Source organism: Xenopus laevis, chromosome 7L, assembly GCF_017654675.1.
Source record: "Xenopus laevis strain J_2021 chromosome 7L, Xenopus_laevis_v10.1, whole genome shotgun sequence".
Taxonomy (NCBI): Eukaryota; Metazoa; Chordata; class Amphibia; order Anura; family Pipidae; genus Xenopus; species Xenopus laevis.
Genome location: NC_054383.1, coordinates 105,791,175 through 105,935,353, shown reverse-complemented (window position 1 = coordinate 105,935,353; position 144,179 = coordinate 105,791,175). Strand labels below are relative to the sequence as shown.

General features: G+C 38.1%; 4 protein-coding genes across 20 annotated transcripts in view; 1 reads left to right on the top strand and 3 right to left on the bottom strand.

Moving 5' to 3' along the window:
- Positions 1-16,506: 16,506 nt before the first annotated feature.
- Positions 16,507-24,108, top strand: uts2.L (urotensin 2 L homeolog). Its single transcript, XM_018226697.2, has 4 exons — positions 16,507-16,683; positions 21,679-21,801; positions 22,369-22,415; positions 23,787-24,108. The coding sequence occupies exons 1-4, from the start codon at positions 16,578-16,580 to the stop codon at positions 23,901-23,903; spliced, it is 393 nt and encodes a 130-aa protein (XP_018082186.1). The 5' UTR covers positions 16,507-16,577; the 3' UTR covers positions 23,904-24,108.
- Positions 24,109-32,227: 8,119 nt separating this feature from the next.
- per3.L (period circadian regulator 3 L homeolog) lies at positions 32,228-64,325 on the bottom strand. Its single transcript, XM_018226149.2, has 22 exons — positions 63,965-64,325; positions 54,492-55,043; positions 53,028-53,179; positions 51,841-51,956; positions 50,102-50,303; positions 49,597-49,645; positions 47,076-47,218; positions 46,887-46,965; positions 46,152-46,258; positions 44,372-44,528; positions 44,173-44,278; positions 42,464-42,592; positions 41,412-41,538; positions 39,688-39,826; positions 39,384-39,526; positions 38,847-39,050; positions 37,680-37,928; positions 36,489-37,210; positions 35,987-36,173; positions 35,595-35,772; positions 34,670-34,820; positions 32,228-32,803 (listed from the first exon to the last, which is right to left on the bottom strand). The coding sequence occupies exons 2-22, from the start codon at positions 54,785-54,787 to the stop codon at positions 32,642-32,644; spliced, it is 3,798 nt and encodes a 1,265-aa protein (XP_018081638.1). The 5' UTR covers positions 54,788-55,043; positions 63,965-64,325; the 3' UTR covers positions 32,228-32,641.
- A 17,030-nt stretch (positions 64,326-81,355) lies between these two features.
- Positions 81,356-113,603, bottom strand: vamp1.L (vesicle associated membrane protein 1 L homeolog). Of its 2 annotated transcripts, XR_005962578.1 has the most exons (6): positions 113,336-113,599; positions 90,378-90,453; positions 88,051-88,209; positions 87,382-87,433; positions 84,541-85,776; positions 81,356-84,020 (listed from the first exon to the last, which is right to left on the bottom strand). XR_005962578.1 is itself a non-coding variant. In XM_018224581.2 (5 exons), coding segments are annotated over exons 1-5 (306 nt in total). In that variant the 5' UTR covers positions 113,304-113,603; the 3' UTR covers positions 84,571-85,759. The 2 variants fall into 2 exon arrangements, 1 of the variants encoding a protein (XP_018080070.1); XM_018224581.2 differs by lacking the exon at positions 81,356-84,020 and having other exon boundaries at positions 84,571-85,776; positions 113,302-113,603.
- Positions 113,604-120,600: 6,997 nt separating this feature from the next.
- Positions 120,601-144,179, bottom strand: part of LOC108696619 (calmodulin-binding transcription activator 1) — a 1,211,516-nt gene continuing 1,187,937 nt past the window's right edge. For 12 of the 16 annotated variants that reach the window (XM_041569427.1, XM_041569428.1, XM_041569425.1 and 9 more), the window contains 2 exons: positions 134,700-134,872; positions 120,601-124,477 (listed from right to left, as the gene is read on the bottom strand). In XM_041569427.1, the coding sequence (XP_041425361.1) occupies positions 124,414-124,477; positions 134,700-134,872 (237 nt within the window). In that variant the 3' untranslated portion in view covers positions 120,601-124,413. Of the gene's footprint in view, positions 124,478-125,395; positions 125,452-134,699; positions 134,873-144,179 lie in introns of all 16 variants that reach the window. The other 4 variants (XM_041569433.1, XM_041569434.1, XM_041569435.1 and 1 more) reach the window with 2 other exon arrangements.

Below are 144,179 nucleotides of genomic sequence, written 5' to 3'. Positions count from 1 at the left end.
ATGGTGTGAATAAAGCAAGCAGAAGTGAGAGCTAATTCAGCAGGGAAGTAAGAAGACATGGAAGTGCCAAGAAAAGTAGAGAACAAAAGTGAATATTGATGTTAAAGGGAACATAGGGTGGGAGGGGAAAACAGAAGAGAAGCAGAGAGGTAGAAACAGTGGCGTAACTACTATGCACTACTCTCCTCTCATCTGAATGGATGTCATTGTATGATGCCCTTTTATACTGTATTTATACATCGAACCAGATTCAGTTCAGTGACACAAAGTTATCTCATGGCTTACCACATAAAAACTCATGGACAAGATTGAATTTGAGGAGAAAAACTTTTCTCCTAATTCAGTTCCAGTTTTTTCCCATAGACTCCAATAGAGTTTTCACGTGAGATAAGATTTTCTGAATTGCATCTCAAATTGAATCTCGTCCATAACTTTTCACGTGATAAAGTTTTTTCTCACTCAGTTGAATCTGGCCCATAGTTCTCTATTCTTCCTTTTAAGCACCTCTTCTCCAGTGCAAAGGAAAGAAAAACTTGGACAGTCTTTCTTCATAACTGAGACCATCCTTTAACTTAACCATTATCAGTTTAGTTGCCTGTCTTTGAACTTCTCTATTTCACTATCCAGTTCAAGGACTGGAGACCAAAATAGCTCTATTCTTCTAGCTAGGGCCTTATCAGTGCTTTCTAAAAGAAAAGACCGACCCTCCTTCTTTGAAATAATACCTCTTTTAACACAGGGTAATACCTATAGAGAGTTTGCTGCAGGAATTGCTACAATTTATTGTCAGCTACCTGGAAACTGTCTGCACAAATGATGCAGCTATATTTTGCCACCAATTGCTGTCTATAACACTTCAGAATTAGGAATTGGCATGTGATATGTCCTGGTTCACTAACGCCTGGGTGTGAAAGCATTTTCAGGAGATTAGTCGTCTGCAGCAGAGACAGTGTTTCCCTTACTTCTTGGAACTGCAATAACAATAATAATACATTTCTGATTTTATAACATTGTGAACCAATTCTGAAGGACCTTAAACAAATATTAAAATTACTGAGCTATAGCAATTAGTGTCTAGACAGACCTATCACTTACTGGATAATGGAGACAGGGAACACTGAGATACTACTTAGTGAGATAGGACACAGTGTAATGTGAAACAATGTTATCTCAAATGGGAACAATCCGATTTTTCACTGGATGCATGAATTTCTTCTAGAAAGGTTACGCTGGCCATAGACGCAAAGATGAAGTTGTACGAAATGAAGGACATTTTTCGCACCATGGCGATCAGACAGGTTAGAAGATTTCTGTCGGCTAATGATAACATCTCTTCATGTATATCATGAGATCAATGGATGACTGTCAATACCATTTGTCGGTCTTAACTTTCGTATGATTGCTGTCAAGTAATGACCAGAACATCATCTGATTTGTCCTTACTACTTTATTTAATCTGAATGGTTAGTGCAGGTCGGAAGATTGGAACTGACGATCTTTCGCCCGACATAAGGATCAATCTGCAAATCTGTGGCCAGCTTTAGTCTGGAAGAATATAAAGGTGGCACTAAGACGGGTTGCAAGAAAACTGACTACTTCCTGTAGCCACGTAACTCTTGCAAATATTACAATTTGGCCAACAGCGATATGAAACAAAATTATTTGGACCCCTGCCTGTCCAACATCTCATTCCAAAACCAGGGGTATTAATTTGCAATTTGTCCTTTCTCTGCTGCTAAAACTAGATGTTCCACTAGATGTTGGGACATTTTTGGAATTGGCTTCTGTTCATATGTAAGAAGTTGGACACTGACGTCGGGAATCAGGCCTGACTCATATTCCCATTCATGCAATGAATTCCATCAATACAAGCTCTTTATTGTACCCAGTTTAGAACACCTATGCTGCATTTTGTTGCACTGGTACTTGCCACCCCTACCAATCCACAGCCCACAAACCCGATATGATTCACTAGCACCCAACTGCATCAGAGTGACATAATCACACGTACTGTATGTCCATAGGCTTACAACGCACGGGGCATTTTCTAACATGTTTCCAGGGAAACACTAATAACTTGCTACAACAATGACAGTTACTCAGAATGGTAAAAACAGGGGAGCCTTCTTACATGAAGAATTATAGCACTTATCAACGGATTAAGAAAGCACTCGACAATACTGCTATAGCAGTTGACTGTAATTCTGTAAATAAAGTTATGAGTGATCCCAGGCTCGTGGGAATCCAAGTAATGAAACAGCACAGGCGTTGCATTAATAACATTCTGAAGGAGAAGGGGCTGTCCAGCTATTAACTCTTTAGGACAATTAGGTAATGTAGCTAAAAATATAATTTTTATATCTTATAGACTGAAAATAAAGCAGTAGCAACTGGTTATAATTTACTTGTTAGGTTTTATTTTATTTCCCATTTCATTGGTGAAGTATAATGAAGATTTTATGGGGCTCTTATCTAGTTGTTTTCTAATTTGTAGCCTTCCCAACCAGACATTTCTGACGTATTCCTCTTGTTATTCTGATGTAAAATGTTGATTTCTAGGGTTGCTGGGGTTATTTCCCAGCAAGCAGGGTCATTCCAAGGCTGGGCTTTTGTTAATTAAAACAAAATGATAAGCTGCATCTTAAGGGCATGTAATCATGTTTCAGGGTCACACCACATTATTTGGCCATTTGTCAAGTTGTCACCAGAGTGCTTTAGTGTGGGGGTACCACAGTGCAAGTAAAGCATCCTGCACCCGATAAAGGAAATACTGCAATAAACATTCCTTACCTTTGTAGTAAGAGTATCCTGTTTGTATTTTACCTATAGTAAATACCTAAAAAAGTAATTATTACATCCCCAGCAATGTTCCTGTCTTGGCTTGATCTGTGGATGAGGTCCTCTCCCACTGGGATATCGCTCCAACTTGCAGTACAGCAGTAAAGAGTGACTGAAGTTTATCAGAGCACAAGTCACATGTCTAGCCCCATGTCAGATTTCAAAATTGAATATAAAAAAAATCTGTTTGCTCTTTTGAGAAATGGATTTCAGTGCAGAATTCTGCTGGAGCAGCACTATTAACTGGTGCGTTTTGAAAAAAAACATTTTTCCCATCACTGTATCCCTTTAAGTATTTAACATAAAGGGGTTTGTGGCATGAAATCAGCTGTTTTTTATTAGATGTCCATCTGGAACCGGCCATGAAACTGATGCCATTTAGTTTTAGTACAGTATTTAAAAGATGCTATTGATGCATGATGATAGTGCAATGTTACAGTCATGCCCAAACACCATTGTCTCATCTTACACATTGTATAGACAAAAAAAACCACACTTTGCTCCAAAACCATTACTAACAGTGCAGTCATCATGATTAGTAATCAAATGAAGAGCCAGATTGACAGGCTCTAGTTAGAACAAACAAGCATTCCAGCAGTGATTTGCCTTTCCTGTCCTAGTGAGTTCTCCATTACAGAATACATTGACTTGTCAGCTTTTAATGGCAGCCACAATAAAATAACGCTCTTGCAAATAAAGAGGTGTTTATATAGCAATAAATGGGTTACCTATATCTACCTATCTATAGATTTTACTTTGTTTTGTTATGGATCCAGCTGCATCGTTGCTACTTGCAAATTTACATCTTAGCTAGGTTATATTGACCCTTTTCTTAAAAAGTGATAGATCCCTCGGACCCCATTATTCCAGATTAGTGTTAGATTATGTGAAAGGTACAGTCTATTCTTCCCTGAAAAGCATTTGTTTTGAAGAATTGATTGAATCAACAGCAGATCTGGCATCTTGCATTCGTCATCTACTGTATATTTACCAAGGCATTTTTATACAGTGATAGGTACTGGGATCCTTTTTATGAAAGCTTGTAAAAGATTTCCTTCACAACCCTTCCAGATACCTCAGCTCTTGGGACCAGAAATTGGCAGATACAGAAAAACAGAGAGGTTTTTGTTTGGTGATCATTTGGCACATCTCGCAGTACTAATATTTGTTGTCTAGTTAAGACCAGGTAGTACTAATATTTGTGGTCTAATGGAGACCAGGCAGTACTAATATTTGTGGTCTAATGGAGACCAGGCAGTACTAATATTTGTGATCTATTGGAGACCAGGCAGTACTAATATTTGCAGCCTAGTGGAGGCAAGTCAGTACTAATATTTGTGGTCTAGTGGAGGCCAGGCAGTACTAATATTTGTGGTCTAGTGGAGATCTGGCAGTACTAATATTTTTGGTCTACTGAAGAAAATGTAGTACTAATATATGTGGTCTAGTGGAGACCAGGCAGTACTAATATTTGTGGTCTAGTGGAGGCCAGGAAGTACTAATATTTGAGGTCTAGTGGAGACCAGGCAGTACTTATATTTGTGGTCTAGTGGAGACCAGGCAGTACTAATATTTGTGGTCTAGTGGAGACCAGGCAGTACTAATATTTGTGGTCTAGTGGAGGCAAGACAGTACTAATATTTGTGGTCTAGTGGAGACCAGGCAGTACTAATATTTGTGGTCTAGTGGAGGCAAGGCAGTACTAATATTTGTGGTCTAGTGGAGGCAAGGCAGTACTGATATTTGTGGTCTAGTGGAGACCAGTCAGTACTAATATTTGTGGTCTAGTGGAGACCAGGCAGTACTAATATTTGTGGTCTAGTGGAGACCAGGCAATACTAATATTTGTGGTCTGAACTAGTGATGTGCGGGTCAGCCCGTGCCCAATCCTAACCTGCAAAACCATAAATCGCACCAGAACCTAACACGCAAAATGTTTCCATTCTAGCATCTGAACCCAACCCGCACCAGCAGATCAGTGGTTCAAGTCACAAAATGGCATATCTCAGAAAGCACAGCCACTACAGCATTGCATTACCTCAGTGTGACACATACTCACCATGGACACCCAAAATTCAGCCTGCATTTAGGCAAGAAGAATGAGTTGAGAGAAGTGGGTCATTAGGGTTTGGAAGATCTCAGTTATCCCAGTTATCACTGAGGATAAGATCACAATGCATGAATACATAATACCCATTAGTGATTTGTGGCTCAGAAAAAAACTCAACCTGCCCCCAAACCTATCCAGCAAAACCTTAACCCATGCTTTTGTAGGACTCATACCCACATATTCTCGGTTTGTACTCTATTTCTGTGCCCATCTCTGGTTCCAAGACAGGGAATCTTTGAGAGCAATGGTAGAAAAATTTCATTCCAAACCTTCCCAACCACTGGTTTCGGATCAACTCGCACACCACTAATGCCCATACAATAAACTCATGGCTGTATTATTTACTAGTAGATTTTTTAAGAGGGTGTGGTAGTTTCCCTTGACATGACTGAGAGCATACAGGGAGCCTCCCATTGCTGACACAGAATGACAAATCACACCTCCATCCTTCATCTAGCAGATCTCTCAAGCTTAAAGGAGAACCGTCACTACTGTGGGTGTTTCAAATAGACGTTTGGAGTTATAGATAGAGTTATATATTTAACTACTTATTTCTGAGTTCCACCACCAAAAGCGTTTTTCCACTACTAACAGACATTGACAATTGACATTGTGATATATGAGAAAAATGATTGATAAATGAGTTAAATTCGTGGAAGGGAGTGTGGTCGACTTTGTTTTAATAAATTACAAAACAAAGTAAATAGTAAATTACTCCCTAAATCTGGTGGGCAAAATATTTGAATCTATTACATTAATGGGGGTGTTTAGTAAAACTCCCATCCACGAATGTAACTTATTCATCAAAAAATCTGCTTGAGAAAGTCGGTGCAGGAGAAGTCTTGATAAAATCATGTGACAATTTGAATCGTACAAATGTTTTAAATTTGACGCCTCAATTGCTTGTCACCCAAAAAATAAATCTCTAAAAATTCAAGGTTTTCTTCCCTCAAACATTTAAAATTTTAATAAATAAATAATTAATTTATTTATTAAAATAGACCCCTTAATGTCATAAATAAGTTGGATGAAAAGGTGTTTTTGTGATTGGACAATATTTATTGGAAGTATAGGATGGACCTGCTCCTTGATATTGCCATAATTAAGTCAGCTTTAAGCTTAAAAGTGTACTGTTGTGAGTTTTAAATGGAGAGTATACAAAGTTTATTTAAAAATAAATAGTTTCTTAAATATTATGTTGTTTTTATCCTGTACCATTGCAATTATAATAGACAAAGATCACAGCATCCACAGCATTCTGCAAAGTTCATCTTTTACTACTGGGCAGCTGCCGAAATCCTCGACAAATGATTCCACCAATTGTGAGAGTGCTTTAACTAACAAATCCTTTCTCTTCATCTATTATATTCACATTGAAACAGAATGAGAAAAATCATAATATTTAAAGGGAATGTCAACCCAAAAATATTTTTTTTACTAATAAAAGAAAACATAATTCTAAGCAACTTTGCATTACAAATTCGCTATAATTTTTAAGTTATTTGTATATGTTTTGCTATAGAAAGCAGCGTTTGTCTGTCCCTTTCAGTTCTCTGCCCTGATGGCTCAGACTGTTGATACAATGACAAGACAAGGCAGCTGATTATCAGACCTGACTTTGCTGGGGAACAAAGACTTTTGCAACATTGTTTAAAAAAATAACAACCAGGAGTTAAGCGATTGCTGCTTTCAATAGCAATTGTTTTTGCAAATAACGTTAAAAGCTTGTTTAATAAATGTTTATTGAAAAGTTGCTTAGAATTAAGTTTTATCAAATCTGTTTTTTGGGTTGACTGGCACTTTAAGAAAATATTTATTTTTACTTTTACACTGCATTTAAAATGCATGATAGTTCCCCTTAAATTATCCTTTGAGCCTATGAGTGTTTGTACTGTGTACTTATCATCTCACTGTAAAAGGTATAGAAAATGTTTTTTTTGTGATATTGAATACCATACACTTTGTCCTAATATTGTTAGTTACCGTAATTTGTTTGACCAGAGTTTAGTTTGTACCAACAATTCCTTCAGCACTGTACAGGTATGGGACCTGTTATCCAGAATGCTTGGGAGTGCCTGGAGTATTCCGGATAATGGATCTTTCTGTAATTTGGATCTTCATATCTTAAGTCTACTAGAAAATCATGTAAACATTAAATAAACCCAATAGGCTGGTTTTGCTTCCAATAAGGATTAATTATATCTTAGTTTGGATCAAGTACAAGGTACTGTTTTATAATTACAGAGAAAAAGGAAATAATTGTTAAATATTATTATAATATTTGGATAAAATGGAGCCAATGGGAGATGTCCTTTCCGTAATTTGGAGCTTTCTGGATAACGGGTTTCCAGATAACGGATCCCATACCTGTATAACAAAACAAGTGACCTTTTCAATAACACACTACAGTACAATTCTATGGATTCCTTGCTCAGAAAACACAAAGTAGAAAGGAAAGGAAGCTCCTGGTTAAGAATAGCATAAAAGACAGATGAATATAGATTGGCAAGGATGTGAATGAGAGTAGTTAGTCATTGTAGATCCAGGGTGATGTATTTGAAACAGGAATAATGTATTGATCCCCAGGGTATCACAAGAATTAGACTATATCACTATGTCACAATATCATATCACTCATTTCTATGGAGGGTGAGGTGGCAGTGATGGCAGATTTCAGTATGAAATATATATTTTAAAGAGAAAATCTAATCTATGTCCCTGTAGAAAATATACAGGCATAAAAAGGAGAGCAGGCACAGCAAAAAAAAAAAGTCAGTGAGGAAGAATATAAGGTAAATACATGGCCAGCAAGAAAGGCCTGATGAAGAGACTTCTTATGCTCAAATTGCTTCCAAGGATTTTGGAACCACCTCCTGCAAAGTGACTCAATTGCTCTAATAGAGAAGGGTCACACTGAATGAACCATGCTATAAACTGAGGTTCCTGCTGAGTAGTGTATACATTGGACTGCACGTGTGAATCCAACAACATTAGAGGCTTCTAAAATGTTTCCATCACCAAGCGCTACTAAGGAATACATAGCAGAAACCCAGGAGATATTTATTATTTAAATAACCCGTTTAGAACATATTGCATTTCATTAGCCATGTGATTAAGACTCTTAAAAGGATGATAATCCAAACATACTAATCTCCCGCACAACAGAGAACATTTAGGGGCAGATTTATCAAGGGTCGAATTTCGAAGTAAAAAATACTTTTAAATTCAACCATCGAATTAAAATCCTTCGACTTCGAATATCGAAGTCGAAGGATTTTTCACCGAATTTGGCCACGAACGGAGTCGAACGATTTTAGCGTACGATCAAACGATTTTACTTCGATGTGTAAAGACTTAGAAAAATAGTCTAGAAGGTCCCAATAGTGTGTCTTGGTAATCCGTGGCGCCGATGGCGGAGCCCACTCCGGCACGGCGTCTCGTTTTTGGTCGCTAGCTCTCGCGAGATTTCGGCAACTCGCCCGAAGCTTGTATCAGGAAAGACAATTTACTCACGTACAGAGCGCTGACTAAGTCATGTCAAAGGCGTCCCTTGACATGACTTGGTCAGCGCTCTGTACGTGAGTAAATTGTCTTTTCTGATAGAAGGTCCCAATAGGCTTACATAGCACTTCGGCAAGTTTAATTTGGGCGAACTATTGAAGTTGAAGTTTTTTTAAAGAGACAGTACTTTGATTATCGAATATTCAAACGATTTTTACTTCGAATCGAATTCGAAGTAAATTCGAAGTCGTAGTATCCTATTCAATGGTCGAAGTATCCAAAAAATTACTTTGTATTTCGAATTTTTTTACTTCAAAAATTCCCTCAAATTCACTTCGACCCTTGATAAATCTGGCCCTTAGGCAGGACAGTTTTGAATCAAGTTTACAATAAAGCCAGTAACGGTCAGATTGGGGCATGCCGTGCACAGTTTGGGTCGATTAGGGTTAATATTGCTAAACAAACATATAAATGTCACATACGTCTTCCCAAAGTTAATTCCAACAGTACAGGACTTCATTTGACTTTTTTTTTTCATGATGCTAAAAACAGGATTTTAAAGAAAAACACTCAAATATTAGAATAGAAAAGTAACCCAAAGCAACCAATCAGTGCTTGGTTTTTTTTCAGGCAGCTGCAAGTAGCACAATGAATGCAATCATTTTATTGGTTGCCACAGGTACCTTCCCGTGGGCAAATTTGCTTTGTTGATAAATGACTGCTGTCTTTTATTACATTTGGGGGTTAGAGGGTTAGCTCTATGGGTGTAACAGCACTGCATAATAATAATAGCACCAATGGCAGAAAGCTGCAGCATGGAGACAAATTCTACAGATTACAACACTGGCCGCCTAAAGTCCTTTTATAACTTTTGCATAGAGCACAATATGTGTGTTTCATGCCGATTTCCCATCATAAAGTGTCTCTTTTCTGATTTGAAATCTTTCCTCATACTTATCACAACTAATCTGAAGAACCCACTTCAATTTCCTCTGGCCCCAAAAATCCCATCAGTCGCAAGAGGATGACATTTTCTTGTAATGATTGTTTTTGGCGTCGCACTATCGATCCAACAAGCAGACAGAGACCAAAAATGGAACAATTTATATTTAGCAATCCCACGGAGAGTTGAAATGGTTGATAAATGGGCACATTCATGGCTTTTGTATAGAAACTGAATGATGGAAAATCTGCCGTTTGGGGAGTTTTGTCCCCATTCACCATAAAGCATTGATGGGCCTGAAAAAACAAAACTGTCCCAAAACCTGTTGATATTAATATAAGATCAGAGTATTGTCTGGCCCATATAGTATTGCTTTATTAGTGGAGGAAACAATTTTACTACAATAGGGACCCTTTATGTACATTGAAAGGGGCAGAAAGCAGAGAAGAAACTACAGATTAGAGTCCTGCAGCGGATCGGGTAACCGCAAGTTACCCGCAAAAACCTGCAGTACCCTGCTGGTTGAAGGTAGAAGTTTCGGGAGCATATATAGACGCGGGTCTCCTGGTTTGTGGGTCGCGGGTCTTCTCAAAAGCGAGTTTTAACCCTTTTTTTCTGATCACGCCTACTTCTATTGATGTGACTTCCGGTTTACAATGACAGCACTTCCTAGTTTACTCTTTTTTTCTGATCAAGCCTACTTCTAATGATGTCACTTCCGGTTTATAATGACAGCACTTCCTGTTTCTTGATGGTCAGTGGGTCTGCGAATAGGGTTGCGGATAAGGTACTTACGGGTCGGGTAGCAGGTACAAGCGGGAAAATATGCGGGTTGCAGGTCGGGTTTGGATTTAACAAGTTGGTATTGCACAGGACTCCACTACCATGTCATGGTACCCATGACATGCTGATTGTTGCTTTTTATGTTGGTCAAGCCTCTACATGCTGACAATCATCACTAAAATAGCATGGACAAGGTCAAACAAATGATTTGCATGAAACCTCCATTGACATATACCATTGGGATGTGATTGCTGTTTTGATCAAGATAAAAATACATTTTCCACAGTACAGCTCATAGAAGAGTAGATATAAGTTTGGCCCATTCATAAGAAATTTCTTTAAATGGTAGAGGGTAATAGCAATAGCATTTTTTGCTTAATCTATAGACTATAACCCCTGTTAGATGTTCAGTTTAAATAACAATCCTTGTACAGTCTTTCTTACATAAGACTAGCTGTTAATTAGGCTGCCCCCCTTGTGACACAGGACAAAGGTTAGGACACATGATGTAAAGCAGGAGGATGACATGTTGGGTGGGGACATGACATTTGGGGCAGAGCAGTGACATCTGGTGGTAATTGTGGTGGATTTTTGAGGCTGTCAGGTTCAAGACCATACAGGTGACAACCCTAAGTAGTAAACTTATATCAGATGAAAGTACCATAAGAGCAACAGGTGCAGATGCATTAGCCCTGACACTCACAAGGGCCCAATGAGAAGTGGAAATAAAATGTTTTTTCCTTGTACAAAACTTGCTGTGCTGGGGTTTTCAGTTTAGTCAAAATAACCAACAAAGCCTAATGACTGCTACTATCTCAGTATTTTTATTGTATTATGTAAACATATCCCTATACAGGTATGGAATTTGTTACCCGGAAACCTTAGAATTACAGAAGGGCCGCCTCCCGTAGACTCCATTTTATCCAAATAATCCAAATTCTTAAAATGATTTCCATTTTCTCTGTAATAATAAAACAGTAGCTTGTACTTAATCCCAACTAAGATATAATCAATCCTTATTGGAAGCAAAACCAGATAATTGGGTTTGCATTACTTTCTAGTAGATTTAAGGTATGAAGATCCAAATTATGAAAAGATCTGTTATCCGGAAAATCCCAGGTGCCGAGCATTCTGGATAACAGTTCCCATATCTGTATTGAATGGGAACACATGAGAAGTTTCATTGGAGAACAACTGGGATAGAAAATGTATGATTCTGTAGAAGATGGGACACAGTTTTATTTTGTTTATTTTTGATAATTTTTGTTATTGTGCATTTGCACATTGAACAGAAATTCTGGACCAATATAAATAGGAGCATAAATAAAGTAAATGTTATTTCTCATTTTAGCACCCCATTTAATACTGATCCAGTGTCATAGGCTGCACATCAGTAAGAGCTGTCGCAGAGGGTTTCTCGTAGCATGTGATTATTTCCATAATGACTTATAACAACGTCAATAAGTGTCTAGAAGAATAAAATACAGTTTAGTGGCAAAGTTCCAGGTGTCTGAAGGATCTCCTCTTTCCCCTGAGTACTATTCATTTTCTTCAGAGTCCTGCATGAGAGCTGAACCAACCTTAACTTGACTACAAGATGATTTACGTGACAGTCAGCTGGGGCTTCATAGGTTCTTTGCTACTTTTTTATATATTTGGTATTAATATTAGAATTGCATTCATTTATAAAGCATGAACATATTATTCGGTGCTGTATCTGAGGGTTCAAAACGCTAATCAACATAGAGACATAGGGGCAAATTTACTAAAGGGCAAAGTGACTAATGTTAGCGAAAATTCACCAGCATGATGTCATTTCGTTACCGATTTACTAATTGGTGCAGGCATAACTTCGCTAGTGAAAGAGATAGACTCTAGTGGTAATTCACTCCCTAACACCTGGCAAAGTTGCCTGGTGAAGTCCCAAAAAAATGCTGACGACTTTTCATTTTTCAGGGTGATCGGCTGCAAAAGATCGTAATTTTTTTTCTGGGGGTACCCAACTTCCCCCCTACATTTCCTAACATATGGCACCTAAACTATACAGTGGGCTCATGTGTAGGGAAATATAACAACTCTATTTTATTTTATTAAGGTTTCCCGGGCTTGTGTTATTGGCTGTAACATTTACGTCCATTGAAATTTAACTTCCCGCCGTATGCAAATTAGCCAACGCTAGCGCAACTTCACTTCACTTGCCGCAGTAGCGATAGAGCAACTTCGCAAGCATTCAGCGCCCTGGACGCAACTTTGAATTTTAGTGAATTAGCGTTGTCCCGGCGAATCTACATCTGGCAAAGTGTTGCGATGTGAGCGAAGCCGTCGCTGGCGAATTTTCGGAGGTTAGTGAATTTGCCCCTTAGCAAGATACTGGTGATGATAATGATAGCTGTGACCGCAAGGGCTTACAATTGTTGACTAAATCACACTGAATAGTTGAAAAAAATAAAATAAAAATATTTGATACAGTAACAAATATTTCTGTGCCATCTCCATGCTTCCATTGCTGCACTCATTAATGGGGTGGCCACTTGGCTGGTATTTTTGCCACCCTAGCAGTTAAAATGCTGCCTAAGGATGAGTCAAGTATTAAACGGGTTGTTTACCTGAGTTAACTTTTAGTATGATGTAGAGAGTGACAATTCGCAATTGGTTTTCATTTTTTATTATGTGTAGTTTTTTTTAAAGTTATTTCATTTTTTATTTAGCAGCTCTCTAGTTTGCAATTTCAGCAATCTGGTTGCTAGGGTCCAAATTACCCTAGCAACCATGCACTGATTCTAATAAGAAACTGGACTATGAATAGAAGAGGGCCTTAAAGGAAAGGTGAGTAATACAAATAAGCAATGACATTTGTATTATTATTTTTTAGATGGGGTCAGTGACCCTCATTTGAAAGCTGGAAAGAGTCAGAAAAGAAGTCAAATCATTAAAAGAACTATAAAAAATTGAAAAGTTACTTAAAATTGACCATTCAAAGCTAACAATTTAAAGGTGAACCATCCCTTTAAATATTTACCGGCATTTAACTTTTTGGTGAACTTTTTGCCCGTCTTGCCAAGATCTATGGTATCCATATCTTCTGTTCAGCCTATATATTAACTAGGGATGCACTGAATCCAGGATTCGATTCGGGATTTTACCTTTTTCAGCAGGATTCAGATTCGGCCAAATCCTTGTGCCTGGACGTAGAGTCCTGAGCGGGTCCATTTTTTGGAACCCGTACCCAACCTGGACCCGCAACCCGCATACTTACCCACTAGGACCTGTTACCCGACTCACAATTACCTTATCTGCAACCCGGACCCGCTGACCATCAAGAATCAGGAAGTGCTGTTATTGTAAACTGGATGTGACATCATCGGAAGTAGGCGTGATCAGAAAAAAAAGGAGTAAAACAGGAAGTGCTGTCATTGTAAACCGGAAGTGACGTCATCAGAAGTAGACGTGATCAGAAAAAGGAGTAAAAATCGCTGTTGAGAAGACCCATGGCCCGACCCGCAAACCCGCAGAACCGCTGACCAGCGTCGATACCTGTACCCGGAACTTCTACCCACAACCTGGGTACCTGACCCGCTGCAGGACTCTACCTGGACGAACCGAATCCTAATTTGCATATTCCACATTAGGGACAAGAACAAAATCATGACAAAACAAGGAACTTGAAAGAAAAAATCAAATTTTCCTTTCATGCCCATAATTTGCATATGCAAATTCGGATTCAGTTCTGTATTCAGCAAACAAAGGATTTGGGGGATTCGGCTGAATGCAAAATAGTGCATCTCTAATATTAAAGAGATCCTGACACCAGAAATGAAACCTTTTGTTACACCTATCATAATATTGTCTTTGCATGCTTTCTATAATTTTGCCACAAAAGTATTTACAGATGCATCTACATTACCCATCTGATCCCCCCCATGTTCCTCTTTGAGGGGGCTGCCATATTTGAACTTCAGCTGTCTGTTAGCATTAGAAATTCTAACAGGTTAAGAAGGGACGGTCAGGTTGGCAAAATAGTCAGGTTTAGCAACTTCAAGTAACAATTACTTACAAAAGCAGCTCTATCAGTGAAAAACGATCAACATGAGCTATAGGTAACTTTTGATGTACATTAATATTTTGAATAACATTTTTCGTGTCAGTATCACATTAATATGCTGGACATATAAAAGATTACATGATTTGGTCACCCAAGTGCAAGACCCACTGGCTGTGCCACAGCTTAATGCGTCCCTCAGCTAATAGGATAAATATCTGAACGTATCTCAGTTAGATTTCAATCAAGGGGGGTAACTTCTTGCTTCCTTGCATGGGCCAATAAAAGTAGCATAACTGACAGCTTAGAAGCAATAACAGTTTCTTTTTATCTATAAAATAATATACTGTAGTAATGGGAATTTAATACAACAGCAAAACCTGCCTGTGGGAACAGATAGAGTGCACTTTGCTACATAGAGTAGCTCAGGCTAACTTGTTACCTTTTCTTAGAACAAAGCTTCTAATTCTGTCAATATCCTCTCAGTGGCATCTTACCTACTAAAGTGCCCTCATATTATGGTGCTGGCTCCCTCAACAGCAGTGCTGGGAATTTTGCAACTTGGTAGTAAGTGGAGCTGTCCCTACACCTGGCTGAGCTCAGCAGTCTACCTGGATGGGTAAGGGATCCCTTTATTTTCTATAGCAGGGTCCCCAACCTTTTTTACCCATGAGCCACATTTAAAATGTAAAAAGATTTAGGGAGCAACATAAGCATGAAAAAAGTTCCTAGAGGTGCCAAATACTGGAAGCCTACAGGAGGCTCTTTTTGGCAGTACATCTCTATTTGCAACTGAAACTTTCTCCCAAGCCATGAATTAAAAAAATAAGCACCTGCTGGAGGCCACTAGGAGCAACATCTATGGCGTTGAACATGTTGCTCATGAGCCACTAGTTGGGGTCCATTGCTCTCTAGTATCGCCTCTCTAATGCTGGGCAACACATCTAAGTTACTGTTGGGTCCTCCTCTTTTCCCAAGCATCCTTTGGAGCTCCCAGCATCCCCAAGGTAGATGTCCTGCTCCCTGATGAATCTGATTGCTCCTCACAGTCACTGGTGAGCAGGTTCCCAAGTGAGTTTGCACAGACTTACAGCACCTTCTGATCCCCCTACAAATTTAGTGCTGTTAGTAAATGAAGATTGTTTTTATACAGGAGATGGGAGTATTGTAGTTGCTACAGGACCTTGACCTCTCAACAGTAATGTTGTTGGTTTAAATTAAGAACTGGATAAAAGTCCTATCACACTAAACCCAAACATACTTTATCTTTGGGATATGCATTGTTAATGTGTGATAAAATACTGGTGAATATGTATTCTTTACTACTCATAGTAATCACTACCTTCATATAAGGGCTCTTAAACACGGACGTTTTTTTCCTGCACTGCCCTGCGTTGCACTTTTTTCCGTTCAGACGCAGGGGTGCGCAGGAGTCGACGTACTCAATTATTGTGAAGGGGCTGTACTCACACAAATGCATGTAAGCGACAAACTCAGCGCAGCATGTTGCATTTCACCTGCGTTTAGCGCATACATGCATCTGTGTGAGTACAGCCCCTTCACAATAATTTAGTGCATCTACTTCTGCGCTCCCCTGTGGCTAAACGGAAGAAAGCGCAAAGCAGGGGGGCCCTGGAAAAACCGCCCGTGTGTAAGAGCCCTAAGACTGCTAAAAGCCACATGAATTGCAAGTTTTGTTCTACTGAGAGGTTAAATGGTGTTAAATGAAGGAGGATTATGTGTTTGTATTAAAGGCAATATGCAAATGGTTTAATTAATTAAATGCAACAAGCTTTCCTTCCAATGCAAGTGAATCAGACTTACTGTATTTAATTAAGACTTGCTTAATGTTCTAAATCTTTGGCATTGACGCCCCAACAGACTCTGACACACCATCTATTCATCTCGAAAAAAAAAAAACAAAATCCACATTTCATGTCTGTTGTCCTACGTCAAACCAGGTAAAGGCTCATAAATCAGCTGTCTCATTCGCTGGCCATCTCAAACAATGACTTGACCCTTTCCAAACTCATGATTTATATGAAGAAGTCACTTGTTTAATCCCGTCAGCTGAGCTATGGCACATTTGCTGCAATACTGTATCCAGTTGGAAGAATGGTCCACGAGACAGTAAATTTATTGTCTATGGGCCCTGAAGTATTACCTAAATGCAAAGTGCCTTGAATGTACAATTAGCAGGGAGGGAATCCATTGGCTCGGCCTTACTCTTGTCTATGTGAGTGATGTCTGTTATGACGCCACTATATGATATATAAGCAGGTAGACCAAATTAGGAGACACCTCTGAGCGACAAAGAGCCAACGCAGGGAGAGAGAAAGCGAGAGAAAACATTTTCTTTGTCCATGACCATGCAGAAGCTCATATTAAGTTTGATTCTTGCCAGTTTTACCGATCCTCTTTTGTCGCTTCCAATAATTGATTCCAGAGAAGTTTCATATCAGTTTCCGGGTAAGAAAAAATTTCTCTTTTCTTTTTTTTTTTTAAATTGTTCATTAACAACCATTGTTTTGATCTTTAAGGAGAAACAAAGGTTGTATATCACAGCTGAAATGATTAGATTGCTTTGTTCTACTGTAGCTGAATGTTTAATAGGCGTGAATTAGAAAGAATGACATTTTGCATGCAGAAGTAGAATTGAAATATTTAATTGGCCAATGCTACTGTATAATCTTTGTTAAATAATCTTTATTACCTATGGGCAGGACAGTGGTTCAGGGGACAGCACTGGGGTCTTGCAGTTGGTTCCGTAGGGTATTTGAAGTCCAGCACCACAAGTTTATAAGATAAAATGCCTTTATTAGGAACACTTGGCAGAATCTGGATAACAGCTTGCAGTTGATTCCAGCCAAGACACTATTTCCACTATTGAGTTTTATCTTCTCTGCTTGTATGGGGTTCCCCCAACCCTCCAAAAACACACAGGCAGATTAACCAGCTCCTGATATAGTGTGTGTGTGTGTGTGTGGACTTAGATTGTAAGCTCCCCTGGGGCAGGAACTAATGAGCAATCTAGGTAAAGCAGTGTGGAATATGTTAGCACTATATAAATAACGGCTAATACATTCATACAGAGATATATGGTCTAACATAAAGGTGACAATCAGTTCTGATGCTTGATTGAAAACTACGGTATACATAGAGCTAAAAAATATTAATTGAATTCAGTGCCCTTTTGGGTCTGAATTTAAAATGTGGATGCATGTATCTGTATTTACTGCAGTTATTGTAGAGTGTATTTTGTACAGATTCTAAGTTTTAGAGATTTGCTTTGGTAAAACTTAACACAAAAGTTGTATAAATGGATGTTTTATATTGATTCATTCTTTAGAAATTATATACATTGGTCTATGAACTATCTGTATCTCTGTTATCTATCCACTTATCTATGTCTAGCTGTCTGTCATTCTGTCTGTCCTTACATCTATCTATTCTATATCTCTGTTCATCTAAACATCTGTCTATCTATCATTATATTTGTCTACCAATCTGTCCATCTACCTATCACTATCTAGTTTTTATAAATCATCTATTTATCTATCCATCATCTATCATTTATCGATCTATTTTTTTTTATTGATTATCATTATTTATCTATCCATCTATCGCTATCTATTTTCTATTAATTATCCATCAATCTATATATCATCTATCTATCTGTCTATCTATCAATCTATCTATCTATCATCTATGTATCTGTCTATGTATCTGTCTATGTATCTGTCTATGTATCTGTCTATCTATCTATCTATCTATCTATCTATCTATCTATCTGTCTATCTATCTGTCTATCATCTATGTATCTGTCTATCTATCTATCTATCTATCATCTATGTATCTGTCTGTCTATCTATCTATCTGTCTGTCTATCTATCATCTATCTATCTATCTATCTATCTATCTATCTATCTATCTATCTATCTATCATCTATGTATCTGTCTATGTATCTATCTATCATCTATGTATCTGTCTATCTATCTATCTATCTATCTATCTATCTATCTGTCTGTCTGTCTGTCTGTCTGTCTGTCTGTCTGTCTGTCTGTCTGTCTGTCTGTCTGTCTGTCTGTCTATCTATCTGTCTATCATCTATCTATGTATCTGTCTGTCTGTCTGTCTGTCTGTCTAAATCTTCCATCCATTTATGTGAAAATGAAGTGTCTTTATGAAAAGATAATATTCTAAATCTTAACGGTGAAAAAACAGGTTATTGTACCTGAAGTTATTAAACTATATGTGCAGCACGTTAACGCCCAAATTCCTGTTAATCTGGCACTTGCTTAAAGGGGTGGTTCACCTTTTGAGTTAACTTTTAGTATGTTATAGAATGGCTAATGATAAGCAACTTTTCAATTGGCCTTCATTATTTAAAGTCTTTGAATTCTTTGCCTTCTTTTTCTTCTGACTCTTTCCAGCTTTCAAATGACCCCATCTAAAAAACACAATGTTCTGTAAGGCTACAAATGTATTATTATTGCTACATTTTATTACTCATCTTTCTATTAAGTCCCTCTCCTATTCATATTCCAGTCTCTTATTCAAATAAATGCATGGTTGCTAGAGTAATTTGGACCATAGCAACCAGATTGCAGAAATGGCAAACTGGAGAGCTCCTGAATAAAAAAGCGAAATAACAAAAAACACAAATAAAAAACTTAAAGAAAGAAAACCAATTGCAAATGGTCTCAGAATATTACTCTCTACATTATACTACAAGTTGTTAACTCAATGGTGAACAACCCTTTTAATATGTGCATAAGTGTGCCCCAACATGACTGCCTGATGGCTCACAAAGGGTGTATTTCGCTCACATAGAGTGCAGTTCTGTTAGCCTGCACCTGCACTGGGGGGAACAATGTTTAGGCGATATTATGATAATCAGACATAATGTTTATTTTATGCTTTCGATATTGCATATCAGGAACAGACCATTGGTGGACATTGGTGAAATAGAATCCGTTATCCGGAAATTTGTTATCCTGAAAGCAACAAATTATCAAAAGGCCGTCTCCCATAGACTCCATTATAATCAAATAATCCAAATTTTGAAAAATTATTTCCTTTTACTCTGTAATAATAAAACAGTACATTGTACTTGACCCAAACTAAGATATAATTAATCCTTATTGGAGGCAAAACCAGCCTATTGGGTTTATTGAATGTTTACATAATTCTTTAAGGTGTGAAGTTCCAATTTACAGATCCCTTACCCTGAAAACCTCAGGTCCCGAGCATTCTGGATAGGTGCCATACCTGTATATCTTTTTAGTGATCGTTTTCCATAGTGTTTGATCCAACGTAATAAGGAAGCAGCACAAATAATTAAGCACTTTCAAATGGATTATTGCTTAAGGTCACTTAAGGGTCAAAATAATTCTGCAACATGTCAGTTTGACCCATAGTCCAATATTATCAGAGAATAAGAAAAAGTGATTTATTTAAGTGGAAATCAATTTTAAGGAGAGGGCGTCCATAATATAGCTCCAGCTGTAATCATCTGCTCACAGTAAATAAATTGTCACTGTCATACATACTGTACTGAGTGAGCATGTCTGGCTGATTCCTTCTAAAGCATACATTTTCAAACTGTTAGGGTATATAATATATATCTGTTATCCAGAATGCATGGGTCCTGGGGTTTTCCCAAAAATTGATCTATCCGTAATCATCATACCTTAAGTCTACTAGAAAATCATGTATTAAATAAATCCAATAGGCTGGTTTTGCTACCATAAGGATTAATTATATCTTAGTTGGGATCAAGAGAGAACAGAGAAAAAGGAAATCATTTTTAAAAAATTTGGATTATTTGACTAAAATGAAGTCTATGGGGGACAACCTTTTTTAATTCAGTGCATTTTAGATAATTGGCTTCCGGGGGGGGGATGGGAGGGAGGGCGGGAGAGAGGGAGAGAGAGAGAGAGGGGGAGAGGGAGAGGGAGAGAGAGAGAGAGAGAGAGAGAGAGAGAGACTAATCTTCCCGAACGGCTTCCCCCAGCTATAATGAAACATCGCCAAGGACAAGGAAACTTCGGGCGACTTTGGAATACAAAGCGCCGCGTGTGCCATGCCGCAGGCGATTTTTCATTATAGCCGACGAAAGACAGGGGGAGCTGTTCGGAGAGATTCGTCGCCCCAAAGAAGAGGCGATTAGTCGCCAAGCGACTAAATCTCCCTGAATCGCCAGGTGTGCCCTTACCCTAAAGGATGACACAGTAAATTGGACCTTCTGTAACTCTTGATCTTTGACTATCATGGAAATGTTGTAAGTTGTAGTTCAGTATAACAGGCTGGACATGACTGATGTAGATAATTCCTTCGTCCTTGAAGATTGCAGTCTCCCTGCATTGCCATAGTTACCCCCTGCTTTAAACCTTGCCCTGCATAATACTGCACTTAGCCAAGCCAAGCTAAATACTGGGATCACAAATGCACCAGGGAAAAGCAGACCCAAAATTTCATGGTTACATTTGTCTAATAAATCAAGAAATCCGTTATCTAGAAAGCTCCAAATTATGGGAAGTCCATCTCTCATAGACTCCATTTTAAGCAAATAATTTTTAAAATAATTTCCTTTTTCTCTGTAAGAATAAAACAGTACCTTCTACTTCATCCTAACTAAGATATAATTATTCCTTAATGGACGTAAAGCAATCCTATTTATTTCATGTTTAAATGATTTTTTTGTAGACAAAGTATGGGGATCTGACATATGGAAAGATCCCTTATCCAGAAAACCCCAGGTCCTGAGCATTCTGGATAACAAGTCCCATTACCTGTATTACCCCTATATTACCCCTACTCTTTCTACATATAACTGCTGCTTTGTGGGACCCCCATCTGTATGCACCCCTCTCTATAGACACCTCTGGTAACTTCACACTGTTGCCAAGAAATATGAGCTCTATGAGAATCACCTGAAAACACAGCAGTGTGCCCTACAAGCAGACACAGGAAATGTATAGACAGGTATAGGACCTGTTATCAGGAATGCTCAGGACCTGGGAATGCTTCCCTAATATGGATCTTCATTCTAGAAAACAAGAAATAAACCCAATAGGCTGATTTTGCTTCCAATAAGGATTAATGGTATTAGTTTGGATCAAGTACAAAGTACTGTTTTATTATTACAGAGAAAAAGGAAATCGTTTTTAAAAAATTTAGATTATTTGGATAAAATGGAGTCTGTGGGAGATGGCCTTACCATAATTCGGAGCATTGGATAACGGGTTTCCAGATAACGGATACCGTAGCTGTACTATATTTAAAGGGGCAGACAGCATCATAGATAAGAATTGCAGCTACAATCTATAGACACAGGAGCTTTCTGTATGACGTTTTTACTGTGCAAGTAAAGCAGACGAGGCAGTTTTTTTATCAACAACAATTTAGTGGATTGTTACACGGCATTCTTTTTGTCTTCTTTTTTCTCTATCATTTTGTAGATGGCAAGATGAATTTTGGAGAGTTAAGCAGCCTGGATGAGGATTACTTACTCCACAACTTGCCTGCAGTACTGGCGAAGCATAACCTGATTGGTGATACAGAGACACTGCTCAGCAAAGAAGGTAAATAAACCAGAGACTAGAGATTATATTTACTAATTATGCACTCGGTGGGGCTCATTTATCAACACTGGGCAAGTTTGCCCATGGGCAGTTGCCTATAGCAACCAATCAGTGATAAGCTTTTTAAAGCCAGCTGCAAGTAGAATAATAAATGCAGCAATCTGATTGGTTTCCAGGGGTTACTGCCCATGGGCAAATTTGCCCAGTGTTGATAAATAACCCTGGGTATCTTATTCAGATAACATATAGGGTTTATTTACCAACATTCAGATTTCCTTTTATTTTTTTCACTACTGATATTTATATTTTTATCATTTCATATTCTAATACAAAACTCAGTCCGGTCCCATAGAAGTCAATTTCATTCATGTTTAAATGATTTTTAAGTAGACATAAGGTATAGTGATCCAAATTACAGAAAGACCACTTATCCGTAAAACCTCAGGTCCCACCCATTCTGGATAACCGGTTCCATACCTGTACTGTACGATTTTCATTTTCATTTATCAAGTAAATGGTGAACTCATCGGTTGATTTCTGTCTTTTTTTTTCCATTTATTCTTTTAGAACCTGGTGAAGGCAATCACAACATTGGAGAGAACATTAGACAAGAGGTAAGAATTAATAAGGAGCAGTACAGCTGCCCTATAACAAAGTTATGTGATGTACAAAACGAACACTGTTGTTCAAGCTTTTTTTTTTTTGTTTTCTGTGATCCATTTTACAGCCCTTCACAAGAGCATTCTCTTGATAGTACAGGTATAGGATCCATTATCCGGAAACCAATTATCCAGAAAGCTCAGAATTACGGAAATAGGCTCCATTGTAGTCAAATATTCCACATTTTTAAAAATGATTTCCTTTTTCTCTGTAATAATAAAGCTGTACCTTGTACTTGATCCAAACTAAATAATTAATCCTTATTTGAGGCAAAACCAGACTTTTGGGTTTGTTTAATGTTTACATGATTTTCTAGTAGACTTAGGGGCCCATTTACTAAGGGTCGAAGAGAATTTTCGAATTCAAAAACTTTGAATTTCGAAGTAATTTTTGGGTACTTCGACCATCGACTAGGCCAAAATTCGGTTTGAATTGAAAAAACTTTGACTTCGAAAATCAAAGTACTGTCTCTTTAAAAAACTTCGACTTCGACACTTCGCCACCTTAAACCTGCCGAATTGCTGTTTAGCATATGGGGGACCTCCTATAACCTTTCTAGAGTGTTTGGCTAAGTTTTGAGCAGAGTATTTTTTTGTAAAATTGTTCGATTCGAACGATTTAATCGATGGAACAAACGATTTTTACTTCAATTGAAAACGGCCGTTTTCGATCGAAAAAATACTTCAACTATCGAAGTATCAAATTCAATGGTCGATTTTCGAAGTTCGAAATTTGACCCTTAGTAAATGTGCCCCTTAAAGTATGAAGATCCAAATTACGGAAGGATCCGTTAACCCCAGGTCCCAAGCTTTCTGGATAACAGGTCCCATATATATATGCAAACGAGGCTCCTCTAGGGTTATATTGAGAACATATGCAGGGAATCTTCACTTATGAGGTCAGATGAGAAAGTTGCCTGCACACCCATCCTTTAAACAGAAACCCATTATGCAGAAAGCTCTGATTTACAGGAAGGCCATCTCCCATAGACTCAATTCTAATCAATTAACTCACATTATTTAGTTGTGAGGGGCAGTACCGTAACTAGAGGGGGCGGGCCCTGGTGCGTGACGCTCAGCCGGGCCTCTACCCCCTCCGTACGGCCTGCATTTCAGTAGCGCGCGGGCTGCCGGGGGGCCCTGGCCCGCTCACACCCCCTGCTTCCCTGGTAGTTCCGCCACTGGTGAGGGGTTTAGGGGGTTTTAGTTCTCCTTTAAAGGGGTTGTTCATCTTTGAGAACTTTTAGTAGGACATAGAGAATGATATTCTGAGACAATTAGCAAAAAATCTTTTTGTTTTTTAAAGTTATATTTCTTATTTTTCAGATTCTGTTTGGCAAACACCCACGGATATCCTTACTGAGCCTCCTGCAATCAAAAGACAAGAAACAGTACAAAAAACGTGGGAACTTATCCGAATGTTTCTGGAAGTATTGCGTCTGAAAGCTGACAGCGTATCCGCGTGTTTAGCGCTTATTTTTATAAAAAGGCTGCTTGGCTTGGGAAGCCCGACATGAAATTGCAGAAATGATCTAAATAAAGGCCAGGCTGTATTATGAAGTATAGTTTTATTTTTCCTTTGAATATGTTATGGTTTGCAAAATATCAGGTATATTTGCTGTAAAATAAAAGTAATTTTCAAATTAAATATGAAATCCAATCTCTTTTTTTATTAAAACATTCATAGCTGTTGTAAACTCATTATTAAACATATCAGCTGTCAATCAAATATTGCCTTCCCCGCCTCTATGTCTTGCGCAGGCGGGGCAAGCAATCACTTTCCATTTAGCACTTCCTGGATGTCACTAAAGTCACGTGATTTCCCTGCCCGCCCCTAATTTGCATTTGGTTCGGCTGGTCAGAAGGATTCGGCCGAATCTTGCTGAAAAAGGCTGAATCCTGGCCGAAACCCGAACCGAATCCCGGATTCGGTGCATCCCTAATTTCATCTAATGTACATACTGTAAGTAGTGATGGGCGAATTTGCGTCGTTTCAACAAAAAATTTGGCGCCGGCGTCTCGTTTTTTTGGAGTCATTTTTTTTTGACGCTGGCGAATTTTCACGCCCGTTTTGCGAATTTATTAGCTGGCGGCAAATCTCGCAAATTCGCGCCTGGTAAATAAATTCGCCCATCACTATACATAAGTCTATTTCGTGCAGATCACTGGTTTCTAAAGCAGTACGTAGAGCCAGCTACAGTTCTGTTCACCCCCTTGAACGCTTTGTCAAAACAACCTTACACATATACAGGTTAGTCCCTGGCTTATACAGGTATGGGATCCGTTATCCAGAAACCCATTATCCAGAATGCTGGGAATTACAGAAAGCTGTCTCCAATACACTCAATTTTATCCAAATTATCAAAAATGATTTAGTTTTTTCTGTGTAATAATAAAACAGTACCTTGTACTTTATCCCAACTAAGATATAATTAATCCTTATTGGAAGCAAAACCAGCCTATTGGGTTTATTTAAGCTTTTCTAGTAGAGTATGAAGATCCAAATTATGGAAAGATATATTTCCCGGAAAACCCCAGGTCCATTCTGGATAACAGGTCCCATACCTGTCTAATTATTAATTCTTATTAGGAAATAATGATTCTATATGATACATTAGCAGTGTTACAATGTACTTTTAAGTCTGAAGATTCAGGAATCTATAGTTCAGCTGAGGGACTGTAGGCTGGACATTGGTGCCCCACCTTTACACATTTAAACTAAACACATAAATTCAGCGAGGAACAGTGGGACGAGATCACTCAGAGACAGACTTATACTATATAAGTTCACTTACCAGCTGTATCTTACCCCATTCAACGCTAGAAAATGGGTAGGAACCCAGAAGCCAAACTTCTTTATCCATTAATCATGGGTCCGTGTCAGTTTCCTCCAAATAGCTGATATTGGGCCAAGGTGATAGAACTTTCCTAATACATGCAAACCTAAGTACAATTGATGGGCCTAATCAAAGAAACTGTCCTTCTGAATAAAACAAGCCCCTTGATTAGGGTTACCCTCTACTAGGATAAAAATGTACGATCTTAAACTGAATGGGAACAGGAACCCCCAACAATCAAACAGTGGGTCACTCTGATTAACACAGCCCTTCCCTCTTATCAGAATGACATACGAAGTATGCTGCCATTGCTGAAGTGTTGAATCCAAATTCTGTGCTTGCCTAGTTCAACAATAACATTAGGAAGGATTAAATTGCCTTTAATTGCATTATTCTGATTTATGGATTTAGCAAATTGTAAGGTTCTGTTCTTCTGGGAAGAAATTGCAGTTATATCTAAGAACTTTGTACAGGTGAGCAAGCATTTTAAAAATAAATTCTGATACTTTGGCCACAAGAGGGCACTGTCTGCAAGACAAGGTTGCCACTCTAGCGGCCGCACGTATAGACAAATAAATTCCTGGTACAGAATAAACTATAGAATTAATAACGAATGGAGGGCACACCAGAACTTTCACAAAGTAATTAGAGGTGCAAGAACAAATGTTACCCCTACCGAAGGTAACCTATACCAATGTATTTTATCCGTATGTTCGCACACACTCAAAACAAACAATTTAGAAAAAAGGTGGTTTGAAAATAAGAATAAATAATACAGAATAAACTATGCCTGAATTTTAACTATAAATTCATAGCGAAAATAAAGCAAGTGCAAATAGTTCATTGCCCATTTAATGATATTTATTGCTTGCATTGCACCAGATTTGTTAATTTGCTTAATATTTAGGGGGTTATTTACTAAAATCTGAATGTATTAAAATCTAAATAAAAAAAGCTCTACTAAAATCCCATCCCCAATTTTGCCTTGTTTTATTCATAAAAATAACTCGAATAAATCAGATCGGGAAAAAAACAGATAAAATCGAGCGAAAACCCGAATCGTACGTTTTTTTTCAGTCTGTTTTCCCTGAATCGATCAATATTTTCGATTTTTGCCCAAAACCCCTGAAAATATCGGATTATCAGGCTTAACCCAGCGCAAGCCACGATAAATTCCAATTGGGATAGGGACATCTACCATTGATATGATCTCAACAGATCTGAGACGGCGCATTTTCGGATTTGGGCTTCTTGCAGCCTCGGGGTATATTAAACTCAAAAAATCGAGTTTTTGGCCAAAAAAGCCTGACCAGAAAAATTTGAGGTTTAGTAAATAACCCCCTTAAAGGAAAAAAATAGCACAAAACAGGTTTCTTTCTGCTTTCTGATTAGCTTAACAGCTTATTAGAACAGCTTCATTATCTTAAGACCACAGTGAAAGGCAAAATCACCAGTGACGTTTAGGGTAAGGGCACGCGCTGCTATTTTGGGAGATTAGTAGCCCAGTGACAAATCACTTCTTCTTCTGGTGACTAATCTCCCTGAACTGCCTTCCCGCTGACTAGAATCTAAATCGCCGGCAGGATGGCACTCAGGGCGCTTAGTTTCTAAAGTCGCCCGAAGTTGCCGAACGAGGAAAGTTCGGGTGACTTGGGAAAGCCGAAGCGATCAGACTGCCATCCCGCTGACGATTTACATTCTAGCCGATGGGAAGGCAGTTCGGGGAGATTAGTCGCCTGAAGAAGAAGCGATTTGACACTGGGAGCAGCGGCGTAACTACAGAGGAAGCAGACCATGCGGCTGCAGGGGGGCCCAATGAGGCTCTCATTGATGAGCAATTTGAACATATATTGGTAAAACAGGACAAACACTGGATATGTTGGGGGCCCTAAAATTAATTTGCTGTGGGGCCCAGCAACATCTAGCTACGCCACTGACTGGGCGACTGATCTCCCGAAATAGCAGTGTATGCCCTGGACCTAAACGATTACGCTCTACCCCAGGCCAGAGTGCCTCTTCTTTAAAACGTTCACCAGAATGTGTTGCTTTTGCCCACAGTAGGCCGCCACCATCTTGTCTCAAGCTTCCAGAAATGTCTTGGGCAAGTTCAGGTACATACGAAGTGCAAAATTCTTCTGAAAAATTCTGGGAGAATTTAGAATCCTTGTTGTTGCCTCCAGTGATTACATTTCTTTGTCCTTTGTGAGAATGTGTTGTATTGTTACTTATAGAATGTGTTGTATTGTTACTCATAGATCAGCCTGTACAACATGGGGAGCCCCCCTGGCACACTGTCAGTTTTATCATTAACGGTTCCTTTTCCTGCACCGATACTATTATAAAGGACATACTTTCAGACGCAAGAATTCACACGTAGGAAAACCAATTCTAAGGTTTCCTTGTTAGGTCCACTCCCCGCAGCAATACTGAAAACTCATTTATTAATCACTCCAATTATTGAGCTTTGTAACTGGAAAAATGTGGCCCTTTATTCTGGACAGACCAATCGGTACTCTGTCTGCTTTGCAACAAGAAAGCAATGAGCTAGAAAAAATGATTTTCAACATGCCTGAGGCAGAAATCAATAGATTTGCCACTAGATTAATAATTCCCATCATCTCATTTGTTACTTGGCAGTAAATCAGTCTCTAGGTGACGACGAGAGCTGAAAACAAAATGGCAAGGTTCTCTATCAATCTGGCCAGATAATGAAATGAGCTCTGGCCCATATCTGGTATAACTATACACAATAATATAATGCGTTTTGTAACGTTACACCTTTTCTAAAACCATTATTATTGTCAAATCTCTATATTTTCATGGACTAGGCTCTAGAAAGCCATCGGGAAGACTCACTAAAGGGTGGACGACGTTAGCGACAATTCGCCAGAAATCCCATCCGCAGGGACATCGCCAATTCACTAATGGGCATGGAGTACAATTCGCTAGCGAATGAGACAATCACTATCGTTCATTCGCACCCCATCGCCAGGCGTTACTCCGCAAATTTACGAAGATGTGAATTTTACTGAACGTTCCCTCTTTCACCAGAGTTTACGTCACCACCTCAAAACAGGCGAACTGATAAAATGAAGCCACATCTTCCTCAATCCTAGGTCAGTGACATCATATCCTGTATGCCAGAAATGCATTAAAGTTGTAAAAAAAAAAGCTGGCGACTTTTCTTTTTCAAAGCGGGATTGCCTTCAAAAGTCCTAACTATTAAAGATTTCTGTGAGAACTTTTTTTTTTAAACTAATTGAAGGGGCATGGCACATTTGTTGAAGGGTGGGCTCATGTCTAGGGCATTAGAGACTCTCTTCTGTCTTTATTATGGCTCATTGGACATGTGTTTGAAAAAGTGGTCACTTCCCCCCACTCCCAGGGGGGGAGGAGGGATTTTTGCGCCTAGGGGGTTGAATTCTCCTTTAAGTGCAAATGAACCTACATTCATTTTTTTCTAAAAAGCACAAGAAAAACACTTACCACATGGAAATAATCCCAGTAGACTGACTCTTTTCCTAGCAATATTTTTTCCCCCTTTTTCCTTTGCATCCTCTAATTGCATCCTAGGATTTGGATACGGTTCAGTAAAGTAATCTTTCTCAAAGGATTCGGCCGAATTCTAAATAGTGGATTCAGTGCATCCCTACCAATGACTTCTGTTAAAATACTCCAGTGTGAATGTAAATTATTCAAAATGTCAGTCCATTGATTAAAGATGGTAATATGGTGAATATTTTTAGTATTTTTTCTCCTTTCTTGGAACCAGCATATCACCCCATTGGTATCTCTCAGCTTCCTGAATACCCTTATTAATGCTGGTTTTAGGGAAGCCTCATTGCAAAATTCTGCTCTTAAACTCTCCAGCCTGACTTATGAAGGCAGACTGAAGTGACCCTACTGGTATATTTCTTCTCAAATGAAGGGTATGGAAGCTTTTGTAATGGAGCAAGCTGATACGTGAAGTATCTGCCCGGAAACCATCTGATTCAGGGATCTATATTAGTCTTACCTGTAAGGGGTTGTTCACCTTTAAATTAACTTTGAGTTATGATGTACATAGTGAGATTCTGAGACAATTTGCAATTGGTTTTCGAGAGAAAACTAATTATAAAAAAAAAATTTCAGACTGTTCTCCCGAATCACTTGATTTTGTGTGCAGTGCAGATCACGATATCTTCAAATTGTGATAGGGAAATCTCCCATTGAGTTATACATGACCTCGACAGCTTTGCGATGCCAGGTTTTCGGGTTTGGGCTTTTTGCAGCATTGGGGTATAATAAATCTAAAAATAAATTGTTTTTTAGTTCCACGAAAAATTAAGAGGAGTTGTCCCAAAAAGCCAGACCAGAAAAAGAATAGGTTTAGCAAATAACCCCCTAAATGTGTAGCCTTTAGGGATGCACCGAATCAAGGATTCGCCCTTTTTCAGAAGGATTTGGCCAGGATTCTGCCTTTAACAGCAGGATTCCTCCAAATCCTTCTGCCTGGCCGAACTGAATCCTAATTTGCATATGCAAAAAACAAGGAAGTAAAAAGTAAAAAATGTTCCCCTTCCCACCCCTAATTTGTATATGTAAATTAGGATTCGGTTTGCTATTCGGCCCAATCTTTTGAGAAGGATTCGGCCAAATCCAAAATAGTGGATTCGGTGCATCCCTAGTAGCCTTACAGAGCATCTGTTTTTACATGAGGTCAGTGACCCGCATTTGAAAGCTGGAAACAGTCACAAAATGAAGGCAAATAATTCAAAAGCTACAAAAAAGAAAAAAAGGCCAACTGAAAAGATACTTAGCATTAGCCATTCTATAACAGAAAAAGTTAGTTGTATATTAGAAATTGAGTGATTACATATATTTAAAAAAAAAAAAAAAATCAATACCTAGGGTTCTAAGGCACTTATCTAGAATGTATAAAATACTAGGCCATCTGGAAAAAAAATTTACTCATCACATAAACACATTTGCATTTGGCCCCCATTGCCGTTCCTTAGATCTGCAGATATTATTAGACTACATGCACTATTGATACTGATGTTGCAGCAGTCAGCTCTTACTCCATGCAAAATTCCAGTTTCCACAATGCCTTGCATGTTCTCCAATTAACTGATCTGGAAACAAGGAGACTCACAGAAGTGTGTGAGGCATTGTGAGAAAATGGTACCTATACATAGAGAAACCACAGAAGGATTGAAATACCATTTACAACTACAAATAATGTTATAACAATTGAAAACTTGTACTTTAAGGAGAAGGAAAGCCAAAAAACTAAACTACCCTCAATATGTTCTCCATCAGGCTCCCTCTTGAAACGCAGCAGTATAAACTCTGAAACTGTTGCTGATTCTGTGCACAAGCGTTTGGAAGTTTTGCCCCTTATAACAGTTTGGCGCCGCCATTTTCAAATTGGCGCTTCAATTCCGCCCTGTGCTCTGTCGTTAATGCGCATCCATCGTGGCCCCCCTGATGTAATCATTTGCGCATTCAGACTGCTAACAAGGAGCCACACCAGACCTCAGTCAGACAGACCCGATCCTTGGCTGCCTTTTATTAAGCTTACCTCCTTAGCTCGCTCACTGATAGACTGTAAATTAAAAGCAAAGCGAGCGCAGGAGCTTCAAAGCTTCCCCATGTTTCCTGGCAACGGGGAAGCTGCATCGGCTACTGGAGCATGAATCAATGAGGCGGGGGCAGAGAGCAGGGCCGGGCCAGGCCGGCGCCCTAGGCAACCGCCCCACGCACACGCTTTCGTGTTCAGGTGTGACTGAGAGAGGTGAGAGCGAACAGGCCGGCGTGACTACAAGATAAGAGGAGGGAACTGAGTGCAGACAGGGAGCCGGCCGGCGCGACTGACAGGAGAGAAGAGTGAACAGAGAGCAGGGGGGAAACTCCCGGCGCGACTCCAAGATGAGGGGAGGGAACTGAGAGCAGAGAGGGAGCCGGCTGGCGTGACTGACAGAAGAGGGAGGGAACTAAGAGGAGGGAGGGAGCCGGCCAGCGCGACTCAAAGATGAGGGAAGGGAACAGAAAGGAGGGAGGGAGTCGGCCAGCGTGACTGACAGAGGAAATAGCAAACAGAGATCAGGGAGTGAGCCGGCAAGCGTGACTCAAAGATGAGGGGAGGGAACAGAAAGCAGGGAGGGAGCCGGCCTGACAGAGAGAAGAGAGGGGTGAGTGAGGGAGGGAGGGAGGGAACAGCGATGGAGAGGAGGTTCACAGGAGGGAAGGAAGACTGAGGAGTGCGGACTAGGGGTAGGCAAAGGGCAATTTATAGAGGCATCTGCTCAGCGCCCCCCTATCACTGCGCCCTAGGCAGCTGCCTCTTCTGCCTACCCCTAGTTCCAGCCCTGGCAGAGAGGTCAGCGATGACGAAGGGCTGCGTCACGCGAGCCCGCATCGTCATTGCTGAACAAGGAAGACAAGACTCTTGTGCGCATGTGCGGGGCACTGCTGGAAGCTATAGCGCATGCGTGTGCCCTATTCAGACGGATTTCTTACAGAAACAAAGGTATGCTTTTTCATACATGTCTAAACTTTTCAAAAAATCAATTGCAGCAAAAAATTTAAGGGAAAAACTAATGAGGGAATGCTTGCTGGTAATTATATATACTATACATTGGCAACACTTAAGTCGTTTTTTGGCTTTCCTTCTCCTTTAACGGGTATTGGAAAAATCGTGTGATTAAAAATATACTTTTTTGCCCTCCAAGATGAACAGGATCTCCACAGGCAATCCCCTATGACATAGTTTTAATATGTTCTGACCAGTGAACTTTTGTTAAATCAGAATAATTAGCAACACGGAAATTATTATCGGTTCTCATGCCCTCTCAGGGCTCACTGTATAAAATGTCATTGTGTACAAAGACACAAGAATACAGGTTTATTCCTAAAGAATCATGGTTTTTTTTCAGTCAGTAAATTTACAAAAAAAGAGTTTTATTTAAACAACTCATTTCTATTTTTACTTCACATTGGTCATATTTATAGGTGGATAAAACAGTAATGTGCGTAAGAAAAGATGCTGGATGTTAAGGAACTGGGAAAAACATCCTCATGTTCAAGAGAAAGTGTTAGACAAATGCCAAAGAACTCTCCAGGTATCCCGCTGGCAGACGAAACAAATGTTTATCCAGGAAAATAATCCTTCAGGAAACCGATTTTAAGTCTTGGCACAAAGTGTCTCTTTAAAAAACAGCAAGAAAAAAAAAAGTAATTTCCTGCAAAGGTATCCGAAGAGACGAGGTTTCTGCCTTGATTTGTACAAAGAAAAAAAAAAAAAAAAAAAAACCATAAATAGTTTGTGGAACAAATTCATAGCAAAAGTGTTTTACATGAAAGTCATGTTTTTAAGTTTGTGGTGTCTTCCAAAACACACGGGCTGGTAGTAGGACTCCGCAGCTGTTCAATGGTATTGGCCGTGTCCTTTCCTGGGTTGCCATCTTTCAACTGTAAATGTTTTTTATCCTCCTTGGTGGAGCTTTTCACACACATGACACATCCCTGTAGGTTGAAGAGCCAAGAATTGTTAAATATAATGTAATAATGCAGAGAATCACAGCTTCTAGTTATAACAATATATCATTTTGGATGTTTTATCTATAAACTTTCACCCACAATCTAGGCTAGGGGATGTTTAAATAATCGGATTGCTAGAATAGGCTTTATTATTTGTTATCATAGTTTAATGGGCAGATTTATCAAGGGTCGAATTGAAAATTCAAATTTCGAATCTTCAAGTTTTTTATGGCCAAAACTGTCACATTTGACTAGGGAATTGTTAAAATGCAATTAGAATTGCTGTTTTAGTCAATGGGAGACGACCTGGGATCAATTTGGAGTTCTTTGCAGCCTTCCTGACATTCAAGTTTTTTTTCAGAGAAAAAACTCGAAACGAGTTTTCCGGGGCGATTCTATTCACCAGAGTTTAGAAAATTCAATTTTTTTTTTATAAATCATGATTGGTTGAATTTCAAGTTCATGGGAGTTTTAATAAACTCCCATGAATTCAAAATTCGACCCTTGGTAAATCTAACCCTCGAAGTAAAAAAAAAAAATCGAAATTCAAAGTAATTTTTTGGATACTTCGACCATCGAATAGGATACTACGACTTCGAATTTGATTTGAAGTAAAATAGTTTGAATATTCGACCATTCGATAATTGAAGTACTGTCTCTTTAAAAAAACTTCGACTTCAATACTTCGCCAAATGAAACCTGCCGAAGTGCTACGTTGGCCTATGGGGACCTTCTAGAGCAGTTTTCTACGTTTTTTGAAGTCGAAGAAAAATCGTTCGATCGATCGCTGAAATCCTTCGATTCTACTTCGATTGCAGGATACCCAAATTCACTGAAAAAAACGTTGAATTTGATATTCGAAGTCGAAGTATTCTAAGTCAATGGTCGAATTTCAAAGTATTTTTATCTTCGAAATTCGACCCTTGATAAATCTGCTAAGTGTCGTTTCCTGCTGCAAAATGATCTAGTAGTTGGGTACTCAGAACTGCCATTTATAATTCCTTGTCATCCAATTGAAATAATTCCATAGACTTACATTTTCTTTTATTATGCAAAAGTTTTGGGTGGAGAGTCCCTTACAAGATCCATATGGGGAGTACTCCATGGCAAGCACAGTTTCTTCATTTAGAGAGAAACTATCATGCAGAATGCATTTCATATGAGATATAGGTGGCACTATATTGGGATTTGACGGAATCCCGAACTGAATTGCTTTTTTTTTTTTTTTTTTCATGAGGGACACACTGAATTCACTATTTTACGATTCAGCTGAATCCCAAACCTTAATTTGCTTATGTAAATTAGGAGGGAAGAGAACCATGAACACAGCAAGTGGCTAATTTCATAGTTTGTGTGAGGAAATGTGATGCGATTTTTTTGGATTCAGACTGGTTCGAGCAGGCACTTGGATTTGAATCTGAATGCTGCTGAAAAAAAAGCAAAATCTTGTCCAAATCTGATCCTGGATTCGTTTGCGTGACAAAAAGTCACACAATTTTAAGGATTTGGATTCGACCGAATCCAAATCCTGCTGAAAAAAGTCGAATCCTGAACCGAATCCTGGATTTGGTTCATCCCTAATATTATTTATATATATTTGTCTATCTTAAGCCATTTCTTAATTACATTCTCATTTCCTATTATCCCTCTGTTCTGCTATACAAAAACACCCATGGACATTTATTGTTATGGTTGAAGTGTCATGTCCAAATTAGCTCCCCAGTCATTGCCAACTTTCATGTCCTTCCTTCATATTACAAGTAGATGACAATAACCCCCATAGGCTCCTATGAGGGGTTGTTGAAGCACAATCTCCTATTTACCTCTCCCTTAAGCAACTTTTTTGCTTACTTGAGTATCAATTTCTTGTGGAATTGTTCGATTGCGAATCCAAGAATGCACTTCAGCAAGTTCTTCCTTCTGTTCTTCGGTGAACAAAGGCTGCTTGTGCCGCATGGCTGTCAATTTTTCCAAGTCCTCTTTCAGTAAAGTTTCTTTATCCCTACAAAGCAGTAAATAAAGTTTCATGCCAAATAGAAGATGCCAGTAATAAAAAACTGCTCTTAAGGAGCTCCAACATATAAAAAATTATTATCAACAACAGCAAAAATCATCAGTCTGGAGTCTCTGGACCTCCTCCTGTACTTTTCAGGCTCCTCAGCAGCCAGTTCCTATGTTGTTACACCCCGGGCTTGCAGCAAACAGCCAGTAATATCTGAACGTTATAATGGGTTCATTCTGGAATAATATAATTGGATGCTGTGTGTTTGCTTCAAGCCAAGTCCAGACAGAAGTGAGCACACAGTAGACGTGTGTGTCATACTGATTTCAATATGTCTGGGTGAGCACTGCTTTCAGGTCTAACCTGTCACCTTCCATTTTCAGAGGTTTATTTTGAATGAAATATTTCAACAGGGTTTACAAATGTATCAAAAATTTGTTTCAGTCAACTGCTAAATTTAGAAGCAAAGTCTTTCCCCACTGAGCTCAATTTCATCAGAACAACATTTTATTAACAACTAAATTTAATAATTTTTTGAAGTAGAGTTTAAGTATGGTAATCCAAATTACAAGCATTCAAGCATTCTTGATAATAGATCCCATACATCGTTCTGGGGTATCTCACTGTGTAGTACTCTGTACAGGAGTGAAAATGTCCTATAATGGTGGGATATAAAGCTGTGACCAAACAATGACCCAATTACATTTGCTGGGCAACAGATATAACAAAATTAACTAAAAAGCTTTTGTTGCAAATGAGGGCAAGTTTTCTTACCTTTTAGGCATCTGATAGGTCATCATAATAGGTGTGGGTGTGCGCTCAATCATAGTCCAAATAGAGTCCCTAGGAGCTTTACAGAAATGATCAGCATCCACAACATCCTGACGTTTATGGCACTTCTTGGAGGTATCAGAGGACTTGCTGGCAAAATATTTGCTGCTGTTGCTACTCCCTGTAGACCATTAACATAGAAAGAACAAATACAAAATGCAGTTATAGCAATAATTAAAATATAGGTTTTGTTTCGTATATATGAATATGTCTGAACATAAAAGTAGTCGGTAATTGTAAATGCAGAACAGCAGGAAAAGCTTCTTGTTAAAGGAGTTCGTGGAGATTTTTATAAATTAAAATATTAAAGCAAGATTTTAGAAAGCATTTCCTACCTATACCACTTCCAGAGGTCCCGTTTGAGGTAGAGCCATTGGAACCAGATCTTAAAGAACTGGAAATTGCTGATACACTTCCAGAAGCTGCAGATCCAGTGCCAGATTGGGAGTCTTCTTGTAGTAAAAGGTCAAAAAGTTCACTAGAAGTAGAGTGGCTGTCATTGTTCCGACTATCCTCTGCTGCCTAAAAAGTAACAAACAAAAATGCTCAACGGTTAGATTTGATGAACTTTTAAGCCACACAGTACACCAAAAAGCTGAATCATAGACAGCAGGATAAATGCTTTTATTGAGACAGAGTGTGTTCCTGATTCTCCTTAATGTAATTTATGGATTCACAGTAAACCTGTATGGTAGAGTTCACCACCCCACAAAAAATATTGCAGGAAATCGCAAATGAAAAATTAGGGAAACAAATCTATGTACAAAACTGGCAGTTGTGTCTACTATTATTATTATTGTAAACTGTCCCCACTATTGCCAAATAAAACAAACTTACACATTTTATATTCACATGGTTCTCCTTATTGGTTCCCTCTTCTTGCTCCATAGGCTTGGGTAACTCTTCTTGAAGAAGAACAAGCTGAAGCGGAGAGCTGCTTCTTGAATTGCTATACATTTGTGAATCTTCACTTTGAACATCTGACATAGGAGAGGACGCTCGAGAGGTCAGGTCAACAAAGTCTGTGGGTACCTGAGAAGGCTTGCTTTGTGGAGCACTGGGCATTCCAGAATATGGATATGAAGGTGAACAAGGAAAAGGAGTGGGCAAAAAAGGTGCAGGTGTCTGTGGGTTCATTTGCGGACACATATTGTAATTTGGGAGAAGGACTGCCATGAATGTTCCCATATATGGAGAAGCAAATCCCGGAAAGGCAGGCAAATTATAAGACATATTTGATTGCTGTGGACTAGATATGGAAGAAGCTACATTGTTGCCAGTTACTGGAGGCATCTGTGGTAGAGGAAAGCCAGGCATAGGATAAGCTGTCTGTATAGGAATCATCATTGGAGGGGGAAAGCCCATACTTGGGGGACTTGGATGAGATACTTCAGATGGTGGCCAAGACTGTGGAAGTAGCCCTGACCTTGGCCGGGGCGGCAAATTTGGATGAGAACCATTACTGTCTGAGGATTCCATGGGTTTCTGACGCTTGCGTTTTCCTTGTTTCTTTCCTTTTTTCCAAGCAGCAGGAGCAGTCGGTTGTGAAGAATGTTCACCTGCAACAATGTACATGATTATAAGGAGAAATAGACATGCAAGTATGCATAGTATGATTAGCAACAGAAGAACATATGTTCACTGTAAGACAAACCTGCAATGTAGTAAATGGCTTTAGAAAAAACCCCAGAAAATTTATAAAAATCTGTATTGTACAAGTTAATGATGTGACATGACATTTGCACACATGACCAAGGTCTACATTGTCCTCCAGTGTACTTGCAAAAAACAATTCTGTCATCTCACTATCACCTTTTCTCCAGCTGAAACAACCCCAATCGTGACAGTCTGCCCACATACTTTAAAGGGATGCGGTCATGGGAAAACATGTTTTTTTTTCCCAAACGCATCAGCTAATAGTGCTGCTCCAGCAGACACTGACAGGACAGAACGGTAGAAGAGCAACATGGTGGGAAAGTCCCAGAACATTGTTGAGTATTGCTCAGGGGCGACGTTAGTATAACTTACCTTGCTCATGTGAGCAGTCTTTGCTTCTGCTGTCTTGTTGGAGGTAACTGCTATACGGAGACAGAAGAATCCTTTGCCGAAATCTATCAACATAATCCTGCTCTTCTTTCTGTGTGTGTGCGGATAACACTTCCTTTGTTAAACCAATCTGCTTAAATTCCTCAGGAGCTACAGCGGAACCAGGTGCTTGCGACAACTTAATTTCAATTTGCTCACTCCCACCTGCAGCGCCTTCTATGGCAGTAAATTCTTCATAGAAAGAAAAAAAAAAGTCATTTATACAGAACGTCAACCACATAAAATTCAAGACAGACAATGAAAATAATATATTTAAGATTGCCTATTATTGTGTTCAACTGGATGATTTAATAATTTGCAATCATTACAGCAACTAAAAGCAATGTATTTTTGTTTAGACTCTTGGTATCTCACTGAGCATGGCATGTAAAAAGTCCAAAAAATGTCACTTGTAATTTCCTTTGTTTTTTTTAAATTGTAAAATAAAATCGAATAAAGGAACCCTTTGTAAAAAGCAGTATACCCAGATTTCCAAAAAGTCTAATAAATTGAAATGAAGATATAAATTCACGCCCAAGAGACTGCTCCAAATAACAAACATCCAGTCACTGAGATTAAGACAACTGGCAAGTTGACTGGGAGGATGTTTTAATAAAAAAAGGGGCATCCATGAATCAACTTTTGTTTCATGTGAAATAATTTCCAAGTTAAAAAAAAACACAAACTCATGGTTAAGAGGTCAGTGTAACTTGCACCAAACTTGGCAAACTAATAATTTTTGTATGTAACCATTACATATTAAGGGTGGTGGCACTTGCTGCTATTCAGGGAGATTAGTTGCCCAGCGACAAATCTCCTCTTCTTCGGATGACTAATCACCCCAAAATGCTTTCCCACTGGCTAGAATGTGAATTGCCGGCGGGATGGTGATCAGAACGTTTGTGCTTTCCAAAGTCGCCGAAGTTTCCTCGTAAGGCAACTTCGGAAAACGAATGATCCGAGTGCCATCTTGCCGGTGATTCACATTCTAGTCGGTGGGAAAGCATTTCGGGGTGGTCACCCGAAGAAAAGGAGATTTGTCAATGGTGACTAATCTCCCTGAATAGCAGCATGTGCCACCACCCTAAAAGTATTTATCTCAATAGATACCTGACTCAGGCTGTGGAACGTGAACAGTGGTACTGCTGTAGCTACATTGACTGGTGACAGAGACCACACTCATTGCCTTGATGGAAATTGTCAAATCCGTCAAAGGAGCTCCAACCACAGCTGCTGTTGTCTGGGCATCTGTCGTCACCATTGATTCGGCCGATAACTGGCTTGTGTCGATGGGCGCTGTTAATTCAGGAACATCTTGCAAAATAAAAAAAAAAGGTATTGGCAATGAGTTTAAAATCCATTTTGTGGCAGCTAATGGAAACCCTGTATTTTAAAAAAAACACTAGTGTGTAGACAGAACATTCTGGGGAAATCTTTATTAGGGTTTGCTTTTTTTACTCTTTCATAGATACTCTAAAATGTATGCCGGTTAAAGTCCTGCTGTGTTTTACACTAGCCTACTAGAACTAAAAGGCAGATAAAAACTGCAAATGAATTCTGTCCCCTGAAAAAACTGAAATATAAGAAACCTGCATTGTTACGGTCTGCCATAATAAAGGAAAATCTAGCAGTACTTGTGTCTGTTACCTTTCAAAACCTCCAGCTTGATTGGCCCTTGCAGACCCTGCTTGTCATCTTCAGAAGAAGAAGAAGAAGAAGAAGATGATGATGTGTTTATAGAAGATTTACATTTCCTCTTCAGTGCTGGGATGTTGTAGCTCCTCAGATACCTGTTAAAAAAAATGTTTCCAAACTGTTAGTCTTAAGGAGGAGTCAGAAGCACCAGTCTGGGGTATTGGGTATTTATAATGACCAGGAGATGACTAACATTACAATAACACACACACACATTACAAAAGATCTTTCCATTAAAAAAAATATAGAACATTACCTAAGGATACTGTCCACACAGTTGATTTGATGGTACGATGGTATGTTTTGCCCCTTCCTTGATGTATCACAAATGGATGCTGCTTGCCCATCTATTGTTGTATTTTCTTGTTGTGGCTTTATAAATGTATTTGGCTTTGCTGTTGAAGAAAGTTTCGTAAAAAAAAAAAAAAATTGTGATTTCCTAGAACGGCATCTTAGGTTTATATTGAGATTTAACAGTAATGGAATATGTAGTTCCAACACTGTGCAAGAGTCTGAAGCAGGTACAGGAGGAGCCCAGTGTGAATGTAACAAAACTTATTTGCGCTCCTTCATTTCTACACCTGAAAGTCTAGCCTGATAATCAGCAAAATTAGCAGACTTATTTATGGCACTAGATATTCCTGCAAATACGGATGAATGACTAAAAACACCAATGTTTTCCTATATCTGTAACCTTGTTTTTTTTAGTTAAAGGAGGCCCTAAGCAAATGGTTTGACCTACAAGAGGGCATGAACTAAAGATCTCACAAACAGAGACTAGACTGATTTGGGGGGGGGGGGGGGGGAATATAGAAAGCAATGTCGAGTAGGAAGTGAGTAAAATTGCAGAGGAATTCCAGTTCACAATCACTGTGCAAGTTATTCTTGGTTCCAATACTACAGGTATGGGACCTATTATCCAGAATGCTCGGGACCTGGGGCTTTCCGGATAAGGGGTCTTTCTGTAATTTGGATCTTCGTAAGGAGATGGAAAGCTATGGAGGCATTTTTTTGACAATAGAGTAGCTGCAATAGTGCAAGCTAGAATGCTATATTATTTCTGTAGAATGTTTTACCATACCTGGGTAAAAAGCTCTAGAAGCTCACTGTTTGGTTAGGATAGCAGCTGCAGTATTAGCTTGGTGTGACATCACTTCCTGCCTGAGTCTCTCCCTGCTCGGTTATAATTCTGGGATCAGATTACAGCACAGAAGGGGGGGGGGGAAGCGGAGCAAACTGAGCATGCTCACGCCCGGGGCAAGGAGGTTTAAGCTGGAGGCAGAAAGTCTGATACAGAACCCCACATGTACATAATAAAAGGAAAGAAATGCAGCATTTTTTTTTTGACAGAGCAGCACTACTTTGAGGGTTTACTGATATATTTAAGTGGAACTTTCTGATAAGGTTTACTTAGTTTTAACCTTTCCTTCTCCTTTAAAACTACTAGAAAATCATGTAAACATTGAATAATCCCCATTACAGTGGCGGAACTACCGGGGTAGCAGGGGGTGCAATTGGGCCAGGGCCCGCACCCCCTCAGGGCCCCCCCAGCAGCTCGCGCACTGCTGATTTTCGGCTGCATCGGCCGATTTCGGGGAAAATAATCTGGTATGGAGAGGGGCGGGGGCCTGGCGGCACGTCCTGCACCAGGGCCCGTCCCCCATCGGTTACGTTGTTCCAATAAGGATTAAATTATATATTATCTTAGATCAAGTACAAGGTACGGTTTTATTATTACAGAGAAAAAAAAAAAGATCTTTTTTGAAAATTTAAATCATATGCATAAATTGGAATCAATGGGAGATGACTCTTCTGTAATTCAGAACTTTCTGGATAACGGATCCCATACCTGTACTAGACTACTATAATGAACTAACGCTGTGTTTTAGCTGTCTGTAGTGTAAATGGGAAGTCCATCATTTTCTCACACTAATTCTGAAATATCATCCCTCATTACCAGGCCCCAATAACAGTTCTCACCTCTGTGTAGGTCTTTCTCCGGGGGATCCCTTTTCGTGGGCCGTGGCTTGCTTCTTGTGTCAATATACACTTGCTGACCAATATTTTTAATACGATTAATGTCCGTACAGACTTGTTTTAATGTCATCTGTAGTTTAAAAAAAGAGAAAGGAGAAGCCAAGTATAATGTGGAAAGAGGAATAGATTTTGTTGTATTAAGCTTTTAAGCAGTTTCATGGTTCTAAGCATTAGAATTCTTTTTTTTCTGGGAGATTTTGGGATTATTTATTACCAAATATTTCTTTCAAACAATACTTTATGTGCTGGAATATACACTGTCTTGCAAAATTATGCAGACCCTGTACCAATTCTCTTATTTTAAGTTACTAAATCCTACACTTAAAGGGCAGATTTATCATTTTCTATTTATTCCTATGGGATTTTTAGAACTGTATTTATCAAATGGTGAGTTCTAACTTTCACCCATTGAAAAATACGGTTCCAAAAATTCCATAGGAATGAATAGAACGAGAGTGAGTTTTTATTTATTAAACACTAAACTAACATTTGATACATCTGGCCCAAAATGTTGTTTTATATTTAAAGCACCTAAACACAGTTTCCTTTATGTTAATAAAATACTAAAATAATGTTTTTTTTGAAAACCTGGACCTTAAATTCACATTTTGATATATCTGCCCCTTAGAGTTCACCCCAAAAAAAATTAATATGGAATTTTTAGAAGGGTATTTGTCAATCCATTTTCTGTGTGAGCTGTAATCTCACATTTTGATAAATGTGCCCCTATGAGAGTGCAGAGCCTCCATCTTTCCTAAATGTTCCAGTGACTATTTGTGCCGTTCATGTGCACAGCACTCGTTACATGTACCCCTTGTGGTGTTTAGGAGTACTGCATGCACATTATAGTAAAATGTCTGCCCTTACTATACTACTGTAATTGCTGTATTATTCATTGCAATTTTGTTGGGATGTGTCAATGTCATACTAATGAGGTGGCTTTAATAAAATGCAAAGTGTCATTTTAAGATAAAAAAAAAAAGCTAATAATTTACCGGTTCTTTCTGTGTTTCGTCCACACAGTTTCCATTTGAATCACTGGATGACGATATGCTTATGTGATGTTCGTAAGAGCCATTGCTTCCTAAGCTTCCATAACCACTGGATCCATTATTATGAACAGGCTAGGCCAGAAAAAAAGGTAAAAAAAGGTAAAAATTAAAAACTATTGAATTAACGAAATTAAGCTTGGTAGAAAGCAGTGTAAGTGGACATCACCTTTAAGGGGATGTACCCCACCACCCACCCTTTAAATAAATAAATAAATCAATCTGAATAACGAAAGAGTAACATAGTAAGTTTGGTTGAAAAAAAGACACACGCCCATCACGTTTTATCTATTAAGTGTATTTTAACCTGCCTGCCAGTTGATCCAGAGGAAGGCAAGCCCATATGAAACCTCTCCCATTTACCTCTGAGTGGATTCCGAAACATTGCCCTTACCTTGTATGTATGTGGGCTAAATAAACAAATTATCACTTATCACACCATAATCAGTGTGCTACTGGATTACTTTCTACATTGTATTTAGGCCCTGGACCTCAGCCCACCGCTTCACCTTGGAACATGTGCAATCCTGCTGTATTGCAAATATGTCATTTGCAGAGGAACATAGTACCCCCCCCCCCCCCGAGCTCTGCCATCAAATTTGGCTGCACATGTCTGGGGGTGGGACAAGTTATGTTTTTGGTGAAAATCTTTTTCTTTTTTCTTTACAATATAGGCACGGCCCATCAGGTGCCGGTATGGTAAATACAGCCCTGCCTTCTGGCCACGACTCTACTTCCCACAATGCTTTGTACAAGGTTATTTCCAATTTGTTATAAACTAAGGCAAAACACGGTGTAACTTGTGGGCACTATATAAATAAATGATGATAATGGTTATTCTCTGGAGAACAAAGCATTATGAGAACTGTAGTACTGTCTGGAGGAGTACTGCAGCATTGATTTAATGATACATGCAGTTAGAATAGCAATGTAGAGAGTAGCATAGGCAGATATTATTTCAATAGAAATTACTTTAAGATAACTTAAGGTAAAATTAAATCATTAAAATATATTGGAAGGTTGCTTAGAATTTGCAATTGTTTTAAATACTGCAAAATACGATGAAAAACATGCTTTGATGAATACCTATGCTTACTGATAATACTCCGGAAATAAAATGTTATAAGTAGGGATTCAATTTTTACTTTATGGGAATAAATCTGAATGTAAAAAAAATGTTGGTTTGTGTCGCATGAGTACATGTAATGGAGCATGATAACCTACTCCACACACACAAAAAGCTCTTTCCACAAGCCACAAAAAGCAGCAAAGAAAAGAATCCATGTGACAGATGAGTCAGGGACAATTGAGCTATTGCCGATTTGTCTGAGAAAGTGAAATCCTTTCAGGATCCCTTTCACAAATTATGAGGTCTTGTACAAATAAATGTTCTGAACCATCCTCAAAAAGATTTGGCTGAATACCGATCCAAATGTGGACCCTAATTTGAATATTCAAATTTGAGATAAATTGGTAAAAGAGCATCATATGTAAACAAAAATTCCTGCTTTCCATAGCCCAGAGCTTTAAACTTCACATGATACAAAAACTGCCAAAAATGCTGCCATTTGCCGCATATATATTTTTGACTTTACGAATATTCACAAAGGTGGTATATTTTTCCTTTGGTAAAAGCAAACAACAATGTACCTTACCTGCAAAAGGACCTTGTAAATCTGGCCTTGCAATTCTTTTATCTCCTTATTAATGCTAAGAGTTTCTCTGCACGGAGCAGCAAAAACATCTTCATTGAGTGGTATTCTATAATAAAACAATACAAATTTGGTTTATAAGGGCAAAATGTGCTTGTTACAATCATGGTAAACAGAATATTAAAACAATTAATAAACTTACGTTCTAACTTTATGTCGACCAATGATAAATGCCACCTTTCTACTCCATGGATTGACAAAGCTTGACCAGCTAGTATCCAGTGTTATATAGTCTCCATTTTGAGTACAAAACCTGATAGGAGAGTGTTCAAATGGAGGCTGTCCAGCATACTTCAAAACTAAAAAGGAACAAAAGGAGTTAAAATATTAAAATATAACTACACATCAGTTTAAATATACATACAGACTTTTACTTCAACTGCATCCCTTTAATTTGATTTTATCGGCTAACCAATCGTTTTAACAATTCATCCATCGGTGGTTAACGATATGTGAAGAGTCATGTGGCTTTTCTAGGGATGCACCGAAACCACTACTAAACCCCCAAATTTGGGCGAATACCAAATCAAATCTGAACCCTAATTTGCATATGTAAATTATGGAAACAAGGGGGAAAGAGAACCCTGCAAGGTTAAAAAAAAAAAATAGTCATGTGATTTTTTTTTTTTTTGGTTTTGGGTTTGGTTTGACACTTGAATCAGAAACCAAATCCTGGATTTGGTGCATCTTTTCTTTGTTGTGTTGGCTGCAAGATCCAACATATATTAACCAATGGCAATCTGTTCCTTTGAGTACCTCCGCATTAAGGCATGTGCAGTGAATGTTTAACAAGGATTATCCAATTGCCCCATCCCCCGACCAATTTCATAATTTCACAATGTAAAATTTTAAACCGGTCTGATCGACGGATGGAACGACCATACATTTTACAATCGTTCCTACTCCATCACTGCTCATGTTTGGCCACCTTTAATTGTATGACATACAGTATCTGTGACTGTGGTCAGAATAACAGACATATAATCACATGAACACACTTCATTTTTCAGTGTGTTTATAAGAGTAAAAGAAAATTGGAATCACAACTTACAATACAGTTGTGTGTGTCTCAGGTCAAAATTAACAGAAACCAAAATTCCCTTCTCTAAATATTGTCAAGGGACCACTTTCACTCTGTATTTTACCTTTATATTTAAATATTACAAAGGGAATGATTAATTTCTCTCTTTCTGTTGCCACTGGCGGTCCGGCCCACACCCTTCTAATTAGCCTCTATGGGCCCTATCATTAGTTTAATATCCCACTACAATAAGCTACTAAAGGTAATGGCTTGACATCACTGGAGTTATGGTTGGCTAAAAGTGATCTCTAAAGCAACTGGCACACAGTGCTGAAGATCGGCTTTTCTCAGTGATGCATTCCTATCAATTTTTTCTTCTTGGTGAGCCGACAGGCATAGCATTAGTCTGTGGGTGCACATACAAGAGTGGATTTTGATGCAAAAATACTTTGTTATTTCAACAAAAAACGCTCTAATTGTGAGTTCACAGGCTGATATTGCATCGGTCAGTGTCCTAAGAAGATGGGGTGGATGGAAGTGCATTAGAAAAAATGCAAGAGGTGAAAAGGTGATCACTGGTCCTGCGTGCCACGAGCCTAAGGCTTTCCACTACCCAACGGTTAGCAGGAACAATCCCCTAAACCTTCTCACTGCTTGTTACAACAAAATCATCCTTGGTCTGGTATTCCCTTGCAGTTAATAAGCTGTTGTAAACGAACTGCTGATTACCTTAGGATATTGCGAGTCTACAGAATAATATATTATTTCAAAAAGTGAAGTTCCACATTAACTAATCAATAATAGTTATTTAACACCAGTGTGTAAGTTTAGATGATAGTTTGGAATAAACACGTGTTCTTTGCCAAGATTAAAACAATGGCACGGTTTGGGGAGCACTTACTTTTTTTATGCATCGCTAGCATTAAAGGACGATCCTCTGGGTGCAAATACATCAGGACAGAAGTTCCAACCAAGTCTTGTGGCAAGTAGCCCAATAAATGTACAGCTCTGAAATAAAAAAAAAAATAAAAAAAAAAAACTTTAAATAAGCACAAAATAAATAAATAAATAAATAAAAAAGACAAAAAAAAAAAAAAACTTTCATGCATGTATGCAGGTTATGGCATTATATATATAAAAAAAAAAAAAAAAGATAGATCTTTCCAGTACTGGAAACGACACTACTTCTGCAAAAGTCAGAGGAAGTGAATGCACTCTCGTGCATTTATTCTTGTAGCGGATAGTCAATACAATTTGTATAGTCCAAGCTGCATAGCTAAGCATTATGTTCAGATACTGCAGAATGCCCTGGCTTTTTAAACATCCATCTATGTGGAGGGATTCCATGTAATCCTTAATTTCATCCAACTACAGACTAAAGGACAACATAAGAGGTCATTCTAGAGGAGCAATGTGATGTACTGGACAACTTCCAGGTGGCAATTCAGTTTCCACTTTATCACAAGCTTGATTATAATAACATATTTATGTTGTTCAATATTAGTTGACCCCCTTGGAAAGGTTGGGAGGCCACAACATCTATAAGAGTGTCAAATCCATCCCATGGTCCTCCAGATATGCTATAAATACTACAAAGTAAGTAAACACAATACGTTTTACCATAAATCATGCTTACCTATCATCAGCTTCAAGAAAAACACAGCCCGGTGTATGAGTAGTTGTAAATATTCTTTTGTCCAGAGGGATCCTGGGAGCTAAAATGAAAGGCATTGATAGGGGAAAAGTACAATATAATTATATGATGCCGTTGGGGGCTGGTGCAAACAAAAATGACTGTTTGTAACATTACTACTCATTTTCTTACCTTCATATCCGGAGTGGATCTTTTCTACCAAGGCAAGGCAGCATGGCTCTGGCTCAGCATTATCAGCACTGCGCACCTTGACAGAATATGGGGTCATTCTGTATGGATTATACCGGATGGCATGCTCCCGATCCTTTCCTCCTCTAGAAAGAAAACGTAACAATTGTAATCATTTTAAGGTTTCTTCATCATAAAGGTACATGGCTTAAATTGTCACACCTGCATTCAAACAATCATGCCTAGCATATTATAATAATCTAGTTGTTAGAACAAAGACATGGGGAAGCCCATTTGTCAAAGGTTGAATTTCGAATTCATGTGAATTTTCAACTCTAATAAATTCGAATATACTCTAAATTCGATTGGGAGGTTATTTAATAAAAAAAAAAAACGGATATTAACCAACCAAAATCAAATTCGACTAAACGCAAATCGAGTGTCAGGAAGTCTATTAACATCTTCAAATGGTGCACTTGACCTCTCCCATTGCCTTGTACATGAACTCAGCAGGTTTTAGGTGGTGAAGGGTCCCAGGGTAAAGGTTTGATAAATTCCTAATTCCAATCAGGGAGGTTTTGACCAAAAAAAAAAAAAAAAAAAAAAATAAAAAAAATCGAACTTCCTATTCAACCCTTGATAATTCTGTCCCTAAATATTTCTGTTCAAATGTTGTTTCTTTTTTGATTACACTCAAATACTGGAATAATGTGAAAATTAATTTACTCCATTAATACGGACATCAGCACTTTATATGATAATTTCCATGAAACAAACCTGCAAGCGCAATAAAAGGAAATAGTACAGCAGGGAAGGCAGTTTCATGGCTGTGTTTTGCTGCTGACATTACCAAGAAATAATTACTATGCTGGCATAAAGAGCACACGGTCAAGCTTTTCTGAACTGAGCAAAATAATCATGGCCCAACACGTGAGAGCCAATTACTGTACTTGCATACATATTGCTAGCTTACAATCTTTTTTTCAAGAAAAATGAAAGGCTTAATTACCACATTGATACATGCAGTATTCCTCTCTAGCCTTGTTGCTATGCTCTAATTAAATGCTTTATGTAATAAAATAATAGCTGGTGAGTGTCACCTTTTAGAACAGAATCTTCTTTTGTACACTTCTGAGAAGAATGATCAGTATGACTTTTCTAAGCAATGTTCTGCTTTTTTATAACAAAGACAGGCTAGACTGTACCAGCCAGAAGATAACAACTCCGCTTTATTGAATGTAGTTTAGTTTAATTATGTTTGTGTTCTTAAAATTCAGGTATGCAATCTATTACCCAGACCTGTAATATTCCACATAATAAGATGTTTCCAAACTACAAAAAAATAAACTCTATTGATATTTTAATAGCACTGCTCTAGAGTGAAAGTTTTCTGGATTGGGCAATAGATAAATGACTGAAGTCCAAGCATCTTCTAATATATATCATTAGCCCTATACAAATACTACCAAATAAAGTGGTTAAGAATGTTCCATAGCCTTAGATCTGTTCAGATGCCTGTAGGTGGTTACAAATTGCTGAGCATCCTTATGCAGGAAGCCTTCCCATATATACATTTATGGAGAAATCCATTTGAAATAAATGCATTTAATAAACAAGGCATTAAATAAACATACACAGATGCTTAACTGGTATTTTTTTTTTAAGCAAAATACATGTAACTAAGTTAGAAGTGGTAACGTTATTGTTAAATGCAGGATAATGGCTGTAAACCTGGACTGACCGGAACATTTCCCCACAATAGAAAGCTGCTTGAATGAACTGCCAAATTTTGGAAGTATTTTATGATTTAAGCATTCAAATTCAATTCTTTCCGTGTTATAGATTAGCTATGGTACTAAACTATAGGGAAGCATGTGACACTTTTTTTCGGTGCCCTCACCAAATTATTATGCACAACACATTTCTCTTATTTTACACCATTGTTTTCTGGTCCCCTGAAATACATGTTCTAATGTATAACATTGTACAATGTGTTAAGTACCAGGGAAAAAAAAAAAAAAAAAGTATTTCATTCATTTTAAAGCAATGCAAGTCTATGGGGATGAGATTGCTGCCACTATAAAGGTAGAAATGCATAGAATTCTACACAGATGAAAACATGCACAAAATAAAATAAATAAAAGCACAAAGAAGAAAAAGATGGGCCTTAAGCAAACATTTGCTTCAAGACTTTTTTTTTGGTTATGTTTTCATGATTTTGCCACAAGCAAGGTAACCTCCTGGCTAAAATGAGTGTGAGTATCCTAAACATTACAGAAGCGTAGCTTGGAAGGTAATAGTCATGAAAACGTTATATTCTGAATCGCAAAAAGTTGTACAGTTGTCTAAAGGTGCACAACCCCTTTAAAAAGACCAATACTAAAGAACGTATCATTCGCTATACTCTTTAGCTACAGTCCCAAGAAGAACAGCTTTCTTCAGTGGTAAAAAAAATAGGGGTATAACCAGAATCAATTCATCATATCCAATTGTCTTTAGGCACATTCAACGACACCAGGCTTACCTTATTCTGCAGAAAAATGATTTCACTTGAGAGTATTCATAGAGAGAAGCTGCAAGGAAACAGAATACTTTGCTATCACAAAATATTAAGGAGACACAAATAATGTATTTACATTCCTACAATTTTCTTTTACAAACAACTGAAGTAATTTAAGTTGAATAATAATCATTTTAATTATGTTGTGGGGAAGCAAAGAAAGCTGAAAGCACTTTTTACATCAGCCCCACCCCCCAATCTCGAAGAGAATCTGACGAATAATGTACTAGAATTAACTGGAATAAATTTACGTTGATTTGTTTTTAACTTACTGCAGCTAAAATCTAGTCACAAAGTGACAATCATTTATATGCATTACATTTATGGTGTAAAACAAATAATCTTGCAAACAAAGCTTCTCAAAAAGCAATTTTTGCTGCTTAATCAATTTCAACCCTGCAAAAAAAAAAAAAAAAAAAAAAAAAATGCATGTCATTTCAATAATTGTTCCTTTGGACGGGATCATTACCTGGCTCTGCTCCTATGTTCCAGGGTAGCAGATGCGACTGAGTTGTGTGCTTGTAGAATACATTGACATCCTGAGGGGCCAGGAGTTCCACAAATCTAGAGGAGTCCAGCAGCTTCTTCTTACAATTCAGGATGTAAGAGGCTTGTTCAGAGATGTACACCATTTTCCCAGAGTTTAATGAAAAAACTATTACGAAGGTATCCTGAGAATTAAAAAAAAATTCAAGTTAAAAATTGCAGAGTATTGGGCATTGCTGAACTTTATTACATGATTCAATTGACCTGCTAGGTCTAAGGCTATATATAATAAAGTTTTATCAATAAAGTTCATAAAAGCAAATACAACTTTAACAAACAGTATCCTTTAAAAATTATGTAAGTGGCCAAGAAGCACTCTCAGCAGCATAATCACACCTTGAAAGCTACTAATCAACACCTTCTATAAAAGTGTTTCTAGCACAGCAATCACAATTATTTTTTGTTTTTTAAATACCAGAATCTATTCAAGCACTGCTCTTGTCCGATTCTACTGTATGACTGCAATTCATACGCTAAGTAAACAACTTTACATAACATATCTGAAATGGAAATGTAATTAAGAAGGGTTTATATACATGCTTTTTATATGCCTTGTTATGACTAATTAAGCATGACACATATAACAAATAAACACTACAAAAAAAACCTAAAATTGGCAACAACCACATGGAAGCAATTTGCTTTCAGTTGTCTGTCCCTGATTTCAGAAAAGAGTACCTTAAAGGGGTTGTTCACCTCCAAATACTTTTTTTTCAGTTCAGCTGTTTTCAGAAATTGTGAACAGTTGTTCACCAGAAATAAAGACTTTTTACAATAACTTTCTATTTTCTACATCCGATGACTTTTCTAATATTGAAGTATAAAGTTTAATTTCAGCTTCTACAGCAGCCCTGGGAGGAGGGAGGGGTCGCCGACCCTCTAAACTGTTCTAAATTGATACATTTCTTATCTTTGTCCCTGCGGAGCAGAATCCCTGTGTTTCATTACAGGCAGCTGTTAGAATTGATACAATAGTTGCTAATACTCCAGAGATGCTGCTGAGAAATGTATCAACTAAATGTAGCAAAATTGTAACCGTTTTGGAGTCCGCACCTGAATTACTGAGCTGCCTGACACAAACACAATAAACTTTAAACGTAGATTTTAGAAAAACGGTAAACCATAAAAAATAATTTAAAAAAAAAAAAAAAAATAATCTTTATTTCTGGTGAACAATCTAAAACAATTGAACTGAAAAAAAAAAAAAAAAAAAAAAAAAAAAAAAGTGTTTGGAAGGCGAACAACCCCCTTTAATGAAGGAATAAACTTTCACACTTTAACAATGTGAACACAGGTACCCATGTTATATAATGTATCAAGAGAATAGGACTCATTTACTAATCCTGTGGGCACAAAGGCATAGAGCCTATGCGTCTTGCATAGGATTAGCAGGAATCAGCGCTGTATTCATGGGAAAGGTGAAGATCCTAGCTCCATTCTGGAAAGCAAAGACCTGAACCCACAGTGCAAAATGTAAAATATAAATAAATAAAACAAACATGCTGCTTTGCTTCAGGTTTTTGCACCATGTCCCAACTTTATATCAATTATATGTGTTTGAGTACTGAAAAATCTGTAAAAGTCACAAAAAAAACCCCACAAAAAACAAACAAAACACTGCACATGTATTGTTTATTTTTACTGTTTTCCAGACACACTTACTGTGTTCTTTGGTGGGTGTTCAGATGTTATTGTCTCCAAGTCCTCAATTGTATGAACTGCTGCATTCATTCGACATGTTCCACTATCACCGAGGACCTGGAAAAATGAACTGTTTGCTACAAAAAAAAAAAAAAAAAAAAAAAGGGGGAAAAGATTTTAGTTTGTAGGAGAGAGAGGAGGGAAAGCCACTAGTTAATTCCACAGTATTATTCTACTTAAAACGAATACTCCCATCATTGACCAGAGCGGATAGAAATGTTCTTTATAAATTTAGCGGTAAGGAATTTAAATGTGGTCTGTTCAAACCTAAACTTGCAGTATAACATTAATGTTATCTTAAACAAACACACACAAAAACAAAACAGTTGTCCATATTTAAAATCTCAACACTTCCACTGAACCTTTCAGGGATGACCCAGTGCTGAACAGGCCCTTCTCATTAGATGGATTAGGAGCAAGTTACATTGTACTGTTGAAGGCAAGAAGAAAATGGTTCCGCACTCCGATGTATTTAGAACTCCAAAATTTTATTCATCCATAGATAAAACAGGCACGTTACAGAACGTAATTTGATGCGTTTCGTCCGTGTGCGCCCTTAATCAAAACACGTGCGCCCTTAATCATAATGATTAAGAGCGCACAAGCCCGAAACGCGTCGGGCTATGTTCTGTAACATGCCTGTTTTATCTATGGACGAATAAAATGTTGGCGTTTTAAATACAACGGAGTGCGGAACCATTTTCTTCTTCCTGGGACGCCGGAGGATTCCTGCAACCGGTTCCAGTATTTACAAGCTGCCAGTTTCTCTTACACATGCGGTGAGTCGGAGCAGTCATGCTTTCTATTCCTTACATTGAACTGTGACTGACAGAAGAATTGGACAAAACTTGAGACACGCTAATCAGGGTCTCTTACAGTGGCTGCTTTCATAAACAGGCAGACACATATCAAAGCAATAGTACATCTAAAACACACTAATGGTCATGTTTCTAGTACCATATTGAGTTATGGATATTAGATTCTAGATTCTTATATTGAAATGACATACTACTACTAGCACCTCTAGTCACTTGCTTAACCTAAGCCATAAATGATTTTACAGAAAAATGCTGAAATGTGGTAACGGTATAATTAAAATCTTTGCCATATTTCTGGAAGATGTTCTAAAAGATAGTAATATTACTTGCCTTGAACTTGTCGAACGCATTTCAAGGCATAGTTGAGGGCATCAACAGTGCTGGGCTTGTTACGATTACATTTTTCATGTGGCAGCCTTCTCTTCATTTCCTGCACCATGGTCATTAATTCCTTGTGAGACTGTGTCCTTTCCATTTGTTCGCTACAAAAAGAAACAAGACAGTGAATGTTTGTTTTGTTTAAACACAATTACAAAATGAATGACAATGCTTGTTTTATTACCCAGAAGTCCACAGATGCTATAAAATACACAAATTATACTAGCCCTCTTTAAAAGGAACAGTTCAGTGTAAAAATAAAAACTGGGTAAATAGATAGGCTGTGCAAAATAAAAAATGTTTCTAATATAGTTAGCCAAATGTATGTAATGTATAAAGGCTGGAGTGACTGGATGTCTAACGTAATGGCTAGAACACTACTTCCTGCTTTGCAGCTCTCTAACTCTGAGTTAGTCAGCGACTTGAAGGGGGGCCACATGGGACATAAATGTTCAGTGAGTTTGCAATTGATTCTCAGCATTCAGCTCAGATTCAAAAGCAACAGATATGACCCATGTGGCCCCCCCCTCAAGTCACTGATTGGTTACTGCCTTGTAACCGATCAGTGGAAACCAAGAGAGCTGCAAAGCAGGAAGTAGTGTTCTGTTATGTTAGACTTCCAGTCACTCCAGCCTTTATACATAACATTTTTGGCTAACTAACAATATTTGAAACATTTTTTTTTATTTTGCACTTATGCAGTTTTTATTTTTATATTGACAATTCCTTTAAAGTATTGCAATCAAATCATGAATGTGTGTTTATGGAATTCCTGGTTTCCTAAGATTTCTTCCAAAATATTAGGCAAAAAAATAACTGTAACAATAGTTATTGTGACATAATTTACCCCAGTATCAGAGGTTCCTGACATAAGGACGGAGCAAAGAAAAGCATAGGACTTATTTACGTTTCTGGATTTGTATGAATTCAAGTACTTTGTGTAGTATCGGACCTAATCAATCAAATAATTTGTGAAGTATCTGGAAACATTTAAAAATGATGAATTTAGAGAATCCCTAATAGTTTCCCATTTGTACTGCATGTAAGATTTTTTACAGTGTACTCAGAACAATGGATGGAACCAATTATTCAATAGGCCTCAAACTTTGGAACATAATGCACGGAAACAGCATCTGCAAATATGACTACACACCCTAATGTACGGTGATTACTTTTCAGTATATATATATATATATATATACACACACATTAAGGGGCAGATTTATTAAAGTGATGCGGACACTAAAAAGTTTCAAAATATTAAACTATATTAAAAGTTACCGATAGCTCATGTTGATAGTTTTTCTCAGATAGTTCTACTTTTGTAAGTAATAGTTACTTTATGTACAGGGTGCTATTACCATGTTTACTGGCCCCTAAATATTTCAAAGCAAGTTTCGTATATGAATGGGTCACCTGTTGTTGCTGCTTCCCGTGGATTTGCTTGGTCTTCTAAAAGCACAGTTTGCTCTTCTACTGGGCTCAGTACCATGTGAATCTGTCCCACTGGACTCGTGCCCATTGCAGTCATTACCGCTTGAGTCATTTCCATTGGAGCCATTTGAGTGCATCTCAATGTCCTCATGATGCTGGCAGTTTTGATCCTCCAAAGTTTCACAGTCAAATATTTTTTCTAGAGGTTTTTCACTTTCGGTCCTTGTGACGGAGGACCAGTCCTCGTTATGGATCAAGATTTGAGGCTCAACACTCATGGTTGTGACGAAGTGCTACAAAGTGTGCGCGCTGCTTAGCTGATGAACAGTCTGTTCCTTGTGCTCAAGAAGTAACCACAGTAATTTAGACAGACTCTGTTCAGGTCTGCACAGATACTTTTGAAATGTATAATAATCTTTTACAGTGAAATATGGAAAATGTAAGAATCACTGGAAACCACCACATTTGTGACGCTGTCTGGCATGTGATCCTTAAATTGCAATATTCTGCGGAGATCACGTTAACAGTATCTGCCTAAAACATAAAAAAAATACAAGTTAGCAAAATAATGCAATGTGGGAGAAAAAGATATGCAAGAAGAGTACAGATATGGGACCTGTTATCCAGAATGCCTGGGCCATGGGGGGTTTCCACATAACAGAACTTTCTTTAATTTGGACCTTCATACCTTAAAGGGGTTGTTCACCTTCAAAGTTGTTTTCAGATAGATCACCAGAAATAACGACTTTTTCCAAACACTTTCTATGTGTCACCCTTTTTCTAATATGGAAGTGTAAAGTGTAATTTTTCACCTTGTAAAGCAGCTCTGGGAGGGGGGAGTTGCCGACCCTGTAAACTGTTCTAAATTGATGCATTTAGTAGATTCATTTCTTATCTTATGTCCCTGCTGAGCAGAATCTCTGGATTTCATTATAGGCAGCTGTACTCCAGAGATGCTGCTGAGAAATATATCAACTAAATGTTGCAAAATTGTAACAGTTCAGAATGTGCGCCTGAATTACTGAGCTGCCAGACTGAAACACCAGAGACAGGAACATTACACAAAACTTAGATTTTGGAAAAACAGTAAAAAATAAAAAAATGAGTATGTGTGGAACCATAGGAAGAGAATGGTTTGGTAAATAAAACTGTTTAACTTCACCGCTGCCTGCTGGTTCGTACAGTCCACGCGAAAAGGGTTCTAAATTGAAAAAAAAAGTATTTATTTCTGTGGAACATCGACTTGAAAAAAAGTGTTTGGAAGGTGAACAACCCCTTTAAGTCTACTAGAAAATCATGTAAAGATGAAATTCGAAGGATTTAATCGTTATTCCTTCGATCGAACGAATTGCGCAAAATCCTTCGACTTCGATAGTCAAAGGATTTTAATTCGGCAGTCTAATATCGAGGCTTAATTAACCCTCGATATTCGACCCTTAATACATCTGCCCCTAAATAAACCCAATAGGCTGGTATTGCTTCCAATAAAGATTACTTATATCTTAATTTAGATCAAGTACAAACTACGTTTTTATTACAGAAAAAAAAAGCTTTTTTGAAAATTTGAATTATATGGACAAAATGGAATCTATGGGAGACAGCCTTCACGTAAATTTGATATTTCATGATAACGTGTTTCCGGATAATGGATCTTATACCTTTACTTCTGTGTTCTGGAGATTATATATGAAAATTAAGTTCAACTACAATTATCAGCCTTGTTACAATGGCAGGTCTGATCAATAACGGGACATATTATATTTTTTCCATCTCAGAATGCGGTTTATCTTAAAAAGCAATAAAATCGCTGTCTCCCTAATTAAGTCGGAAGGGATAGTAAAAGTATGAAGGAGAATGAAGTTATTCAGTGGCAAATACCAATCCTGAGAGATGTCGCTGTGGGGTGAAAAATGTCCCACTGATCACATTTTAATCAATGTGAGGAGACACGTATAAATGTCAGTCGTTAAACTACAGCTCCCAACAGGCCACTGTGGGAGTTGTAGTTTTGCAACAGCCCTGTAAGCTATTTAGACCTGGTTTAAATAAATATGACATTTATGTGAATGCAAAACACCACCAAAACTCAATTTGAACAATGAAAATCATTCTTTTTCCACATACAGGAATAGGATCTATTATCCAGAATGCTTGGGACTAGGGACAAAATGTGAGATCAGAGCTCACCACAGATTGCAAAGCTGCTCAGTTTGGTCTGTAACATAGTCTGAAGCACCACATTCTGCACAGCACATATGTTTGATCTGCTTTGAAACGTAGTATATTAGATTACATTATGGACTTTCTGCAACAGGAATACAGATCATGATAATATAAAACCATCCCTGTGAACTCAGTCTATATAAACCATCACTGTAGCAATGAGCCCTCTCTTATTATCCTCCGTACAAAGATTTAGTGACGTAAATGTTGAAGAAAAAAAAAAAAAAAAAAAGGAGGATATGCAGCAGGATTGCCAGAGAAGCAAGGTAATAATCATAATTATCTCGTTATTTACGAGTACTTTAAAAGAAATCCAAAGACATCTGCTTTTCGCAGTTACTATATTTAACAAGTTGTTGTAACTGCGCGTAGGCGAACGTCGCAATTTTCGCTTCCTAATCCATTTTCGACAACAAGGCAAAAGTAGGTGGGAACGTAAAAGAATATATATAACCTGCTGAACTGCTAGTCTATCTAGACTAGAGGAAGACAAAATACACCACTTGAAGCATCTCCAATTTGCCTCAGAGGTGGAAAAAATTCCTTCCTGACTCCAAGATGATAATCGGAGCAGTCCCTGGATCAACTTGTACTATGAGCAATATTTAATAACCCCGTATTCCCTCACTTGCTAAAAAGCCACTGACTAAAAAACAAATGCTCTATAAAACTACAAATGTATTGTTATTGCTACTTTTTATTAGTCATCTTTCTATTTGGGTCTAGTCATTCATATTCCAGCCTTTTAAAATCAATGCATGGTAGCCTAAGGTAATTTTGGACCATAGCAACCAAATTGCAAACTGGAGAGTTGCCGAATAAAATGCGAAATAACTCAAAAAACCACAAATAATAAAGAATCAAAAAAACAAATTGCAAATTGTCTCAAAATATCACTCTCTCCATCATACTAAAAGTTAATTTAAAGGTGAGCAACCCAATTAATAGAGAATTGCCGCTATGTTTTTGCTTCTGGCTGTATTTATTTAAAAAAAGACAGTTTCCCTACCCTGCTGTAATATCATTAATGAAGGCTTTAATTAACATAAATATAGTACATCTCATTCCAAGATTTGTTCCACTGACACACCCCATTACCGGAACATGCTGTACAGTAGTACATCAGCCAACTTGTGTTCTACACTTTCTAATGACAAAACAGAAACCACTGAAACACATCTGTATCCATGTGAGGAAGCCTGTAAGATCATAAGCCTTTTCCCTCATCTAGTCAGCAATGTACAGCACAGGATCAATGTGTCACAACAGAAAATGATGCATAGCAATGTCTAGAACACTGTGGATTTGTCAGTAAAATAACAGAATTACATATTCTAAATTTTAAGAAATGAACAAAAAAAGACTACGTGAAGATGCCCATGAAAGCCATCAGTTTGTTCCTGAAAACAGGATTATCTGCAAAGGGTTGGCAGCGAAATGAATTGGGGCGTCTTAAAAAGGATTTTTATGTAATTTTCTGTTGCAAAAGACCTGCTTATTCAAGTTAGTCTATTGGTAAAATGTCATCATGAACCCTTGCCTTTACTTGAGAGGTTCAGTGTATCATTGTTGCGGGAAAGCGGAGAAAGAAATGCTGGTATTCGTGCAAGTACGGTCCTTAATTAGGCATTAATTGGGTCTTTTCTGTAGTGTTTTCCGTGACCTGGTTCATACAGGGCAGCAGAGTACATAGAGAAGGACATGAAAGTTATCTTGTCGTGGCTGTAGTTATCTGCCAAAAGTGAAACTATAGATGGACTGTATCTCTACGTAAATGCAATTTAAAAGCGAAGTATAAGTAAAGCTGGCCATACACTGCTAGATTTGTTCAATTGGATCTGGTCTCATGTTGCCCCAAATCTGGCTGATCTGATCATTGGCCAACAACAGGATCATACAGAGAGGTTTACAGACCCATCAGATTAAGACAGTATCAATACACCAACCCTTGTTGGATAGAGAAAATCCCCAAACCTGTAGGATTGAGATATGGCTGATTTTCAGTCAAATATGGATCTGGCAGGTGCATCAGTGAGCCTCATGCACTGGCCAATAAGCTGCCAACTTGGTCCAGAAGGATAGAGTCACTGTTCTAACTAGCCCATGTGTGGCCACCTATAGAGATTTCTTTATTTGAAATTTTGCTTTTGCTTTGTTTTTTTTTTTTTTTTTTAAAACTCCCATAAACGAAATTCAACCAATCGAAATTCATTATAAAAATCTAATTTTTTAAATTCGGATGAATAGGATCGACCTGAAAACTCTAATCGAATTTGATTCGAATTTTAAAAACTCGAATGTCAGGAAGGCTGCAAACAGCTCCAACTTGATCCCTGGATGCCTCCCATTGACTTAAACAGCAATTCGGGAGGTTTTAGGTGGCAAATAAGTCAATTTGAGGTTTTTTTGAAAAACTCAAAAAAAGTGACCGTTTCGACCATAAAAAAAAACTTGAAAATTCGAATTTAGAATTTTCAAATTCGACCCTTACATGATGTTCAGTGATGCATAGAAATTTTCTTATTATAATAAATTATTAAAGAACAATGCTAAGGATTTAACGTATAGTGCATTACTCCAAGGGTTATCCATGTTGCCTAATTCAACTCACTATCAACTTCAATTAAAAGTACCTGAACACAAGTATTCAGGTATGGGACCGGTTATCCAGAAAGCTTGGGACCTGGGGTTTTCCAGATAAGGGGTCTTTCTGTAATTTGGGTCTCTATACTTTGGGTCATTCTAAACACGAATTAAACCCAATATGACCGTTTTTCCTCCAATAAGGATTAATAATATCTTAGTTTGGATCAAGTACAAGGTACTGAGAATTTAGTACAGAGAATTTTTTTTTTGTAATTTGTAATTATTTGATTCAAATAGAGTCTATGGGAGATTGCCATCCTGTAATTCTGAGTTTTCTGGATAACAGGTTTCCTGATAATGGTGCTCATGGAATTCCCTCTGGGATCTTTGTAAACTACTACTCCACTAAAGCACAAAATATGCTAAGTGATTCATTAGAAATAAGAAAAGGACACAGAATTATTCCTGCTAAATATGTGTAACTTCCAGTAATGTGCGGTTTGTGTGAGGCAAGGAAAAGAGAAACGCGTGTGAACAGAATGTTCAGTGATACGGGTGTAGTCAGAATGAGGTTACATAACCAACTCTCAGCGCACAGAGCTTGGGTCATTAAGGCCACACTGCACTTCTAGTCTCAAGCACTACAGAAAAGCAATTACTGAGCCCGCAGTACAATTAAGCAAGGTTCACTATCATAGGACTGATTCAGGAGTAATTGAGTGCATAAAAAAAGTACAGCACATAAATATTATTTATTTAAATACTGTTTTTTGGTTTTTTTACACATTAAATATACTTTTCAATAATTGCTTCATTAGAATAGTCAATACAAGAACTATGGCAACACAAATGTTTGCTTTAAAGGGCATTATATCAAGTTTTTTTTCCCCAGAGCTGGCACCCCTTTCTGGAAAAAAAATCCACTGGCTGTGGGAAGTTTCTAAAGCAATGGTATGTAGCTTCCCAGTAGAGATACAGTAAATGTTTGGATGTTATCTACACCACTGGAAAAGACAGTATGATGGTGGTGCGGCACAGAGCTGCGACTGAAACTTTCTCAGGCCCAGGGAAAGAACTTAGCAATTGAATTCACTGTGGGTGCCCAATATATTGTCAACCCTCTGTGATCTCATGTTTACTTGTTCTGTGTCAAGAAAGCACACACATAAAAAAGGGGTAGTTTATCTAAATATTACGTTTTGGTACAAACGTATATAAAAACTGAGATGTTTTAGCACAGAGTTACCCAAAAAACACGAGAGCAAATTTAATGTTGCTAACTCTGCACTCCCCCTACTGGCCTTTGCTGGCATGTAAAATTCATTTCAATGTTTTAGTGTTATAGAAAAGGGGGCACCAGTCCTAGTTTTGTTTTTGTTTTGTTTATTTGTTAAAAAAGGTTTGTTTCTACTTTTCAATAGCCACTTAAAGGGCCAGTAACACCAGAACATTTTGCATGCTTTCTAAGGGTCATTATTTAATATATTTAGTATCCACTTAAATAGTTTAGGGCTTTCTAGTCCACACCAGAAATATAAAATTAAGAGATGGGGATTAATTCAGACAGATAACATAAACCACAATATCTTGTTCTATGACAATATACAGGTATGGGACCTGTTATCCAGAATGCTTTGGACCTGGGGTTTTCCAGATTATGGATCTTTCCGTAATTTGAAATTGAATACCTTAAGTCTATTACAAAATAATAAAAACGTAAAATAAACCCAAAAGGCTGGTTTTGCTTCCAATAAGGATTAATTATATCTTAGTTTGGATCAAGTATCAATTTTTTTTTTTTTTATACACACACAAATGAGCCAAAATTACCCAAGTTGTAAGGATTCAGACCATAACTTGAATATATTTCCAAAATGGGTAAATACATTATAGGATTTATTTATAATGCTCCAACGAAGTATGCAAAGGGCAAAAAAATAAATAAATCCCAATTTGCCCATTGTGTTGGGCATTTTGCAGATACCTGCGGGCCTCCGAGTTCAGTTTTGGAGCTTGTGCACCCCTTAAGTGTTTTCGCACGCCACTGGGTCATAAATTACCCCTTAAGCCTTAATGAAATCATGAAGACTAATTGAAAGAAGTACAGGTATAGGATATATTATTTGAAAATCAATTATCAAAAAAAAAAGTAAAATACAGGAAAAGCATACACCTATCGGATACTCTTATTTATGGAGACAATTTAAGTTTTTGTCCACATTTCCTTTCCGAAACATCTCTAAAAACAGTTTCTGAATGCATTAGTCAGCGCAGGGAAATGTAGCCTCTGGATACACAGTAGCATATGTACATGCCAATTACAAGAAAACAAACTACTGCTGTTGAGCAAAAAAGCATGTCTGATTCACGTGAATGCAAGAGCTGCAGGCTTTCTGTCTGCCCATGACCAATGAGCAGCGCCGGCCCCGAGGAGACATTCTCATTGGCTCTGCTCACTGTGCCTCTCTCTGTTGCATGTGTCTGACAATGCTCCACCACAAAGCTCTACGCACATGAATATGTATGTATGTATGTATGTATGTATGTATGTATGTATGTATATATCCATCCCATGTCTGTATCAGCATAAGAACCTGCAACTGTTTATTTACTAACCTTACAGTGGCCAATTAATCGTGTGATTTCCTGCAGAAAGAGCATCCCTCAGTGCAACCAAAAGCAACAGCATTGGCAAAAATGGGACACAGACAATATATGTGCAGGTGCTGTTGCCATCGACATGTTATTAAGAACTGCATACAGTTAAAGAGCATTGAGGGGATTTGTCAGGCGTCTCCTCTAGACAATCCACATGTTACAGACAGAGCCCCCGAGGCACTACAGACTTGACTCGCCCATCAATAAGAGGAGGATAATATGCAAATAAAAGGGGCTGCACAGAAATCCACAAATAATGCTGCGTGGCCCCGTGCTGCTCTCAATGGGAGACATAGCCGAGTCAGCTAACGAAAGTTCTTTTGTGGTCATCTTCTGCCTCTATTTTAATTGCATAAATACAAGTTGCCCCTCTCACCCCTGCAGCCGGCTGCACCATGATCAGGGCTACACAGCACTACAGAACCTGACCAGGACTGAGACTCATCTCAACCAACATTATAACAGTGGAAAGCAGGGCCGGACTGGCAATCTGTGGTTTCTGGCAAATGCCAGAGGGGCTGCTGTAAGTGGCTGTAGACTGTCACTATTGGGCTGGTGGGGGCTGCTTGTGCCTCTGTGTAATTAGAATGCCAGGGCCTATTGTGAATCCCAGTCTGGACCTGATGGAAATCTGATAAGAGACACTGGCTCATTTACCAACACTGGGCAAATTTGAACCTGTGCAGTAACCCATAGCAACCAGTGATTTGCTTTTTTTCAGCCAGCTGCAGGTTGAACACTGAAAGCAATCATTTGATTGGTAGCCATGGGTCACTGCCCAGGTGCAAAATTGCCCAGTGTTTATAAATAAGCCCCACTGATTGGTTAAGTCACTGCCCATGTGCCCGGTGTTTATAAATAAGCCCCACTGATTGGTTAAGTCACTGCCCATGTTCCCAGTGTTTATAAATAAGCCCCACTGATGTTACTGCCCAGGTGCAACCCTCACTGATTCTGTTCTTTTTCCCCCAAGCAGCTACATGCATTAAAAAGAAAGCAAAAATCTGATAGGTTACTGCCCTAGTGCAAATATACACAGTATGGCCCCTTTTATAGGTGCACAATTGTAAACCAGTATACACAAAACTCTTCAAAAACACCCATCTATACCAACACATACCATGGCAGATGAGGCATTACCTTTAAGTATGTTAAAAATTCTTTAAAGGGAAACTAGCACTTTAAGGGGTGCAATAATGCCACAGATAAGCGCACAGCTGAATATCCAACCAAGGTGATGCAACGGATACCCACAGGTGCAAGTTGTGCCCATTTGTATTTAAACAAACGGTGCAACATTTAGCACCTTCTGAAGCAGCTGCAAGATGCACTTTGTTGTAGCCAGGACATGTGCACTAGAATTTGGGGAGACAGTGGCTGAAAACATGGCAAGAACTACGCAGAACACAAGCCAGTCCTAAGGTTGGTGCATATTGTGCAATGGCAAGTTCTTGCAAATCCACAGATTCTCTTAGTACCCAGCGCTCACAGGTGCAAATTCTTGTGCTCAAAAAGAAAAGAAAAACTGAGACAGGGGACAAAAGCGTCAAGTGTTTGGGCTGTAAGGGACATCATTTAACAACTCTCAGTTCTCTGGGTGAAAAACTGTACCTGTCCATGTGTACTCAGTTTAATCCTGCTGAACTACAATTCCCAGCAGCACCTTCTCCAGAGAGACAGTAACAGACCATTGAAGAGGCTACAGGGTTCGCCTCCTGTGGAACTACCACTTCCAGCAGCCCAAGAAAAGCCACGAGCATTATGGGAACAGCAGTTTAGCCTCAGAGCAATAAGTGATAAGAGTGTAAGTGATGCTGTAGAACTGCAACTCCCATGCTGCCTTGTCTTAGATCAGATACAACAACAAGCAAAGGCTCATCCAGAAGCAAATGCGCACTATTAGTAGGTAAAGAAAAACTACAACTCCCAGCAAGCCCAGCAGCGAGAGTTGCAAAAGCAGACGAGTCAGTAGGAAAAGCGTCGCTTACCTGTCTGCCAGAGCCCATGGTGGCGGCTGAGAATGAGAATGCTGGAGGCCTCCATATCTCGCGCACGCTCCCCCACAGTCCGACTCAGCCGATATAAAAGAGCAAATAATCCGGACTTGTATGTTAAAGCAGAGCAGCGGCTGTGGAACTACCTCAACGAGCAAATAATGCACCTGTAACCGCGCTATGAAGGGCCAGTAAGAGAAAGCTATTGCCTCCCTCAGTGTCCGACTCCTTACTGACTCCTCATCTTCGTTCACACACAACACACATTCCCTGTTCAACGTGACAGGACTCCGCCTCCTTCTTCCCATTGGCCCGTTCACGGATTCCACCGCCCTCCCTTTTGTGATAGGCGTGGCTTCAAGGCACGGTCAATCCCACAATTGGTGCTGTTTCCGAGAGACGGAGGCCAGTCACCTGTCTGGCCACGTTATACAAGAGCGCGGAGCTGCTGGAATGGGCGGAGCATGTTGCCGTGCCGCCTTATCTAGTCCCGCCTCTTGTTGAACCTCCCACTTACCGCCCGCCCAGTGTCCTGTGAGTGAACAGCAGGTACAGTACAGGAGCGCCCTGAGGCGCAGGACAAACCCGCCCTCCATTCAGTAGGTGACCGTGTGTGTCCACTAAGCGGCGCTCTGTAGCGCATTGTTCACCAGCGAAACGCTGCGCTAATTAACATTATAACGCTGACATTGTGCAGTAGGGTGGCCTATAGGGAGGAGCAAGGTTGCAATCAGAATTGATGGGCTGTACGACAAACTGGGTATTGCGTATTATAATGTAACACTGTTTTAGATTTTGTTTTAATCCAATAATTTGTCAAGCACGGATATGGGACTTCTGGCATGCTTAGGGCCTGTGTGTTTCCATATAAGGGATCTTTCTATAGTCTGGATACCTTAATTAAGTCTACAAAAAAAAAAAAAATACTGATCTGATTTGCCATTAATTTGGATTAATGCAGCTTAGTTACATAGTAAGTTAGGTTGAAAAAAGACACATTTCCATCAAGTTCAATCTTTTAACTTTTTTTAATCTGCCTAACTGCCAGTTGATCCAGAGGAAGGCAAAAAAAAACATCCGGAGCCTCTTCAATTTGGGGGGGAAAAAATTCCTTCCTGACTCCAAAATGGCGATCGGACCAGCAGGACCGCCATCAGAAATCGCAGGGCCCCATATGACAAAATTTCCTGGGTCCCCTGGGCTGCACCCACCGCAAGCCCCACCTACAGGTCTGCCCTCCCCACCACACAGTAAAAAAACAAAAAATATTGGTGGCTAGGGTTCCCACATGTTAATAAATATAAAAAGATATTGGTGGTCACTGCAGGCCTGGAATGGCAATCTGTGGGTTCTGGCAAATGCCAGAGGGGCTGCTATAAGGTGCCATAGAAAGTCAGTATTTAGTGGGCTGGTGGGGGCTGTTTGGGCCTCTGTGTACCTGAAATGGCAGGGCCTATTTTAATTCTCAGTCCATTAAAAAATATTGGTGGCTAGGACCCCACATGAGAAAAGAAAATTGGTGCCCCCCCCCACATTATGAGAAAATTGGTGGTCAGGGCCCCTTAAATGTCCATGCCTTCCCAAAGTCAGCAGCTCTCCGAAAGATGGGGGGCCCGACTATTCAAGTATGTGTGGCGTTGCCCGGCCCCCCTTACCCTCGGGGCCCCTTACAACTCTCCCCCCTGTCCCCCCCTGATGGCTGCCCTGCGGACCAGTCCCTGGATCAACTTGTACTATGAACTATCTTCCACAACCCTGTATTCCCTCACTTGCTAAAAAGCCATCCAAGCCCTTCTTAAAGCTATCTAATGTATCAGCCTGTACAACTGATTCAGGGAGAGAATTCCACATCTTCACAGCTCTCACTGTAAAAAAACCCCTTCCGAATATTTAGGCGGAACCTCTTTTCTTCTAATTGGAATGGGTGACCTTGTGTCAGCTGGAAAGACCTACTGGTAAATAAAGCATTAGAGAGATTATTATATGATCCCCTTATATATTTATACAGTGTTATCATATCACCCCTTAAGCGCCTCTTCTCCAGCGTGAACATCCCCAACTTGGCCAGTCTTTCCTCATAGCTAAGATTTTCAATACCTTTTACCAGCTTAGTTGCCCTTCTCTGCACCCTCTCTAATACAATAATGTCCTGTTTGAGTGATGGAGACCAAAACTGTACGGCATATTCTAGATGGGGCCTTACCAGTGCTCTATACAGTGGAAGAATAACCCCCTCCTCCTGTCCCTTTTAATACAGCTCAAGACCTTATTTGCCCTTGATGCTGCTGACTGGCATTGCTTGCCACAGCCAAGTTTATCATCTACAAGGACTCCAAGGTCCCTTTTTCATACTGGATTTGCCTAGTGCAGTCCTTGATTCAACAGGAATTTCAAGCCTGCTCAATGGACATCTGGCTGATATTTGGCCAGATATCAATAGCAGAAGTTTGTTGGAGGGCGCCATAACATTGGGCAATACGCTTTCAACATTATCTGCTTGTGTATGACCACCTACTTGATCCAGCATGGATCCAATCAGGCTTGGAATAGTGCACTATTCAGTAACCTTCCAATCATACTGTAGTGTCAAGTACAGGAACAGCTTAATATAGTTCTAGTTAAATGGACCCCTCTGCTTTTACCTAGTACAAATTCAGACAGTTTGTGTATCCAGTACCTTCTCTTAGGGTTTGTCCACCTTCCAACGCTTTTTTTCACTTCAGTTGTTTTCATATAGTTCACCAGAAATAAAGACTTTTTCCAACTTCGTACTTTCTATTTATTCTATTTATTTGTGTTTGCAACATTGAAGTTTAAAGTTTAATTTTTCACCCTTGTTATGTCTTTGTACAACAGCACTGGCAGGTCAGGGGAGTCACCAACTCTGTAACTGTTCAAAATGAATACATTTAGTTGATACATTTCTTATCTTTGTCCCTGCTGAGTAGAATCCATGGGCTTCATTAAAGGCAGCTGTTAAAATTTATACAATAGTTGATAATATTCTACAGATGCTACTGAGAAGTGGGTCAACTAATGTAACAAATTGTAACAGAATCGGCGCCTGGATCACTGAGCTGCCAGACTGAGACACCAGAGACAGGAACATTCAACTTCAATTTTGGGGGAAAAAAAAGGTGAAAAGTGAAAATGGAAGGCAATTGAAAAAAGTCTTTAATTCTGGGGAACAATCAGAAAACAATTGAACTGAAAAAAATTTTTGGAAGGTGAACGTCCACCTTTAATATAGTTCCAGTTAAATAAATCCCCCTGTTGTGGATTTAAAAACCCTTGTCTTTGTGCCTTCATCCAGTACAGATTCAGTCAGTTTGTGCAGCTGGTATCTTCTCTTAGAAGGCCAATAACCCTTTGTACCATGACTGAAGTCGTTATCAGCCAGTATGAGTCCGTATCAGTCAAAAAAAGCAGGGTTCTCCCAGCACAGATTCAATGAGTCCAATCCCATTTAGCTAAGTGCCTTCATCCACTTGGAATACCACATTGCTTCAGTCCAGGGGAGGTCCAATCTCACATGGCACAGAATTGCTGAGCTAATCACATTACAACATCCATTTATACACTCTTAACGTAAGAGTTGGGGTTGGATTCCATTTACTGTTTTCAGGCATTTATTATTATTATTATTCTTATACTTAATTATATAGCACCACTATTTTTTGACAAGCTTTAAAGAGATTTCACATTACTCACATTAGTCCCTGCCCCAGCAGAGTTTACAGTCTAAGGTCCCCATGTTTTCGGCCCATGGGAAGAAACTTTTTTCAGCTTTCAAATGGGGGTTTGAGTTTCCTTTTTTATTATTTGTGGTTTTTGAGTTATTTAGTTTTTTATTCAGCAGCTCTCCAGTTTGCAATTTCAGCAAATTCCCCTATCAACCATGCACTGATTTAAATATGATACTGGAATATGAATAGGAGAGTCCTGAATAGAAAGACGACCAATAAAAAGTAGCAATAACAATACATTTGTAGCTTTACAGAGCATTTGTTTTTCGATGGGGTCAGTGACCCTCATTTGAATGCTGGAAAGAGTAAAAAAAATTTAAAAAAAGGCAAATAATTAAAAAACTACAAGAAATAAAAAATGAAGACCAATTGAAAAGTTGCTTAGAATTGGCCATGTGTTATTAAAAATACCTGAACATGTTAGATGTGTTCCAGAGCTTTCACAAGTCGTGGGCAAAAAGGGACAAAAAAGTTTATGGAGTAATTCCTATTCCTAGTCCCCACCTGACTATCCACTAGTTGACATCCACTGACTGTCCAACTAAAACTGATCTTACAGATGTAGCATTGGCTTTTATTTTTTAAAAGTGCCTAAGTATGGTGGTTTTCATTTCTTTATTCAGTGGTAAAGTGCAGTGACATTATGGTGCATTGGTTAAGCCTTGGCAGAACCATACTGTCAGCACAACATGTGTGAAATGACAGATATGAGATCCATTATCCGGAAACCCATTATCCAGAAAGCTCCAAATTACGAGAATGCCATCTCCCATAGACTTCTTTTTAATCAAATAATTCAAAATGTTAAAAGTTATTTAATTTTTCTCTGTAATAATAATAAAACAGTACATTGTACTTGATCCCAACTAAGATATAATTAATCCAAACATTTTTTCGTAGATTTAAGGTAGGGAGATCCAAATTACAGAAATACCCCTTATCCTGAAATCACCAAGTCCAGAGCATTCTGCATAAAAAGTCCCATACATGTATATACAGTAATTACTGTTAATTGTCCTCTAGACACTGGTTTATTTGGGCTCTCTCTTTTTGCTTTAACCCTCTGGGTTCTGGGCCCCTGTACAGATCAGTTCTCTAATACCCCTATTACTAATAGTTTGGACCTATTCAGAGGCCTATTTAGATGTTACTTGGCCCCACAACAAAATTAGATGTAGGTCCCCTAGACTTTGGGAATAAGGGCTACACTACGTAGGAGACTTGTAGGATGGTGTTGGATTGACAGAACGTATCCTACAAGTTGGATGTAGTCATATAGGTCAAAACATAATGGCACTTAATAGAAAAATCTGTTATGAAAATGACATGAAGGGAATGCTGTATGCCGTGTTTACATCCGACAAGATCAAATCTGATGGTGTGGAAAGACTTTTTCTTCTCGTTGAACTACATTGAATGTCAGATGTAGACACATAAACAAAACACACCAGCTGTGGGGATCAGATCTTGAAGCGTTCTGCAAAATGTGATCAAAATCTCCTTTGTAGCTTAACTTTAAAGGAACAGTTACTTAAAAAAATTAAATTGTTTTAAAGTAATAAAAATATAAAGCAGCGTTGCCCTGCACTGGTAAAGCCGCTGTGTTTGCTTCAGAAACACTACTATTGTTTATATAAATAAGCTCCTGTGTAGCAATGGGGGCAGCCATTCAAAGGAGAAAAGGCTCAGGTTACACAGCAGATAAGTTCTGTAGAACATAATGGTGTTATCTGTTATCCACTATTTATCCTGTGCCATATACACTTTTTTCAATTTCCACCATTACTACACAGCAGCTTGTTTATATGGACTATAGTAGTGTTTCTAAAGCAAACACATAAGTTTAAGGGTCTGGCCACACGGGCAGATTCGGGGAGACAGTCGACAGGCGATCAATCTCCTCTTCTTTGCGGCGACTAATCTCCCTGATCTGCCTTCCCCTGCCTTCTGCCAGCTAAAATGTAAATCACCTGGTGGCAGGCACAAGGAGTGCTTTGTTTTCCAAAGTCGCCCGAAGTTGTGGCCAGACCGATGCCAGTGCAGGGCAACAGTACATATTTTAATACTTTAAAACACTTTAATTTTACGGTGTTGCTGTTCCTTTAAACTAACTGAAATCAATCAGTGCCCCTCTGGGCACCTTATACCTCCTGTCCCCCCTCCCCTGAAATTGCAGAGTCTGCTTGCTCTGAGGATATGGCCCAGGATCCATCCCCAGTTTGTAAAAAAACCTTATTTCACATACGCAAAACCGATACTGATTCATTATCTGACTTGTGACAATGAGTTAAATTATGTCTCTTATTTTCCGGGATATTATCTTCTGTCCTGTACATGTATTTGTTAAATTTTAGAGAAAATTAATCATAAGTACCCCTACTGTGCTCCTGGGTAGATTTTATTGTTGTTCTGTTTATCTGCTTTTTTTGTGAAAGAAGTCAATTTACATGTCTGTTTGAAGGGCTACCCTGGTCCCTTATTAAACACTTTGCAGCTTGCGATTATGTGTAGTCCCATTAGTATAATGATTCCCATTCATGGCAAATGACATTTGTTAGTTTTAGATTCATAACAACTCAATGACGCCAGACAGCAAAGTTTGCTTTAAAGAGAAGAAGAGAGGCAGTATCATGAGGCCACAATATAAGAGACGTTCCAAATTAAATCAATTGCTTTTAATATGATAAACACCCTGCAGAGCTTCTGCTATCAAAGGCTGTGGGGGTGTATCATTACTAGGGGGGTTAAAAGAAAATATATTTTCCCTTGTGTGTTGTTACATTCATAGACATGGTCATATTCTTCCTCTTGTTGATCCACAACTTTGACTATAGTCATAAGGAGACTGGAATACCGAACTTTGGCCATCACTGATCCACATTAATAGTGGAGAAGTGATTAGAATCTATGCATTATATACATGGACACTCAGAAGGCTTGGCATCATTATGGATGCTTGCACATGTCACTGTAAGATGCAGACAGTGTACTGTAACACTGCATTTTATTCACCCCAGTCACATGTAAAAGTCAATTTTCCTTTAACAAATCAACTATATGTAGCGAATAAGCTTTTAAAGGTTTGCAACATATAAGCAGATAATTATAAGGAGATAATCAGAGATAGAATCCCACTTTCCATTGCATGCAGGTCTTTATTCAGGGATGAATCTACTTTTTATAATTCAGCCGAATCTCTGAATCCTTCATGAAAGATTCGGCCGAATACCAAACTGAATCTGAATCCTAATTTGCATTTGCAGATTAGGTGCGGGAAAGGAAAAGTGTTTTCCTTGTTTTGTGCCAGAAAGTCACAGGATTTCCCTTCCCACCCCTAATTTAAATATGCAAATTAGGATTTGGTTCGGCCAGGAACAAGTATTTGGCCGAATCCAAATCCTGCTGAAAATGCCGAATCCTGGCTGAATCCCAAACCAAATCCTGGATTCGGTGCATCCCTAGTTCTTAGTCTAAGGGGATTATTTACTAAGCTCCGAAATACCCGAAATCCGAAAAATTCGTGATTTTTCTAATAAAATCGGACTTTTAAAAAAATCACGAATTCTCCGGAATTTATTAAAACCCGAGGGCTAAAAAGCCTGAATTTAAAAATACGGCATCTCAAACCTGTCGAGGTTGCATAAAAGTCAATGGGAACAGTCCCATTGATTTTTGGTTGTTTCGTGGGTTTCGGGCAATTTCACAATATTTTCGGAGCTCTCGGGTGAAAACTACGAAAAAGATTTCGGGGGAAAATTCATGTAAAAAACGTGAAAATTTGAGCTTTTCCTGCAAAGTAAATTTTCGGGAAAATGTAATAATGAATAAGCGTTAAAAACCCGAGCGGGTTAGATCGGAGTTTGTAGCAGCCGATATTGAGATAAATTCGGACCTTGATAAATAGAAATTATAGAACCCCCCCATGAGCCCTTATAAGTTCTGTAGCGTTGCAATTTAAACCACTTCATTGTAGTCAATGTAGTAGATACTACATAACATAACATAACTATACAACAGCTCATTAAATGGGTTGTTCACAGATATTGATATTCACAGATACAGATATTGATATTCTGAGACAATTTGCAATTGGTTTTCATTTTTCATTATTTGTGTTTTTTGATTTATTCAGCAATTTATTCAGCATCTCTCCAGTTTGCAGTTTCAGCAGTCTGATTACTAGGGTCCTGATTTCCATAAAAACCATGCATTGATTTGAATAAAAGAATGGAATATGTATAGGAGAGGCCTGAATAGAAAGATGAGGAATAAAAAGTAGCAATAAAAAATAAATTTGTAGCCTTACAGTGCATTTGTTTTTTAGATGGGGCCAGTGACCCCCCCCCATTTGAAAGCTGGAAAGACTCAGAAGAAGAAGGCTAATAAAAAAACCCTAAAACTATAAAAGTTGCTTAGATTTAGCCATTCTATAACACAGAAAAAGTCCAAATTACCCTAGCAACCATTAATTCATTTGAATAAGAGACTGGAATATGAATAAGAGTGGAACCGAAATGAAAGATAAGTAATAAAAAGTAACAATAAATTTGTAGCCTTGCAGAGCATTTGTTTTTAGATGGGGTCACTGACCCCCATTTGAAAATGGAAAGAGTCAGAAGAAAAAGGCAAGTCATTCAAAAACTGTAAAAAATAAATAATGAAGATCAATTGAAAATGATCATGTAACATACTAAACGTTAACGTAAAGGTGAACAACCCCTTTAAGAAGTGTTTTCCTTTGGACGAGTGAATGCTGTAACCCACCAAGCACAGAGCCGATCCTTAGCCTGACACATACTTGGTATAATTCTAGTGAGGCAGGTAGTGCTAGTGAGTCACGGACTGAGTCACACACTGAGCTTAAATAAAGCAATTATGCAGGCATGTAATACAGCATCACTTTAGTCATCTAAGAAATGTGTGACTCCCGTGAAGTTTGAAATTTTGGCTTTGCTATTTGATTTGACTAGATATTTGCTTTGTCACCGATCTATTGTTTATGGCAGAGACACACGCTCAGATTCGGGAAAATTTAGTCGCCCAACGATAAATCGCCTCTTCTTCTGGGCAACTAATCTCCCCCTGAATCTCAGTGTGTGTCTCTGCCCTCAAAGGGGTGGTTCACCTTTAAAGGGGACCCGTCACCCAAAAAAATGACTGAAAATCCTATTTTATCACATTAGTCAAGCAAAATGAACTTTATTTACACTATATAAATAATTTTAATCTTATTTCCTTCAGTCTGGGAATTCATTCATCTTGTATCATCTCAGAATCGTGTTTGTGCACCAGAATGGGGGACCTGATGTCCATCCCCATGCCCTGACTACACAATTAAATGGTAAAGAGAATGGGGGAATGTGTGGAGAGCAGTGACATCTAGGAAGTGCTGAATGGAAAGTGAAAGTAATTGTCTTCCCTGCCTTGCGAAGTGTTGCGCTGCCTGTGAAGCCGTCTTGGCGAATTTTCGCCGCTTAGTGAATTTGCCCCATAGTATTTGCAGATTTGCAATGGTTTTTCTTATTAAAAGATACATTTCTTGTATAGAGCACAATAGGGAGGTTGATGTGTCTATCTCTATTAAGGTTACACATAGTTTACTGTGCACAAGATCACATATATAATTATCTACAAGTCGCTATTCGATCAGATGTATCGGTTTGTATATTTCTCCTTGACAATAAATAAAGGCCTGATCTTACAAAGCAACATTCAGCGTCTCTATTGAGCCTGGGCTGCCATGAATAACAAGACTGGGACACAGGGATGGAACATTTATATCACTTCCTTTTGTGTTATGTATAGTGCAACATATTTTTATTATTTACACACTCCCCCTTAGTTATAATGCTATGGAACGGTATGGCTTGCTGGGTTTTTTACTTGGGTACCCAGTTAGTGTATACAGGTTTAGTCTATGAAATCAGCTTGTTTTTTTTTATTGCTCCCCCAGGAGGATTTCATCTAAATGCCCTTGCCCCTACACTAAACAAATTCTCAAAGACCAGGTATTACTGGAACTTCAGTTTTGGTCAACAAAAGTCTAAACCAGGTGTAAACCATTTATTGAAGTTTTTTCATTTTGTTTGAGCTTGTGAACTCACAGGTATTTTAGGTATTCAAATTTTATTCAACGATTTCATGGGTTCAAGTTTTTTTTATATTCGGATCTTTTAAATAAATACGGTAAACATTTGTGTTTTTTTAAATGTTTATTCAAAGTAGAACTTCTAAAATTACAGAAATCCAAATGCTAATAAATAAGGCCCTAAGTGCTGAAACTCAGAGCCAAGGGGCTGAATTATGGAAGTTCATGTAAGTCTGTTTCTTCGAATCGTACTCAAATCGTACAGATTTTTATATAGTTACTTAGGAGCAGATTTAGCTGAAAAAAGGGAAAATTCGAATTTTCAAGTTTTTTTTATGTCCAAAACTGTGAAATTTGACTAGGGAATTGCTAAAATTCAATAAGAGTTTTTTTTAAAAAATTCAAATTGATTTTTGAAATTTATTTTACATTTTACATTTCAGAGAAAAAACTCGAATAGAATTCGTTTCGAGTTTGCGGATCGATCCTATTCACCCGAGTTCAATTTTTTTTTAATAAATTGCAGTTGGTTGAATTTGGGTTCATGGGAGTTTTAAAGTTCAAAGATCAACCTTTTGATCATGGTTTTTGAGTTTTTTTCGGAGATCAAAATGTTCATTGTCGTACAAATTTTTTGTTCATTCACAAAAATTTGGGATTTACAAATTTTTTCCACAGCCACTTTTGTTCTTACTTTGTTTTTTAATAGCTCTCATGGCATTGTAGTACCTGTATTGCACTCCAATTTTTTTTGTTTAATCATGTATATATATATATATATATATATATAATATATATATATATATATATATATATATATATATGTATATATCTATATATATATATATATATATATATAGATATATATATATATATATATGATTAAACAAAAAAAATTTGAATTTCAAGCTATTTTTTTTGTACTTCAACTAGGAAATAGTCCAAATTCGATTCAAATTTGAAAAAAATACGAATATCGAAATTTATCATGTACTGTCTCTTTAAAAACTTCGACCATTCACCATCTAAAACCTGCCAATTGCTGTTTTAGCCTATGGGGGACCTCCTATAACCTATTTGGAGTCAACAAAAATCATAGTTTTTTTGGAAAAAACTTTGAATTGCATTCGATCGAATGTGCTGTTCCTTTGATTCGTACAATTCGAAATCAGGCGAATACGGACCTATTCGATCGAAAACAGACCCGTGATTTTCTTAATTTCGACTTCATTTTGTTTGGAACTTTTTCTCAATTCGAAATTTGACCCTTGAGAAATATGCCCCTAAATAAACCCAATAGGATCATTTGGCTTCCAATAAGGATGAATAATATCTTATTTTGGATCAAGTACAAGTTATTGTTTTATTATTACAAAGAAAAATGTAATTGTTTTTAAAAATTTGGATAATTTGGATAAAATGGAGTATATGGGAGACGGCCTTTACTTACTTTGAAGCTTTCTGGATAGCCGGTTTCCGGATAATGGATTCTATACCGATCTATCTATCTATCTATCTATCTATCTATCTATCTATCTATCTATCTATCTATATATATATATATATATACAGTATACTGTATGTATGAACACATGCAGTCCAAGGTCATAGCTAATATAACTGGGATACTGGTGACATTCTCACTATGACAATTAAGCTGACACATACTAAAATAGAAGTGTAGCAAACTTGCTGTCCTTTAATGGTGTTTAAGTAGTTTATGAGAATTATAACAGATATTAATGGAAGAAAAGACAATGCTCTTTTGAAAGCGTAAATAAGGTCAGAGAGATACGTGGGTCTGTGGAGACGTGACAAAACGTGACCTGTATGTGGGATGGAAAAATAAAATACCGTAAGTGACAAGCTGAGTGAGTCATCCCTCCTTATTGTACAGTGTACAGCACACACACCAATCCCTACAGCTGCCATGGAGTGTCACACTATAACTAATTCATTTACATTGTGTTTCTATGTAAAAAAAAAAGCTCATTATATAATAATAGTTATCCACTGATACTAATGCATCTCAATCTCTCTTTACTAAAGCTTTCCCAGGCAATTTTTAAAGGCACCAATAGCTTCTTGGTTTACTTTTCTTCTATTTGAAGAGTTGCATGACCTGCCTATTAGCAGCCTTGAAACCCCCTGACCACAGTGAAATGTCACTTTAATGCGTAAGTTAGGAAACGCGCAAGACTTACGTTGTTTCAGCCAATTATGTAAAAAATCTGCCTTTTACTTGTGTTATACAATGACCTTCTCTCAAGTCCCGCTGAACTTACAAATTAGCATATTAATAAAGTTCCAGTGTCATTTGATAATGAAGTCAATGGGCAAGGTATATTCCGGTCCTTATTATACATAAAAATAACCCTATTCCTTATAACTGATACAAAATAACTCATTCAAATGCTGCCTTAATACTGTATTTATCCCATGTTAATAACTAGTACAACTTTAACAAATGAAACCAGGCTGGAAGAACAATCCATTGAGGTACTATATGGGCTCTACAGTCCCTTAGCTGCGTGCTTGTGATTATATGCATAACATGCAATGCCTGACCTTTACCAGATACAACACTTAATTCATATTTACACTATGGAACAGATGTGATCAAATCTTAACTCTGCTGTCCTTAAAAAGGCCTCGCTTCACTGAAATACTGTGCGATTAGATAGCCCAATACAGTGATAAACTGGTACCTAGAAACCTGGAATGATTCAAGATTGACCCTTCCAGTGCCAGGATACTAGTCATTTTCTGCCAATTATTAGAGTTAAAAATATTATCACTGTAAATTCCCAACCCAAGCCTTGTTTTAATAAACCTGGTGCTATCACAGATTCCTCTGTACAGTAAAGCCCATTGAATGTAAATAAAGACTGTGCCTTTACCGGATTAGCTACTTCTAAGCATGGGCTGGGAATAATTCTGGTTGAAATGGAGGTTTTATATTGCAAAGGTTTTTTTCTGCAGATAACCAAACATCTGATATATATGTATGGTCAATGTATATATTTAAATGGGTTGTTCAACTTTTAGTACAGGAATGCTCGGGACCTGGGGTTTTCCCGGATAATGGATCTTTCCGTAATTTGGGTCTTCATGCCTTAAGTCTACTAGAAATTCATTTAAACATTAAATAAAACCAATAGGCTGGTTTTGCTTCCAATAAGGATTAATTATATCTTAGTTGGGATCAAGTACAAGTTACTGTTTTATTTTTACAGAGAAAAAGGAAATCATTTTTAAAATTTTGGATTATTTGGATAAAATGGAGTCTATGGGAGACAGCCATTCCGTAATTCGGGGCTTTCTAGATATCGGGTTTCTGGATACCTGTATGTTATAGAATGGCCAACTCTAAGCAACATTTCAAATTGCCTTCATTCTTTCTTTTTTAGAGTTTTCTGAATTATTTGCCTTTTTCTTCTCAGACTTTCCAGCTTTCGAATTGGGGTAAATTCTGCATGTCGGCATCTGCGAATTCAAAACCCATTGACTTTAATGCATTTGGACAAAAAGTCGTTCAACACAAAAGTCAGCAGAAGAGAAAACGCCCATTGACTAACGCGTGAAAAGAAAGTTGCGTGCAGAAAACATTGTCGCCTATTGACTTCAATGTGTTTTGCAAAACTGGCAAAAACTTCATGAAACACATTGAAGTCAATAGGCGACATATTTTACACGCGCAACTTTTTTATTCTCTACTCCAAATTCATCAAGTCAATGGGTGTTTTTTCTTGTGCTGACTTTTGTCTTGGCGACTTTATTGAAGTCAATAAGTGTTCTTTTCTTGCAGCGACTTTTTTTGACGTGGCGAATTTTCGCAAATGGCAAAATGCGGAATTCTGCTGCGAATCCATGAAAGAATGAAAACCAATTGCAAATTGGTCATACTAAAAGTTCATTTAAATATGAACAACCCATTTAAAAGCTCCATATAAAATAGTAAGTTCTGAATTAGTTTATTTTAGTTTTTAGTATTAGTTTTTAGTATTTTTATCACAAACAAAAATATAGTTCACTTGTAATTAATGTTCACTCACTTGTATTACCCAATTTCAGGCTGTGTAGAGGTATATAAACCAGAATAGGGATAATAAAAACAAGAGAAAGCAGTAAAACCCCACACTACCTTACTAAAATTAATTGAGATGTAATTATATAAGTGCTTAGTGCTATTATAAACATATGCCTAGTTCTCAATCAATTTAGCACCAACATACAATTAATGGTATTTCAATCGATTGTGCTAATACAAATAATTATGATTAAAGTGCTTAAGTGCTATAAATTAGGTGCTGTGACCTCCAACAAAATGTATCTACAATTGATGAATAATCTAAAAGTTAGATTTTTAGATTACAATTCCATTAAATTTCTCTGGATCCGAGATTCAATTAAAGTTTAAAAAGGTAAGATTTCAATAATGAGCTTTTTTTTTTTAAAAAAAAAAAAAAAAAAAAAGGGTTTGAAGGCTCGCCGACGTACGTTTCGCTTACGCTTTATCAAGGCAAATGGGCTTTTCATCCGTTGCATGGCTTTTTAAAGCTTCAGCGTCTGACATCATAGAGATCTCATTGAGATCTCGCGAGATTCTCACACTGTGGAGCCTCATTGCTGCACACCTGTCAGCATGATACTCACAGCTTTCCTAACATGTCAATCACTCCAGTTTGTCTCAGGAATACAACCAGGCTCAATGATTAGGTAATCTCCTCCCATAAGGGGAGGATGTCAGGGTTTTTACCACGGATCTATGGGGAATTATTTAATTCATATAAGAACCATGAACTTTTAGATTATTCATCAATTGTGTGTCGATACATTTTGTTGAAGGTCACAGCACCTAATTTATAGCACGTAAGCACTTTAATCATAATTATTTGTATTAACACAATCGATTGAAATACCATTAATTGTATGTTGGTGCTAAATTGATTGAGAACTAAGCATATGTTTATAATAGCACTAAGCACTTCTATAATTAGATCTCAATTAATTTTAGTAAGGTAGTGTGGGGTTTTACTGCTTTCTCTTGTTTTTAGTTGTATTTTTAGTAAAGTTATACATACAGCCTTTCAGTTACAGGTCATTACACAATTTGCAGGGGCAGTTTTTACTCTCAGATGAACAAAGTTACATTTTGTACTCCAGGGATCGCTGCATTATTCAGAACAGGAATAGACGTGCACTTGGACTTTGCCCGTGAAATCCATGTGCTTCAGCACTCCAGCTGGTGGAAAAATGAGAAACGGACTGGAAAAAAGAATAGATGAAGCCTATTACGTAAAGATGGACATTACTCATCCTTTCAATCTGAGCTTTAGTATTAGTGCTGAGTGAGCTTACGGACATGCCTCTCCAAACACCAGCTAAGCAGGAGCACTAGAAGGAGTGGAATGCACATACAGGATACACTCGGAGGCCCTTTTATTAAAGGTCGATTTTAAGTGGTATTATGAGGTTTTTTAAAACAACAAAAACGAATTTCCACTAACGTCAATCATTTATTAAAAGATCCAAACAAAAAAAGCACAAGGATGAAATGTTGCAGAAAAGTCACGAAAACTGTGACTTTTTCGTATAGTTGCACGGTAACTAGGATTTTTTTGTATTGTCGCAGGTCATGTAGGAGTCAATGGCAGAGGTTGCTTGTACCATTTGAAGACGTTAATTGCCTTCATGATGTTCAAGGTTTATCGGAGGATTTTGCCTGAAAACTCGAGTTTCGGGTTTGGCAACTCAAACTCGCAGTCGAGTTTTTTCTTAAATAAGATACCATTTGAGTTGTGAGTTAATTCAAGGTTTAAAAAAAAAACAACCTAATTTTCAACATTTGATAAATAACCCCCTTAATGTTCTAACTTTCCTTTGTTCTGTATGAGCATTAGACTAAAGTGGATAAATTTGCCGCACCTACCATACATGGCATTCTTAATGGTGATGTTTATAACAAAATGATGTTTCATCGAAACAACCCCTCCTCAATAGTACAGGTATGGGATCCGTTATCTGGAAACCCATTATCCAGAAAACTCCAAATCAAGGGAAGGCCATCTCACATATACTCACTCCACTACAATCAAATGTTAACAATTTCCCTTTTTCTTCTGTAATAATAAAACAGTACATTGTACTTGATCCCAACTAAGATATAATTAATCCTTATTGGAGGCAAAACCAGCCTTTTGGGTTTATTTGATGTTTACTGTACAGGATTTTCTAGTAGATGTAAAGTATTATGATCCAAATTACAGAAAGATCAGAAAACACCAGATCCCGAGCATTCTGGATAACAGGTCCCATACCTGTAAATGAGTTATAGTGTCAAACTTAGAATCTACTTTTGTTTATTCTGACTGAACACGCAGATGATTCTGTGCAGTTAATATATCAAGGGCATTCTTAATACTGGGACCGGTTATCCAGAATACTGTAATTTGGATCTTCATACCTTTAGTCTACTATAAAATCCTGTAGACATTAAATAAACCCAATAGGCTGGTTTTGCTTCCAATAAGGATTAAAGGAGAAGGAAAGGTTAAAACTAAGTAAGCCTTATCAGAAAGGTCCATCTAAATATACCAGTAAACCCCCAAAGTAGTGCTGCTCTGAGTCCCCTGTCAAAAGAAATACTGCATTTCTTTCCTTCTATTGTGTACTCATGGGCTTCTGTATCAGACTTCCTGCCTTCAGCTTAAACCTCATTGCCCTGGGCAAGAGCATGCTCAGTTTGCTCCTTTCCCCCCACCCCTCCCTTCTCTACTGTAATCTGAGCCCAGAGCAGGGAGAGACTCAGGCAGGAAGTGATGTCATACCATGTTAATACTGCAGCTCCTATCCTAAACAAACAGAGTTTCTAGAGCTTTTTACTCAGGTATGGTAAAACATTCTGCAGAATAAATATAGCATTCTAGCTTGCACTATTGCAGCTAATCTATTGGCAATAAAATGCCTCCGTAGCTTTCCTTCTCCTTTAATTACACCTTAGTTGGGATCAAGTTCAAGGTACTGTTTTATTACTACAGAGAAAAAGGAAATAATTAAAAAATTTGGATTATTTGGACAAAATGGAGTCTACGGGAGATGGCCATTCTGTAATTCGGAGCTTTCCGGATAACAGGTTTCCACATAACGGATCCCATACCTGTACAACTATTTCCAGGGTAAGATTGAAACCAGGGGGCAGATTCCCTAAAGGGCGAAGTGATTAACGCTAGCGAAAATTCACCAGCGTGGCTTAATTTCGTAACTACGCCAATTCCCTAACTGGTGCAGTCGTCTCTTTGCTAGTGAAGGAGACAAACGCTACCATTGCTTCGCACTCAAACTTGAGCTCTGGCGAACGGACGTAACTCCGCAAATGCACTAAGATGCAGAAGTGGGCGAATCGGTCACAAGCGAATTTGTCCCCAAGGGCTGACCAAGGAATATTGGGACAGTTGGAAAGTAGGAGTTCCTATTATTTGACTTCCATTACTCATTCAGGAGAGTTATGCAGCTAGTCTTCCTCAAGTCAACAAGAAGCCAAGAAACACATACTGACAAACTGTTTTATTCAATTGTACAGTAAATTTGTGTTAGTGCACAGTGTACAAAACAATCAGTTAGACAGAAAAAGTTTTAGGGATAATAAATGGAAGTAACAAGGATATGCTGTAGGCAAATACCACACATGATACAGAACCATCAAAGAGTCAGACTTACATATGAATGTCAATAAATGTTTATTATGTCCTCGACACAAATAAATACTGACACTTGAAGCCAAGATTTGCCTCATCAAATGCCACTCCACAGACACCGTTCAATGCCACTATTACAAGGGACACTAAACCACAGGCGGGCCACTTTTGTTGCTCCAGCTTTTGCAGAATTAAAGCTTCCAGCATCAAAATGTGTTGAGACTGCTTTTCCCTATTGTTAATTGGGTCAGTGCCAGCATCTGTAATGGTTTATACGAGCAAAGCTGCATTTTAGAAACTGGTATAAATCTTGTGTTTTGGTTACAAAGCATCGGATTCGGTTAAGCCGTGGCACTTTGATTTAGAAACTGGAAAAGCATTCGTTACTGTCAGAGTCAGTGGTATTTACGATTAGCAATAGGCACATTGGATATTTGCGGAAGGCACTTTTAGAAAGAAGGTCACTTGTAGAGCAAAAACATGTGGCAATATAGCCTAAATGACAAAGCAATATTATAGTTAACTGGGTTTTATTTATATTGGGGCTCAACCTAGACAGAATGAACCCAATAACCTTGCGTACATAGCAAGAAAGAAAAGGACCACAGCAGTGCAACAAGGAGCCAACAGCTTCACTGGCTCCAGAACACTTGTATTTGTCAATCTAGAAATAGGCAAGAGCTTGTGTATCCTGGAGACTTTACACTTATCCGTGTCGTTCAACCAAAGATCTGTAGCTGCTACTTGTTTTAAGCTGAAATACAGTTTTCGACAGGGGGTTGCAATTTTGGCTGTAAATATATATATATCGTTCCACCATACGAACAAAAAAACCTCCAGCTACTTAGAAATGAACTGGCATAGAAATGAACTGGTAAAATACAACTAGTTGCTGCACGAAAGGATTTAAATGAACACTAAAGGTGGCCATACACTGGCTGATAAAAGCTGCAGACAGACCGAGTCGGCAGCTTATTGGCCCGTGTTGGGGGCCCCCGACGGGCTTCCCCGATCGAGATCTGGCCGAAAGTCTTCCAGATCTCGATCAGATGGGATTAAAAATCCCGTCGGATCGCGGCCGCATCTGTTCGTTGCTGCGGTCCCACGATCCGACCGCCCGTTTGCGAACGCTAGGATCCGATCGTTGGGCCCTAGGGCCCACGATCGGATCAGCCCGATATTGCCCACCTCAAGGTGGGCATATCGGAGGGAGATCCGCTCGTTTAGCGACATCGCCAAATGAGCAGATCTATCCATGTATGGCCACCTTAACTTTGGCAGCGTCAAATGGTATTAATGGCTGGTGCAAATGGAAAGCCCACAGTAAGCTATTTACAAAGGCAAAAGGAGTCATCTAGCATCTGCTTATGTGATATCCCTGCAAACAGAGGCAGGCTGGCACTTTTCCTGTAATACATGTAACAACTGGATTAACCAGTCTCGCTATGCATATATATGTTTTTCTTGAACTCACAGTTCTTGTGCAACATATAATTAGCCTGGTGCCAAACTCAAACAGTTGCTATGCAGTACAAGTTGTCCCTCAGCATGAATAAGCTGGGACAAAAAGATCAGTATGCCTAGACAGCTGTGCATCGAACATTCCTGCTTAAACCAAAGGCAAAATCCAAATGTAATAGACTATGGAGCTCTACAGAGCAGCACTTAAAGCTGCAGTGCATATTAACAGAAAATACAAAGCCAGGTGCAGAAGAAGCTTAATGATCGGTTATCAAATACAGATACCATATTACAGAATCCAATATTTGGCTGGACAAATAATGGGGCAAACACACACATTTGTAAATATTCCATCTTCGCAAACAATGTTATGGGCTCATTTTAGGCGCAAACCAGCTTCATACAATATTAGTTGTTGCAACTTTCCCTCTATGAGAATGTGATGGGTTTATGCACCTATGCATTCAGACTTGAACAATGGCTCCAAAGATGCAATGTGCTGCAATTTTATTTTATGCAACCTTTGTAGTGTTATTGTAGTGGGACAGTGAAATTTAATGAGGATCTGAAGCACGCATGAGCCCTGTATGTGCACTTAATTATACATACACTATGAGGCTGACTAAATCAGGGCTTTCTGGAGTTTTTCAGATCAAACCCCCCTTTTCTAACATTTGCTTATGTTACAGCAAGGCTTCAAGTATCTGAACACATGACCCTGCACAGTGCCAACCCAATAGCTGCAAAATCCTCCTACTACAGGGATCCAATAAGTTCATCCAATAAACAACCATAAGTTCTCCAGATTTGTAGAGCTCCAGCTCACAACAAACTCCCAACTAGCTGCACATTAAAACAAACGAGTTCATTTAAAACATTGTTTTCTATGTTTTTAAAGAAAGCGTTAACTGGCTATGTATCTGAAAGCTACATATCTTGCCCATTCAGAAGGATTAGCAGTACAGTCCATAAAAACACCGGAAAGCAAAATGGAGTGGGGTTGTTGCTAAGATTATAGAACAGGGGCTAGGAAATAATGCAGTTACTAAATAGTTTAAAGTGGACCTGTCACCCAGACACAAAAATCTGTATATTTAAAGTCCTTTTCAAATTAAACATGAAATCCAATTTCTATTTTTTATTAAAGCATTCATAGCGGTTGTAAGCTCATATCAAAATCTCAGCTGTCAATCAAATATTGTCTGCCCCTCCTCTATGCCCTGGGCATAGAGGTGGGGCAGACAATTACTTTAACTTTCCATTCAGCACTTCCTAGATGTTACCGCTCTCTCCACATCCCCCATTCTCTTTACCATTTAATTGTGTAGACAGGGCCCCCATTCTGTAGCATCGGGTCCCCCATTCTGGTGCACAAACAAGATTCTGAGATTATGCAAGGCTTTCCTTAAAAACAGTGTCCACAAATTGGCTGCTGCCTGTTTGCTATCATTTTGAATTCCCAGACTGAAGGAAACAATATTCAATTAATTTATAAAGTGTAATTAAAGTTCATTTTGCTTGACTAATGTGATACAATAGGATTTTAAATAATTTTTTTGGGTGACGGATCCCCTTTAATAAAAACACACTGGGTTGTATTAACATTGGTATTTGCCCCCTGCAGTAACCCACAGCAAAAGATTTATTTTCATTATTCTATCCACAATAGACAGTGAAACAATCATTTTAAATTGATTGCCATGGGTTTATCACACTAGTAAATACGTCCCCAGTGTCATTAATGAGGCCCACTGAGCCCTAGCCACAACAATATTAAGGAGAAATCGAGATTTCAGAGCAGGATTATGAGCATTGGTTTATTTGCACCCTATACGAATGTAATACACAACGAAGACTGCCTGCAGAAACCTAAGGCACAATGTGTGATGGGGTGTCTCCTCTAATTGCTTGTAAGATTTAATTTCATTAGGTTAATGATCTACAAATTAGCAATTCACCCTTTAACTTCTATTGTAGATTTTTTTTAAGATGTTTCATTTGTAAAACATGCAGGAAGGTTCTGTTCTCCCCATGGGGATCATAATAAAGGCCACCAAGGTAATCATAGAGCAAAGTTTAGAAGACAAATGGTGTTATGTACTAAAAAGCATTAACTTTGCCTAGGTGCAGTAACACATAGCAACCAATCAGCAGGTAGAATGTACAGGTCACCTGTTTAAATGCAAACGTCTTATTGGTTGCTGTGGGTTAGTTCTTAGATTGTATTATCGATTAAAAATAGGGCACATATTTCCCTTTGTTTCTACAAATACCTGAGAAAGGTTTTACCTCTTGGCACTCCATTTAAATTATATATAATTTTATTACTTTTCACTGTTAGATTTTTGCTTGGCTCTCATACAGTTCACAGATTTGCATATTGTGAGGCTCCAGTTGCTTCAGAAGGCTGCTGGGAGTTTTAGTTCAGAAACCACCAAGTTGCAAAGTCCTTGACAATGTGCTAAGCACACAATCTGTTTTTCTCTGCAGAGGGCAATTAAAGAGAACAGTAAGAATTTAAGCGGGAAAATGTTAATACACTCACATTCAACTCTGTTTAAAGACACAGTGCAAAGTGCTCATTGTGCCCATTCGTTTGGTATTAAATAAGATGTGTTTTAGGTTTCATTTAAGGCACTTAACTATGAACAAGAAATATTAAACTAAAACATTTTTTCCTTGAGCTGGAATATAAACTCTCAAATACAGCAGGTTCGGAGATTAAAAAAAAAGAAAAAAAAAAGAAAGAAACTGCAGCAACTGGTTTGGCTTCAGTTAGGATCCGTATCCCGGAAGATTAGGAGACGCTCCACACTGTAAAACAAAGACAGGATTAATAAATGCACACTAAAAGGCAGCAAACTAACCATATCTGCTCATGAATATAATGACATAGTTATGTTGTTGTTTTGTTTCCTTTAATATATTCAAACACTAATTTCCTTTTACATAATCGTGTAGTAGAGCTGATTGAGATATGTAGAAAATAAATTCTCATTTTCAGACAGCCTGTCTTTTGCATTTGTAATATGTCAAATTAATTAAGGGGTTCAGTGATACGGCCATCCCCTTTGGGGGACATAATGAAACATAATGAAACATAATGTTGAGCGGGCAGAGTGGTGTATATTGTACTATACATACAAAGAATCTTCAAACTACAGCTAACTACACTGTAGTGAAGAATTTCTGCATTTAAACCTTGCACATGGAAACTTAGCCACAATATTGTGAGTTGCACTAACCACCCAATGTTATTATCACGTTTGATGGCTCGTGAAAGGGGTATAAAGAAACATGTCCAATATTTCTCTATTTGTACCATGGCCTGTGCTTGTGTCTGTCTGGAAAAACATGGCGACTGCCTGGTGCACATGTAGTAGAATCCTGAAGTCTATGGCACAGAGCTGCATTTTCAGCCTACAATCACATGTTCCAATAGCAAAGTCAGTTTCAGGCAAAATCCTTACCCCCAAATAAATATTAAATAAAAAGGCACTAAGTTTGCCCAAGAGCAGTAACACATAGCAACCAATAAGATGGTTGCTTTTAAACAGGTGACCAGTAAATGCTACTTTCTGATTGGTTGCTATTGGTTACTGCCCATGAGCAAACTTAGTGCCTTTTATTAAGGGATGCACCGAATCCACTATTTTGGTTTCGCCCGAACCCCCGAATCCTTTGCTAAAGATTCGTCCGAATACCAAACCCGAATTTGCATATGCAAATTAGGGCTGGGAAGGGGGATTTTTTTTACTTGTTTTCTGACAAAACGTCATGCGATTTCCCTCCCCACCCCTAATTTGCATATGCAAATTAGGATTCGGTTCGACAGGGCAGAATGATTCGGTCGATTCCTGCTGAAAAAGGCTGAATCCTGGCCGAATCCCGAACCGAATCCTGGATTCGGTGCATCCCTACTTTTATTACATAACCCCTATAGAGTGCTACTCTCGTAGGGGGTAATTTAGCAAAAACTGGAAAAAATTACTATAAATGTAGAATTTTGTGAAAAAACGTCACATTTTTTCAGATTTATTAAACCCCGAGGATGGAAAAAGTCTGAATCCGAAAATGCATCTCAGACCTGCCAAGGTTGTATAAAAGCCCATAAGTCCTGAAGATATCCTGATCTGCGCTGGGTTTCATGCAAAAATCTGTAGAATTTGTGTTTTTTGGGAAAAAAATATCAGATTTCCCGGCCAGAAAATCCTTAAAATTAGTACGATTTGAATTTTGGACAGTTTTTTCAAATTTTTCCCCGAACTGGAATTTTTCAGTAAATGTATTGATAAATAACAGGAAATAACCTGTGCGGATTTGGTCAGAGTATATTTCAGAAAATAATGAGATGAATTTGGATTTTGATAAATAACCCCTGTAGTGTATAAATGCTATTCGCTGCAAAGACATACTTACCAATGATGATGATGATTATAACCAGAACTACAGCTATCAATATTGCCCACATCTAAAAAAGGGAAAACAAAAAGAAAATAGTAAAATTTAAACCATAAATAACTAGTATAATTTTAAAATACAGATTTGTTCTAGCAAGCGAGAACATGAAAACATATGAAACATCAGCTAGCATGTTCCGCACCGGAGACGATGCGAGATAATAGAAGCAATGTTGTTATTTCCTCCACAGATGAGGCAGAGGCAACCCCATAAGCTGGCCACCAACATAATTATATCAACATTTCATTTAGGGCAAATTTATTAAGGAGTGATTTGTGTTTTCCATGAAAACTTGAGTTTTCAAGGTTATTTTTTTGGTCAAAAATCAGGTTAAAAAAAATTTGTGGTGCGTCTTTTTGGGGCCCCTTGAACCATTTCAAGATGTTAATAGCCTTTGTGATGTTCAAGTTCATTCCAGAGGGTATTGCCCAAAAACTCGGTCAATTTGAGCAATGCAAGTTTTTTTTTTTCAGCGAAAACTTGATTAATTTGTTGTTAACCCCGAACTCACTGAATCAAGTTTTTTCTTAAATAAGAAACCATTTGAGTTGCGAGTTAATTAGAGGTATAAAAAACTCAAATCCGACCTTTGATAAATAACTCCCATAATCATTTCAAGCTTCTTACCTTGCAGTTTTTCCACCAGTACTTTCTTTTAAGCTTTGCAGCACTGGTCTCAAACTGGGAAGCGCCAGCTTGCAGTGCATCTGCCCGGTCATCAAGTTCAGACAACTTCTGGTCTCTCTCCAGGACTTTGTCCACATTAACTCTCATAATATCAACCACCTAAGGTTCAAAAGAGGATAGACACAGAATAAATTCTAAATATATTTGCCAATCCAATATAAAAGCACCCAGTAGCCTCAAAAATACAGTGCTGTATAAAATAATGACATTTTATGTGGTCATAATGTAACTAATGGGGCAGTTTGCCTTTAAGTTAATTTTAAGGTTACAGAATGCCTATTCTTATCAGCAATGTTCCCTCTAAGGTGTGTGCTTGTACACAAATGCTCAGGGCAGCGCACACAACAAATTGTGATCGGCACAAAAATTTGTGTGTGAAAACACAACATTTTGTATTAATTCAGGCTCAAGACACACTTTTTAAAAACTGCTTACAGACGTTTAAAATATGCACACGAGAGTTTTTTATGAACATAACCGAGAAAGAACTATGCTGGCCATAGACGCAAAGATCCGATCGTAAGAATCCTCGATTCGTATGATTTTTGGGCTGTGTGTGGAGAGTCCCGACATTTTTCATCCCACGGAAATTGGTTGTTTGGACAAACGGCCAGGTTAAAAGATTTCTGTCGGCTGACGATAATATCTCTGTATGTATTGCCGATTGGATGATTTTCAGTGGGAGACTGTCACTAGCTTTATCGGACATAACTATCGTACGATTGCCGTCAGGGGCAGAACATCGGCTGATCTGTTCTTTTACTACTGTATTTGATCAGAATGGTTAATGGCAGGTCGGGGGATGGGGAAGTACGATTGTTTGAGGATTCGAACAATAGGATCTTTGCGTCTATGGCCAGCTTTAGAAGGAATGTTGCTTAGCAGCCATTCAATTGTTCTTGATTTTTTTTAAAACAGATTTTAGGTTATTTGCCTTTTCCAGATTTCAAAAGGGGGTCTGTCCCTGGGAGTCAGAAAAAAAACTATTGCTCTGTGTGGCTATCATTTTATAATGTTAAGCTGGCCATACAAGGGCTGACATAAGCTGCAAATTTGGTACCCCCCTCATACTGTGTTGGCCGTTTATCTTCCCATGAACTTGCCCTCACCTACTTCATACTCAATAGATATTTATAATAATAGTTATTTAAAAGGGACACTGAAAGCCCAATAATGCACAGATATACACATATAATATGCAAAAGCCATGAATATCTTGTAAATGATATCCTTATACACGTGAGTACTGATGTCATTAGTTATAAACGTTGACTAGTGATGTAATTTCTGTCACATGACTCACTGAAACTTGTGTATTATAATAAATAAAGTACCCCCTGTTGCAAAATATGAGGATATTAGAAGTTACCTCGGAGTTCCATGACCTGTATAAAAACACTCGGCCATCGTTCATGAAACACCTCGGTAATATCCTTATAATTTACAAGAGGGGGTACTTTATTTACTATATAATACACAAGAGCCATGAATATCTTGTAAATAATATTCTTATAAATGGTGATCTCGTTCAAGGCAGATTTAAACTTTAGCTTTGGCATCATACGACAATAAAAAAAAATGAATGGTAGTGATCTATTCAACTGGAGTCACATGGTGAAGCATCTCAGCCAAATGGCCGTCTGTATTATGTCTATAAGTAGTAAGTAAGAATAAGTCCAAGTTGGAAATAGTAAGCCTAAATCAACATGAAGCACAATATTCTGTAGGCTCATAACCTGCCTTTATATAAAGACAACCATAAATAGTAATTTAAACAGCAGGACATAGAAAAAAAATCATTACAAGATATGGAGAGAAAATGGATTAATGCATAGGGCTGTGTTGTTAGACAAAGGTGTGGCCAAAAATAGACAAGAACCGGAAACAAGTTCATGCCATGAATTTACTGACAAGCCAGTTAATTATCTGGGATATGGAGCATTTGTTCAGAAGTAGGTCTATCAATGCTACCGTGGCGATGCCAATGCCCTCTGCACAAAGCATTCTACAGACAGAAATCCTACCTGAGTTTACATCAAACATTAACTCTTACTTGGGACATAGGTTCTTAGCACGTTACCAATCAATGGTCCAACAAGCATCCCATTCATTTGTAATACAAAGCAAATGGATACCTGGCAAGCCAATTTTTACAATCTTGATCCTTTGGGTTGCTTGGCCAGTTATCTCAGATTGGTGCCTATAATTGTGCGGCACTGCCTGTGTAATAATAATATCAGGATAATTTTAGCTCCGATAGGACTGACCTCATCGACTTGCGCTTGAGTCTGCTGCAGGCGCCTGTTTCCAGGATCACCTGTGGCTGAAGTTCCAGGAGTAGACCTGGGAAACAAAAAAAATTAATAACATTAAAAACACATGAAACATAGTATTAATTCTGGAATATCCAAAATTCACTCCCAAGGGACATTAACAGGCCTTAAAGGAGAAGGAAACCAAGGCCAATATATTAGCCACAACAGTGCAAACTAGAATGCAATTTTTATTCTTCAGAATGCTTTTCCATTCCAGAGTAAACAGCTCTAGAAGCTCTCTCTGTTTGTTTAGTATAGCAGCTGCCATATCAGCTTGCTGTGACGTCACTTCCTGCCCGAGTCTCTCCCTGCTTGCTCATAGCTCTGAGCTCAGATTACAGCAGGGAGGGGAGGGGGAGAGGAGTAAACTGAGCATGCTCAAGCCCATGCCCTGGAGGTTTAAGATGAAAATAGGAAGTCTGAAGCCCATGTGTACACAATAGAAGGAAAAAAATGCTGTGTTTCTTTTGACAGAGGACTCAGAGCAGCATTACTTTGAGGGTTTACTGGTGTATTTATATAGAACTTTCTGATGAAGCTCATTTAGTTTTAACCTTTCCTTCTCACTCTGCTAAATGAACAGAATATAAATAAATTATGAATATAGAAAATTGACATTTTTAAAGAAAATCTACATTTTTACACTTTTGATGACTGGATTTGGACAAAGGTGTAGCAATATAATTTATCATGATATAGAATAAGTCTACATGACATTTCTAACATTATTGGGATCCAAATTACGGAAACACCCCTTATCTGGAAAGCCCCAAGCAGGTCCCATACCTGTAGTTTGTTTTTTGTACCACTTACATATTTTTATTCCAGAAGAACCTCGGCCTGGCAATGTAATGCAGCCCCCCAAAAAGTTGCCGACTGTACCAAGGCTACAGTAAAAAAAAATGTAAGCCTAAAAAGAGCTCCTGCCAAAATCCACAGAACTGTTTACTAATAAAGCCAAGTCGGCTCTTGCTTCCGCCAAGTCCTAGAAGTTCCCTAAACCTATGCAGGTGCAGACACACCTTTCGCCACGTGGGTAGGGAACAAAGAATAGAACAAGAACATACCAACACTTCTGCTAGTACAGTACGTTACAGTAGTCTAGTGACTCATTGGCAACTGTACACTTAAATAAAACTGGCACACATATATACAGAATAAATCCTAAATAAACGCTTTCAATAGTTTAACATTAAGAACTTACATTGAGTTTGGATTTGGATCCATAAGCAGCTCTACCTAACCCAGATTTTGTCTTATTTTAGTCAGTATGTATTCTATGTAATTTATTAAGTTATACAGTTATGGGACCTGTTATCCAGAATGCTCGGGACCCGGGGTTTTCCGGATAACAGATCTTTTCATAATTTGGATGTTCATTCCTCAAAAAGAAAATCATTCAACATTAAATAAACCCAATAGGCTGGTTTTGCCTCCAATAAGGATTAATTATATCTTAGTTTGTATCAAGTACAAGCTAATGTTTTATTATTACTGAGAGTCTATGGGAGACGGCCTTTCTGTAATTTGTATCTTTCTGGATAACGAGTTTCCGGATAACGGATCTTGTATCTTTATACGCTAATCTCACTATGTAAAATAATATTTTTGGTACATAATGTTTAAAAAGGAAGTCCATTTGCACTCTCAGTGCCGAAGTCCTGAAGAGCCGAAGCCGCAAAAAAACCCAAAGTCATGAAAGGAGCCGAAATTGAAGTCCTGAAGCCATGAAAAAACCAGAAGTCACACAAAAGGAGCAGAACTTGAAGTCCCGAAGCCCTGAAAGCAGCCGAACTTCAAGTCCTGAAGCCACGAGTTCAGTTCTACTGAATACCAATGTGTTTTTTTTTCTTTTATTAAACCCCTGGCCACCAATTTATTATTGTAATACTCTATAGGCCCCTGCCACCAATGTTTTTCAAAAAAAATATTCTCTGCGCCCATATTGTTTCTTTTTAACTTGTCAGGGGAGGCACTGGCGCCAATGTTTTTAAAAAAAAACTTTTATGGGGACCCCTGGTGTCAACATTTTTTTTTTAACTTATGGGGGGCCCTGACCAGCAATGATTTTTAAAAAAACTTTTATGGGGGGCCCTGGCGCCGCAGTTTTTTTTTAACTTATAAGGGGGCCCTGACCATCAATGGCTTTATATAACTTGCGTGTGTTTGGGGGGGGGGGGGCCCTGCTTAGAATACTAGATCTGAGTGGAGGTCATCTATTACCAGTACAATGTGCAGTAAGAATTTGGTCTACAATTGTAATTCAGTCCCTCCCAAAAAGTTGCCAACTGTACCAAGGCTACAGTAAAAAAATGTAAGCCTTAAAAGAGCTTCTACTAAAAACCACAGAACTGTTTACAAATAAAGTCAAGTCGGCTCTTGCTTCTGCCAAGTCCTAGAAGTTCCTTAAACCTATGCGAGTGCAGACACACCTTTCGCCACGTGGGTAGGGAAGAACAGAACAAGAACATCCCAACACTTCTGCTAGTACAGTACGTTACAGTAATCTAGTGACTCATTGGCAACTGTACACTTACATAAAACTGGCACACATATTAGGGATGCACCAAATCCAAGATTCGGCCTTTTTCAGCAGGATTCGGCCGAATCCTTCTGCCTAGCGGAACTGAATCCGAATTTGCATATGTAAATTAGGGGCGGGGAGGGAAATCACGTGACTTTTTGTCACAAAACAAGGAAGTAAAAAATGTTCCCCCCTTACCACCCCTAATTTCGGATTCAGTTCTGTATTCGGCCGAATCTTTCACAAAAGTATTCGGGAGTTCGGCAGAATAAAAAAAAGTGGATTCGGTGCATCCCTAACACATACCGTATATACTCTAGTATAAGTCGTCCCGAGTATAAGCCGAGGTACCTAATTTTACCTCCAAAAACTGGGAAAGCTTATTGACTCGAGTATAAGCCTGGGGTGAGAAATGCAGCAGCTTCTGGTAAGTTTCAATCAAAAAATTGAGGGTTTCTGCTACCATTGGAGGTGCCGGCGTCTTGTTTTTGGATGCCGGCGACCATTCTTGGCGACTATTCTTGGACGCCGGCGACTATTCTTGGACGCCGGCGACTATTCTTGGACGCCGGCGACTATTCTTGGACGCCGGCGACTATTCTTGGACGCCGGCGACCGTTTTTGCGCTTGACCCGAGTATAAGCCGAGGTAGAGTTTTTCAGGATATTTAGGGGGCTGAAAAACTCGGGCTTATACTCGCGTATAGAATAAATCCTAACAATATTCTCAAGAAATTAAGAATTTACATAAGCAGCTCTACCTAACCCAGATTTTGTCTTATTTTAGTCAGTATGAATTCTATGTAATTTATTAAGAGCCGAAGCCGCAAAAAAAAAACAAAAAAAAAAACGAAGTCATGAAAGGAGCCGAAATTGAAGTCCTGAAGCCATTAAAAGACCAGAAGCCACACAAAAGGAGCCAAACTTTAAGTCCTGAAGCCACAGGAGATTAGTTCTACTGTATACCATTGTGTTTTTTTCTTTTCTGGCCACCTATCTATTATTTTAATACTCTATAGGCCCCTGCCACCAATGTTTTTTAAAAAAAATATTCTCTGGGGCCATAATGTTTCTTTTTGGGGGCCCCTGGTGTCAACATTTTTTTTTTAACTTATGAGGGGCCCCGCCACCAATGATTTTTAAAAAAAACTTTTATGGGGGGGCCCTGGTGCCACAGTTTTTTTTAACTTATAAGGGGGCCGACATGAATGGCTTTATATAACTTGTGTGTGTGTTTGGGGGGGGGCAGACCTGTTTAGAATACTAGATCTGAGTGGAGGTCATCCATTACCAGTATAATGTGCAGGAAGTGGAGAATTTGGTCTAGAAATGTAATTCAGTCCCTCCCGAAAAGTTGCAAACTGTACCAAGGCTACAGTAAAAAAATGTAAGCCTAAAAAGAGCTCCTGCCAAAAACCACAGAACTGTTCACTAATAAAGTCAAGTCGGCTCTTGCTTCCGCCAAGTCCTAGAAGTTCCCTAAACCTATGCGGGTGGAGACACACCTTTCGCCACATGGGAAGGGAACAAAGAACAGAACAAGAACATACCAACACTTCTGCTAGTACAGTACGTTACAGTAGTCTAGTGACTCATTGGCAACTGTACACTTAAATAAAACTGGCACACATATATACAGAATAAATCCTAACAATATTCTAAAAAATTTAAGAATTTACATTGAGTTTGGATTTGGATCCATAAGCAGCTCTACCTAACCCAGATTTTGTCTTATTTTAGTCAGTATGAATTCTATGTAATTTATTAAGTTATACAGTTATGGGACCTGTTATCCAGAATGCTCGGGACTTTCAAGATAACAGATCTTTTCATAATTTGGATGCTCATACCTTAAGTCTAAAGAAAATCATGTCAACATTAAAGAAACCCAAAAGTCTGATTTAGTCTCAAATCAGGATTCATTATATAGTTTGGATCAAATACAAGATACGGTTTTATTATTACCGAGAAAAAGGAAATCATTTTTTTTAAAAATTTGGATAATTTGATTATAATGGAGTCTATGGGAGACTGTCTTTCTGTAATTCAGACCTTTCTGGATAACGAGTTGTACCTACGCTAATCTCACTATGTATTTATTTGGTACATAACGTTTAAAAAGGAAGTCCATTTGCACTCTCAGTGCTGTTGGGAAACAAATGAAAGGCATTTGCCTCTAACATGCCAGATACTCTATAGGCCCCTGCCACCAATGTTTTTAAAAAAAATATTCTCTGCAGCCCTAATGTTTCTTTTTAACTTGTAGGGGGGCCCTGGCGCCAATGCTTTTTTTAAAAAAAAAAAACTTTTATGGGGGGCCCTGGCGACGACACTTTTTTTTTAAACTTATGGGGGGCCCTGACCACCAATGATTTTTAAAAAACTTATGGGGGGCCCTGGCACCACAGCTTTTTTTATTAACTTATAAGGAGGCCCTGACCATCAATGGCTGTTTATAACTTGGGTGTGTGGGGGGTTTACCGTTTTTAGCGCTGATGTCTGTGTGGTCTTTTTACTATGGTGTGTGGATGGTGGGGCCCTGAAAATGTTGTATGGGGCCCCGTGATTTCTAATGGCGCCCTGCTTAGAATACTAGATCTGAGTGGAGGTCGCCCATTACCAGTAGCATGTGCAGTAAGTGGAGAATTTGGAGTGCTAGGACTGTTTTTTTTATTATAGCTGCCGTTTTCTAAACACAAAAGCCTGAAAAGCAAGAACCACAACGCCGATTTGTAATCTCTAAGGCAGCGATGGTCCAAGATCCAAAATTGGGTCACCTTTAATACTGTGACATTTTTTTGCCATAAACAGCAATTAAAAAAAAAAGGTGCATTATTAATACTGGGTCACAAAGCTGTCTGCCTGGCATAAACTGGGTCATAAAAGTTGACGTCGTGCTATAAAGAGTTTTCTAACTGGATAGAATCACCTAACATGCGTTTGTCTGCAGAAAAACTGATATTTAACAAAGTATGAGGATGGGCTTCTCATCAGACACTGCACTCAGATTGTTTAAATTTAGGCATACACACACCTGTACAAATATCAAATTCTTAATAGGCATCACTAGGTCTAACCTCTACTAGAACATAATTGTTATTGCCTTCTGCTTCAAGCCAGCACTGTATGTTCCTTACATGTTTCAATATTCCTTTGTATATCATAGCTTCCATTGATATTAAACAGGCAATAAATGTACTAAAATTCACATTTCTACTACTGTTCAGTAGTTATACAAATAAACAATTAAAAGAGAAACTAAAGAAAATAAAACGAGAAGACCAAATACAAAGTAACGCTGCTCTAATTGTAACCATCCTATACTTTCCTCCTGCCTAATCTTAAACAGACCGACTATGTTACAAATGTATCAGCGGCACAAAGTATATACACCTTTGGTCATTAGATCAGTTTCTGAAAATAATCATCTTCCCTTGTACTACGGATATGGCCCTTCAGCATAATAAACTTAACCTACATACCTGTACACCCGTTTACTCTAGCAATATTAACGGCTCTTGGTGACTTTGTCAAGCTCTATCACCTATTATATTGTTATATAATACTGCCCTACTCGCATTAATTTATGTGGATGGAAATGCTCTACTTTAAACGTTTGATGAACCACTTCACTTGTACTTCTTATAGTCCATTTGATCTGGTTTAAACAGAAACAGTATCCCTCATCTACCTTGTTCCACAATACATCCATTTGTGTAAAACATCAAAAATTATATTACCAATGAACACTAAATTCATGTGAATAAACACTAAATTTACCCTCTATACATGCACATTAATTTAAAGGGATACTGTCTTGGGTAAAAAAAATTTTTTTCAAAATGAATCAGTTAATAGTGCTGCTCCAGCAGAATTCTGCACTGAAATCCATTTCTCAAAAGAGCAAACAGATTTTTTTTATATTCAATTTTGAAATCTCACATGGGGCTAGACATTTTGTCAATTTCCCAGCTGCCCCTGGTCATGTTACTTGTGCCTGCACTTTAGGAGAGAAATGCTTTCTGGCAGGCTGCTGTTTTTCCTTCTCAATGTAACTGAATGTGTCTCAGTGAGACATGGGTTTTTACTATTGAGTGCTGTTCTTAGATCTACCAGGCAGCTGTTATCTTGTGTTAGGGAGCTGTTATCTGGTTACCTTCCCATTGTTCTTTTGTTTGGCTGCTGGGGAAGGAAAGGGAGGGGGTGATATCACTCCAACTTGCAGTACAGCAGTAAAGAGTGATTGAAGTTTGAAGAGTGATTTATTTATTTATTTAAGTTACATTGAGTAGCCGGTCAGAAAGCAGTTCTATAGTCTCTTTCTGAAAGCACATGACCAGGCAAAATAATATGGCTATAATTAGCCCCCCAAAAGGTTGCCAGCTGTATCAGGGATACAGTAGAAAACAGCTGACAGGCAGTCTAAAATGAGATTTTACAAGAGACCGAAATCTGCTGCCAAACCTATAAAAGCTGTTTACTAATTAAGTCATGTCGGCTCTTGCTTTCCGCCAAGTCCTCGAAGTTCCTTAAACCTTTGCGGGTGGAGACACACCTTTTGCCATGTGGGTAGGGAACAAAGAACAGAACAAGAACATCCCAACACTTCTGCAAGTACAGTACGTTACAGTAGTCTAGTGAGTCATTGACAACTGCTAGGCACCTAATCAAAATTTTTCGTCCAGCCCGATCGACAATTGACCCATATCCAAGTCTTCTGCCGATAGTGGTCGGCTCTTTTCCCACCATACACGCACTACAACTACAGACAATATTTTATTTTTTCATTGTACCACTTACAGATCTTTTATAATAGAGCAGAACCTGGAACTAGCAATGTAATTTAGCCCCCCCAAAAGGTAGGCAGCTGTATCAGGGATACAGTAGAAAACAGCTGACAGGCAGTCTAAAATGAGATTTTACAAGAGACCGAAATCTGTTGCCAAATCTATAAAATCTGTTTACAAATAAAGTCAAGTCGGCTCTTGCTTTCCGCCAAGTCCTCGAAGTTCCTTAAACCTATGCGGGTGCAGACACACCTTTCGCCACGTGGGTAGGGAACAAAGAACAGAACAAGAACATACCAACACTTCTGCTAGTACAGTACGTTACAGTAATCTAGTGACTCATTGGCAACTGTACACTTAAATAAAACTGGCACACATATACATAATGAATCATAAATAAACACTTTCAATATTTTTGCAAACACAGGATAGTTTCCCCTTTAATACTGTGAAGTTTCTGTTTGAACAGCCTGATTGGGCAGGTATTATTTTCTGCCCAATTAATCTGAAAATGGGAGGGCAAGTGTGAAAGCATGACTGTGTAGGGACTACCTAACCCTTCATAACCAGTTAATAAAAGCCATTTCATTCAACAGCTGATACACTACTACTGTATTAATAATTGACCTATAAAAAGAAATTGAGAATACAGGCATGGGACCAGTTATCCAGAATGCTCATGGCCGGGAGTTTTCCGGATAAGGGGTCTTTCTGTAATTTGAATCTCCATGCCTTAAGTCTGCCAAAATTACATTACATAAACCCAATAGGATGGTTTCCTCAGCAATATGAATTAATTATACCTTAATGGTGATCAAGGGCTCTGTTTTATTATTACAGAGAATTTTTAAATTGAGTCATTAAAAGGGGTTGTTCGCCTTTGAGCTAACTTTTAGTATGATGTAGAGAGTGATGTTCTGAGACAATTTGCAACTGGTTTTCATTTTTTTTGTGTGAGTTATTTAGCTTTTTATTCAGTAGCTATTCAGTGCAATTTCAGCAATCTGGTTGCTAGGGTCTAAATAACTCTAGCAACCGTCCACTGATTTGAATAAGAGACTGGGATAATTACAGGAGAGGGCTTGAATAGAAAGAGGAGTAATAAAAAGTAGTGATAACAATACATTTGTAGCCTTACAGAGCTTTGTTTTTTAGATGGGCTCGTGAACCGCATTTGACAAGCTGAAAAGAATCAGAAAGGCAAATAATAAAAAAACTAAAAAAACTAAAAAAAAAAAAGAAATAATGCAGACCAATTGAAAAGTTGTTTAGCATCGGCTAAGGTAAGTAATGCTAAACAACTTTTCAATTGGTCTCCATTATTTATTTTTTTTAATTCTTTTAATTATTTGCCCTTCTGATTCTTTTCAGCTGTCAAATGGGGTTCACCAGAAAATATTAAAAGTTAGCTTTAAGGTGAACCAACCCCTTTAAAAAAAAATAATTTAAAGGGAGTCTATGACCTTTCTGAAATTTGGAGCCAGCAGGACGCCCAAGGCAACCTGGCCGGCTACTAGGCCCCCTTGCGTGTCCGATATTTTTAATAGTGGAGGGGGGGGGGGGGGAAGAGAGCACGCACAAAAGAGCACTGGAGAGTGCCAGTGGGAGAGAAAGGGTCCAGACCAGGGGTAGGTGAAAGAAGAGGTACTTTGTTGCGTCCTAGGCACGTACGTGCCTCTTCTGCCTAACCCCCAGTTCCGGCACTAGTTGTACATTAATGTCCATATTAACTAAGTATCATTTAATATGTTATACAGCTATTAAACTTTTCATCATTCATCCTGTGCCAGTGGAGCTTACAATCTAAGGGCTTTATCACGATTACACGAGACACACACACACAGAAGGTGCCTTAAACAGTAATTATGCTCCCTTTATCCTCAAACGATGAGTGATGAAGGTTCAGATGCTCAATACAAAAGGAATTTTAGTTGAATATTTATGCCACATATAAAAAGCACTAAAAATTGACTTGATCAAATTAGACGGGAATACAGTAATAGGTCTACAGTATTGCTCAAGAAAATAAAAAAAAAGTTCTAGGAAGTTCTGTACTCTCATGCGAGTGTAGGCACACCTATCCCCACGTGTGTTTGGAACAAGGAAAAGAACAGGAACACGCCTATTCTTTTACTCAGTACAGTACGTTAAGTTACTATAGTACTCTCATTAACAACTGTATAATTATATAACACTGGTGGCACGTTTACAGTACGGGAACTCAATAGTTTCACAGGCTGACAAACAATATAGGAATTCCCACATATAATTTAGAAGGGCCGGCAATTACAGAAGCAAATCTGGACATTTCAGGGACATGCTAACTCTAGCAAAAAGACCTCTACACAAACCGCTTCCAAATATATGATACTCTTACACATACTTGCCATAAAGGGGTTGTTCACCTTTAAATATACTTTTATTATTACATAGAGAGTGATATTCTGAGACAATTTTGCAATAGGTTTTGACTTTTTATTATTTGTGGTTTTTGAGTTATTTAGATTTTTTATGCAGGAGTTTGCAATTTCAACAATCTGGTTTCTAGGGTCCAAATTACTATAGCAACCATGCATTGATTTGGATAAGAGACTGGAATATGAATAAGAGAGGGCCTGACTAGAAAGAAGAGTAATAAAAAGTGTCAATAACAATAAATGTGTAGCCTTACAGAGCATTTGAAAGCTGAAAAGAGTCAGAAGAAAAAGGCAAATAATTCAAAAAACTACAAAGAATTAAATCAAGAAGACCAATTGAAAAGTTGCGTAGAATTGGCCATTCTGAAACATGCTAAAAGGTGAACCACCCCTTTTAAATGGCAAGAAAAGGCTCATGGAAACTAAGCTAAGTAATGAAGGTACACTTTGTCCAGCCAGATCGAGAAGCTGACCGATATCCAAGTCTTCTGCCAATAGTGGTCGGCTCTTTTCCCACCATACACGCACCGAATATCGTACAAAAATTTGTTTTGTGCGTCTATGGCCACCTTAAGTCTACTAGAAAATCACATAAACATTAAATAACCCCAATAGGCTGGTTTTGCTTCACATAAGGATTAATTATATGTTCATTTGGATCAAGTACAAGCTTCTGTTTTACTATTATAGAGAAAAAGGAAATCATTTGTAAAGATTTGGATTATTTGGATAAAATGGAGTCTACGGGAGACGGTCATTCTGTAATTCGAAGCTTTCTGGATAATGGGTTTCCGGATAATGGATCCCATACATGAAAATAATTTTTAAACATTTTAAACATAATTTGGATAAAATAGAATCTATGGGGCAAATTTACTTACCTGCGAAAATTCGCCAGCGCTGGCTTTGCGCACATTGCAACACTTGGCCAGGCGTAAATTCACCAGCACAACGCTAATTCACGAAGATCCGAAGTTGCGCACAGGGTCCTGAACGCTTGCGAAGCTGCGCTAGCAAAAATACGATCAGCAGTTCGAAGTTACGCTAGTACAATGGCCGCATATGCTGCAGCAAGTACATTACACTACACAAGGCCAGGGAACCTTAATAAAATTATATAGAGTTGTTACAATGCCCTACACATGTGCCCACAGTATAGTTTAGGTGCCATATGTTGTCAAATGTAGGGGGGAAGGAGGGTACCTCAAAAAAATGTTTGATCTTTTTCAGTCCTATCTACTCCATTGCACTTCGCCTGTTCTGAGGTGGCAAAGGCATGTCTGGTGATAGAGGTAACGTTCAGTAAAATAAAAAACAATTTGCGTAGTAACGCTCTTTCGCCAGAGTGCAAATTCGACTTGCGTTAAGAGTGCGAAGTTGCGCCAGAGTCTATCTCCTTAATTACACCAGCGATCGTTAGTAAATAGGCGGTGGCGAAACCACGTCACGCTGGCGAATTTTTGCCAGCGTTAGCCACTTCGCCCTTTAGTAAATGTCTCCCTAAGGGAGAAAGCCATTCCATATCTTGGAGCTTCCTGGATAACAGATCCCATATGTGTACTACAGGTAGCCTTTTGCTGCATTGAAAATGATTATAACTCAGATCAATGCCCAAATCTATGGGAACAATAAATTATAGTTTCAAATATCTTCTGTACAGTAAATTTGACGAGGAAATCAAATCGGTATTGCATAATCTTATAGCAGCCTATTTTCTTCCTTACAAACTTGTGAATAAAAAAAGTACAGCATGTACCTACAGATCCTAAAGTACAGTAACATAATTATCATATTACTACAGCGTCTATTTATGTAGAATCCTTCACAACTTCCACATTCTCGGTTGGTGAGTATATTAGGCAAGAGTGTTATTCAGACAATTAGGAAGGTATATTTATACACCTCTGTAATGGTGCCAAGTACAGTTCGGCTTGTACTATATGTAAATGTACTGGTCTCCTGCCCTACATTTGTAAGATCCACGTGTTTGCCTGTGGAACACTGTACAGAGAGTTCTAAGTTACTAGACTTGGAACAAACCACAAGTACAAACTGGGAAATAGCCCTCGGCACTTGCTGGATCGGTCTACACCTCCGCAAAAAATGGATTTATTATTTCTCAGGTATGTTGGCCAATCTTGCATATCCTTGGAAAAAATAGCAGTGTGAGTGTTACAAGCATGCTTTCATATGCGATTGTATCTAGAAAATGGAATGCTTGGGACGTGGGTTTTTTCTTCATTACGGGTTCTTTACATAATTTGGAGCATTATACCTCAAGGCGACTGAAAACTTTTAAATACAGGAATGGGATCTGTTATCCGGAAATCCGTTATCCAGAAAGCTCTGAATTATAGAAAGGGCATCTCCCATAGACTCCATTTTATCCAAATAATCAAAAATTTCAAAAAATTATTTCCTTTTTTCTCTGTAATAATAAAACCAGGTCCCAAGCATTCTGGATAGTACAATAGTACTATTGTGTCATCAACATGGATTTATGCAGCTTGGCTACCATCAGGTTTAATGTACTATTTTATTATTAATATCATCATCTTCTATTATTTGCATAAATTGATCTCTTATGCACAATGGCATTCTGATATTTTGGAATTTTCTGGATAATAGATACAGGTATGGGACCTGTGGAGCCAATAGACTCCTTTTAATCAAATAAATCAATTATTTAAAAAAAAAAATATTTCCTTTTTTCTGTAATAATAATGTAGTACCTTATACTTCATCCCAACTGAGATATAATTAATTATTATTCAATATATTAATAGTGTGCTTAAGAAATGGGTGTGTGTGTTTGTGTGTGTGTGTGTGTCCACGCTGTCTCGGTATAATATCCTACTGACTTTAGAAGAAAAAAAAAACAAATGTATGAAATCCTATAAGTGATCACATAAAAGGAGGACCTTGAGCTCCCTCTTTTGGTACAGCTTGGAGTTGGTCTTAGTGGAAAGACAAATGTATATGAAGGAAAAAAAAATAGAAAAAAGGATCTGGAGCACCCTCTTTTGGTCTCAATTGGGAGAGAAAGAAAAAATATCAGGAGTACCGGTATGGGACCTGTTATCTGGAAAACCCCAGATACCAAGTATTCTGGATAACTTATCTTTCTGTAATTTGGATCACAATACTTTAAGTCTACAAGACAATTATGTAAATATTAAAAGGGTTGTTCACCTTTTAAATGAACTTTTTGTATGATGTAGAGAGCAATATTCTGAGACAATTTGCGATGGGTTTTCATTCTTTATTATTTGTGGTTTTTGAGTTATTCAGCTTTTTATTCAGCAGCTCTTCAGTTTGCAATTTTAGGCAATCTGGTTGCTAGGGTCCAAATTACCCTAGCAATCACGCATCGCTTTGAAATAAAGACTGGAATACGAATAGGAGAGGGTCTGAATAAGTAGCAATAACAATAAATATGTAGCCTTACAGTGCATTTGTTTTTAGATGGAGTCAGTGACCCCCATTTGAAAGCTGGAAAGAGTCAGAAGAAAAAGGGAAATTATTAAAAAATTATAAAAAAATAATAAAGACCAGTTGAAAAGTTGCTTAGAATTGGCCATTCTCAAACGTACTAAAAGTTAGCTTAGGTGAACAACCCCTTTAAATAAACCCAATAGGTTGGTTTTGCCTCCAATAAGGATTAATTATATATTAGTTTGGATCAAGTACAAGGTACTGTTTTATTATTACAGAGAAAAAGGAAATCATTTTTAAAATGTGGATTATTTGGATAAAAATTGAGTCTATAGGAGACGGCCTTTCCATAATTAGGAACTTTCTGGATAATAGGTTTACGAATAACGGATCCCACACCTGTACTACCTTCTAGAATAGCTCAGAGTCAATATCAATGGGAAGGGAAAGAGAGGAGGTGTGGAAAAAAACCCAAAAGGATTTGGAGTGCCCAGTTCTGGCTAAGCTTAGAGTTGGTCTCTGTGGGGAAAGAGAGAAAGAACCTGGAGCACCATCTTTTGGTACAGCTCAGAGTTGGTCTGGAAAAAAAAAAGGGGGGGGGGAGTAACAGTATCATGTTATCACAAAAAAACAACCTTTTTTCTGAATTATGGCTAACACAGCACAACACTTCTCCTCGAATGAGAAAACAAACGCATAGGGAAAAAGAAGGATCTTGTGCTCCCTCTTCTGGCTCAATAGAGAGAAAAGAATCAGAAGAAAAGAATGAGAGAACAGCTCAGACTCACTCTCAATGGCTAGGCTGCCTGTAGCGGGAGGAGCTCCCAGTGTGGGTGGCCATGTTTGGGGGCACATGCATAATGAGTGAGTGCCACAACAGCCCTGGCAGGGGCTATTTGAAAAAAACAACAACAAAAAAAAAAACTATTAGTCCATACCTCTAGTGGGGGAAACTAAGTGACTTTAGAATGGGACATAACACATACACAATCATGTTCGATGAACCATCCCTTCCAATCTTCCAACCTGCAACTAACCATTCAGATTAATATAAAGCAGTAAAGAGAACAAATCCCACGATGCTCAGGCCATTGATTGACAGACAGCAATCGGACGTAAGATATGTTTGACAAATAGTAGTGACAGTATCCCACTGATATCGTCAATACATGCAGAGATCTTATTGTTAGCCTATATACATTAGGGATGCATTGAATCCAGGATTCAGCCATTTTCAGCAGGATTTGGCCGAATCCTTCTGTCCGGTAGAACCGAATCCGAATTTGCATAAGCAAATTAGGGGCGGGAAGGGACATTTCGTGACTTTTTGTTACAAAACAAGGAAGTAAAAAATGTTTTCCTCTTCCCACGCCTAATTTGCATATGCAAATTAGGATTCGGTTCGGAATTCGGCTGAATCTTTCGCAAAGGATTCGGCCGAATATAAAATAGTAGATTCGGTGCATGCCTAATGTAAATCTTTTAACCTGTCGAATCTGTCAACCTAACGGCCGATCGCCACGGTATGTCTGGACACTCCGCAGACGGTCCGAAAATCGTACAAACCTTTGTGTCTATGGCCAGCTTTAGTGCTTTTGCACCAGGGATAAAGGAGTTTGCAGCAGAATCTATAATGCAATTCTCTATTAAACTTACACAAAATTCAAATCTGGACTTCAGATCCAAATGTAGAAGGCGACATAAACACCATTTTTAAAAATATACAATACAGTGCTGAATTTGGGCTAAAAGGATTGCCAATTTTAAAAATGGCACCTTTATTGCAGCTCCCCATAGTTTTGCTTAGGTATTTCTCTGTACTAGAAACACACCACCTTTGTAAACTGCTCCATCCCATTAAATTAGTCTGACTTTGGCTACATGCAAGTGGTGGGTGACAAATAAGGAGATGGGATCTTGTTGAATTTTTAAATTCTTGTTCAGATTATATAATCCAGGAAAGGCTCACAACCTTGGTCTGACAGTGTGCTCATGTGTAGTAACAGCCAGTGCACATATGCGCTATCAGGTTCCTGTACCCACCGTGCCAGAGGGCCCAGTACAAGGGGCTTCAATTTTATTGCTGCCTACTACATAACAGCTTGCAGAGTGGTATTCATTTGCTGCTAAAAATCCCCAATAAGAACATAACAAGCTACTTAAACACAGTAAATGAAGAGCCTTGGATTTGTGGGACTCCATCTAATGTGAACTGCTAATTCAAAACATTATTTTATTAACTGACGCCATCTCAAGGATTCAATTTCAAAGGTCATACTGGGGAAAAAGTACGATGATATCTTCAGCAACCATTCAAGCAGGAAAAAGCAAACAATGACACCACCTAGAGGCCGGATATAAATACAGACTACTACAGGCAGCTTGTAGAAATTACTTTTAAAAGTAACATTAAAATCTTTGTAATGTGTAAGTTTCATTAGGGAACATTTTAGTTTGGTTTATTATTACTGATACACTGTAATTACTTATATAGTGCCGGCACATTTCATACCACTTTCCACACATTCACACACTAGTTTTATAAGGAGAATCTGCCTGTAGGTTTTTGGAGGGTGGAACATGCAAGCACTGAAAGAACATACAAATTCTTTGCAGATGGTGCCCTGGCTGGAACTGGACCTCTGTGCGGAAAAGCAGAACTTTTTACCATTGCATCACTGTGCTACATACTAGCCCTTTAAAGGGTTTGTATTTAGAGAATGATGCATTTTTTTCACTTAACTAGCAGGGACTGATTCTGTGTCAGTCCTATTAAACAATACTTCGAACTGCAAAAACATTTATTTATTTTTACAATTAAAGCTACATTATTATTGCAATTCTGAAGATCAGAATGAAGAGAGGCCTGACAGAGACACAGGGCAACCTGAAGCCATTATAGAGTGTGAAGTGTTAGATGGGTGGTTCATATTTGAGTTAACTTTAAGTATGTTGGCTAATTCTAAGCAAATTTTCAATTCGTCATTATTTTAAATAATTTTTTTTTAATTAATTGCCTTTTTCTTCTGACTTTTTCCAGCTTTCAATTAGGGATGCACCGAATCCACTATTTTGGATTCGGCGGAACCCACTATTTTGGATTCGGTCGAACCCCCTGAAACCTTTGCAAAAGATTCGGCCGAATACCGAACCAAATCGGAACCCTAATTTGCATATGCAAATCAGTGAGGGGGGAGGGTAAAAGAGAATTTTTTTTTTCCATTTTTTTAATTACTTGTTTTGTGAAGAAAAGTCAAATGATTTTAAGGATTCGAATTGGGTTCGGCCAGGCACAAGGATTCGACCAAATCCTGCTGAAAATGGCTGAATATCCAACCGAATCCTGGATTCGGTGCATCACTACTTTCAATGGGAGTCACTGACCCCATCTTAAAAAACAAATGCTCTGTAAGGCTACTGCTACTTTCTATTACTCATTTTTCTAGGCAGGCCCACTCCTATTCATATTCCAGTCTCTTATTGATATCAGTGTATGGTTGTTAGGATAATTTGGACCCTAGCAACCATATTGCCGGCACTGCAAACTGGAGAGCCACAGCAACATCAGATTTATATTGCTGACACTCCAGTACTATACATGCAGCACTGACACAAAGTTCAACTGTGTTCTTCCTTGAAAATATTTTGTTCACCTTCAGTACGGATTTCCACAATTCCAAGTGTTTGTACAATTTCCTTAAGGAACTTCCTGTTATTTGCTGAACTGGCAAGCACTTTCCCTGTGTACTCCATGTAGGCCCCACCTTTATTCACTGCCTTTCTGATATTTCTAGAACATAAAATGTGCAGCTGTTTTTCTCCAGGTCAACTGCTATTGTTTCTGGCATCTTCTGGGCCTCTAAGCAACTTTCCAATATACATTAAAAAATGTCAGCGCTTATAAAAAAAACAATTGCTATTGAAAGCAGCATTTGCCTAACTCCCGGTTGTTACTATTTATACAATGTTGCAAAAGTCTTCGTTCCCCAGCAAAGTCAGGTCTGTTAATCAACTACCTTGTCTTACATTGAAAAGAAAGAAAGTAAACTTGTAATAGATTTATATTGGAAAGTTGCTTAGAATTATGTTTTCTTTTATTAGACACATTTTTGTTTGGGGTTGATTTGCCCTTTAAGACTGTGGAAACCGTTGTTTTTTCTCGGCGTATTTACCTATTTCCCAGTCAATTTCTTTTTCAGACAGAATGATGGCTGCTCACCCAACTTTACAGAAAATGCCTCAGATTTTAACTATAAATATAAATCTGTGGACACATCCATTGTGACTTCAAAGAAAGAGTTCTTGTCTGCCAGCTTGTTTATATTAGTGTTGCCCAGGTCAGGAATGTCCAAAATCACCCCCCCCCCTAACACGCCGCTTCTCAACCCAGTCCGAGAACGAACTTTTATACCCATGTCGGACAGACCCTTTATGGTGAAGTCAGACGCCCAAAACAAAAAGTGGCCTGGATATGTGGGCAGGCCACAAAGGCCCGGTCAGCAAAGTTTAGGGGGCGGCATGGCGCCCGCATCTTTACAGGGGACTGGGTGGGAGATTTTGACAGTAGTTTTAATCTCCCGGCCGGCCAGTCCCCAATGGAATGGATATCGCTTGGCCAGAAGCAGCAGAGCTGACAGGGGAGGTGAGAGAAATGCAAGTGGCAGGGACATCTTCATGTCTAAAAAGAATAACATAATAATATATTCATCCGGGTCAAGTAATACACTAATGGGGTTATGTAACAAAAGGCACTAAGTTTACCCACGAGCAGTAACCCATAGCAACCAATCAGCAGGTAGCATTTACTGGTCACATGTTTAAAAGCAAATGTCTTATTGGTTGCTAAGGGTTACTGCACTTGGGCAAGCTTAGTGGCAATCATTACATATAAGGGGTTATCTAGAAGATATACGTCTCAAGCAAGTGAACTTGCCAAGTTCTTCTTAGCTGAACCGAAGAAGCCTCAGATGAGTGGGGACACACACCCAATTGCTTTAAACCTATCAATATTATATACACAAAAAGGGGACAGTCCGTGATGCAAAAGGTGGCGGAGTCATGTACAGTGCCATAAAAGGGGCGTAGCAACATCGCACGATGGGCAGAAGACTGAATAAAAAAAAAAGGTGCTTTTTGAGCGAATTGGGACGGGCCAAGGGTTTTTTTTTTTTTTTAAGGGTATTACAAGTTACTGGCAACTACATTGCTGGTAAATTTGTAATACCGCCCCCAGCCTTGGCAGGTGTTTCACCGGCTAGGCCGGCAGAACACCGGCAACCCTACTTGTACTTGATCCAAACTAAGATATAATTAATTCTTATTGAAAGCAAATTGGGTTTATTTAATGTTTACATGATTTTCTATAGACTTAAAAGGATCCTGTAATCGGAAAACATGTTTTTTTTTCAAAATGCAATCAGTTAATAGTGCTACTCCAGCCGAATTCTGCAATGCAATCCATTTCTCAAAATAACAAACAGATTTTTTTTATATTCAATTTTGAAATCTGACATGGGGCTAGACATTTTGTCAATTTCCCAGCTGCCCCTTTTCATGGGACTTGTGCCTGCACTTTAGGAGAGAAATGCTTTCTGGCAGGTTGCTGTTTTTCCTTCTCAATGTAACTGAAGGTGTCTCAGTGGGATTTTACTAATGAGTGTTGTTCTTAGATCTACCAGGCAGCTGTTATCTTGTGCTAGGGAGCTGTTATCTGGTTACCTTTCCATTGTTCTTTGTTTGGCTACTGGGGGGGGGGGAAGGGAGGGGGGTAATATCACTCCAACTTGCAGTACAGCAGTAAAGAGTGATTGAAGTTTATCAGAGCACAAGTCACATGACTTGGGGCAGCTGGGAAATTGACAATATGTCTAGCCCCATGTCAGATTTCAAAATTGAATATAAAAAAATCTGTTTGCTCTTTTGAGAAATGCTGGAGCAGCACTATTAACGGATTCATTTTGGAAAAAATTTTTCCCATGACAGTATTCCTTTAAGCCGGTATGAATATCCAAATTAGGGAATGACACGTTATCCGGAAAACCCCAGGTCCCAACATTCTGGATCACAGGTCCTATACCTATATATTTTTTTCAGATACGTTTGCCATAACATATCTTTGCTTTCATATTCTAACTTGTAGTAGACACACAAACTGATTGGTTGTTACCAGTATTTGCACCAGTATAATATGTTCCAAATACAGGAAACCCTACCAAAAATCCCCTATATTTCCAGATCTGCTTGTAACTTCATGCTAGCGGATGCAAGCCTTATGTGACCCTGCGATCTGTTCTGCGATCAGTAAGCAGTAGCAATGACAGCAATTCCATATAAAAAGCAGATATGCACAGGGTCTTAAGCAATTCATCTGAGCCTTCTTGTGTAACCGCCATAACCACATGATTTTCAAGTGAAAATTGTAAAGACAAATGATATAGTGTTACTGTGCCATTCCAAAGGCCATAGTACAATATATTAATCAAACCACTGCTGAAATTCTAAATGATTGTTCAAGAAATAAATCTTGCATGCTGGCTGAAAAGTTTTGGGGCATTCTGATCCGATAAGGAGGTCCAAAAGTCAGATCCTTCATGTTGGATTAATAAAATAACTGGTGCCAGTGGGGACTCTCTCGGTCAATTCTCACTATGCAGCTCAGCTGTAAACAGCCTTTGAGACAGAATGCCCCCATATAGCACATAGTGCAACTCCTACAATATATCTTGCAGATCAGCACCTCTCCTTCTGGGCAAAAATGGCTTTACAGCTGTGTTGTGCAGCTAGTCCTTCAATGAATTAAACTAATAGGGGAGTCCATAATCTGGGTGCAGCCCTGGCATACTCCTGCCCACCACTATATGGTTACATAATACAAATCAGAATAATCTGCAATAGCTAGTTACCTTTGGAGTCAGCTCTGGCCATCACCAAGCCCAATATTTATATTTTTTTGGAGAAACTGGGATTACCGTGGTCGCAAAACACCTCCTAATGGTCCCACTTAATAATGGTTGGTCAGTTTGGAAGAGATCAGCTAAAACAACCAATTATATGTCTATGGGTTATGACTTGGTTACTATTTCAAAAAGTACAGGTACGGGATCAGTTATCTAGAAACCCATTATCCAGAAACTTCCAAATTATGGAATGGCTGTCTCCCATAGCCTCCATTTATGCAAATAATCCACATTTTTAAAAATGGTTTCCTTTTTCTCTGTGATAACAAAAGAGTAGCTTGTACTTGATCCCAACTAAAATATAATTAATCCCTATTAGAAGCAAAACCAGTTTATTGGTTTCATTTCATGTTTAAATGATTTTCTAGTAGACTTAAGGTATGACGATCCAAATTATGGAAAGATCAATTATCAGGAAAACCCCAAGTCCCGAGCATTCTGGATACAGGTCTTATACCTGTACAGGTATGGGACCTGTTATCCAGAATGCTCAGGGTCTGAGGGTTTTCCTGGATAACGGATCTTTCCGTAATTTGGATCTTCATAGATTAAGTTTACTATCAAATCATTTAAACATTAAATAAACCCAATAGGCTGGTTTTGCTTCCAATAAGGTTTAATTATATATTGGTTTGAATCAATAAAAGGTACTCTTTTATTACTACAGAGAAAAAGGAAATAATTTTTAAAAATTTGGATTATTTCATTATAATGGAGTCTATGGGAGATTTCCGTAATTTCGGAGCTTTCTGGATAACAGGTTTCTTGATAACAGATCCCATACAATGCAGGCCAACAGAAAAGTTGCTTAAAATTGGCCATTCTATAACATACTAAAAGTCAACTTCAAGGTGAAACACTCCATTAACTACCGCTGTTCTCTATCAAAGCACAATGGCGGTTACTTAGTCTCCTGTCTGTTATGTAGCAAACAAAACGGTTTACTGGTGAAACCCAGTGTAAGCAGAAATCCTGTAACAATAATTCATTGCAACTGAATATTTAAAAATAGCAGCATTTCTTGAATCCACTGAGGCGGAGAGTTGTAGTACAGCTGGGGTTAACGTGCATGAAAAAATGGAACGGATACAGACAATGTAGTAAAGTGAGAGCTCCCATAGGGGGTGGGTATATTATAATAATATACACAAACATAAACATCCTGACGACAGTTCAAGGTGAACCAAAACGTGTTGATGTGGGGGACCATGTTAAGCGCCAGTAAATCCACGGATTTATACATACATACATACATACATACATACATACATACATATATATATGCAGAAATGGAGAGGGGTTGCACACTCAATGAGAGAAATAACACTTAGTAGACCAACGTGGTATTAAAAATTTTTCCTTTTATGGTAGATAGCAAAAATATTTTTTTACATCAGACAAAAACTGGTGTATCAAATACAACAGTATTAGCAGAAATATTTACATACCACCAGGTAACAAGATCAAGGCAAAAAGAGAAACCACAGGGAGCAGATACACTTGCCAAAAATGACAACACCCCAACGTTTCGGCACTTGACAAAGGCTATAGTGCCGAAACGTTGGGGTGTTCTCATTTTTGGCAAGTGTATATTGTTTTTTTTTTGCTATCTACTAGAAAATCAAATTTTTTAATACCACCTTTGTCTACTAAGTGTTATTTCTCTCATTGAGTGTGCAACCCCTCTCCATTTCTATATACTGTTTTGGGTAACTGACTGTGGGATTACCTGGGGTTATTTGCACCTCATATACCTTAAAAAAGTATTTTTTCTATTGTGAATATTGGGAGTGCCCTTCACCAACTTATTTTCGGTTGCACTACGGATGCACCGAATCCACTATTTTGGATTCGGCCGAACCCACGAATCCTTCGCTAAAGATTCGTCCAAATTTTTTTTGACTTACTTGTTTTGTGACAAAAATTCACAAGATTTCCCTCCTCGTCCCTCATTTGCATATGCAAAATAGGATTCAGATTCAGTTCGGCTGGGCAGAAGGATTCGGCTGAATCCTGCTGAAAAAGGCCGAACCAAATCCTGGATTTGGTGCATATACACCCTTTGTCATTTTATCTACTAGTTAAAGGGGTGTTCACCTTTAAATTATCTTTAAATTAATTTAACTTTAAGAGGATTTGCAGTTGCTTTTCATTTTTGATTATTTGTAGTTTTTGAGCTATTTAAGCTTTTTATTCAGCAGCTCTCCAGTTTGAAATTTCAGCAGTCTGGTTGCTAATGTCCAAATTACCCTAGCAACCATGCATTGATTTGAATAAGAGACTGGGATATGAATAGGAGAGGCCTGAATAGAATGATGGGTAATATAAAAATAGCAACAACAATAAATGTGTAGCCTTACAGAGCATTTGTTTTAGATGGGGTCAGTGACCCCCATTTGAAAGCTGAAAAGAGTCAGAAGAAGAAGGAGAATGATTCAAAAACGATATAATAGTAAAAACAATGAAGTTGAAGAATTGTCCATTTTAGAACATACTAAAAGTGACTTTGAAGGCGAGCCAATACTATATCACACTTGTAATTTGGGGGTACCCGGGCAAAACAGTTTTTGAACCCCATCCCCAGTCTAGTCCCCGTGTCTCCCTGATCACAACTAAACACTCCTGGGTAAGGAATCTGCTTTAGGCCTCGCTCTGTATTTGAGGATTAAGGGCGGATTCTGGGAAGGGCGATCCCCGCAATAGGAAAATGCGGCACAACCTAATCCCCCGGCGCTGCTGTTGCTGCTGGCACACTTACATTTTGCCTGGCTAGATGCTGCTGGCACACTTACATTTTGCCTGGCTAGATGCTGCTGGACACCGGTCCGACTTTACTCCACTAGACGGTTCTTCTCTGTGTAGTTACAGTCGCATACAACTCCGCTGCCTGGAGCGTAATTTGGGGTGTGGCCCAGCGCGGGTGACGTCACGTGCAGAGCTGTCAGCTGAACTCCAGGTCACGTGTGCGGCATAGATCCGCTCCAGAGTTTGTCACGCTAAATTGTCCTTCTGGGATCACCGGAAACCAGGGCTTGGCGCGCGAAATTCCTCACCCAAGGCTCCTGATTTGGAATGTTGTGAGGAGGGCCTTGCAAGTGCCGGGCTTTATCTGTCCTGGGCTGTTTCAACAACAGCTAGGGCTCACAGCATTCCAGGGGCTCCTGTGGCAGAGGCAATAACATTGTTGTCCTTTTGCGATTTAACACAATACAGAGATGATATGCCAATGTCCCAGACAGAGGTGCTTAGTCTAAATCCGTATAAAATTCACCCATCTTATTAGGCTCAATTAGACCAGGAGCCAATGAAGCTGTGTGTCTGTGCAGTGTGTGCATTGCTATCCACAAGCAATGTTACTGACCAAGCTAAATGGTTTCAGGGCAGGTCTGGACAGAGAATCAAAATAGGCCCTGGCATTTCAGGTACACAGAGGCCCAATAAGCCCACACATAGGCCCAGACAGCCCCCACCTAGGGTTGCCATTTGGCCAGTATTTTAAAAATGATGCTTGATGCCAATATTATTATTAGGAAAAAACTGCAAGAATATAGGAAAGCCAGTATTTTTTTTCCTAGAAAAGGTGGCAACCCTACCTCCACCAGCCCACTAAATACTTATACTGACTTTCTATGGCACCTTATAGCAGCCCCTCTGGCATTTTCCCAGAACCCACAGGTTGCCAGTCTGGCCCTGTTTCAGGCTAATGAAGATACACAAAAATAAGTAGTTATATAGAATAAATGCATTATTTGCAGTCAGTTTAATTATACTACAGAATTCCCAAATAAATGATTGTCCTATTCCTTGGAATGGGGAGCCACCATCCCACCCATATCTGCAGTAGATTAAACACAATGCTTGTGCAAGTACAGTAGCGTATGCCCAAGGGTGGCACATGCACTGCCCAGATCAGTCTCGGATAAGGGGACATATTTATTATGCAGAGGCGTCCACTAGGGTTGCCACCTGGCCGGTATTTTACCGGCCTGGCCGGTAAAAATGATTGCTGAGCCCAAAGATGTTAATAGGGGAAAAAGATAAATATATAGGAAGGCTGGTATTTTATTACAGAAAAGATGGCAACCCTAGCGTCCACAGACAATTTTCCAGGGGAGCAATTACTGACTTTATATATATAAATACTATAGGGGGCAGTTATACTTACTCATCAGCAGGAAAACAGGGGCAGCTTCAAGGTCCCTGTATTCCATACAATATTTGCCATGCCTGCCAGAAAGCAACTACATAGGGGCCCACATTAACTTCTCCCTCACCAAGAATCCGACAGCACAAATTCTGCAGTAGAACGTTCAGAGACTTTTGGTCTGGAACTGCCATGGCTAAGTCTCATTTAGCTTTCGCCACCCGACAGGGTTGCCAGGTCTAAATTTTCAAAACCAGCCAAACTCAGCTACGAAACCAGCCCAAAACTAGCCAAGAGGCACTTCGAAAGTAGCCCAAAAATAGCACAATATGTGCAATGAAAAAAAAGTCTAAAAACAAATGAATATATGGGAAAATACACTTTTTTCAAATTTTCACGGTTTTGCATTTTTATTTTTTCCAGGAAGCAAACTGACAGATTCGCCCATCATCAGAGGGGGGGCCCAGGAGGTATAGGGGCCCCATAAGGCCCTAATTCATATACAATTTCAATAAATATTGGTAAAACCGGTCAACCTTTAGAGATATTGGTGGCCAACAGATTTTTGCACCAAAATTGAGGAAAGTCACCGGAAAATGTTAGAATGGGATGGGAGACTGGAGTACAGAGCCCAAAATCTGGTAACTCCAGACTTCTCAGTCAGTCCCATTGCATGCTGGGTATTGTCTTACATTAAGCTTGGCAAATTGTTAAACAAAAACTACATTACCCAACATGCATTAGAAGACTGGCTTGGCACATTAGGGGAAGAAAAAAATTTGGCTGGTTTCCAAAGTACAAAAAGTCCCAAAGGCCCAAAAAATAGCCCAAATCCGTACCTTGGCTAGTTTTCAGAACCCGCCTGGGCTTTAAATTAGTAGCCTAATTTGGCTAGAAAGTCACCAACCTGGCAACTCTGCTGGTCAGGATCTGTCCCTCTCAGCTTGCACGCCTCGGATAAACACCCACACTCGGACTGGGCAGCTCGGCTCCCCTTGTACCTCTCCAGAGCATCCTCTGCAGCAGCCAGTCTTCACAGCCGCCCTCATCCATACCCGGCACCCCTCCTGTTCTAGCCCTGGCCCTGAACTTATATTTTGCTTTTCGCAGCTACATATCAGAGAAAGCATCTTACCTCAGGATGTAAAAAAGGGATGCAGGTAAAAATGATGGCTGATCCCAATGTTATTAATAGGGAAAAAAGATAAATGTATAGGAAGCCCGGTATTTTTTTTCCAGAAAAGGTGGCAACCCTAGACGCAGGCAGCCAGCTTCTTTCTCATATTCCTCCATAGTATCGGCCTTCTTGGTGTTAAACCTCCCGCTACATGTTGGGTAATTAGAGGAGGGAGAGGCTAATGCTATGCCAACAGATTCAAAAACAAGCGTCCTATGCCCACATTATAGTAGGCTAATGGTAAGCTGCGCGTTCTATGAAAGGATTTAAGTGTGTCAGCTTCATATTCTATAATATTGGAAGAGGTGACATATATACAGTATATTACATGTATGGGGCTGTGTTTATTATGACTGTACCACACGCATTAAAGGGCTCTCACAATTAAAGGGAACCACAATAATGTACATACAGTATGACAGGAGAATATCCTTTTTATAACAAGGACAAGTCCAGGGGAGGGGGCAAGTGCCCCTCCTTGCCCCTATCTGCGGATACCCATGTTATTATGTGTTGTAAAAAAACAGCAGAATAATTTGCCAGGCATTTCTGTGTAAAAAAACTGCATAAAATAGCGTAATTTTGTAACACACTTTTTCTTTGAGCAACATCCGCCAGAAGTTACAAAGGTCTGAAGCAGTTTAATTTAACAGCAGAAAATCTGGCGTTCGCATGGTGTAAAATAAAACATAGCTTGATATATTCACTATTAATTTTACACAGTTTTTTTGAGCAAATTTAGTTATACACAGCATAATAAATAGGCCCCTAGGTCTCTAAATTACGGGCACATAGAGAGAGACAAAGGTCAGTAACACATTGGGGAGGGGCAGGTCCAGACTGGGATTCAAAATGGCCACTGGTATTTCAAGTACACAGAGGCCCAAACAGCCCCCCACCAGCCCACTACATAGTGACAGCCCCTCTGTCATGTGAAATTTGGGGACCTATTTATTACGCTGTGCATAACAAAATTTGCAGAAAAACCACTGTAAAAAGCGGTTTAAAATAAATGGTGAATGTTTCAAGCTGTTTCATGCCTTATTTTACATTTGAATGGGGCTCATAGTTTTTTTTAAAAAAGGGGCCCCCTCCCCAGGAACTACTATCCAATGAGGAAGCCTCCCACCTGAGCACTGCCAAGCAAGCATTTGTACACTTGGGAGTGCCTCAGCAACTTTATAGACACACTTGTCCCTGGGAGACAGGGGAGGGGGTATGCTAGCCAGGGATCCTGCCCAACCATCCCTATCCTTATTTTATTTAATCTCACCACCCTACCTAGCCGTATGTTTTTGGATTGTGGGGGAGCACTCAGAGGAAACCCACACAAGCACAGGGAGAACATACAACTCCTTACAGAAAGGGCCCAGGTTGGAATTGAACCCAGTACTCCCAGATGCAAAACACAATTCTACCCACTGCACCCTACTCATATACTGTGCTCTGGTAATCTCATCCTCTCTACAGCCTTGACATTTTTGTGGATTTGCAACAACCGGAGACCACTTGAGCTCTGTGGAACTTGGGAACCTGTGACATAAGAACTTACATAATAAAAGGGTGTTACCATGTCGAGAGCATATAGATATCTCTTCACTGCACAGACAAACAAAGAACTGCCCAAATAACCAATTAGATGGTTCTTTTTCAAGGTCAAGGTAGTATTACCAAGGGTAGCTTGAGAACAAAATCCATCCAACTCAGGGGGGATCCTGGGGGAATCTGCATACAAAGAATTTTGTTCTCTCTCAACATCATCATGATAATGTCACATGACACCTTCAATGCTGCTTTACTGTTGCCTCAACAGCTCAGACAGATTTACTGTTGCATGAACAGTTCTGGGACTGAGAGATTCCCAAAATGCAGTCTTGGGGAAGCCTATTTATCAAAGTTCGAAATTGTGAATTTTAGAGTTTTTTTTTATTTGAAAGAACTTGAAATTGTACCAAACGGGATTATGTGCTGCATGATATGAAGCATTTAAATTTAAAAAACACAATCAAATGGGAAAAAAACTGAAATACATCTGGCTGGGAGCAGAGAGACACAGATTATGTCATGATTTTTATGCTGGTGTTTTTATTTCTAAATTACACTGTTTACACTGCAAATAATTCATCCTACGAAATAAAATTTCATTCCTAAACCAGCAAGTGTATTTTTTTTAGTTGTAATAATGGTGTGTAGGCAGCCATCTCAGGTCATTTTGACTGGTCATGTGCTTTCAGAAAGAGCCAGTGCTGCACTATGGAACTGCTTTCTGTTTCTCCTACTCAATGTAACTGAATGAGTCGCAGTGGGACATGGAGTGCTAGTGCGCCACAACACCTCTCAAATCCTTAGACAGGCAAAATCAGTATGTTTTATCTGAATTAAAATGAATATTAAAGGGTAAAATTGAAGCTACTCCTGATCCTTGCAGGGTAGATAGATTCCCAGTTTCCCCTTTTTTGTCAGTGTTTTTAAAGCAGCAGTCTCTTATGCAGGGGATATAAGCACTATACATATCCATCTTGCCACTAGCCATAGGCAAAGAAATTCCTTGGCATTTTGTTTATTTATTAAGTACTACTAGCAGATTGGATCATCATAAAAACTAGAACAGCGTCCTTTACTCACCTACCTGCCACAGATATTAAATTCTAGAGCATTTACTGTCAGGGACCTAACTGCCAGCACAGTAATTGTTCTTTCTTCTATGATATGCCCTGTGTATATGGGGCATAAGCAGAGAGGTATGCTCAACGTGTCTGGGTAAGTAAGGGGTTAAGTAGCCTCCCCAAACACAAAATCACCTTCTGCCCAGTATGAGATCCGTTATCAGGAAACAGTATGAGATCTGTTATCCAGAGAAAGTTCTGAATTACAGCCATAGACTCCATTTTATCCAAATAAACCAAATTTTTAAAAATGATTACCTTTTTCTCTGTAGTTATAAAACAGTACATTGTACTTGATCCCAACTAAGATATAACGAATCCTTATTGGAAGCAAAACCAGCCTATTGGGTTTATTTCATGTTTACATGATTTTCTAGTAGACAAGGTATAAAGATCCAAGTTACAGAAAGATCTGTTATTTAGGAAACACCAGTACTGGAGCATTCTGTATAACAGGCAACGCAGAAGCATGCCTCACTGTAGTCGAACACGAACTTGTGATGTTTTAGGCAGGGAGAATGTGTACACATGGATCCAAAGGTAATGCACCATTTGGCATGTTGTGCAGAATCAAGTCATTTTGTTTGCTTCAGTACAACAGATACACAGTCCACTCAGGATAAATAAGTAACATAAAAAAACTTTCACACCCAAAACCAGCAACAAATAGTAGGACAATTTTCCTATGCAGGCATTTTCCTGTGACTTTAAGGGGCAGATTTATCAAGGGTCGAAATTCCAAGTTTTTTTTATGGTCAAAACTGTCGAATTCGACTAGGGAGTTATCCAAATTTGATTCGAGTTTTTAAAAAAAATCTAAATAGATTTTCAAGATTTATCATACTCTGGCCCTTTAAGAACTCCAATTCGACTATTCGTCACATAAATCCTGCCGAATTGCTGTATAAGTCAATGGGAGAGGTCCAGGGATCAATTTGGTGATGTTTGCAGCCTTCCTGACATTCAAGTTTTTTTCAGAGAAATAACTTGAATCAAGCTTTTTAAACCCAAATCTGATTCGTTTGGAATCTGATTTGAGTTTTCGGGTTGATCCTATTAACCAGAGTTTAAAACATTCAATTTTTATAATAAATTTTGAATTTCAAGTTCATGGGAGTTTATGGGAGTTTAAAAAAACTCATGTGAATTTGAAATTCGACCCTTGATAAATCTGCCCTAAGTACGTTATAGAATGGCTAATTCTAAGCAAATTTTCAATTGACCCTCATTTTTTCTTTTTTATAGTTTTTACATTTTTTGCCTTCTTCTGTCAAATGGAAGGTCACTGACCCCATCTAATAAAACAATGCACTCAAAGGCTACACATGTATTTTTATTGTTACTTTTCATTACTCATCTTTCTATTTAGACCCTCTCCTATTGATATTTGTCTCTTACTCAAATCAGTGCATGGTTACTAGGGTCATTTGGACCCTAGCAACCAGTTTGCTGAAATTGCAAATTGGAGAGCTGCCGAATAAAAAAAACTACATAACTCAAAAAACACAAATAATAAAAAATGAAAACCAACTAAAAATCGTCTCAGAATATCACTCTGTATATCATGCTAAGGGGGTTATTTACTAAACTCCGAATGCAAAAATCACGAAATGTGTGATTTTTTTTATAAAATCAGACTTTTAAAAAAATCATGATTTTTTCGGAATATATTAAACTCAGAGGATGAAAAAGTCTGAATCTGAAAATCTGGCAAAATGTAATAATAAATAAGCGGGAAAAAACTTGAGCGGATTTGATCTGAGTTTGTAGCAGAAAATAATGAGATAAATTCGGATAAATAACCCCCGAAAAGTTAAATCAAAGGCGGACAACCCATTTTAACTTTGGAAATACAGCATTTTTCATAAACACATTTTAAAACTCATCAGTCAATCCCCACTGGACCCCCCTAAACTTCCTGAGCACCCCAACAGTTGCAGGGTTTGCTTCCTCTATATCCTTTGAAAGTTTACAAACTGTGCAAACTTTTTGCAATCTAAGCTCTGTGACTGTTTTTAACAGAGAATGCCACCAATTCGTGCCCCAACAAATAAAACACAGGATATGGGGAAATTTAATTAATTTTTAATTTACAGCAGAAAGAATATAAAGCATTCAGAAAACATTTTCCATAGTTTAAGGGCAATTCAAAACATTTTGCATGGTTCCAGCAGCTGAATTCTTCAACGGTTCCATTGATTTCAGTGATGTTTTACATGCACAATTACAAAAATAAAACTTACAAAAAAAGAGACATCTATACTAGCTTTACATGCAAGCCTTGGGGACTCCCGTTGGCGCCAACTACTGTGTGGAACTGCCGTTAAGCGTGCAACCATGTAGGGATTTCACGTTATATTCTTTATTTCTCTCACACAGTACAGATGGTTGTTTTTTTTTAATGTTCACATCAGAAGCAAAAAATAAAACAATGAGAGACAGGATAAGGTTTAACAGTTACATTATATGACAGACTCCTGGCACTTGGGAATTGTCACATATACCATCCAAGTAAACTGTGTACATGTATGTATCTTACATTCATATCCAAAATTCACAGTCGTGGGTAGGTCTATCACAAATGTTGGCTTTATCACTGACATTCTTCATGTGACCGGAACGATGCCTCTCATGACATACAACAGGTCTCATGACTGCTTTTTTTCTTAAATTCAGTGACTTAAAAGGCCCTGCATGTTACAGATTTAGAGAACATATGGACATACTGCACAACATAAACCTTTTTAATACAAATATACAGCGGATACCGCATTAAAACTGAGACCAGTACTCTTGCCAGGGTGAGAAGTAGGTACATTCCTCATGAAAAAATGGAATATAAATTTACATTGCTAGATAACAAAATTCCAAAATCTGTGCTAATGTCAATACATAAGAGCAGTGTCGCTTATTCCAAAAAAAGGCTTTTCCTCTCCCGGTTCCTCGTCAAACACATAGTAAAATACATTCTTCTCTCGGAACACTCAATGTTCCGTCAAAAAAGAGCAGTATAGAATTTTTTATTTTTTAAAATGTACAGACTATTCATAACGGTGCATTGTGCGTGATCGTGTGAGCAGTATATAACCTATACATCAATGTTTGTTTCTTTTTCTTCCTATCTGTACATATCATGTGAAAGAAAATGAACAGTTTTCTTTTAAAAAAGGCAACAAGAGTACTGACCTCAGTATTATCAAACCTTCGTCTGTAGCAACCTCCGAAAAAGTTTCTTACATATGCACATTGTTTTATAGTTTACATTTTACGTCTCAGTATATAAAAAAAAAATTATACAGTAGAAACTGCACAGTAGAGTAGAGGGGAAATCGCTAATAACCCTGACTGGTACCGTCTCCCCCTACAATCACTTATCAGGCCGACTGTATCGTAAAAGCTCAACGCAAGCCTGCTTTAATACTGTACCACGCATATTGTCTGATTTATTCCATTCAGATATCAGATTATACGATCACTTTGGCTTATTTCTGTGTGGAAATAATTTAATACCATGAGTTCCCTACAAGACCAGTTTGCATTTTTTATTTACTTATTTTTTTTTTTTTTTAAGATTTTAACACTTTTATTTATTTTTTTATGTGCAATTATTTGACATTTTCTAACTTCCAGCGGGGAGATATGAAAATGTGAAACATATTTTTTCTACTTTCAGACTATTTCATTTTTTTTTCTTAAATTTTTTTTATATGATTTATTTCTATGTGTTCTTTACTGGAGTGAGCATATGGTTTTAAAGTTATATACTTTTTTAATTATTTTTTTTTTTTTTAAATGAGTATCTGCTTTGCAAATGCAACTTAACTGTAAGCGATATAGCATTCACATTACTTGGCACCATTGGCGAAGAAAAAAAAAGATAGAAAGGAAAAACGAATGAAATGAAATATTTTGGTAGCTATAAATCAAATGTAAACATATCTTTTTTTTAAATAATGTTATGCGGCTTTTTTTCTAAGTCTAAATACTGTAGCTCTTTTTTTTTGCAGATTAATCATGCTTTAGCAACATGTTCTTCTAAAGAACATTTAAAATAAAATATTCTTATCGTGAAATAAAATGTTGTTTCATTTTACAGACCATAGCCACTAATGCTTTGCTTTTTTTCATTTCTTTTGTGTTCGTAAGTTCATGCACAGATTTGTTTTAAATCTATATACAGTATATACAAACAGTACATCCACACCTTTGAATTCATTCCAGCAAACTATACAAATATTAATGTCCTCCAGCCATGTTATTGACCCACACTGAAATAAGCTTTCTCTTTCAAGAATAAACTATTTCTTTAAAATTTCCGTTCCAACCTTATATATACAAATTTTGCTCCGATTTGAGATGAGATAGCCTAAATAGAATCTTAACTGGCCAGCACGCAGCACCACATTGATTCTGAGGTGGTAAAATGTTCAGGCAATGTAAATGCAACCCTTTTGGGGAACTACTTGGATGCCAGAGCGTTACCCAGCACACCATTGCAAAGTGTTTGGGTCTTTACGGGTGCTCTGTTATTTTTATTAACTATGAAATAGGCTTATAGGTATATGGACTATAATTATCATTGAATCTGCTATCGAGAAAAGAAAAAACTTAGAAAAATAAAACAGACAACATTTATAGCAGCGTCTTCCTGCTTACTTCAGCGTATATCTTCATTTACAATTGTGCATTATAATTTATTCATCAAAATACATATTTGTGTCCACCTTTTAAGAAGAGGAGATTTCAGAACACTACAGGAGACATGGACACCTTTCGGTCCTCTCTTAGTGGCATAGGTGTGGAGGACAATGATTTATTCTGCAAATAGATTCTTTCGAGGATTTCAATCTAAAAGAGTGTAAGCATACTTACCATACTATGCACCATTTTGCGATGTGACTCTATTTCGCACAAGAGATACTACCTGCCAAACATGTAGCTCGCTTAAAAGCAACATGTTTCGCCTACATAATGTTTGCATCGACCTTGGCAAATATATAGTGGGTTTTGCACAAAATATAACGCATATATGCATAGATATGTTTATATACAATACTGGGTGACAGGCAGGTTGTTGCCCATTAGAAACCATTCAGGGAAGTAAAGTCAGACAGAGAAGGCTACCATTGTGTCTGGTAAATATGTGTTCCTCCTCATAATACTGGGCACCTAAACCACATAGAAAGCATAACACATTTTAAGAAAAATCTAGAATTACGGGACATATGTTTGCTAAACATATGTTATTTTGCTACAGCCTAAGCGTTAAGATATCTAATTATAGATATGCATATATATTGCATATTTTATATGGGATATGCATCGAGGAGAAGAGGCACCTCCAGTAATGACGATTAAAGCGTAGGAAAAACATTAAAAGGATATGATCCAAACTCTCCATTGTCCTCCTGACCTCAGGTTTTCCATGGGCTTAGTTCCTTGGGAGTGATTGTTGGCTCTGGGTTAAACATTCATGTGTTGCTTGTGCATTTCCACCTTTCCTCAATATATTTTTATATATATTTATATATCATTAGTATTTTTTCTTTTTTTTGGTATAATATTTGTACAGTTCCACACGTTGTTTGAAATCAGCCCTATGTGATTCACACAGCTCCCAATTTAGAGATTGGAGCTACTTTCAAACTCTTCCTGGCGCCATTTTGTTTCCCACAATTCAACAGAAGATTAAATTTCAAGATGTCTTGCTGAACAAAGCAAAATTTGTCCATGAAAGTGCAAATGCAATGACCAAAAGATTACTGTTAAAATCCTGCAGGTGATCTGTCGAAAACTGCAGTGTTTTTTTTTTCTTTTAATAATTATTATTTTGTTGCATGTCTCTGCTAAAAACAGAAAATGAGAACAGTCTGAAAAGCACTGTCACATTGCTAAGGGACGTTGCTTTGCAGCTTCAAGTTCCTTGGCCTTTTTCAATTCTTTCGCTCTGAAAATGAAAAAGAACAAAAGAACTATTATTTCAATATCGCCACTTACAAGAAGGTATATAATACACAGATTATTTTGAATGACACTCATTGTCCCTTCATGTACAAGAACTTGCTTTTTGGGTTTAAAAAGAATGTTTCTTGGGATTATACGTGCCCAAAAACTATTTATTTTTTTTTAACCAAAAGAACAGAATTTAGCAATCAGAAATGATAAGTATTTAGCTTTACTAGGTATCATTATACTCATTGTTTTAGAAACCTTGTGAAAACATTAAGACACCGAGGCATATTATTATAGTCGGGGATACTATGCATGATATTTGCAGTTTTTTTTATTATGACGCAACATTTGGCTTTATTTGGCTATATATGTTCTGCATAAACAATGCATTTTAACCTGTGCCTGAAAATGCAATTGACTTGTGCCAAGTCTCCGTTCTTCTAACTTCTTCGCCTAAAGGGGAAGTGGAAAACTAAGCAACATCAATGACATTATGATTTGCTTCTGTCTCAGTGTATAGAAGTAGGTATGGACTGGACAGGGCATTGGGGCTTTTGGGTCATTTACATCCTCATTGTTGTTCAGTTTTAAAAGTGTCTACTAAATAAGGTGAGTAAAGCCAATGCCAGATGTTGTGTTTCCTCCACCGATACGTTCGCTCCAAATACTGCCCTTGCCTTAGACCACTTATGCCTGCTACTGTCCTGTACCATGTGGATTTTGGCCTGAAAGAATTCCCGCAAGCATTTGTAATTTGAAATCCGCACTGACAGGCAGATATCGTTGAAGTCAGTCTGTGAAGGCACAGGTGGTATTGGGTGGTAATTGGTGAAGAAAATGCCACATCTGACATAAGCCTAATAGGTGGGGGATATTACTCCCCTTCTATATTAAATATGAAAGATTCACAAACCTTAAACCAATACAAATATGTCTTGTGGGATTCTATATAGAGAGGGAGAAAGAAACCTGCATATAAAGAAATGGGGCGAGGTAATAATCTGGGTAAACTGAAGAACTCAATGGAAAAACATATTATAAAGTCAATTAAATAGCTTCATAATTGCGCTTTACAGTTGAGTTGCTAATGGATTCATGCTTATGAGATATGTGCAAGGTAACAGTCATTATTGTTCATTTAATAATGCAATAGTGCAATGTGCAAAGCAAGTGCATGGTTTTTTTTATCCCCCAATACAGCAATTTCCCCCGAGCATACTTAGCAGGTACATGCTAAACAGTGTGTGCCACAACTTGTGTGTAGTATACTAAAGTATTTGTTGGTCACTAATTAGCATTTATGCTGTTTTTCCATGCATGTATTGCACCTATTATCTGGAGCTACCTGTTGCTAAACACAGCTTCATATATTTAACCTTATTTAACCGTAATATAATAAACATTTCAGTTATTTTGGTTATTTTATCACTGTTCCATAACTTTGTTTGTCTGTGCATAAAGCTGACCATGACCAATAAGATATTTTGAAGTCATTAGTTAAGCATCTCATTGGCTTGGTCTTGCCAACAGTCTGATCACATTAGGGCAGTGGTTTCCAAACTGTGGAGCTGGCTGTGCAGCAGTGGCTATGGGCTCATCCTGTGTAGTCCAGTTAGGGTGAAAATTGGGGAGAATGGACATGTACTCTCCTAAATACACCTGAAAGTCCAGCTTGAAGGTCAGTTAGGGTGAGCTTTGGGGTAAGTATGTATTTGGTGTCTCAGATATTCTTTAAACTAGGAATTAATACACAGTTTATTTTATATATGTTTGATCTTCAAGTGGGACTTTTACTGCATTAAGGGCACATGTAGACACTTTTGCTAAGGACCAGATTTAAAGCTCATTGCAGTCCTCACCCAAAGGATTTTTTCAGCCAATCTAATTAAAGCTGAGCTGTGACTAGATGTCATTTTGTCTTCATTCATGAGCCAATACACTACCAACTCCAACAGGAATGGCCAAGTTGCCAAACAAAATAGCCCCTGCATAGCCAGCTTACTATACTGTATTTGCAGCTTTATAGTACCTACAGACAAACAGACTTATATAAAAAATACAATCAGTATTTTGTTCATATATTGCTTATTAAAGGTATATCACATACTTCCATATTAACCCCCACTTGTAATTCTAATGGAGACAAACTGTCTATACTGGATAATACTTTTCTTGACCTTATCAGATGTCTACTGTTTAATGGTTATAATTATGCGTTTCCCAGTATATTTTTACTTTACTAATTAATAATCTTTGTTAGAATCAGATTTACAAGCGTAAACAAAAATAAAACAGCAAAAAAGTGTTAGTAATTTACAATGGTTTGCACTGAGCATATGTCCCCAGGCTATGAATAAGGAAATATGGTTAAAAACAAAAAAATCTTCTTCGTTTCTCAAAGATTCTCAAAAACTGTACCCATGCAATAGAAGTCCTCACTATTGATAAGCCCTTCATCCTGAGAATTAAAATTGCGGTCACTATGGTTTTTCAGTGTAGAACCCTGTACTAATAGATATTAGGGGCAGATGTATTAAGGGTCGAATTGAAAATTTGAATTTTCATATTTTTTTATGGTCAAAACTGTCAAATTTGGAATTATCCAAACTCGATTAGAGTTTTTAAAAAAATTCAAATTCGATTTTCGAAATTTATCAAACTCTGGCCCTTTAAGAATTCAAATTAGACTATTCACCACCTAAAACCTGCCGAATTAATGTATAAGTCAATGGGAGAGGTCTAGTGACCAATTTGGAGATGTTTGTAGCCTTCCTGACATTCGAGTTTTTTTTCAGAGAAAAACTCAAATTGAGTTTTGTCAAATTCAAATCTAATTTGATTCGAGTTTTTGGGTCGGCAAAATTAGTCAGAATTTTAGATATTCGATTTTTTTTTTAAATAACTCCCCAGTCGAATTTCAAGTATATTCAAATTTAAGGGAGTTTAAAAAACTCAAATGAATTAAAAATTCAACCTTTGATAAATGTGCCTCCCCATGTCTTCTACTTTTTTTGACCAAAAAATAATATGTATGTATTTCTTCAAAAATAATATCACATGGAAGAAACTGAGAATGCATGAGACCTAACCATCTGTGGAGTACAAATAAAATTAACTAAATTCAGGTACCACCTTCCACAAAGTTCACTTTTTAAGTTCTATTTCCCTGATTAAGCAATATTGTTTCCTGGAATACAAGACAAGAAAGATAAATAAGTATATCCAGCATTAAAGAGAGCATGCACTGAGCTAGTGGGTAAAGTGCCATATATAGCTGCATTATATGTGCTAGTGAAGGTTGTGTGAGGTTGGTTTGGTATTAGTTGGAGGCACAGATAGATGCTGGTTTGTTCCTCAAGAAGGGGTTAAGGAGGGGTGAATCGAGTAGAGAAATGTAGTATAGAAATATCTTGTAGTTAGAGTGTTGTTTACACTTGTACTCCAACTTGTATCTTATCATAGCTGGTGTAAGTTAATAACTAAAACGTAGTCCAAATGTTTACATTTTCAAGGTTTTGGAATCTGCTATACCTGAAATACTAAAATATTTTCTGTAATACAACAGATTTTTAAATTTCTAAGCTTCCTATCCAAGGACATGGCTTCTTGTTCCAATCTTTCTTATTCTCCTTGATTTTGTCATTCAGAGGATACTAAACAATAAATGTTTTGCTTGCAGGATGAATTGTAACTGGCATTTTTTTGTGGTTTATAGGAAGATTTGGCACCCATCAAAAGAGGCGCAGTGTGACACTGCATCTCCATCATTAAGGTAGAAAAAAGGTGGGAGACCTACACTAACTTTTAAATAAAGCATCCACTCAAAAATAGCTGGAAAAATGCTGCAAAATATGGGAAAACAATTGCTGATACTATCCACATAGTCAGGGGTTGAGCTTCTGAGAATAAACTATTAAGGGCAGCTTAGAGGGAGCGCTCTAATATGAAAATTGCAAATCATAATACTACGAGTTTGTTCCAGCATGGCTTTATGCGTAACAGATCGTGCCAGACTAATTTAATGACTTGTTATGAGAAAGTGAGCAGGAACCTTGACTCTGGGATGGCAGTGGATGTAATCTACTTGGACTTTGCTAAAGCTTTTGATACAGTACCACACAGAAGGTACTGGCACATATAGAGATACGCTAATGGTGGAGCTCACCCAAAGCATGCAGCCTCTCCTCGCCGGTCGCAGCTCTCACAGGATTTCGCCAACTTCCCATCGAAGACTCCAACTTTTGCAAAATAGATGTGCGCTGACCGACACATCAACAGGAGGCGCAGGTATTATTAACAATGTGATTTTATTAAGACACAATGTGACATTAAATTAGTAGTGGGTGTGCAAAAACGGATGCGTTTTGTGCCTCGAAATGTGAAATTAGTTTTTGCACACCCACTACTAATTTAATGTCACATTGTGTGTCTTAATAAAGCTGCAATGTTAATAATGTGTCAGTCAGCGCTCATAGCGGACATCTATTCCACACAGAAGGTTACTGGCTAAATTAAGGAATATTGGCCTGCAACATAGCATTTGTACTTGGATAGAGAACTAGCTGATTAAAGAATGAAAGATAGATTAAGAATGGTGGTAAATGGAACATTTTCTAATTGGACCAGTGTTGTTAGTGGAGTACCACATGGGTCTGTACTTGGTCCTTTTCTTTTCAACTTGTTTATTAATGATCTGGAGGTGGGCATTGAAAGTACCATTTCTATTTTTGTTGATGATACAAAAGTTTGCAGAACTATAAGTTCAATGCAGGATGTTGCAGAATGACTGCACTAGATTGGAAACTGGGCAGCAAACTGGAAAATGAGGTTCAATGTTGATAAATGCAAGTTGGCATTGTGTTGGGGTTTCCTTAATTGAGAAAGATCTAGGGGTTTTTGTAGAACACCTGCAGTATACAGTTCAGTTTTGGGCTCCAGCTCTGAAGAAGGATATGTATAAGCTGGAGAGAGTGCAGAGACGTGCAATTAAGCTGGTTAGGGGGATGAAAGATTTAAATTATGAGTGTAGATTGTCAAGGTTGGGTTTGTTCTCTCTAGAGCAAAGATGTTTAAGAGGGGACACGATTAATCTTTAAAAGTACATTAGAGGGCATTATAGACAGCTTGCAGGAAATATATTTTTCCATAGAAAAGACCAGAGGCCATCCCTTTAGACTAGATGAAAATAACTTTCATTTGAAGCAGCGTAGGTGGTTTTTCACAGTGAGGACAGTGAGGTTGTGGAATGCGCTGCTGGATGATGTTGTGAGGGCTAATTCTGTTAATGTCTTTAAGAGAGGTTTGGATGATTTCTTGGACAAGCATAATATCCAAGGCTATAGCAATACTAAAATCTACAATTACAATGTACATATTGTTATATATAGTCATAGTGAGTGAGTGTGTGTATATATGTGTGCTGGGTTACATTTGGAGGGGTTGAACTTGATGGACTTTGATCTTTTTTTCAACCCAACGTAACTATGTAACTATGAAAAAGGCAGAAAACTCTCAATGGTAAAATAGTTTGAACAAAACTAGACACATTTGTTGGAAAATCTTTCAAGATTCTACTCCACGTTGTAAAATTCCTAGAATACAACATACCTCACAGCAGATGGTAGAAGACATTTACTCTCTCCCTTATCATTTCATGACCAAACAAGAATACCCCTATTAACCACTGTTCTTTTGACTATAGCACCCCATACCCCATGGGTCTTCTACTCCTCAGGCTGTCTCCAGCACAATATATTTTATATGTTCCAAATAAACAGTCCTGCCACTGACTCCCCATAGCTTTCAGAATCAAATGTATATATTTTATTAAAAAAGACCAAATCTTCCACAGTATAAATACTTTAAAATAATGGCAGAACTGTATAAATAATAATAAATATAGAGGGAGATTCCTGGAAGGTGGAGTGGCACAGGTATAAGATCCCTTATCTGGAAACCTGTTATCCCAAAAGCTCCAAAATAAGGAAAGGCCATATTCCATAGACTCCTTTTTAATCAAATAATTCAGATTTTTTTAGAATGATACCCTCTTTCTCTGCAATAAAAAAACAGTACCTTCTACTTGAACCAAACTAAGATATAATTAATGCTTATTTGAGGCAAAACATTCTTACTGGGTTTAATGAATGTTTATATGATATTTTAGTTAACTTAAGGTATGGAGATTCAAATTATGGAAAGACATATCTAAAAAAAACGCAGGTCTCGAGCATTCTGGATAACAGGTCCTATACCTTTACAAAATGTTTTCTGCTCTCATCTAATATGTGAGGTGTACAAATGTGCAGATAGATGTGCAGTTTTAAAGGATGTCCACCTCTAAGGCTATCAGTCTTAAGGGCTGCTTTATTATGAATTAGCGATCCACCGAAACTTGGATTAGGTTTAGGATTTGGCTTATCTATGCCTTTTTTGCCCAATCCTTTTAGCCAACATCTGAAGATTTTTTTGTTGATTTTGCTAAGTCAAACATGCAAATTATTGTTCAGATTCAGTTCAGGATTAAGATACTGGGTTTAGTGCATCATTATTATAAATCGATGTTCAGGATTGACCATTTTTTACCACTTTTTTTTTTTTGGTAAAAACACTCTTGATTTAAAAATCAAGAAAATACAATGTTATAAATCAGCCCCCTCTGCCTGCATTCTGAATTTTTACTTTATAATTAATTTTAGCACAATGCAGAAATCAGTTATTAAAGAGAATTTCCCTCTTTTTTTTTTTAATTGTTCACATTTCCTCTATGCAGCAACTTCCAGGCTTGGAATTGCAGTTAACTGGTTCCTAGGGCTTAGTTACTCTAGCAACTGGGCATTAAATTTGTCAGGCTGGATGATAAATAAGTGGATATGAAACAATAATAAGAATAGAATTTAAGCCTTACAGTCACTTTGTGTTTTGGTTGCCGGGATCAGGGACAGGTTGGAAATAGGCAAGAATGCCAATAATAATAAAACCATACAAATAACATGATGAGGAACAAATATAAAGTTGTTTAGAATATGCCCATCTATAACACACTTAGGGGGTTATATATCAAAGTCCGATTTTATCTCAACATTTTCTGCTGCAAACTCCGATCAAATCCGCTCGGGTTTTTTACCATGTTTTTATTAAATTTTCATGAAAATTTGCTTTGCTGGAAAAAAAATCTGATTTTCATAATTTTTTCAGATTTTTCACCCGAAAACTCAGAATTCTTATGTTTTTTGCCCAAAAACTTTGGGGTTTTACACGAAACCCAGCACACATTTAAAAATCACTAGGACTTCTCCCATTGACTTATATGCAACCTCAGTAATTCATTGAGGAGGGGGATTTAACAGAAAGAATAAAATATAGTATAGTATTTTTTTTAAAAAATTTTTTTGTTTTTTGTTTTTTTTAAAAAATTGTTAAGACCCACCGTGATTATTAACAGTGATAATAGTGTTCTTTTATTTAACTTAGAAGAAGAGAGCCCAAAAAAGTGAAAGTTGTGAATTTTAGATGAAAGATAACAAAAAAAGAATAAAAAATAAAAATAAAAAATAAAAAATTAAAAATTAAAAAGTGAACAAGTGAATAATTTAGTGAATTAATAAATACCAACGATTTCTCTCCAGGTGATAGTGAATTCAGTGTTATTTGTAACACTGAATTCACTATCACCTGGAGAGAAATCGTTGGTATTTATTAATTCACTAAATTATTCACTTGTTCACTTTTTAATTTTTAATTTTTAATTTTTTATTTTTTATTTTTATTTTTTATTCTTTTTTTGTTATCTTTCATCTAAAATTCACAACTTTCACTTTTTTGGGCTCTCTTCTTCTAAGTTAAATAAAAGAACACTATTATCACTGTTAATAATCACGGTGGGTCTTAACAATTTTTTAAAAAAAACAAAAAACAAAAAAAATTTTTTAAAAAAATACTATACTATATTTTATTCTTTCTGTTAAATCCCCCTCCTCAATGAATTTTTGAGGATTCTAGCACTTTATTTTCTGTACTTGGAGATCGTCTCAAACAGGTGGAGGAGGACCTGCAAGTGCTGAACTGTGGGGAAACCAAAGTTTGTCCTTGGATACAACCTGATATATTTATATGCAACCTCAACAGGTCTGAGATGCCGGATTTTCAGATTCAAACTTTTCCATCCTCGGGGTTTAATAAATTCTGAATTTTTCAGGTTTTTGGCATTCGGAGTTTAGTAAATAACCCACCTAAAAGTTAATTTAAAGGTAAATTTTCCCTTTAATTCTCCATTCTGATGATTATAAAATGGGATATATTCATATCATTTCACACATATGTTTTGCCAATCAGTGGTAAAACCCAAGTATTATAAAGGTATCAAGCCATGAAATTAAGGTTTCTCGCTACCACCATGGGACACTTGAGGTCATAGCTGTCAACATGAAATAAAAACAAAATGCTTACTGGCTGAAGGCTTTTCTTATAAATATTTAAAGCTTTTCTGTGTATAACTCTCTGCCTTTATACTATACACCTCTTTCTATGCTGTTATATTAACTACACATTGAAAGCACTTACTACACTCTGAAAGCAGAAAAAAAACTATATTACTATAGTGCTGTATAGCTTTATATATAAGTATAAAAAAACATGAATTGTGCTATATTTATTTCGAAGTAGGTAACAGTTTTTGGATATTAATTTTTTACCCCCTCAAACTATTTCCTGCTTTTTCAAAAATACAAATGAAGAAATCATGCAGAATATGGCAGCACTTAAGTCTTCAATTCACCTTTTATTAGTGGGCTTCACACCAAATGCACTACGAAAATGTCAACCGCAGACTTCAGTATTGCCATATTCTGCATGTCTTCTTTTAAATTATGATGTTACACATTGCAGGGTTTTGCTTCTAGGATGTGTGAGCAAGTTTTGGGTTTACCACATCCAGGACTTTGCTCTGGAATACGGAGGATGCAGCAATATAAGTGTATAAATACATAGGCTGCAACCAGAGAAGTCTACATTCATATATATTTTCAGCTATTAGAAATATAAAAACCAGGCAACATATACATTTACTGCATACCCAATAATAATGGAAGTGCTGTTTTGGGGAGGGGTGTGTGTCCATATATCAACTTGCAGCAGAGCATACAGCCTGTATAAAAGTCTGTTATTATAGCTAGTGATCATGTTCTGGAGATGCAGTCACCTTGTGTTGTGTGCTCTCAAGATAGTACCACAATAGATGGTTCTAAGAGGAATTTAACCAAATTTAGGACATGTATAGGCAACTGCATATGGACCAGGCAATGCGAACATACGAGCCAACATTTTTTTAAGTTTATTTTAATGAATAAGGCAGGTTTGATCTGATAAGCTGATGACTTTACCAACCTTAGTCTGGTCAGTGGCTGACTCAACTTAAGGGACCTTCTGGGACCTCCAACAAATCCAGCCATTGTGTGATTCAATTAAACATCTGAGCTGACGTGGTCTAAATTAGTCTATACTTCTTTATGTAGTTACCATATGCATATGGGGCTTATATAGATGAACCTTCTGAAAACAATCAGATTTAAAGGTTCATGCACTAATTATTCAACTAACCCAATTTTTGTAACACCAAATCTAACACATATAATAGTGCCTTTCCGATTTTCTGAGTTACAGTTGTACGGTTCACTGTACAGATAATTGTTTGTCCGTCAGAAACATTTCCCCTACCATAAAACTCCCTTTAAAAGCAGAAGTGATGGATACTGAATGCCATTACCAAGCAGGATTCCCAGGAATTTGTTTGTTTGGAAACAAAAATGTGCAAAAGCACAACAGTTCATTAGCTGTCCACCTATAATGAGCTTGAATTCCCTTATCCTCGGCTTGACTCCAAGTTCAATATTTTCTCTTTTAAAATACAATAGAAACAAATAAATTCACTGGGGTGTTAGCTGAATAATGTTAGTTGGTTTGATGATCCCCAGGTAGGGCAAAGCCTTGTGTAAAATAAATGTTTATGCCCAGCCAGGCCTGTTTGTAACCCATTCAGTGCTGAGTATGGCGCCAAGACATTGCTTTGATTTAGCATTTAGGATTCTTTTCAGCAATGAGAGAGTTAACGAGTGACTGTATGATACACAGGAAAAAAAATATTGCAATGCTAGGGGTCAGTTGTAAAAAATAAAATAAGATAAATCCCAGCCGAACTGGGGAACACTTTGTGAAGTTACCTGCTGCTCTTAGAGCTGAAAGGGCCTGTGGGAAATTTAGGAAATGTCTTATCTTGCCACTTTCCCGAAATCTCATTAGGGATGCAAAGTAAAAAAGAAAGAGAGGCCCAATAAGAATGGCACATCTCTCTGCAATTTAATACACACATGTTTGCTCCAAAATCAATCAGATCCTGCAAGAAGTAAACGAAAGACAATTATTTTATTTTTTTTTTTATTTTAAAAACTTGATTATGGTTAGACATTTCCATACACGAAAAAAAAAAAAGATTTAAAACAAATCTACATTGTTTGCAAAGTGCTATGAATTTGTAGGTTTTTTTTCCTACAGCCTTGTGTTTTCATTAATCTATTTTGCTGCAAAAAAGGAACTATTTTTTTCTTACCTTTTTTTATCTTATCTAAGTTAACAAATTTCCAATAAACTTCTTTCGAAGGACTAATGACATCATTGCTTTTAAACTATCTGCCATTGTTAAAAAAGGTAAAAAAAATAGTCAACTTTGGGGAAGTCTGAAAACTAAAGGGACTTTGTCATTAGCACAAGAAGTATTTATTATTGCCTGATAGTATTGTGTATTATTGTACAGTGTCAAGTTGTTTTGGAAAATGTAATTGTTACACTTTGGTGAAAAAGGTCATTGTCAATTTTTGTTGAGGATGGAGGAATCCATTACCAAACAAACAATGGTACTGTCTTGTTTTATGACATTCTTGCTTTCATAAACTGTGGCCCTGGCATTTCAAGTGTACTAAAGCACACACAGGATCATTATAAATCACTGCTCTATGGCATCTTACAGCCAGTGTCTGTGGCTTTGGCAGCATATCCAGATTGCCTGTCCAGACACAGACAAGTCACTTGCCCATTATCTGAATGGATCATTAACCTTTCCTACATTGCTGTAAATACTGTACCTGAGGTTGATCTGCAAACAACCATGAACCAATCAATCAGTCTATCATCTATCAATCATAAGGATAAAAGAGGAGGCTCTATCATAAATACAATCACTGAAAATAATCAAATCAGATTTAAGAGCTTCTATGAAGGAGTTTATGGCAGAATAAATTCTGATTCTAACAATACTTCCGTTAATTCTGGTTGCAGGCCCCCCACAGCTGCAGGGTCTGCTCCCTACTAGTTATGTCTCTGAGTGGGATGCATCTTGGATCCCAGCTGAAGCAAACAACATTATTGATGACAGCGAGTATGCCACTGAACATTACTAGATTTGCCTGTGATCCAGGTACTGTACATCTGAACTGTCTCCTACTTTGACTCAAAACATTTAAAAGGCATGAGGCCCTAATGTAATATCCTGCCTACCTGCTTGATGTACAAATTTCTTGGTATCTGAGACTGGTGATTTTACTGATCCGCAGCCTACATATTAGGACACAAACATAATGTTACAAGATTAATTTCTAATGGTAGCTTAAATTGCTTAGTTGTTAGTAGTTGTATGGACACAAGTGGGATTAAATCAATCTTATATGTACCTGTATGCTTCCTTGTTTATTTTTTAGTACAGGGGGGATCTTTTATTCAGAAACCCATTAAACAAAGCTCCAAATTTAAAACTCCCACTTAGACTGTAAGCTCTTGGGGGAAGGGACCTCCTTTCTACTGTGTCTCTTACCCCATAGCAATTAAACTTGGTATCCTTATATAATCTCTGTGCACTGTGTATATTTATTGTATGTATTATGTGACTTGTCCTCCCTGTGTGCACTTTTATATATTATACTTTTATACTCCGGATTTTTTATGTATTGTACGGTGCCTTCATAACAGCAATTTACAAAAAAAAATCATACATACACATATACATACATAATGCCAGTTTCTCACAGTGTCCTATTTAAGTGAATAATAATTAATCATTGACTGGCTGGCTTTTTTCTTTGTACCGTACCTTATACTTGATTGTTACTAGGCTACATAAATCAATACTAATGGGAGAAATGTTTTTTCAACCTAAAGACATGAGACGTCATTTGCAGAGACCCCGTATGCAAGTTCAAGAGCACCAAGTGGTGAAAAGCGTCTTAATGCATTTGTGTCAGAGGTCTTGATCTGCTGTGCACCTAGAGCCTGGTTGGAAGAGCAAAGAGCACAAATCCTTTTCAAATTGGGCAGGTGCTAAGTACAGGGCTTCTATGCAGCATGCACCTACTGGCAATTCCTAGAATTCTAGTCTGAATGGCACACAGGTTAACTGAGAGGGGGCACGATTACATGACTTCCTCACTTCCTCACCTGTTCCCCACTTGCTCGCTGCCAACCTGCACTAATATTTAATTCCTGAGTCATTCTGTGTTGAAAGGCCTCACTTCTGATTTACTTGTGATTTTTAGAATAGAACATAATCATATTGTTCCTACATCCATCTGCATCTGCCATTTTTTTTGCACTGCTCTCCAAAATGTATTCTATTCTAGTCTATACACTGTACTTCCTACAGCATTGCATAGCCATTAGGCTTGGCACACACAGTCCAGTAGTTTTATTAAGTTCTACATACAAGGAAACTGCCAGGGGAAAATGTTTCATGGCAACAAAATGCTGATAAAGGTTTTCTGTCTTATAATTAATGACAAATAGGCCCTAAAATAATGCATGGAGACCTTTCACACCCATGTAATGTAAATTGTAGGTCTGCAAAGAAACTGATCCATCAAGTTATGCTACAGAATGGATATGCTAGTTGAGAGAGATTTAGGGGCAGATTCACTAACCGACGAATGTTCGCCATTGTCCGCTTCGCACCCATCACAACACTTCTAGGTGCAAATGCGCTCAGATTACACTAATTCACTAATATGCTGAGTTTTGTCCTGGGCGCAGAATGCTGGCAACTTTTCTCTAGCGGTACTTCAGCAGTGCGAGCATTTCAAAGCGAAGATGCGCTAGCATTCATTTCTGCCTAGTGAAAATTCGCTACTGATTTGCGCTCAGGTCAATTTGCGTAGGGCAGGAAATTTAAAGTTTTATGGACGTCTTTATGTTAAATGTTGGTGAAAATACTTACAAATTCCACTTTTTAAAACACATGTCCGGGGAACCGTAAAAAAGACAATAGAGTTTTTATAATGCCCTACACATGTGCCCACTGTAAAATGGATGTTCCATATGTTTGAAAATTTATGGGGAAAACTGGGCAATCACGCTGAAAAAAAGAAAAGTCGTCAGCGTTTTTTGTACTTAAATGCATTTTTGGCTCACGGAATATGATGTAAGTGATATGATTGAGGAAGATCTAGCTACTTTATTGCACTTCGCCTGGTCTGAGGTGGCGAAGGCAACTCTGGCCAAAGAGGTAACGTTTAGTAAAATCCGCATTTTAGTGAATCTTGTGTCCGTTCCCCAGAAAAGAAAAAGTCGCCTGGCGATAGAGTGCGAATGACCGCTAGCGCCAGTCTGTTTCGAATTGGCACCCGTTAGTAAATTGGCGATGTCCCTGCCGGCAGCAACGCTGGTGAATTGTTGCTTGCGGTAGCCACTTCACCCTTTAGTAAATCTGCCCCCAGAGGGTTAATTATTAAAGGCTGAGTTGTGTTTTTTCAAAGAATTTGAGGATAAACTTGATTTTTTTCGATTGCATTGTCTAGTTTTTTACATTCAGGTTTTTTCATAAATAAGCAAACATTTGAGTTTTTTTGAGGCAGAAAAAACATCACAAACGCGGCCTTTAATAAATAACCGCCTTAATGATGGTTTGCGTGTGGTTGCATGCTGTGATGCGATTTGTGCATTCATTGATATGAATGAATATGCCACAGTTCTGTCTGGAACTTGATAGGAATTGTACATTTTGGCAAGATCAGGGTCTGAATGGTTGAAAACTGTCCGCAAAAGAGGAGATCAAGTTACCTGCCACTGCCACAATCACCATAATTAGTAAAGACTCAAAATTATGACACATTAGTTTGCTCATCTCTATCCAGAACTGGTCTATATCACAAAGTCTGCTACACGAACAGCTTTCTACATTAAGGGGCATATTTATTATGCTGTGGTAAATACACCACACATCGCCAGGCTTTGCCGTGTAAAAAATGGTGTAAAATTACATACATCTTGATAACTGTTTTATACAGCTGTTTAAACCGTATTTTCGGTGAATTTCGCTTTACACAGCATAATAAATATGCCCATATAACTACAGAACTGGAGTGTGAGCTTGCACAGTGTGTGATATTTAAAGAAGTCCCAGGCTGGCCCTAATCCTTTTGTATATAAAAACTAAAAAATACACAAACTTCAGTTCCATTTATAATATTTAGAACCAGCCTGTACGTATACACAGAAAACTAAGATAATGTAGTGGCCTGTATTTTAAGCAAGCAACAAATCAGGGTGCAATTTAATCTAAGGACCTAACCTACACTCCCAAAAGTGGAGAACATTTACTTTAGGTATAGAGCCAATTATCCAGAGTACACCAAACTTCGTTTTTTATTTCCCCTTTGGAGCACCACCTCTTAAATTTAATCTAAAATATGTTTAAAAGATGAAAGAGCCTGATACAATTATTTTGACATCCACATGGCATGCTACAGTAGGTTTCTTAATATGTTTTACAAATGGACGCTACTCAGAAACACTACATTTTGACAAATTCTGTTCTCTGCTATAGCTCTGAACTAGTCCAAAACACCACATTGAAGGCGACGCTAAACCTTCCCAAACCAATATCAATTAATTTCTTCTTGCAAACAGGATTGTGGTCATATATTTTGGGGTTATTATATACTGTATATAAAAATTGATTCTGTATTTATACTAAGGTGTTCAGGGTCTATATATATGGAATTGTCTTTGTATTGATACCACTTTGTATTCTGGTGTAATTATACATGAACAAACACTGTATTAATACTAACATGATCTTATTCTGGGGTCATTATTTATGGAATTGACATTGTATTTGTCCAACCAATCTATTCTGAGATCTATGTAATTTGCACTGAATGTATCTTGTGCTCTGAGGCATTATATATAAAGCTTGCACTACATTTATCCCACATGATGCAGTGGGGTATTTTACAGGACATCATTACTGCATTTATATATACAGTACATTATTGGGCAAAGCACCCATCATCCTGGCTTCCACTGCTAGCCAGATACAGAAGAGGCTGTTCTGCTGCAAATAGGATTATTTTAAAGCAAAAAGCACCCTTGGGGTATTAATTCCTGGGAAGGACCCTGACAAAGTTTTTGGAAACATGTCAACCTTCATTGAAAAGTCATCATGCAATCTTTTGTGTGTGTATCTCATAAACATCATTGGTGGTATTGAAATGCATTTAAACCTTTTGAATGTTTTATGCTGTCCATTGAACTTTGAATTGCACTTTGCACACTTCCCCTCTCTTATTTTACATAAAATTATCTTGTTTTTCTTATGACTCTATACTTTATTTACTTATTTTTAAACAATCATCTACCAGTTCTATAGAACTGTGGATAGGCTGTTTATATTCCAACTTGATGAAATGGCCTGTGTGCTCAGCAAACAGAAACATGTATTGTCTAGGCACAAAAGCATAATTGCAATGCCGTGCACCTGTCTTGCCACAATGAGAATTTTTCATAGACAATCTATACAATCAAAGAAAATTCAGAGAGGCCCTTTCAGGGAAAAAAATAATAATTTTATAGTGTTGACTCAGCAGTGTTTTTAGTGTTTGCTTGCTGCTTTAAAGCTTACATAATGTCATTTAATATTAAATGACAAAATAAATGATTTAAAGTGTAAAGAATAAAGAAATTAATCCAAATTCTGAAGTAAAAATAAAAGAAAAAAACAAATGTCCACAACATGTTGAGGGAATGGACAAGACATGCGTGAATCTTGCTTTTGCCCACTGAGGAAGGAAGGGTGATCATGCTAAATCTCTTGAGCATTGGCAAGGTCCCTCACCCAAAGCCATTTTTTTATATAATGTAAAAAATATCATTCTAAGCAATACATTCAATTAAAAAATGAAATGGTTGTAGTTATTTGTTAGTAATTACTATAGAAAGCAGTATCTGTTGGCTGTTAGCAAAAGCCATAATCACAGAGAAGAAATGGATAAACAAAAACAGCTTTGTAATATTTATACTGGAATTGCACAGAATGAAATTTTTTTCTCATTTTGCAAAAACAGTTATAGGGTTAGTTCACACGAGGAGATTCAGGGAGATTTTGTCGCCTGGTGACTAAAGCACGCGCAGTGCTTCGTTTTCCGAAGTTGCCTGAAGTTTCCTCAACTTCAGGCAACTTTGGAAAACTAAGCACCTCGTGTGCTTTAGCGCAGGTGACTTTTCATTATAGCGGATGGGAAGACACGCGGAGGCAGTTCGGGGAGATTGTTGCCCAGAAGAAGAGGCGATTAGTCGCCAGGTGACAAAATCTCCCCGAATCTCCTCATGCGAACTAACCCTTAGGGTAGAGATCCCCTTTATATTACCCACAGTATTGTTTATAAAGGACATTGGTCTCCAGGCCCATTCTTTTCTTGGCCTGTGTCCTGGAAATTCAAACCAAAACAGAGAAGAGAGAGCAATAAGGTGACAGATGCATAAAAAGACAAGGAATCACGGATTCACTGTGGGCTGCCAATAATTTTTTCCTTCTGGGAATAAAATGCACCGGCCTGGGGAAGAAAACCAACACAAAGCTATGCTGCCATCATTTACTTTTCCCAGACATTGCCAGAATGTGCACTCAACTAAAATCCAAAAACATTACTCTATTGTGCATTTAAGAAGAGTAAATAAGACAGTCTGGCAATACTGAGTTAGTTCATTCCCTATGCCAGTGCCAATGCTCCATTTTCCAAATGCATTGAAAAAAACATAGCAACTGGATTCATTGACGGTTTTCTAAGATATTGGCAGGCCCCTGGTGAATCCTTGTCCTTTAATACCAATAAACTTCCCATATCATAATACAGTTAACTGTTCTATTCATCTTCATTATTTACTCTTCCAGTGTTGGACTGGGCTGCCAGGACAATGGGAGAAATACTGGTGAGACCAGTCCCCAGTGGGCCCCTTGGCACAGGATCTGCAGGGGAAGCCTTTTCTTTGTGGGTGGGTGCATGCCAGCACTACAGGAGATAGGAGGAAGGTACATGTGCATGGTGGTGGTGGAGCAAGTTTGTGATAGGGAATATTGGCCTTGGTTGCGGGTTTGTGACAGGGTAGGGGCCTTAGCTGTGGGTTTGCAACAGGTATGGGGGCCTTGGTGGTGGGGGCCCATGAGGTGAGGCTACTGGTAGGTCAACAAACCCCAGTACGACACTGTCCGCACTCTCCCTACATTAGTATTTTTACCCTCTTGGTGCAAGTAAAAAAGTATACATTTTAAGTTTAACCTGTCCTCTCTTTATACCTCTTACACCCACCAGTGGCTCGTGAGCAACATGTTGCTCACCAACCACTTGGCTGTTGCTCCCAGTGGCCTCAAAGTAGGTTCTTATTTTTGAATTTCTGTTTTGGAGACAGCTTTTAGTTGCATATAAATCAGGTTAACTGCCAAATAGACATTCCTGTAGGCTGCCAGTCCATGCAGGGGCTACCAAATAGCCAATCACATCCATTATTTTGCATCCCCAGGGACTTTTACAAGCTTGTATTGCTCCCCAATTCTTTTATTATTTGAATGTGGCTCATGGGTAAAAAAGGTTGGGGACCTCTGCTCCAGGGGATAGAATATACATTGTGGCCATGAGAGTTCTTAGTAATGTCTTACCATTTCTTAATTGTCTCTGTGAATGAGCAAGCCTGTCAGTGTTATAGTCACTTCTCTTAGTTTTACTAACAATTTGCACTGCATAATTTCCATATTTATCTTTCCATATCTCCTGGCAGTGGTTTTACACTTCCTGCTCTCCTGCCTTCTAATTAAACATCTTCTGCCTTTCATTTACTTATCCCTCAAAACAGATATTACTTACCTTTTTCCTTCTAATCCACATTCACCATTAGCTCATTTTGCCAAAATTTTAGCTTTGGTGGCCACCTCTTGCCTCACCTTCATTACTGCCTTTAAACAATCTCTTACTTTCATGAAGAGAATCCATATCCTGCTCCTTAACCTCAGTAATCATTTAACTTCCCATAACAGAATTTAGGTGTTTTTTTTAATGTATTTAGAGGGATGTTGTCATGGCATGGCCAAACATTACTGATATGCTGAATGTGTGATATCGTTATGTCCAACCCCTATGATAATACAGAATTATACTACTGAGTAAGGGAATATTATATATACTAGTCTACATATCCTAGGTTCGCATTACTTTCCAGAAACTGTTAAAATAGGACCATATTTTACAGAGCCTTACTGATTTTTTTAGGTTTTATAGTTAGAAATATATAGCCCTGCCACCATACTTCTTTCTCCACCAAGGTAACATAAAAATAAAAATAAAAATAAAATAGTGACCTTAGTGACCAAATATGATTGTGAATAATTTTAGAATAAACTATTGTACTTAGGAAGGATAATAAAGTTTTAAGGATGCTATACACAGATCTACTGTACATGACCAATTTCTTTCCCTATTTCTTCTGGATTTGAAAAATTTGTCTTTCATGCCCAAAGGTGAAGCATCCCAAAATGACATTTACGGTCAGAACAGAGAGATTGTGACCCAATAGAATGGTCTGTTGAATACTCTAGTGGAAGCCATGACTGACTCTGTATGCTCTATTCCATAAATGCTTTTCTTAATATATTTTCTGCACTATGCAACATGTCCTGAAGCTATTGAATAAACCATCCAGATTTCATTCCGCAGGGAATTGGATCAAAGTTGGCTGAAGTCAGACAGATCTAAACTAAAATGTATTCAGTTCTGCTTGTTGGTTGGCCATTGATTTCCATAGTCAGTACCTTTTCCATGCTGTGAGACAATTATCTAACATAGTACAGGCTTGTGGGCTGAATAATTTAAAATGATTATGCTATACACAGCACTTGATGAAGTCCATACGCAGACAGGGGGCCTTGGAGGGACACATCTAACCCTCAGGCCTTCAGTTGGACAGGTCTGCCCTAAGTAGTGAAGGGTTTTAATATCCAATCAGAATTGTTGTTTTTATTCATCCCATTTTGCTCAGCAATTTTGCTCAGCAAACACTAAAAATGCCATTCATTGCAGCCTGTGTATAGCTAGCTTTGGAAGTAATAGATTCCTGAATGAATTTGCATGGCATCCTCTAAACCCTTTAGTGACCACAGTTCATTATCATTTATTTTGTAAATATATCACATGGCCACAGCCTAGCTATAGGTCTATACAGGTTAGGGATGACAAACTCCAACCCTTCATCTGTTGACTAATATGGCTGGGAATTTAATTTTGAAACAGCTGGAGGGGGACATTTATTTGCCTTCCTTCTTGCACTAACTTTTTGTTGAGATTAAAGACACACTTTTTTTTAGACACTTTACATTTGTCAGGTCTAGAATATCA

Excerpts from the sequence above, each read along its gene's own strand:
- uts2.L (XM_018226697.2), top strand. The coding sequence starts at position 16,578 with ATGACCATGCAGAAGCTCATATTAAGTTTGATTCTTGCCAGTTTTACC. Across the intron at positions 21,802-22,368 it reads GACACTGCTCAGCAAAGAAG|AACCTGGTGAAGGCAATCAC; the intron begins GTAAATAAACCA and ends TTATTCTTTTAG. Across the intron at positions 22,416-23,786 it reads GAGAGAACATTAGACAAGAG|ATTCTGTTTGGCAAACACCC; the intron begins GTAAGAATTAAT and ends CTTATTTTTCAG.
- per3.L (XM_018226149.2), bottom strand. The coding sequence starts at position 54,787 with ATGAGTGTTGAGCCTCAAATCTTGATCCATAACGAGGACTGGTCCTCC. Across the intron at positions 39,827-41,411 it reads GGAGAAAGACCTACACAGAG|CAAAGCCAAATACATTTATA; the intron begins GTGAGAACTGTT and ends TTTCTTCAACAG. Across the intron at positions 39,527-39,687 it reads TGTGTGGACAGTATCCTTAG|GTATCTGAGGAGCTACAACA; the intron begins GTAATGTTCTAT and ends TTTTTTTAACAG.
- vamp1.L (XM_018224581.2), bottom strand. Across the intron at positions 88,210-90,377 it reads CTCAAGCGCAAGTCGATGAG|GTGGTTGATATTATGAGAGT; the intron begins GTCAGTCCTATC and ends TTTGAACCTTAG. Across the intron at positions 87,434-88,050 it reads ACTGGTGGAAAAACTGCAAG|ATGTGGGCAATATTGATAGC; the intron begins GTAAGAAGCTTG and ends TCCCTTTTTTAG.